At 38.6% G+C, this 144,179-nt stretch overlaps 9 protein-coding genes across 14 annotated transcripts in view; all 9 read left to right on the forward strand.

Annotated features, from left to right (window-relative positions):
• Positions 1 to 1,207: 1,207 nt before the first annotated feature.
• On the forward strand, positions 1,208 to 29,092 carry ctnnd1 (catenin (cadherin-associated protein), delta 1). Of its 6 annotated transcripts, none has more exons than XM_053621868.1 (21): positions 1,218 to 1,335; positions 9,554 to 9,705; positions 13,195 to 13,266; positions 13,397 to 13,525; positions 13,821 to 14,101; positions 14,274 to 14,543; positions 14,692 to 14,947; positions 15,385 to 15,607; positions 15,701 to 15,893; positions 18,390 to 18,507; positions 18,634 to 18,790; positions 19,128 to 19,145; positions 19,669 to 19,734; positions 21,762 to 21,889; positions 22,087 to 22,237; positions 22,919 to 23,114; positions 23,301 to 23,494; positions 23,659 to 23,712; positions 23,843 to 23,922; positions 24,615 to 24,714; positions 26,544 to 29,092. In XM_053621868.1, exons 2-20 carry the CDS (start codon positions 9,559 to 9,561, stop codon positions 24,672 to 24,674), a joined length of 2,793 nt encoding a protein of 930 aa, XP_053477843.1. In that variant the 5' UTR covers positions 1,218 to 1,335; positions 9,554 to 9,558; the 3' UTR covers positions 24,675 to 24,714; positions 26,544 to 29,092. The 6 variants fall into 6 exon arrangements, with proteins under 6 accessions (XP_053477847.1, XP_053477843.1, XP_053477842.1 ...); XM_053621867.1 differs by lacking the exon at positions 1,218 to 1,335 and adding an exon at positions 1,352 to 1,642; XM_053621872.1 differs by lacking the exon at positions 9,554 to 9,705 and having other exon boundaries at positions 1,208 to 1,335.
• Positions 29,093 to 32,077: 2,985 nt separating this feature from the next.
• LOC128605976 (uncharacterized) lies at positions 32,078 to 34,893 on the forward strand. The gene is made up of 3 exons (XM_053621903.1): positions 32,078 to 32,715; positions 33,926 to 34,557; positions 34,699 to 34,893. The coding sequence occupies exons 1-3, from the start codon at positions 32,559 to 32,561 to the stop codon at positions 34,891 to 34,893; spliced, it is 984 nt and encodes a 327-aa protein (XP_053477878.1). The 5' UTR covers positions 32,078 to 32,558.
• Positions 34,894 to 34,985: 92 nt separating this feature from the next.
• Positions 34,986 to 38,450, forward strand: LOC128605728 (uncharacterized). Its single transcript, XM_053621441.1, has 3 exons — positions 34,986 to 35,508; positions 36,698 to 38,343; positions 38,427 to 38,450. The coding sequence occupies exons 1-3, from the start codon at positions 34,986 to 34,988 to the stop codon at positions 38,448 to 38,450; spliced, it is 2,193 nt and encodes a 730-aa protein (XP_053477416.1).
• Positions 38,349 to 42,623, forward strand: LOC128605974 (uncharacterized). Its single transcript, XM_053621901.1, has 2 exons — positions 38,349 to 39,277; positions 41,481 to 42,623. Exons 1-2 carry the CDS (start codon positions 38,455 to 38,457, stop codon positions 41,795 to 41,797), a joined length of 1,140 nt encoding a protein of 379 aa, XP_053477876.1. The 5' UTR covers positions 38,349 to 38,454; the 3' UTR covers positions 41,798 to 42,623.
• A 742-nt stretch (positions 42,624 to 43,365) lies between these two features.
• On the forward strand, positions 43,366 to 51,140 carry timm10 (translocase of inner mitochondrial membrane 10 homolog (yeast)). The gene is made up of 2 exons (XM_053621923.1): positions 43,366 to 43,697; positions 48,842 to 51,140. The coding sequence occupies exons 1-2, from the start codon at positions 43,627 to 43,629 to the stop codon at positions 49,035 to 49,037; spliced, it is 267 nt and encodes an 88-aa protein (XP_053477898.1). The 5' UTR covers positions 43,366 to 43,626; the 3' UTR covers positions 49,038 to 51,140.
• Positions 51,141 to 52,722: 1,582 nt separating this feature from the next.
• On the forward strand, positions 52,723 to 67,922 carry unc93b1 (unc-93 homolog B1, TLR signaling regulator). Its single transcript, XM_053621881.1, has 13 exons — positions 52,723 to 53,391; positions 54,138 to 54,257; positions 55,236 to 55,377; positions 56,524 to 56,677; positions 57,098 to 57,259; positions 58,401 to 58,530; positions 59,071 to 59,164; positions 59,691 to 59,815; positions 62,090 to 62,272; positions 63,360 to 63,639; positions 64,743 to 64,861; positions 65,578 to 65,700; positions 66,207 to 67,922. The coding sequence occupies exons 2-13, from the start codon at positions 54,138 to 54,140 to the stop codon at positions 66,447 to 66,449; spliced, it is 1,875 nt and encodes a 624-aa protein (XP_053477856.1). The 5' UTR covers positions 52,723 to 53,391; the 3' UTR covers positions 66,450 to 67,922.
• Positions 67,923 to 77,058: 9,136 nt separating this feature from the next.
• Positions 77,059 to 82,302, forward strand: crybb1l2 (crystallin, beta B1, like 2). The gene is made up of 5 exons (XM_053621924.1): positions 77,059 to 77,154; positions 79,114 to 79,232; positions 79,371 to 79,503; positions 81,507 to 81,649; positions 82,100 to 82,302. The coding sequence occupies exons 1-5, from the start codon at positions 77,059 to 77,061 to the stop codon at positions 82,269 to 82,271; spliced, it is 663 nt and encodes a 220-aa protein (XP_053477899.1). The 3' UTR covers positions 82,272 to 82,302.
• A 20,792-nt stretch (positions 82,303 to 103,094) lies between these two features.
• Positions 103,095 to 108,118, forward strand: rtn4rl2a (reticulon 4 receptor-like 2 a). The gene is made up of 3 exons (XM_053621904.1): positions 103,095 to 103,337; positions 103,807 to 104,033; positions 104,411 to 108,118. Exons 1-3 carry the CDS (start codon positions 103,280 to 103,282, stop codon positions 105,500 to 105,502), a joined length of 1,377 nt encoding a protein of 458 aa, XP_053477879.1. The 5' UTR covers positions 103,095 to 103,279; the 3' UTR covers positions 105,503 to 108,118.
• A 20,737-nt stretch (positions 108,119 to 128,855) lies between these two features.
• The window catches only part of zdhhc5a (zinc finger DHHC-type palmitoyltransferase 5a), a 35,642-nt gene continuing 20,318 nt past the window's right edge, over positions 128,856 to 144,179 (forward strand). The window contains exon 1 of the mRNA XM_053621874.1: positions 128,856 to 129,256. The gene's annotated coding sequence lies outside the window, so the exon portion shown is untranslated. The remainder of the gene's footprint in view (positions 129,257 to 144,179) is intronic.

Genomic DNA, 144,179 nt, shown 5'->3' on the forward strand with positions numbered 1-144,179 from the left:
AAGCAGGCATATTAAAGTGTCATGATATAAAAGAAAAATATACACAAAACTTTGCTCTTCACATAGTCAACATTGGAAGGAAGTTGTGGTCAGGACAGTAAGTAAGCCATAGGAGAACAATCCTGGAGCAGTTGAAGGAAGGTGGAACTTTGCCAGTGCTGGAATGTGAACTTTCACCCTTTCAATCAGTAAAATCTTAACTGCTGAGCCCCCACCACCCATTACTGAGACATCACTGACCTGCCTTTTGAGCATTAAAAAAATATATTATTTCATTAAAAAAGCATTTTTTTCTTTTTTATTTTACTTAAATACTTCTACTACTCATAATAATAATAATAAGAAGAAGAAGAAGAAGAAGAAAAGAAAAACATGATGCACACATTTATGTGTGCATCATGTTCAATAATGCTTTATCCTGTCAGTTACAATGGCTCACACCTATGGGCACCTTAGTGTTTTTGGGAGATGGGAGGAAACTGGAGAACCCAGAGAAAACCCAGGCAGACACAGGGAGAAACTCCACACAGACAGTAACCCAGTAACAACAACAATCATCATCATTATAACAGGAGGAGGAAGAAAAGAACAAGAAGATATTTATTGAAGCCATTAATATTTTTTTATTCATTAGGGGTTTTTTTACAATTCCAATTTAACATTTTATTTATATGTGCTTTTTGTATATCACGCTTCCAGTGTCCATACAATATGAGCTACAAAGAAATAGTAGCCTAGTTGTTAGTCGTTTCCACCTGCACCGTCATTAACACATATCCCCGGATCCTTGATTGTTATGAGATCTGTGTGTTAGGTGTGGCTGTCTCTTGTATGTATTGTTGCAACACACACTCACACAGACATTTGAGAAACTGCTGCTTTATCCGCGCTGCCTGTTTTCAGTCACAAGATGGCGTCTTATCACATTAAGAGCTGTGCTCCATGTGACGAAACTAAACAGGAAGTGTGACTACCGTTTCTGTTCTTCCTACCAAACTTAACTAGGACACGACACAACAAATGACATTAAAATCAACACCGATTTGTTTATTTTTTGTTAAACTAACGTGTTTATATTTTTGGATTATCTTGTCTCATCTGTTCTCACTCGGCTGCAGTAACCTGGGGAACGCTGTAGGCTCGCGCCCCGCCCTGTGCTCATTTGTATGCGGTCGCCCCGCCCCTTATCTCCGCCCCTTTTCCCCGCCCCGCCCTTCACGCGGGAGCGCGCAGAGAGGGAGGGGTTCATCACTTGTGCTCCACTCCCAACGAAAAAAAAACTGGCAACGAGGAAAAGAGGAGTGAACAAGGCGACACGGAAGATAGCCTAGCTAGGTGGGTGTCTGTCTGTTTTTTTTTTTTTTTTTGTAAAGACCGCAACATTCATTTGCGTCTTTTTGGTTTTGCCTTTGTAACCCTGTATGCGTTTGAATGGGAGAAGTCCGTTTAGAGTCCGAGTGAAAAATCTCCAAGTGAACGAGGCAGATAAGTTTCGTGGCAGTGCGGGCTTGGACGCCCAAATTTAGATCAGTTGGAATTACAACTACTTCCTACTCCTGCCTGGAAAATCGGTTATCTGGCGTCAATAGGACGGAGCCTGTTTCTATAGGCCACGCAGCGGACTTGCACAAAGAACACAAAGGTAGACTGTGGAAACTTTGCTTTTCTTTGTTTTTTTCTGTCGCATGCGGTTTATTTTATTTTATTTTACCTCGCGCGGCTTTTAAAAGCGTTTGGGTTTCCACATAATAACGCCGTTGCTTAGCTTCCCAGTTCGGAAACTTGAAAGTTAGCCTGGCTAGCTCGGCTTGGCTAGCTCACAGTCAGCTAGCATGCTAGCTAGTAAAGTTAGCTAGACAAACTGGCTGGCTAGTTTGTTTTCTAGCTAACGCTAGCAGCATGAATGATTCCCGTTTGCGCCAGATAGAAGTTATATTTCTTTGCTTTTTTATTTTTATGTTTAAGCAGAAAGTTTAACATTTTTTGCCAGTTATTTTACGAGTTGCTAGGTCTACGAGCGTGCTCTGGTTGTGTTAACGCTAACGCTTCTTTCGGGACTCGGTACAGTTTGCTTGCGTTGTTTTAATATTAAGAAGTTATAAATAATCTGTTTATACGAGTTGCTCATGTATGTCAATTAAAAATAAGTTTAATGATGCATTTTTGTGTAGTATGTTTGGAATTGTTATATAGTTAGTATATAATATGTAATTATATAGTTGTAATAAACACTTATCGCTTCAGGCGTTTAACAAACTGTGGTTTCTTAACTGAATTTTGGATTTAAAATACTGACTTTGTTTTTTTAAAATTGTTAAATGTTAATGAGTGTAAACCGCTTCATGTGTACCTAACGTTAAGCAAAGTACCTTAGCAAAGTTCATCACCGGGCCATCTAAGAGGTCAAAGCCCAAGTCACGAACACCTGCACTTGACTTGGAGTTTTCTGGTTAGTTAAGATTTGGTGATCAGTTTCGAGGTAGTTAGCTGTAGTTTTGGCTTGAGTTGTAAACAGTGAGTGCGGTTTCAGTTCATTGTAACGCCGGTGTGTTTTATAGTGCAGACCCACAGGTTAATTAGTGGATTTTTGTTCTGTTCACGCGCTTTTAAACAAGGCGCGCGCACGTGTCCGGACAGGTTCAGACCAGTATCATGGATGTTATTTATATATAAAGTTGAGAACGTGGTTTGTGTTCAACTGAGGAGTGTGTGAGTATGTAAAAAACCTGTTGAGTAGGTCGTGCGTGTACGTGGGGGAAGGGACAGGCGTGGTTCGGTGTTTTCTTTGTAGCCCGCTTTTTGTGTTTTGCTTTGCATTTACACACAATGAGGGCCCCCCTATCAAAAAGTCAACAGTTCAGCTACACGGTTAGTAATGTACGGTTCGTCTGACTTTCCTGATCAATTCATCCTGAGTCATGTGTGTGACCCAAGCCGAGTTTCACCTTTACATGGAGAAATGTTTGGGATGTTTCCAGTTTCCCCCTGCGGGTGTGTCTACCTTGACCTGTGGTGGCTCAAAGACATGTTCATACTCGTGTATTTCTTTCTTTCTTTTTTCTTTTTTTAACTTAATTTAATTCATTTTAAAGAAAAAAAAAACTCCACTTTTACCGAGTTTGTATGAGTTCGTAAGGCTGTAAAAGCAGCGTTTTTCTGAGACGTGTCGCTTTCTTAACGGTATAATAACCGGGTTTACGGTTACAAGGGTGTGTCGGCCAACGCGGAAGGGATTGTGGAGCAGTCTTAAAACACACGGCAAACCTCCTGCCTCCGTCTGTGGTCCGGTTGTGGTTTCATCTCAAATGCTCAGAAATATCGTGCTGTAAAACGACTAGGCACGACAGCATATACACTTTTTTTTCTCCTTTTTTTCCCCCTTTTTTTATTATAATAAATACCTTCTTGCTTAAGGGAGCAACGGCTCACCATGTTTTCCTCCCGATATGAATAAGCTCAGTCCTACACGTTCATATTTTATCTGTGTGTTTGAAATGTCACTCGAACACTTTCTGAAGACCATCCATTCCCCAGAAAGAAGACTTTTGAGATGATTACTGGCTGATCACTGTGGTACTTGAGCTTCATTTGTTCATTGTAATAGTTGGCATGTTATAATGACCAAATCTGATCTCCATGAGTGTGTAGTTCAGCCACAGGCGAGAGTTGGATATGCGTTCAGTCCAAAGTTCAGAGTTGTTATTTTGGACTCGGGCCAAAACTTGAGAAGGATCGGCTTTTCACTTTCACCTGAGTCAGAAAGTCCCAAATTATCTAGCTTGACAGTACTGCTGTAGTGGCCATTTTCAGAGAAGTGTTTGTGTGGAAGAAGTCATCACAGTCCCTCTACACAGCAGTGTTGCCTTCTGAAACAGTCTGTTGGCTCTAACTATAGTATAATTTTGGGTGTAAAGTTTTGTTTTTCTTCATCAATAGTACCGCCAAAACTGCATTGATTGTTTTTCGGTCTTCCTGAAACAGGCATTGTGATTTCCAAGCTACACCTTACACTGATTGTCCATTCAAAGACCTCTTTCACTGCCTGTGGGTCTCTGCATACTTCCATTGTTCACCCAAGCCTTTGCTTTTCTGTTTGGCATTCACATTTTTTTTCTTTGGAATCTGGTCAGATCTGTCATTTAGTCAGATCTGAGGTGGCTACTGATGTTTCTAATTTTCTCTGATGTTCCGGATTCGATCTTGATAATGTTAGATGTCTGTGGTATTTTTGTGGTTCCTGAAAAAATGTGGTCAGTAGGCAGTTTTTTCCCCCCGTTTGCCACGGTGAACCTAAATGTCTTGTGCATAAACACACCACTGTTAACTCTCCTAATTTCTTCTGCTACTGCCGTCTAAAAGTTCACAACTGTTGGCTAAAATCTTCTCGCTGAACATCCCTGTTCACTGGCTTGTACATCTGCTCAGTGGTATGCAAGGAGCTCCAGTTGTACACACTTCATCATTCAAGTGAACATGCTGCTATGGGTTCAAGCTGAATGAATTATCAGCTATTATGTCATTGCCTGATCCTGGGATTTATCTGGGTGTGCTCTTGTACGGTTTAAGTTTGGCTGTAGAGTGGATTAGCGGTATAATATATTGACTGTCCCATTAGCAGTCATATTATACACTTAGGTGAGGTAAATTATTTTGGTGTAATGTTACTGCCGTCTCTGTTATAACAAAGATTTAGCTTGTTGACGGGAGTGATGATACCTGTCTGTTTTTTCTTTCTTTAAAGCGAAACAGTGGTTCTTCATCACTTAGTTGCTGATCTCCAAGTTTGCATTTGACAGGAATTTTTGTCTCCACGATGGCAAAACTGGCAGAACTGTGTGAGGAATGCAGCCTTGTTTGGCTCATTTGTTAGCTGCGTAGTAGGAGAATCCCAATAGAGATCATTCTGATTATTCTGTATTGTTTTACATGGTTGTCTTGAGCGGCTTGATTGCTTGCCCAGCAAAACCTACATAAAGTTTTTCCTCGTTTTGGGTCAGGCTTGTTCCTTAGGATGTCATTTTCTTAATCCTCTGGAGTAGACTTGGAACTTTTTAGGTACTGTTCCCAAAAATAAAAACGACATGCTCAGCACGGCCTAGATTATAACTACAGACTACCTGTATTCGAGGTGTGCTTTGAAGGAATACCCTTTGAAGATAAGACCGGTGTATTATGCAGAGGGTGTATTTGTGGTGCGTGTGTGTTTTCATGTGTACCCTAATAATGGGTACATCTTTAAATCCAGACCTTGTTTGCTGGGAGAATGAAATGTGTGCCTGGACTAATAACTGTTTTCCAGTTGTAATCAAGTTCATAGTTCAAACCCATTAAAATGACTAGAAGTGATGTGATGAACACTGCTCTGTGTGTTACAGTAAATCCCGCTGCTAGCTTGTTGCTGAGATTAAGAACCAGATGACGTGGATCTGCACTTCTGTATGCACAATTCGGATTGCGCAGGTGTTTGTTCATTAGTAACTCAGTTCACAGGTGTATGTGAGTTTGCTGGTACAGGAAAAGGTGTGTGTCACTGGAACTTGCCATCAGACTGAGAGCCTGAGTCATAAACTTCACACTCTGAATCAGACAGCGTGTGGTGGTGTTGGAGTGGGGGTGGTAAGACACGGGAACTGGATATGGAGAGAATGAAAGGGGGTGTGCTTTGGGAAAGGAAGAGGAATTTTTCAGGAATTTATAACGAGCTAGAGAGGCCGAGACAGGATCAGACATGCCGCAAGACCAGGCGGAATGTGGGTGCGCATGCGCGCCTTATTTTCTGTAAGAGTGTGTTTGCTCTGTGTAAGGGATGTTTTGGGATAAGGGTGGAAAACAGTTTCATGAGTCGATGAAGCTGACTGCTGTGACTGTGTTTTCAAGGACAGCCCCTCCTATCCACCCTGCGTGCACACTCTTGGACACACATTTACTATTGTTCCGTGATTCACCAGAAGGACAGCTGCAAATAGAAACACCCCCCCCCCCTTTAACCCTGATTTTGTAGTAGCTGTAGTGAAGCAGAGGTCTGAGCTGTAGGAGGGTTAGAGTACTCACTCACAGGTGTGGCAGGGGGGCACAGCAGCTGTGCTGTTTTAGCAGCATAGCTTTGACCTTGGCAGGCTTCTGTTTCAAGCTCGCTCTCATTTTAGAAGCTACTGTTTGTTTTCGGGTTTCAGTATTCTTTCGCTCGGCTTGCCAGTTTCGTCTGGGCTACTGCAATTTTCTGGTCTAAGATTGTCTTTTGGCTAGTGTCGAATCAGGAAATATTTGTTGGCAAGACTTAAAATAGGGCTGAAATGTTTTCCATTGATGGATAAATTGTTAGCTTTGAGTTGAAAGGGTAGTTTGATGTTCTCATGTAGAAAGGTTGGTTCTAGATTTAGCCGTCTGCAGGCACACGTTTTGGTTGTTTGGAGGTTCGTGAATCTTAATGTTATTCAGTTATCAGAGTACAGGTGAAGAAACCGTCCTGTTTGTGGTTTTAGGTTTAACAAAGACCTGAAACGTGATACCAGTGGGGTGAAAGCTTTAATTGCCCTAAAATTGTACAAGCCAAGGCTGTATTACACACACAACCTACTCTTGATGTGCTGTCACTTGATGACCAACATTTGCATATTTTAAACAATTAAGGGATGGATAAATCAGTTGCAATGATAACCCAGTTGTGCTTGGTAACTAGATAGATAATTTTCCAAAAGCGTATGAAGTCATTTTTGTTCTCCTAATGTAAATCTGTTTTCTGAGCCCAGAATAACATGCCACAGGATGGATTCTTCTCACCTGCCGTTCGCACCTAGCTCCATACTCCTCACAGTTAACTGGTGCTAATGAGCAAGTGCAGATCAGCATAGTCATTTATTTTTACTTTCAGAGAGTGAAATGTCAGCATGCTGCTGAATAGCTGTATGTTCTGGGTTTAAAGCGTTCGCTTGGTGACCCTGTATTTTAACTGTACATGCTATACAGCTAAGGGTTTGTGTTTGTGGATTAATAACCCTATAGGTAATATTCTGTAGTAGCCAACCACTTAGGAAGTTGCACACATTTATTTATTTATTTATTTATTTATTTATTTATTTATTTACATAACTTATAACAGCCAAATGAATGCAAACCAGGTGCAAATTGGAGTGTTAGACATGGAAGATTATATATGTAGGTAGTACATTGCTTTATACTGGCATGCTTAATGATCATGTCTGTTCCTGACATGTTTTTTTTTCTTCTTTTTCCCCTTGTAAAAGTGAATGTTATGTTAGAAGGAAACCGCAGATGTCACTAAGGTCTCTAACCACTGTAACGGGGAATTAAAAATAGACTACACATGGACACAATATATTCATGGTAATAAAGATGACTCAAAGCTGTACATGGACCAGCACTTATTCTAAATATATACATTTCTGAACTTTGCTAGCTGTCGGTCAGTCTCAGTCATTATTGATGAAGTTAGTGGAAGGGAAGGGGAAGTTAGTGGCTTCTGTGAAGGGAACTATATGGAATAGATCAAGATGCTTCACAGCAAATCATTTCCTGCCAATAAATGTTGAACACATTTTGACACATCAGATTATAAATACACCTCCTTGGTTAAAATGATTACTCAGATGTCAAAATCGAAAGCATGTTAGGGAGCAAGGAGGTGGGAGTGTCATCCAGCTAAAGCGAAAGTGTGCTGTGTGTGTGTTTATTCGACCCCTCTGAGAGCAATACTGCAGAGTTAATGGGTGAAATGAGCAGGCCCTCAGCAATGTTCAACCTGCCATCCTTTAATAACCCATGTAGCTGTGCTTAGCAGACAGTAAATGTTCATTTCAGTTTGTAGTTGTTAACCATTGGCACAGTTCAGTGACTCTGAAGCCTATTTAATAGTGAGCTTTGCATTATAGTTCAGATGTAGGTTTTCTGGAGGTGTCTGATGTGAAATAAGAGGACCTTGGTTGGTTTAATGTTGTGTCTGAGCTGATTATGCTTGCCTGTACATGATGGCGCTCTTTTGTCTCTTTCTCTTGCACAAATCTTAATCATCCTTCAAAAAACCAGTTTGGTTTCCTGTCACTTGCATAGAGTTAGCCTTTGTTCACAGGCGGTATCATTCTTGTACCTTGAAGGTTTTGTCACTGCCTGTCTGCCTGTTTTCTCCACAGATTTGGATTCTTTTTCTTTTTTTGGTTTGGACAGCTAAGGTCTCTTTTAAATCTCATCCACCCATCCAGGTTAGAATACAGCAGGTCAAGATCCAATTTAAATATTATATATATCCACACACGTACATGCACGTTAGATAAATACATTGCTAATGCTAAGATGCCATAAGTTGTTCTGTATATACTTTTCTAAGGTATCATGGGTAATGGTACTTTTAACATCACTGACTGACACCATAGATGACTCCTTTAATGTGAATGTGTAAACTTTCCTTCCATTTTTTGTGTTAAATAATTTAACTACAGTATACAGAGGTATTATTTAGCACTAATGTTTAGCTGGAACTAGGCTTGTGTGATTTATTGAATGAATTGTCTACATCATATTACATGGCCATGATCGCCGATCATATTTAAAAATTTAAATAACATTAATCAGCTTGTTTGACTTGGCTATTCGTGAACAAATATACACACACACACACGTTAACCTAAACAGATTATTTTTGTTTACAATAACATGTCAGGTTTAGTACATTCAAATACTGTTGTTGATGATAATTGGAAAGTGATTAACTCAGTTTTTTTTTTTCTTTCTTTTCTTTTTAACACCTCTGTATGCATTTTATTACTTTTTTGTGGTCGATGCTCGGGGCGCTTTTAAACTCTTTGATCTTATATTTACGTTTGACAGCCAGTTTGTAAAAGGACTACAATGAAGATGCAGTTATTTTTATTTTCCTGCTTACTGTGCATTACTGTGCAATCGCCTAAAAATCCACCATCCAGCTCATTTTTCGTGATTGCTGCTGCCAGCACACAGTTCCTAACTGCACAGCCAGTAACATTACACCCTGCCCTACTTTCATTAAACCGAAATGGTAGAAATGCTCATTCTTGTCTTTGTTTAAAAAAAAATTATGCTGTCGTTTCTGGATGATCTTGTCATTTATCTTCATTATTTAAAATAAGAAATCGCATGCAGTCAAAAATCAATATGGCACAAGCTTAGCTGTAAGTACTCGCAAACCTAAAGTTGGATACACACCGCAGAATGTCGTCTTGTGACCCGGTTGTTATCTGATTTATAGTTGCCACACCTATATAGCCGCACCTACATGGTGCTTAGTTGCTGCTGAAGCTGTACTATACTTGAACACTACCTTTATACTGTAATGCTTTTGTGAAACTAAGTTGTAACCCTATAAATGTAGGGTAACTCTGTGCACGTTAGGTTTGAGTGTAGTATCCCATGGAAACGTTTTCATTTGTTCCTTTGATTCAGGCGTGTTTGAGACGGTGTCATGAAATGCTGGGAAGAAATATGAAAGCATGAGTCTGTGCCATACACTCGTTCTCAGAGTGTATGCAGCAGTGTGTGTGTAACGCTTTGTCTTCTCTCTCAGTGTGTATGGAGCAGTGTGAGAATGCCGCGTCTCTCCTGGCGTCCGTGCGCGAGCAGGAGATGCAGTTTGAGCGTCTGACTCGAGCTCTCGAGGAGGAGCGTAGGAGCGTGGGGCCAGCCGGCACCCTGCCCCGCCCCCTCCCCACGCTGCAGGTAACACCTCCTCCCACCAGTCATGTGACTGCGGGCGCTACAAGTCATTGTGCCGTCCCACACCTTTTTTTTTTTTTCCCTTCCCCATCCTCTTCATAAGCCTGTGCCCCACCTCATCTGTGTTTGAGCCTTGCGTGAGCATCCGGCGACCATCATCTCGTGTTGTCATATCAATTGCATCATCTCCCTTTCAGTGCATGATGATTCACCTCATCCATTACTTTGCTAATTTGTTTTATAACAAAATCCCTTCTTCTATTTGCATCCCGATCCCATTTTCCATCAAGCACACAGCTATCCCGCTCATTCTCCCTTGAGATGTCATCATTTCTTGTCTGCATCATTACGTTCTCCTGGAGAAAATGTCAGACCGTAATTCTGGATTCAGCTTCTTTTTTTTTCTTTTTAAATAAATGTTCATCACGCATGCTGCTACTCCATGTCCGATTCACGCATCCCTGTCGTCTGCAAAATGCATGCTTGTATGTCTTACATGAATGAAAATGTCATGTCTGTCTAACTGTACTTGCAAGTGACTCACTTCAGAAAAAAATTCCCTGGACCAACACAGATTCTGTGAATTTATTTGAGTAAAGTTGATACGGGGTAACATTTTTGTAACTGCACAAACATGCCATTTTAAAACTAAACAGTTTTTTGCTATATGCTGGTACGGTGGTACCTTGCAATGTGACACATTTTTTCTGAAAGTAAACAGTCCGTGATTAGAGGCGACACAGCTTTCAATTGGACACGTTTGTTGACAAAGGGCATTGAGTAGTTTCAGAATTGTAGTTAGCTTTCTTAGAGAAAAAAAAATGACCACATAAAGGCTAATGAGTTTATAATGCAGCTGGCCTTCAGGAACTACAGCTGTGCTTAGTAGATGTGCTGTATCTGATTTCATATAATTATTTTCCCTTGGAGACTGTACAGCTGCTGTGTGGTCAGACTGAACACCTGACTTGCTTTTAATCCATCCTTTCATGATACTATTGCAGCAAAATATTTCACTCTTTCTTCCTACTGAATATTTAGTGATTCACACCATTTTAAAATAGGTATTTTAAAAAAATTATTGCTGTTTCCCATGCATGTAAAATCCGTTAATCAGAATCTAAATTTTGCATGTGGAAGACTTTATTCACTATTACTTCGATAATTATACAGAGAAGTCTCACTTAGATAAGTGTCTCATTTTCAAAAGAGCACTTCATATTGATAACTGTAAAAAGTAAGTAAGGAATAGTTTGTAGATAAACATACCCGTCTTTGCATGTATGAGTTGAGATACCATCTCAAAGTGAAGAATAAATGTACAGCCAACTATGATTTAAAATCAAAATATGTGATGAATTACAAGACGGTGAAGAAAATTTGTATTGGGATATTCCTTTTCTGTGAGGTGACAGTGATGAGTATCCATTCTGTCCATCCAGTCAAAACATAGCACTCTATGAAGTTTATTTCATAGAGAAAAATGTTTCAGTAATAAAAGCCCAAATGTGACCTTAAACTTCATCCGCAACTTCACATGAATTTGAGAGTCCATTTATCCAGAGGGTATACTTGATGTGGGTTTGATGCACATAAGAAAATAAGCTCGAACCCAAAATGGGTCACCACCTAGTAATTGCAACAAAACCTGATTGTACTCCGTCCACAACTACGTACAGAGTTCTTACTGTGATCCTTTTGTAACTCTCTAAAATTGTTTATAAGCCGTGCGATCAAAACCCGAGGATGAAAGTATCTGTAACAGCAGGGAGTGATCCAAGTTATCAAAAGAATTCGATAAAGCAATAAACATGGCTCTGCACTGTTTATTAGTGAGAGAACAAACATCATTAACAATTGGTGCTGCAGCTGTAATAGTGCTAGATCTAAACCTTGACATTATTGTTAAAATACTATACTAAAATATTGTTTCTGGATTTAAAGAAATGGGAAGCTGAGAAGCTCTAATATCTTGGCGAGGGAAGAGTTTTGCAATTGGGATAATTGTTTAAATCGTTATCTGCCCGTGCTCTTAAATGGATATTTGAGTTTATACTACAAATTATAATTAATCAGTTCCCATAACTTACGGAACAGTTAAATAATTGGAGATCCACATATGAGCACAGACAGTTTTTTAAAATCTTGTTTCAATTTGTAACATAACAGAAACAAACCAAAAAAATTTTTTGGAATAAATAGCAGAGTTTTTAAGCCAACTATATCACACTAGCTTTTTTTTTCCCTGAATAGCTGTTTGCTCAGAGTTCATTAGCACTTAGTCTAAATACTCCGAGTTGAAGGGCAGAAGAGGAATTCTCTAGGATTGCTAGACCCTGTATCTAACATATTTGAAATATTTTTCTCTACTGTTGGTATAAACTAGCCAGTAATGTATAGGATGTAAGTGAAGCATGTCCTCACACCTCTGTGGAAAGAGAACGAGTCTTCTCGTTTTCTCTAGTGAGGCTTATTCTTGTTTAGTGGTGCTGCATGTTCAGGCAAAAATCCTTGAAAGTTGATTGAGGCCAACGTGGGAAGATCCCCCTAATAGCTCTAATGGCGCTGTGGTTAAAAACCAGATAAGGAACTGGTTCAGTCAGTGAGACTGAGAGCTTTGACCCGCACCGGAAGTTACTCAACATCTAACAGGCATTTTACAGTTATAATCTTCTGGTCTGCTTTCTGTCAGCCTAAAATGACAAACTTTGACAATAGTCCCTTTTTTGGATTTATCTGCTTCATATGAGAGATCAGCAGTTCTCTGCTATTCGGCCTTTTCTCCATTTGTCACACAGTCAGTATACTTCCTCTCCGAGTTTAAAGCACAGAGCTGAAGCAATGCCACCACCACACACACTTTAAAGAGGGTGAATGTGTAGGGCAGTGGTTTTGGAATGCCCCAATCAGTCTTATCTTCCTCGGTTGACATAGTTGTGTAGGTTAAAATGCAGAGCAGGCTCTGGGCCTACCTGCTGACAGGTTCTCACCAGCCTGGGCCCCGCCTAGACCTGTTTCCAGCTCAATGGCTCCCTCTATGGGATGGAATGAGCACTCTGCTCTTTTGCCTTGTGCATTTTTGTGGTGGTGTATGACATCATTGCATTGTTGCATGAATGAGGTTTTCCAGGAGCCATTGTCCTTTCTGTCCTCACTTTTTGTTTAATGGAGTTCATGATTTTTTTTATTTAAAAAAATTTAAACATGCATTTCCACATATGTATTCTGATCCCCTCTGAGTTTGTGTATGTGTTTGTAAATTTAAAGCTGATATAATGACTTCTTGCTGCTGCTTAGAATGTTAGAAATTGTTCAGTAGCCTGAACGCTGGCCACTGTAATGTCCCTACCATTATACTGCGTGTGTATGTTTTAAGGCTAACGTCACTTAACTCTAATTGTTCATGGCTTCCCATGAAGATATAATTCCTTCTTAAATTCTTCTCCCTTGATCTTAATATTCAACACTCTTTCTCTGAATCCATTTCTCTAGAACGGGCGTATCCCTGGTGATGCAGAGTTAGAGCGTCTCAAAATAAACGAGGGATATATCAACGGGACACAGGTACGTGTGTGTGTGTGTGTGTGTGTGTGTGTGTTCTCGAGCTTGCTGTTTTGGGGCTAGGTGGTGTTTGGAAGAGAGGAAACACTTTTCAGCACATGGCTGTAGTTCACTGTTTGTGCGCCCCTTACAGTACAGGATGTTGGACCCAGGTCACCTTGTCGCAGAGACGGTAACAGTGGAGGAGGAACCCCAGGAGACGATACCAGTCATTTCTGTTCAAACTAGTGAAGATGGTACCACACGCCGCACTGAAACCACAGTAAGCTTTACTTCTGCAATCTCACCTCCATATCAGTTTTGTTTGTGGTCTTTGAATAAACAATAAAACTCACTTAAAGATTAGTGTTCTCTTAGATAATGACAGTATTGGAAAGGGTCGAGACAATTTGTTATATCGTAGCAGGACGCGTTTTTTTTTTTTTTTTTTTTTTTCTTTTTTAAAAAGTAAAAAAAAAAATGAAGTAAGTTTAAAAAAAAATAAAAATAGATACTTTAAGTAACTGTTACCGTCATAATTTTGACAAGGATTATTAATAATTTTTTTTTTTCCCCAGGTCAAGAAAGTCACTAAGACCACAACCACTCGCACAGTTATCCCCTCAGTCTCTGACACACTCTCTCTGGATGGCACTGGTTCTGTCACCGGTATGAGCGGTTATAATGCCCCTATAGACCGTGTGTACAGGCAGCCAGGACACATGGACTACCCAACAGCTACAGTCCCTCGAAATTACCACTATGGGCCACCAGTGGGGTATGATGACTACCGCAGTGGCCCACCCTCTGAAACCTATGCCAGCCTCAACCGAGGAGCCCGCATGGATGATCGCTACAGGTGGGTGGGTGTGTGGTGTGATGATGATGCTGCAATGTCACAACCATGTATTCAGGAAAAGCTAAACCAGATTGTTTGTTTGTTCACACTATGTATAGATGTAAAATGAAGGGCTTCTAAAATGCAATGATGCAGCAATTGTGGAACTCAATCTCTTTGAATCTTTTTCCAGACCCGTGGATGGCTACCGAACATTGGACTCTGGCTACCGTGTCCACGGCAGGCCCCAGCAGGACCCATACGCTGCCCAACCACAGGTAGGACGCATGGGCAGTGCCATGGAAATCTCTGGCTTACAGCGATTTGTTCCAGAGCCCTATGGACTGGAGGACGACCAGAGGAGTCTGGGATATGATGAGCCGGATTATGGTATGGGGCCCTCTATGCACTACAGTACCATGCCCCGGCTAGGACATCATGCTCCGCCTCCACGCAGGACTGGGTTAGTGCAAGCAGATGCATTTGTGTGTGTGTGTGTGTGTGTGTGTGTGCGCACGCTTGGTAAAGTATATACAGTTCTACTGCTCATGTGTCCACTTGAATTGGTTTTGCTATAATTGATTTGTGTGTGTGTGTGTGTGTGTGTGTAGATCCTACGAGGGTACTCTGGATGTGGATATGAGTGGAGCAGGGGATATGTATTATTGGGGTGGCGGAGCTCCTCTGGCTCAGGGAGAAAGGGGTAGCATGGCGTCGCTGGACAGCACACTGCGTAAAGGCCCTGCCCCAACAACATGGAGGCAGCCCGAACTGCCTGAGGTCATCGCTATGCTGAACTATCGTCTGGACCCAGTCAAGAGCAATGCTGCTGCTTACCTTCAACATCTCACGTTTAAAAATGATAAGGTACACGTCCACACCCACAGACAGGCAATAACACCAGGAGAGTTTGAGTCTTAGTAAATCAGGGCAACAGGACCCGAGGCTTCAGCAGAGTTTCTGATGACTGATAAGGTCAGCGTTGGTCAGCTGACTTCAACTTTCTGCTTCTAGACAATAAAAATGGGGAAATATGAGAATAGGTTACCTATTGCATGCCTTTTGCATGTATTATCAATCTTTTTATAATACTAACCAGTTTCAGTGTTGCACTCTGTAGTGAGTCGTTGACTGGATGTAAAATGGCCAGTGCTGTTCACCGATGTGTAAATGTCTGCATATTCTGGTATATTTTTTACCAAATCTAAATATTCAATATCACCTGGATTGCTAACACCCATGTTTGGAGGATATTTGTCCCTCATCGACTCACTTGCTTGCTGCATCTCTTATCCCTTACGTAGGTCAAATCAGAAGTAAGGCGCTTGAAGGGCATTCCCGCTCTGGTGTCCATGTTGGACAACCCAAAGAAGGAGGTGCATCACTCCGCCTGCGGAGCTCTGAAGAACATCTCATATGGACGAGACCCTGACAACAAAATTGCCATCAAGAACTGTGATGGAATCCCCGCTCTGGTGCGCCTGCTGAGGAAGACCAGAGATCAAGATCTGACTGATACCATCACAGGTAGACGCTTGGTGGACACTTTGAGGATGGTGGAATCATTTAGTTTAAAAAAAAAATTGCATTTGTATTGACTGATCACTCTTCCTCTCCCAGGTACTCTGTGGAATCTGTCATCTCACGACTCGGTGAAGATGGAGATTGTGGACCATGCGCTCCACGCACTGTCTGATGAAGTGATGGTGCCACACTCGGGCTGGGAGAGAGGGAACGATGGAGGAGAGGAGAGCTGCAAGCCCCGCCACCTGGAATGGGAGACGGCTCTGACCAACACTGCTGGCTGTCTGAGGTACTGAGACCCAGAGATATTGGGCAGGGGAGAGGGGGAGAGACACTTAGTGCAGGTGCTGGAAGTAGAAATAAGTTGGCCCGAGACTGAAAGGGGGTTGCGCGCGCATGCATGACGGGAAGTTGTGCTCCTGTATGCAAGAAAGAGGGGAAGTTGAAAGGGAAATGGTTTTCGTATTAAGCAAGCTCCTTAATGGCATTTGTCCATCAAGAGCACTCTTTAGGAGTGAGAGGGAGTGTTTGGACAAAAGAGTGAAACGTGATATTTAAATCCACTTATTTGTCTCGAGTGCTTCGCTTTTAAATGCTGCTTTCCTCTTGTTTGCCTTTAGAAAGCACTGTGAGAAATGTTTTCCCCTGATTGCATCTCAAAAGAGCTGAAAGTGTCCTGCTCCTTCTCTCTCTGTCGGTCTTTTAAAGTCTCTTCCCCCCCCCCCTTTTTTTTTTGTCTCTGGTTTGGTTCAGGATTTAAAGGCGACGTTTTAAAGTGTTACTTTTCCTTTTTAGATAATTTGTTGACTGGCAGGGGTGTAACTATCAATTCTTTTTCTTGATGCATTGATTAAAATTCCTCCCAAATGCGCATATACAGTTGCAAACAAAATTATTCAACCCCATTGCAAATCAGGTTTATTGCCAAAATGTACAGACTTTCAGCTGTTTGCAATGAACAAATCAAACAAAAGCAAGTGAAATAGTTCAACACAACAAATGCTTCAAGTGGTTTCCCCAAATTCAACTGAAAATGTAACTTTTAATGACTTCTGCAGTCTCAAAATTATTCAAGCGCTTCATGGCAAATATTTCGTACTTGGTAGAGCACCCATTTGCTATTATGACCTGCTGCAAATGAGATGCATAGCCAGACACCAGCTTCTGGCAGCATTCCTGAGTAATCTTAGCCCATTCCTCATGAGCAATGGCCTCCAGTTCAGTAATATTCTTGGGTTTGTGTGCTGCAACCGCCGCCTTCAAATCCCACCAGAGATTTTCTATGGGGTTCGAGTCAGGTGACTGTCTTCAGGAATCTTCCAGGACTTCTGCAACTAAGCCTTGGTGGAATTGGAGGTATGCTTGGGATCATTGTCCTGTTGGAAGGTCCAATGACACCCAAGCTTCAGCTTCCTCACTCCTAGGATTTCCCGATACTTCAATGAATCCATTTTGCCTTCCACACACTGCAAGTTTCCAGTGCCAGAGGATGCAAAGCAGCCCCAGAGCATCACAGAGCCACCACCATGCTTGACTGCGGACAGAATGTTCTTTCTTCATTCTTCTTCCTCCAGACATACTTCTGATCCATTGTGCCGAAAAGTTCCAGTTTTGTTTCATTGCTCCACAGAACAGAATCCCAAAACTTCTGTGGGTTATTTATGATTTTGAGCCGACTTTTCTTGTGCTTTTGGGTTGGTATTGGTGTACGTTTTGGAGTTCTGGCATGGAAACCTTCTGCGTTAAGTAGGCGCCATACCGTGCTCACTGAAACCTCAGTGCCTGTTGCCACCGAATTTTGCTGCAGGTCTTTTGCAGTCACTCGAGGGTTTTTCACAACCTTCTCAGAAATCTGGTTGCAGCCGTTGATGGCTTCAATTTTCTGCCCTGTCCAGGTATTAATGAATTGTCTGTCCCTAGCCAGTTCAGGTATTTCATCTGTTCCAGCTCAAGCACACCTGGTGCCACTAATGAAGCCCTTGATTAGTTGCATCAGGTGTGCTTGAGACGACACCTGTTTTGCATATTTGTGCTGTTGTGAGGGATTCTGTTCAGGGGGTTGAATAATTTTAAGACTGGAGAAATCATTATAAGTTACATTTGGGGAAACCACTTGAAGCATTTGTTGTGTTGAACTATTTCAATTGCTTTTGTTTGATTTGTTCATTGCAAACAGCTGAAAGTCTGTACATTTTTGACAATAAACCTGATTTGCAGTGGGGGTTGAATCATTTTGATTGCAAATGTACGTATAAGTAAAAAGCTTGTAGCTTTTAAGTGATTAAGAACATTTAATGGGATCATGAAACGTGAACAAAATAGAAATGTTTAAAAAAAAATCCTTTTAAATTATCGGCTGTGTGTGGTCATTCTTCTTGAACTTCAGTGCATGTAGTCTTGAGCAAGTGGTCAGAAATGAAAAGCACGTTGATACCTTGATGAAAATCAGATTTCTGTGTTTTGATAGAAATTTGCTGATAAAACTAAAGTAATTTAAGCAATTTGATACTGTTTAATCAAGTACAAAAGGATCAGGGGCATGAATTAACATTTAGATAATGGTTAGTTTATTTTTGGGTTATGTTTCAATGGGCTTGTCATTTGTGTAGGGAGTAATGTTTCAGAAAGTAAGTTTTATTTATCATCTTCACTGTCCTTGTGTTAACCGGACTGGTCTCGTTTATATACTGAACCAGAAGTCATTAATCAGCCTCATAGCTCTGAGCTGTTTGGGATGTGTCCCTGCCACCTTTCTTTTTTCATGTGGTATATCTGCTCTCCACAGGAATGTGAGCTCGGAGAGGAGCGAGGCCAGGAGGAAATTAAGAGAATGCACTGGCTTGGTTGATTCGCTCATGTACATCGTCCAATCCCAGATTAACTGTAAAGATGTGGACAACAAGGTAATCAGTAGAAATGCTATATTGTATTTTTATTTATTTGTTTGTTTATTTATTTATTTAGCGTGGTACGTCTTGGTGGGCTTCATCGTTAATCAAGTCTTTAAAAACATTTCTCTTTCCCTATAGTTGGTGGAGAACAGTGTGTGTCTTTTGAGGAATCTATCCTATCAGGTGCATCGAGAAGTGCCAGGTTGTGAGCGTTACCTGGAAACCGCACCTGTCAATCAAGGCCCTGCCCCTGCCAGTCATAAGGGTAGCTGTTTCAGCTCCCGCAAGGGCAAAGGTGTGACAAAAGACAAGATGTTTTATTTTTGGAACACAGACTAATGAAATTTTTAGCCAACTTTGACATAAAAAGTAAATATAATTAAACAGAGGTTAGGAATACTTTTAAAGAAGTATTTTAAAGTAGTGCTTGTGATTCTTCATTGCATGAGACCTGTGAATCTTTTTACCTTTATTTTAATCTTGTGCAAGCCTGTTGCTTGAAGGTTGCTTTTGGTGGCTGGGGCACTGTTGCTCTGCTTTCTCTCAGAGTCTCTCTCACTGTCTTTCTTCTCTTGTGCTGTGTTTTTGTTTTCTCTATTCTCGGCTGCTAATTCTGTCTACTGCCACAACAGACGAGTGGTTTTCCAAAGGTAAGCCCCTTCTTTTGTGAGCTTTGCTTTGCTTTTCAGAGATCACTGGTATCACAGTCTATTTTTACTCGCCATCATCTCTCATGTTATTTATGTATTCATATTTCTTAACTATCAAGTGTAAAATGAAGATTTTGATCACAATCAATTTTACACAAAGAATGATGACTTTTGCTGTTTTGGGTTTCAGAGCATTCGTATGACATCATACCAATGTTTACTGACTTATTGTTCAAACATTCCCTGTAATATTAAGTCTGACCCAAAGGAGGCACTTGGGTGTCTAACACTTGGTAACCTCACAGCTGAGCTCTACGCTGATCGTTTACTCAGCCAGTACATGGTGTTTTTGATTAGCAGTGTTTGTGTCTTTTATTTTATTTTATTTTTTTAAACCTTTCAAGAGAGAAATTGGTTCATAACGTGGGTCATGTGATTAGTCCTTTTTGTGGAGTCTGTTTGAGGTCAAGGTTTAATGATTTCTCATGGAGTTGCTGACATGTTTTGGTGTTTTTTTTTTTAGGGAAAAAAGATGATGATGGAACCACAGACTTAATTGACATTCCAAAGAGGACTTCACCAGCCAAAGGTATCATTCACATGAGCAGTTATGCTTGCAAGCATTTTCTCAGTTTTCTGAGATCGGATTATGAATGAAAACTTACCTGAGATGAATAATTGGGGAAACTTGCTACATTCGTTTGGTTTGGCTAAAAGATCTGAATAATGTTCTGAGAAGCCAGAATTTTGCTGGAGGTGATGCTACTGTGATGCAAGTAGGTATAGAGGTATAGAGTGGGAGAATGAAATCCTAATCCTCAGCTAAACACAAGAAGCTTAAGCAATTTGCACCAGTTCTGGAAATTAGATTTTGAAACCAGGGAGGTTCTGTCCATCTGGGCAGGACTTTGTCATGTATGAATATGCTAGACCCAATTTTAAGTTTGAAATTTTACATATAGTAATATAAATAAAAATGGCTCTCTTTAACACTAGGCCTTTGGTGATCGTGTAATTGGATATTAAGTTATCTAGTGAGTTTGACAGGTGATATTCTCCTATGTCCATGGGGGGAAAAGAACTAATAGAGATTGTAATCTTTTGCATGGAAAAGCACTGCCTGGGGCATGTTTTCTGTTCTGTAAAATAAAAAACTGATTGCCATGGCCACTTCACATACTGTTAGCTGAATTGGACCTATACATATCAACCTGAAATACTAGGGATGCAACTAAATTTTGGCCACCAAAAATGGCATTTTTGTTTTTTTTTGGCGAAAGAGAAAATATATGCCCCGCCCCGCCCTTCAGTGCTCAGCGCTCAGATTTCACTTTCGATCTAGCCGATGGTTATCATGGCGCTACCTGGCAAAGGGCGATTGTCAGCAGTTTGGAAATACTTCAAAGTTTCTGATAAGAACATCAAATTTGCCATCTGCAGTTTGTTCAGCTGAAATTTCAAGAGGGAGTACGGTGCCAAAGCACTTTTCCACGACAGGTTTGATACACCACCTGAAAACACGACATCCCGTTCAATATGCAGAGTACAGCAAAACAACAACAGAATAGAGGCCCACATCCATTCTGTGTTCTGCCTGTTGTCTTCATTAAAATGACTGTACATATTTAAACTTTTTATATTAGCAGGATGCTTCCCTAGAGCTGATAAGTTCATTACTGCTGTTTTGGATATCATCATAATTAACATTACATTATTTGTATAATTGGATTTTAAAAATCTGGTCAATTTGATTGTTACTGAACTGAATGAAGAATAATATATTTACGTGTTTTTGCGTGTTAATTTCAATAAAAATGTGAATTTTATTGGTTTGTAGTTTTTCAATGGAGATTAATTAAATTCATGAAATAAAACAATTATACAAAAAACTATTTTAAAATATGTATTTTGGGGGGAAAAACCGGTTTCGGTTTTCAGCCAAGTGCATCCTGAGTTTTCAGTTTCGGACCAGAATTTTCCTTTCGGTGCATCACTATGTAATACAGTCCCTACTACTATTATTAACCATGGATGTAGAAGAGTGGAATGTGACCAGGCAAGCCATCAGATTAGATCACTTAAACGTATTATCTGAGGAAAATTGTAAGTATTACCCATACAGCTTGGGTTTTCAGAGAGATTGGATAAGTTGTAAAATTAGGAGAATATAATATTTCCCTGCGTGTGGGCTGGGATGGGTTTGTTTTTTGTTTGTTTGGTTTTTTTGTTTTTTTAACCATCGGCAAACACTGCGTTAATTTAGGTTTTGAGAGCCGCAGGTTCTCTTGGATGGTGTACTTGGATAAGGATTTGACCTTTTTTCTTTTTTCTTCTCAAAGCATACAAATAGCCTCTGTTTCTCCTTTCATTTGGTTTAAAACCAGATTGCTGCCAAACAGCTGACGTATTGTCTTTCATGCAAACAAACCTAACATAATCCATGTTTGCACCTGTAAATTAAAAGGTGGCATCATTTCCCCAGTTGCTTGTTCTGTTTTCTTTAATTTACAAAATACTTAACTCAGTATTATTTGTGATAAAACAGTACAGATTCATTATAATTGTTGATATCACCCAGCCCTAATTAACTAGATATTTCTCTGATTTGTATTTTAGGTTATGAACTGCTTTTCCAGCCAGAGGTGGTTCGAGTGTACACGTCACTGCTGAAGGAGAGCAAGAATCCTTCTGTTCTAGAGGCTTCTGCAGGAGCTCTCCAAAATCTGTGCGCAGGCCGCTGGACCGTAAGTATATGCTGCTGACCGCCACACAACTGCCATGAGATCCTTTTAATTATAGTCACTGCTGTTTAGTTTTGCTATATTTGTCAGAGTTCTCTCTCTCTCTCTCTCTCTCTCTCTCTCTCTCTCTCTCTCTCTCTCTCTCTCACTCTCTCTCTCTCTCTCTCTCCCCCCCCCCTCTCCTCTTCCCTCTCTTACAGTATGGACGTTATATCAGGGCAGTGATGAGACAGGAGAAAGGATTGCCCATGATGACTGAGCTTTTGAGTCACGGGAACGACCGTGTGGTCCGAGCCATGTCTGGGGCCCTGAGGAACCTGGCTATTGATGCTCGCAACCGGGACCTTCTTGGTTAGTGTGCCCCCAGAAAACATGTCAGTGTTTCTTTGTATATGTGGAGAAAATGTTTGATGCAAAATCTTGTTCAATATTTTGCATCAGATTGAAGATTCCCCATGTATTCTCTGGGAATATAAAAAAAAAAAATATGCGAGGACAGCTATGAAGTTTCTAGGCCAAATATTTTTATTAGCACACTTATTTGACCTTTCCCTGTCCAAGACTGCCAGCCTGCAGAGTCACTCAAACACAAAAATACATGCAGGTTGTGTCTGAATCATCCAGCCCAATGTCTATGAGCGCGGTATGGTGCCGGGGGGTGTGTGTAAGCTTATACAAGCTTTTCTTAAGAATAGGATCACTCAGTTTACATGGAAAGGGAGGAATTTTGGGACTAGCCAGTTTACATGGAAAAAGGGAGAAATTGTGGTGGCGTTTGTGTGTAGACATTAAGTCACCACTTCACACGAGTAACATTTCTCATTGGTCAGCAATCACAGAGGTAGGTTGCCTGAGGCTTAAATGCTAAATTGCAGTGATTTTAATGTTGTAATACATCACTACAATTTCTCAACCAGGATACTTCTCTGCACTACTCTAACAATGCAACAAGCTCAATAAAAATCTCATCTAGCAACGTATAAAGGTAGATATGTTAGAAATGAACTTGTTCTCTCCCATGTGCCTATGCAGGAAGGCACGCTATACCTAACCTGGTGGCGAACCTGCCGGGTGGTGGACAGAGTCAGCCTGTGCGTAACCTGTCGGAAGAGACCGTGGTTTCGGTGCTCAGCACTCTGGCTGAGGTGGTCGGCTCCAGTGTAGACGCAGCCAAGATCCTGCGCAGCTCACAGGGCATCGAGAGACTTGTGCTCATCAACAAGGATGGGTCAGTTTGTTTCTATCAGTCTTGTCTTCTACCCTGGGCTTCTGTTATGCTCAATTGGTTTGTGTTTTTAGTGCCTCTTTCCTTGTGTTCACCACATGTATACGTGGAAGGGTTGTAAGTCTAGTTAGTAAAGTTGTTTTCAGTGCGTGAATGGAGAACGTCTGTGACACTGTGCCTGTCCCACAGTAACCGTTCCGATAGGGAGGTACGTGGCGCCGGCCTGGTGCTGCAGATTGTGTGGGGATTTAAGGAACTGCGGCGCACACTGGAGAAAGACGGCTGGAAGAAATCAGACTTTGTGGTCAACATGAACCCTCCCAGCAACACGCGCACTAACGGAGGCTACGAGGACAGCAGCACCCTGCCACTCATTGACAGAGGTGTGACGTGCTTCCTTCCATCCATTTTATCACATTTTTGTGCTTGTTTCCTTATGGTAGTTTCAATTTAATATTGTATATATTTGTGAGTACTCCATTTTTCTAAATAAGTAGATAACCCTTTTTTTTTTTTCTTTTTTTTTTTAAAATATAAACCCCTCCAGGAGGAAAGCAGGACAGAGACAGAAACATGATTCCACTGAATGACTTGAGATCAGGTGATTTCCTCGCATTGATGCACCTTGTTTTAATTCCCACGACGGCGTTAATACATGTACGGGTTTCAAGTGGTGTGTGTGTGTATGTGATTTATAATTTCGGTTATTCTTTCTGGTCTTTTTGTGCTAGACTCCTATGCTACACTGGACCAGAGAGGACGGAGGAACACTTTGGATGACACTCTAGAACCTGCAGAGAATGATATTCAGGTAAAAATTATTAAAGCAGCTGATGCACTGGATTTTTGAATTCTTATTTATTTATTTAAACCAATCTTGTCCCAAAAAACAAAATGGGTTATTCTGGGCATTCTTGGCACTATGTGAATTTGGATGAAATAGAAAGTGGTAGTGTTAACTAGTTTATTTCATGTTACTCGAAGTGACAACCATTATTAAGCTTATAGAGAAGTAGAAAATCTAAAAATACTAATGTTTTTGTTTTTTGAACTGCATGGACTCAATGCAAAATAAAATTGCCTCCACAGGAAGCTAGTTCCTTTCACAGTCCCACATCAGTTTTTTTTTGTTTGTTTGTTTGTTTTTGGGTTTTTTTCCCCCAAGTGAAATGGCTTTTTTCAGATATAAGTTTTAAGCATTTAGTCTGACTGCTGCTTAATTAAAATGCATATTTGAGTGTTGACACATTCACATTTAACACTTCCAGCACTTCCTTTAAAGGCAAGCCCTGCAAGACATCAGACAGACTCACATGTTACACTAATTATGTTTGTTACTTTCCTCTAACTCTACTAATCACTAATGACAGGGGAACTGTGCACAGTCTCACTCTAACCCTTTTGACCTCTCTCTCCTTTTTCTTTCTCACATATTTCTTATCTATGATGACCCCTTTTCATCTCTGTGAACACGTGTCCCTCCTCTCTGGTGTGCTCACCCAGGGAGGGATGTATGGGGAGAGGCGGGGCTCCATGCCCTTGTTGGACTCTTACGACGGTTAGGCCACTCCCCCTCACCCCACTCAGTGCATGAGCGAGCATGGTATGTGTGTCCACTGCCTCCTTCCTTCACTGCATGGGCTCTCACAGTGTATGTGTGTGAGGTCTTTAACCTTCAGCCTCTCTCTAACCCAGTGGTTCTCAAACCAGTCCCGAGAGCCCATGGACAGTCCAACTTTTTTTTTTTTTTGCTCTGTGTTCGGTGAGATGGGATGGAGCAAGACATTTGGACTGTCTGGAGAGGCCCTGAGGACTGGTTTGTGAACCATTGCTCTTACCTATTTGGTATTGATATGATTTTTGTTGTTCCTGCAGTAAAGTTGTGTTTTCCTATTTCAATATAGTTTGTATATACACTACCAGTCAAAAGTTTTAAGACACCCGACTGAAATGTTTCTCATAATCTTAAAAACCTTTTGATCTGAAGATGTATGATTTAAATGTTTGAAATCGGTGTTATAGACAAAAATATAATTATGCCAACATATTCATTTCTTTCATTAGAAAGCTAACATTTTATTTACAAAAAATTTTATTTAAATGGATGATTTAGAGTGAAATATTCCGAAAAGCAGCCAATAAGTGTCCAGTAGGTGGGAACTCCTTTAATACTGTTTAAAAAGGGGGGCAGGGGAATAAATAATGAGTGTCTGAACTTTTGACCGGTAGTGTATGTGCTGTTCATGTACCCACTTTGGTCACATGACTTGTGTGTAGTTTGATCACCTTCCCCCAGTGTTTGTGGACTTGTCCGCGCTGAATGGGTTTGTGCATATGGTGGGTCATGCACAAAAATGCCCTTCATTAATATTTTGACTATCATTTAGGGGCGTTTTTTGTATGTTTTGTGCCTTAAAGGGATTGACGAGTCATTTTCATTGACATTTCATGTCACTCTTGGAGATTTCTCATCTCAAGAAGAAATAATTTGAGTAAATATATAGACTGGAGCTGGTTCCTTAATATTAAATTTATATTTAGTTCATATTTTTAATGTCACTTAAACATGTTCAGAGCTCTGTCAACTATGGAAAAGAGGCACCTGAATATAGTGTGTGAGAGAATAGTTGCAGTTGTATATTTGCTAATAAGTTACACATCACTATTTAGAATATTTGATGCAGTATATGCCATATTATAAATGAACACTGCGTAGCAAGTATGTCAGTGGTAAGGGTTTCTGATACACACAGTAAAATCATCTTAAACATTATACAAATGAATTTGTAGTTGTATTTTGTAACTTTAATGCAATTAATGTTGGAATTGTAACTTGGACATTTGTTCTGCATGACACGACACTGTAGAACTTAATTTCTTAATGTCATTATTCTGTTAGCTAAATCTGAACGTGTTTCAGTTGGAGTGATCAGATTAACAGTTCTGTCCATTATGTTTCTCAAACTATCCTGGAGCACCGATTCGGTAGACTGAAATTATCCTTAGATTGCCAAGAAGCAACAGCATGTGATGCCTTCAAACTAGGACTATTTATTTCCCCACAAAAGCTGCCCTACCTAGAGAGCTGCCCCCTACAGTATGTAGAATATTGTGGTATGTGATGTAACTGATTATTGCCACATACCCCCTATAGCACATCAATACTAGATATCTTATTTCATTCAAAAACTTTTTAATAGCTATATATTCAGGGTTCAGAGTTAAAGACCATTCTTTCTCTCTTATTTTTTATTCTTTTTTAAAAAAAATTCTGTGAACCTTGGATTTAAGAGCAAGCCGTTTAGTATGGCAATGTCAGAGTTCTCTTTGATAGATAAAATAACCTTTTATTATTTTTATTTTTTTTTGCTTTATTATAAACCACTTACTTGAATTAAAGTGTTTGCCTTTGCCAATTGTTTCTATCCACAGAAAAACTGATAGTGTGCATTACTCGTGGTGAGCACCCTGTTCCTGCCTATTGTCCCTGCTGAACCTCGTCACGATGGGACCACAGCCACTAATCAATGACGCAAAGGATCTCTTCCTCCATTATCCCTTCTTTCTTACTCACCTTTTGCTTCTTGATCTGTCTCCTAAGATCCAAATGACCAACTGCCACTACTAGGCAAAGACTTTGTAGTCATTTTTATTTTCTTCTGATACTTTAAATCCATGCCACTTTTTTTTCTTTTTTTTTCTTTTTTTAAACTAAAACACAAGAAACTGAAAAACACCATGGAACTGGAGTGGGCTTTTTTTTTTTATTATTATCTTTTAAGGTTTCTCACATTCTTTTATTCTTTAACACTACATACTGTGCATTGTGCCCTAAAATGAGTGAGATCACTCAAGTTATTTCTGCATTATGATCTGGTTTAAGTCCTGCTACATTGGCAATTTTTCTTATTTACTTTACAATTTTATTCAACATGACTCTATACAGTAAGTATTCATGCTACCACTAAGTTTGTCATCATTGTATTGCCCCTTAATGTCTTGAAACACTAATGACCTTATTATAAAACACTTTTTTTTTTTTTTCCTTTGGCGGTTATGTAGCTGTAAGATTGGTCTGCATTTATGTTTCCATTTTTCTGTGCTGATGAACATTTTATGCCAAATTTACACCACTGTCTTGTGAGTTACAATTAAAAACTAAAATGTAGTATATATGTATAGTATATTAAATCATCTCATAGACGTTTTTGGGAAAGGAATATAGGGGTCATCTTGTAATGAAACTGTTGCCTAACACAATTTCCCACTCTGAGCATATACTGCTATTTTTTGCAGCCCGTGTCTTTTTGTTGTGTTTTTTTTTTGTTTGTTTGTTTTTTTGTTTTATTTTTATTTTTTTTGGTCGTAATAATGCATTGACTCTCTGAGGATGCTGCTGATGTAGAGGTGTGAAGTAGATATTACTGATGGGCAAAAGGTTGAGGGGTAATGCTTATGGGAAGAGAAACCTGTGTTCCAGTTATTGGTTGTCTAAATTCAGCATCCATAAAGACAATTGAAAGGCATTTTTAAAATTTTATCGGACAATGTCGAAGTGGGTTATTTGGGACATGACCACTTGGTTCCCTTCAGATCTCCCCTTTGGCAGGGTTAACAGCAGAGCTGGTCCTATATTCAGAGCTGGAGCACTCTGGATTAAATGTTGAGCCCCTCTGGAAAAACAGCATGAAGAACAGCAGATCAACACCACCACTCTGTTGGCCTGTTCTTGCTTTCGGTTTCCCCTCTGAATATAGACAGATGTGTAAATATAAGGGCGAATAACAAATCCACCGTTCTTAATCGGAGTGCCTCACTCATTGAGCAGCCCATGGTGTGTGTGTGTGTGTGTGTGTGTGTGTGTGTGTGTGTGTGTGTGTGTGTGTGTGTGTGTGTGTGTGTGTGTGTGTGTGTGTGTGTGTGTGTGTGTGTGTGTGTGTGTGTGTGTGTGTGTGTGTGTGTGTGTGTGTGTGTGTGTGTGTGAGAGAATGTCTGAGTGTAGCTTTAAGAAGAATGTGTGAGGTTTAAGGAGTTTGGCCTCCAGTGCCTGCCTGTGTTGCATTGGGAGTGAACGATGGACCATTGAGGGTTGGCTTTCCATGACGAGCAAAGTGCTCCTTCTGTAGACTGCGTATTCAATATGCACAGTGTCTGATGTAGATATTTGCTAAATGGATACTCTAGCGCTAGGATATGTGGGGGTTTTTTTTAGGTTTTTTTTTACTTTAACCCCTTCCTTTCATTGGGATTATCCCCAAACTGATTTTTAAACCCATCTTTCCCCCCTATGTCAGACACTACAGTTCAGCATGACTAATTCAACAAAAGCAGAAAGCATCCAGCAGCAGGCCATGAAGTGGTGGACATTTTTGATTTTGAGGAAAGTGAAAGCCTTTCTAAAATCTTGACACAATTGCATCTATTACAAGCGAAATTGAGGGAGAGCTCAGATTTTGATTCTAGCTTGATATTTAGATAAAGAAAAAAAATTAAAGCACATTTAACTATATATACCAGAGAATATTTGCTAATTTTAATTATTTGTTTCCTCTCGGTTTTGTCTGTTTTGTTTTTTATATTTTATGATTGGGATCATTTTTGTTTTTCTGGGGTTGTTGTGGGTGAATGCATATGCAATCAATGTTTTTAATTAAATGCATTTACAGTTTATACCTTAATTAAAAACAAAAGGAAAAAATTGTGTCGTGTATTGTCGGTTGTGCTACACTTTATATGCAACAAAATCAGATCATTCTCTTAATTTCATCTATCTGCCTTGGCTCTGAAATATCGCACCTTTGTTTCATGGATTAAACATGTAACGTAGCAATACCGTTTTTAATAAAAGAATGATTTTTTTTTTCAAAGCTTGGACTTTGTGTGCAACGTTAATGAGTAAACCATGCTTTAGGTGGGTAGAACATGATTGATATTCTTGGAGCTGTAGAATAATTACAGATAGCGTCAGGATTTGGTATGACAAAGTTCAATATTATTATTATTATTATTTGAAATAGTTAATAAAATGTAGGTGTTATTACAGGTGTTACTTTTACAAATTGGTTGATGTGGACAAGGCAACGAATAACAAAAGATGGTCTTAACCTAAAACTATTTTAAAAAAGTTACATCTTTTTGCTGTAATGAACATTCAGTAACCGCTTATCCTGGTCAGGGTTATGGTGGATCTGGAGCCTAATCCATGAGTCACTGTGCTTGATACAGTAATACATCCTAGAGGGCGCTTTTAAATTTTGATAGAAGTCATGTGTGACTATTCCTGGAACTTTCAATGCTAAGGTTTTAGGTATTTTGGTGTAACAGATGTTAGGCTGAATTAATCTTCCATTATGAGCCAAATGAAATTCGGGAGACAAAGACATTTAGAAGAACAGAGCCATTTATAATGTCACAAGTACAGTACAATGAAATTTTTCCTTATAACCCAGCTTATGATGTGGTCAGGAGCACAAGGTCAGCTGTGATAAGGTCTCTGGAGCAGAGACGGTTAAGAGTCTTGATCAAAGGTCCATGTATGTATCTGTTAATGCTGTTAAATCTGCAGCCACTTTATTGTCCCCTTGTTAATGAAATGAAAAGAGATGATATGAGACAGATATGATGAAACAAAGCAGTTATATGCTTGCAATATTTCTGCTAGCTTATTTCTGGGCAGTTGTCAATGAGTTTAAGGGATATCAGTTACTGTAACCGACTACTACTGTAAACTTTCAACTGACCTGGAATAAAAGTGTGTTTTCATGAGATGGGCAGAGGTTCACAAATCTTGTGTGAGGCCATGAAGTTCAAGGAGCAAACTGAATTCTTTTTTTTCTTTTCTGTTCTTTTTTTTTATTATTAAAAAAAACTGCTACATATTATGACTAAGGTCAATCCTGGGTTCATGGAGAAAGCGACAAACATCCTGTAAGGAGGAGGAAACAATTTATTAAAAAATCTATTTCAAGTTAAACAAGGTAAGTTATCAAAGACGTGGACGGGACCAGACAAGGCTTAACTTTATGCAGAAATCAAACGCAATAAATACCAGAGAGGAGGCTGGGACAGATGCTTCAGATTTTTAAGTGTGAGATAGTATTTCTTATTTTTGTGGTTCCTATGAGATATTTATTCCTAGTCAAGATGAACATAGACACCAAAAGATAACATTGATTTATGTACTTGTAATATCTAAATAAAATTGTTAAATGCTACTTTTACTTCATAGCTTGTATGTGGTTAAATTAAATTGTACACATCCACATCAAACATGCACAATTTTACAAGTAGCCTGTTTTAACGCTTTGAATAGATATTTAGGAATAAAACTGAAATAAAGTGATTGTATGTGTGAGCATGGCTGTCCTAGTGGAGGACATAACGTTATGTTAAATATTTTAACATAAAATGATAGAGAAGACATTAATAAATGAATCAGGTAATTTAATGGAATTTTAGAAGATTTTGCGAAAAGAGGCACAGTTTGCCTGATGCCGACTGTATTCTAGTGACCGCAGAGTAAATGTGCACTATGTAGTAAACTAGTATGCTGTCTAGCTACTATAGATGGCAGAGTACGATGTGTACTATATAGTAAGCTAGTATGCTGTATAGTTGCTATAGGTGGAAGAGTGCGATGTGTACTATAAAGTAAGCTAGTATGCTGTATAGTTACTAAAGATGAGTGTAATGTGCACTATGTAGCAAGCTAGTATGCTGTCTTATTACTATAGGTGGAGGAGTGAGGCGTATAATATGTATCAAGCTAGTATGCTGTCTAGTTAATATAGATGGCGAGAGTAATGTGCACTATGTAGTAAGCTAGTATGCTGTCTAGTTAATATAGATGGCGAGAGTAATGTGCACTCTATAGTAAGCTAGTATGCTGTCTAGTTACTATAAGTGGCAGAGTGCGATGTGTACTATATAGTAAGCTAGTATGCTGGCTAGTTACTATAGGTGGCATAGTGCGATGTGTACTATATAGTAAGCTAGTATGCTGTATAGTTACTATAGGTGGCAGAGTGTGATGTGTACTATATAGTAAGCTAGTATGCTGTATAGTTACTATGTGGCAGAGTGCGATTATGTAGTAAGCGAGTATGCTGTCTAATTACTATAGGTGGAGGAGTGAGACATATTATGTATCAAGCTAGTATGCTGTATAGTTAATATAGATGGCGAGTGTGATGCGCACTATGTATCAAGATAGTATGCTGTCTAGTTAATATAGATGGCGAGTGTGATATGCACTATGTAGTAAGCTAGTATGCCGTATAGTTTATAAAGATGGCGAGTGTGATGTGCTCTATGTAGTAAGCTAGTATGCTGTCTAGTTAATATAGATTGCGAGTGTGACGTACACTATGTAGTAAGCTAGTATGCTATTTCGCGCGTAGCTAACAATGGCGTCAATGACGTCAGCGCGTGTTTGTAGCTCATCTCGCTCGTGCGAAACTAACAACACAAGAAAGGAAAGAAGTGAGGGTAATGTCACTGAATAAATTTCTGTGTTATTGGCTAACTAGTAGGACAAAATGCTGAACGATTTATCTGTCTAGTTAGTGAAATAGTTACTATTAGCGACCGCTTGTAAAATGAACCAGTTATCTTTCTGAATGAAGGCAGGAAACAGAAACCTTTAATCTGTTATCAAGGTAAATCAAACAGCACTCTCTGACTGCACTGTGTCCAAGGAACATGATAACCATCATCATTTTATGTAGTAAATCCGACTGCTAAACATGCATTTATTCAATAAACAATTTAGACTTGTATCTATTAATCCAGCTGTATCCGACTTTTCTATTTAAGACACTATTTTAATACTATTTTGGTTTTACATTACACCCGGATTTACTTTATTAATTACAGTGAATCACATTTGAATTTCATTTGGAGATTTATACATTTTAAATTAATTAGTTTGACAAGTTTTTTATAATAGACTAGTTTTCACACAAACAAGAAGAAAAAAGTATCTGTAGGATTAATATAAAGACTAATATTCTTCCTGTTTACCTTTTTAAATGGACAAATCCGTAATGATGTACAATCTACATTAATGCCATCAAGTGTTTTAATCGGAGGTTAATCACGGGTTTAGTTAGAAGTTGTTTCACTGCCTGTTTAGTTTTCATCTAGTTATTAAGCTGCCTTTCTGTTATTGGTTTGAGGTTGGAGTTCATGTGGTACGATGATTGATTTATTTTGTGTGAAGAGCACACAAGATATCTAAGCAGTATTCAAGTTTAGACCAGTTTTCTGTGAAATGGATCACAATTGAATAGAAAGATTTATCACATTGTTCTGAAGCAAAATACCATTCGTGACTTCAGGTTCATAGATATATCTCTAGATGTAATGTTTATATAACATTTTGGCTGTAGAACATGTGGATCCTCTGCTTTGGATGATGTATTGCATTAAGAACTGGGGTAATTAAATATGACATGTCTGATCATGCAAGTTTTGGCATTTATTTTACTCCCCCCCCTTAGGATGTGGAGGTACAAGCAGCCTGACTTTGCCCTGCATCTCCTTTGTGAACTGCAGAAACAGCAGCAATGCAGCCTGCACTGTGATACACTTCTGCAGACAGAGGGTGAGAAGGAAGGGAACTGTGACAGAAGAAGGGAAGGAATTAAATACCAGGTTAAGCTTACTTTTAAAACCCAAAGTCTCAAGCAGTCAGCTTTTAACAGGACCTTACAAAAATCAAGGTGTATTACTACTACTAATATTCACTCTGTCTCTGGCTGAAAAATGATTGATTCAATAATTTTTCGATTCAAATGAGTCAATAAAATGATTGAAATAATTTTCAATTGTAACATAACATGACGATTCTTTAAACACATTTCACACCATTTTTCATGATTCTGCTAGTGAGTCAAAATCAACATATGGCCATGTCTAAATCATTTTTTTAAAAACTTATCTTGTAACGTTCTTAATATCTTGAAATCTATTGGTTGTTCCAGACCTTGGATTTTTGACACTAAGCCAATGAAATGTATTAATTTAAGCATAAACTGTAACTTTTAGCATCTGTGCCTATTAAAGTTGGACTATATGCCCCTAATAGCACTCGCGTTTGGAAATTTTGCACTGTTTCCCATTTTGAGAACCCCATGATTGCCCTCTGCGGTGACTTCTGAGCATTCAGTAAGATAGAAAACAAGCTTGTTTTTATGTCTGCCAAATGTCACATGGCCTGGAATAATATTTCTGGAGATATTAAATCCTAAACATGACTTCCCAGATAAGATATTTTTAAATTAGAAAACATTATCTTTTTCAGGGGAGTGAAAAAAAAGTAATGTTACAATTAATCCAAAATACTTTACTGTTTTAGGTCACAGGCAACAAATGTAGCAGCAGCCCTATCAGAATTGACATGGAATGGTCCTTTTGTATTAATGCACCAAGTTTGAAACCAATAAAACCATTACATTTAAGTCACTGTTCTGGACATGGAATACCCTAATCTTAGCCTGTTATGCTTAGACTTCATTGTGTGGTGGAAAAATTGTTCGCAGGGAATATTATTAATAAATAGTAAATAAAATAATTTATTGAACACTGGATTTGATCATACTGTTTTTGTTGCTGTTTGTGAAAAGCTGGTTTTAGGTACTCTGCTTCAAGTTGTGCCTAAGAACATCTTTATACTTAATAAAAGAACTGTAACACGCCCTCTTGTGGCTAACTGCTTTATTACGCTGCAGTTGCCTTTGTCTGTTTACAGAGACAGTAAACTTCATATCCACTGTAGCCATTTCTATTAATGTGTATTTGTTCTCCTTTCTTAGGTGTCTCTATTCCTGCCCATAGCTGTGTGTTGTCTGCCCTCAGCCCAGTTTTTTATAGAGCCTTTGCCAATGCTCCTTCACTTCCAGTGGGCCAGAGTAGACTAGTACAGCTGGAAGCAGTAGGGGCTCATGCCCTGATGAAGCTGGTTGGGTTCATATACTCAGGTGAGATGGGGGGAGAGAGCTTGGATGAACAGCAGGAAGTGATTGACATTGCTTACAGGCTGGGATTCAGTAACTTTATGGAAGGGAAGCAAAAACAGGTGAACTGGCATCAGAATAAAAGTGCAAGTTGGAGGGAGATTGGACTGCAGACAGAAGAGACAGGAGGGAGAAGGAAAGATGCAAGCGTACAGATCCTGTCCAGGAAAAAGAACTTTTCTCATTCAGGCACTCAGATAGACAGCACTGAAGCTCACTTTGCAGACACATCAGAGCCAGAGATGTCTATAGACCTGCCTGATGAATTAACTGATGTACCTAGTGAATATAACAGCATTTCTCCAGATGCTGGTCTTCCCTGGATAGATGAGCTTGTTGCTCACTCTGCGTCGAACAGCAGGTTGGTTAGAGTGCACGCCAAACGTCAGCAAACTCAAAAGCAGAAGAAAAGAGCAAAAATTTCAAAGACGGTAAGTAAATTGACAAAAGATAATCCGAGATAAGAACTAGTTCAATTTTACGACGTTGCGAAGACCCTGTCAGAATTTTTGGCGAAAACAAAAGGAAATAGGAGGAAAGATTCTTTTTTTAACTCTGTGCTTGTACTCCAGGGAGACACACAGATCTCACTGAAGATTAAACTCAAGAGGCAGAGGAGTGGGGCATTGTGGGAGATTGCTAGTGTCCAAGAGGAAAGTGCAGTTGATGGATCAAAAACTTGTGGATCTTCTGATGACCCACCAATGACGCACAGTCTTGCTGAGGTAACAGCTCTTTTTCCAGAGTGGGTCAGATTCAGTAAATAATTTGTCTGTAGTTTACTGTCAAATAACTTCATGTTGATTCTGAAGCACCATAATCCTTTTCACTTGTATGGTCAGAGGTTCTACTCTCTCATATGTTGTATGTCTACTTCTCTTTCTTGACATTTGCTTCTGTCTTGTTTCTCTTGGACTCTATGGTGACGCCGTTCTCACAGACCCATAAGGGCTCTGTAGAAGTCCAGCTGAGCCCCTGCTGTCAGAATCTTGAAACTGTCACGCTCACACCTCCCTCAGAGCTGACCATGCCTCCTCCTGCCACACCCACCAGGCCCCCTTCAGAGCACTTTTGTCACCATACCACTGATCCCGTTCCTCACTCTGCCCCTTTACAAATGAAACCTCCATCATGTTTGTCACAGCCCGAGGAGTCCGATGAACATATTGCAAAGCTGTTAGAGACGGTCACAGTGGGTTTAAACATCTTGCCCTCGGTCACAGTGGAGGGGAACAGCAGCATGCATGCGCAGCTGGATCAAAAATCGGAGAAGTGTGCAGCTGTAGCTAATTCACCAGCTTCATATCTTTGTTTGCTTGGCCATAATCTAGGAGCTATGGGATCTGGAACAACATCAGGCACTTCTGAACAAAGAGAAGCAGGTACAAAAGTTTAATGGTACAGCATGTTTTTAAAATTGTCAACTAAAATCACTCCTGACATTCTGGTAGACCATCTGCATATTTTAATGTCATGAAATCATCACTGATCCAGCTGATTAATAGAACTTTCCAATCAGCTAAGGAAAAAAACACACCTGACACAAGAAAGATGTATTGATAAATATAAATTTAAGATCAGTCGTGTGTAACCGACACATATTTCAAACATACTCCTCAGTGGGACTGTAAGTTTCAGCATGGGTGTTATCAATTTATTAGGAATGCTGCTTTGTATCTGCTCACATGGTAGTGTTTGTGATTCTGCTATGAGTGTATCAGGCACATTGGCATTGCTGGGGGTTTTAAACAGTGCAATGTCAGTGCTGGGTTGAGAAAATATATACAGCCAGCAGTTCCTGAAAATATCTAGCCTCTATTGGTACACCTATTAGGGTCCCAACATGGTACATATGTCTAATAAACTGGCCAGTAAGTGAACACATTGTTAAAAATCCTCAGGAACACTCCTGAGCCGGATACTCTTGAACTCTATGGCTAAATGTTTGTGAACACCTGACCATCACACCCATATGTTCTTGTTGAACATCCCATTCCAGATTTATTCCATTTTTGCTGTTATTATAACCTCCACTCTTCTGGGAAGACTTTTACACTAGTTTTTGGAGCGTGGCTGTGGGGATTTGTGTTCATTCAGCCACAAGAGCATTACTGAGATCAGGCACTAATGTTGGGTGAGGGGGCCTGGGGCATAGTCAGTCTTCCAGTTCATCCCAAAGCTGTTCATTGGGGTTGAGGTCAATGCTCTGTGCAGGCCACTCGAGTTCTTCCACACCAACATCGGCAAACTATGTCTATATGGGCCTTGATTTTTGCACAGGGGCATGTGTGGGTAAGTTCCAGTGAGGGGAAATCTCAATACTACAACATTCAAGACAGTGTGCTACCAACTTTGTGGCAACAGTTTGTAGATGCCCAGCATATTGGTGTGATGGACAGGTAATATAATTAAACATAATTTTGGCCATATAGTGCACATTCATCCAGATGCACAGCCTATTCACACTCATCAGTAACACTATGATATTGATGAGTGTGTCTAATTTTTTTGTCTGGTTAACTTAATATGCATGTCTTAATGTCTTAACTGTGACTATGCTTCCTATTGTAGGGTCTGTGGACCTATCTAATTGCAAAAAATGGGATCTAGAGAATGTTGCCTCAGTAGCAAGTTGCCCAACATCATTTTCCTATACGTCTCCATGTATGACACAAAAGAAAAATATTGATACATCATTTACAAAGCCATGCCCCGAAACAAACATTGTGCCATCTAAACATACTTTTGTTACCGAAGGTCTTGAGCATCAAAATGTAGTTGAGTTGAAGACCGTATATAATCATTTCATTTTGGGGGCGGATACTTCTGCACAGTCAGGGAAGCAGATTGTGAGTGATGCCAGTGAAGATGCCTGTGATCTACCAACTCAAATCCCAAGAAGTAATGCAGCACAAGATGATCCCACACCAGTAGGAAAACAGTGTCCGGACCAGCTTCATGTAACAGATAAGGTGTCAGTCTGGCAATCATTAGATGTTGGTCAAGCCCCCAATTCTGATAATTGGGCTGATTTCAGTGAGATGAGGCTCCCAAGATGTCTTTCACCTCTTATGTCAGACGCAGGCGAAACAACTGGTATTTCTCCACAAGATCCTTTAAGACCACTGGAATTTTCTTCATGCCTTTCTGCATCACATGTCAACCTCCAGCCCGCATTGAGATACATGTCGTCTCCAATTCAACCACAAGCACTTCCTGGCAAAACTAACCAACAGAATCCATCATGTACTTCTCTACATGTAAATGAGATACATTGTTCAGTGGTAGGGAAGAACTCATGCCCTTTAAGATCAAATAGAGATCACAATGGAGAGGCCAGTGAGTGTAAATCAAATGAGAAAAAGACAAAAATGCCAGATTTTGAGAACAAACTGCTTAAGGGGACAGAAGACAGCATACTGAACAGAAAGATGAATGACTCAGTAGTCAGAGGAATATCTACAGCAAGGAACAGTGTTGAAGCTGTTAATGAGCCTTGCAGAAAAAAAGCAAAGATGGCTGGTTACCCAAATGGAGTTGATACACAAACAGTGAATCCCTACATTGTGAAGATAAAGAATATAAGACCTGTTGATAACATGCAAGACATTCGCAGCCCTGTAACCGCTGAGAAAATGGATTGCCTGAAGGCTGCCAAGACAGGGAAACCAGTGTCAGAAGATCTGAAATCTCCAGAGAACCTGGCACTCTGCCAGATAGGTCAGCCTTTCAAGTGTAAAGGTCAAGGGACATGCCAAAAAGATGCTTGGGATACAAAACAATCTGCCTCTTTGGTGGCAAAACATGGATGTGGGAGGCCCCTTCAAAAAAGAACATGCGCTAAAGCCCTAATGGGAAACTTAAGCAAAATAAGTAAACTTAACAGTTCATCTGCAGTCCTTAATGATTCACCGTCTTCCAGCCATCATGACTTACAGTTAACACAAATGAGCAAGGAGCGTGTACCAAAACATGAGAGTGGGAGGGCCACTAAAGTACAGCAACGTCCTTTAAAGGATTTAATCAATGAATGTGAAAAGAGTAAAGTACCAGTAACAGAACTGGAAAATCCCTTCGTAGAGCCTAAAAAAGTCTTTTCAGATGTGAACCTGAACAGAGAAGAAAACAACCAGCCCAAAAGGTATGCTAGCCTCGCTATGAAAACAAGTTTTTGTGATAAGATTTTCCATCAGAGTGTTTTCAGTCTAGACACCACTGTCACTCATCAATTAAGATCGATTTTGCAGAAAACTGATGGAAAAATTAGGACTAGTCTACTTCCAAGTCTCCTCTTTAAGAGGCACAGAGAACCTCCCGAGCCTGATCACATGAGTACCAAGTTAATGACGGACAACAACAAACAGGAAAAGACAAATACAACTGAAGAGATTGCGATAGAGAGAGGTGTACCAGGGACGGATAAACCTGATGAAGTTGTAGACAAGAAAGTGGATTCAAAAAAACAAGTTGAAAGTTCATCCAAAAATGTGAAAGGATGTTTGGTGAATGTAAACTTTGTAAAAGAAGCTAAGATTACTCTGAATACTGGTTTATCCATTCATGAGGCTGTTGATCTGAATGCTGCTTCTCATTTGTGTACAGTTCCACCAGCAAGGGATTTTAACATACATTTTGGGGTGGAAACTAACATGCAGCATGAATCAACTACAACATTACTCCATCGTTTTACACCTGAAAACATGATGGAGAATCCAACAACAGATGAACACGTTATAGAAAGTCTTTCTAATGAGCCAACAGAAGTAACCTTAATCAAGACCAAAGAGCTACATCTTGAAGGGACTGTGAGCACTCAAATTGTTCATCTGGAAAGACAAGAAGGTTGTAACAAGGAGAAAGTAAAGAAGAATGCAATAAAGAAAACAGATCATATAGAAATCAGTAGAATTAATGAATCTGAAGCTGGGATAAGTGATATTGAGGTGGATGTGATGGATAAGAGTGCTCAGCTTGCTACAGGTCATGGAGATGAAGTAGTTGCTACAAGGGCAAACACTGATAATGTTGATGTAGAGGAAAACCAGTTGTCTGTTGAGGTGACTAATGATGCAGAAGCACTTGCTCACGAGGAAGAATTCAGTGGACAGCAGGTTCTAAGGACTGAAGCTGAAGTCATGCCACCAGATGAAGGTAACATTGAGTTTTGTATATTTTACATGTACACTATGTGAAAGTTCAAATTGTGTTTTCCTCATCAGATCTATAATAAGCTGTCTGGGTGTGGCAGGTTGAGAGTTTGTATTACACTATCATGGTATACTGACAGTTTGTAGTCTATGCCATGATAGTTTCTGTTTCTGAACACAGATTTAGCATTATTCAACCTGGAATAATGGTCAGTGTTTTACACCACAGCACTGCTGAATGCTGTTGAATTGTTTACGTTTTCTATGAGAAGATGTTTATTCAGCATTTTTATAAGGATTAGTGCTATGTAACAGTCAGCGGTAATACTGTAACTTAAAATTTTCCTATATGAATGGAGGGTTTTCATACAGGATGTTTTTATTTTATTTATTTATTTTTACTTTTTTAAACACAATAAAGAAAGAAAAGAGAGTCTGGTAAGGAAATGACTGTTTATGTGAGTGAACTAATGTTCAAAACATTTAATGTAACTATAAAATATTGCTTTTAACTATAAAAAATTATACTTGTTAGCAAATTGCTTTTAGTAATTGTTATTTTAAAAAAAATCTTCAAAATGTGCAGTTCTTGGTAAATAATCAGCTTCAGTGTGGTAACAGTAATGGTGCTTCTCGTCAGGCTACATCATACCACCCTGCCATGGATTATTTTCCTGTAACAGCACACTAATCCGTAGATCTCCACTGCTAATGATGGACTCAGTGATAGAACCACAGAGAAACCTGTAGCATGTAGGGTTAACATTACATGCATATACAATATGGATTGCATTTAATAGCATTTACTAACTTATAGCTCTACTTCTGACACAGAAATACTCCTTAAGGTTAAGCTTTACCCAGGATGCTGTATGCATCTTGTAATATAACTGTTTTAATGGAATATAGTGGAATTGCCTCTTGGTGGAATTGGCTCTTAGTGGAATTGCCTCTTGGTTAGTTACAAGAGTTCTTGACTTTCAATTATTTTATGAATACAACCTAGTATCTTCACTGAAATACAGTTAAGTAAAGTTTTGCTAAACAAACACAATGCCTATCAGGTTTGAGGAATGAGACTCTAGTTGGATGTGTGTTTGCTATTTTTAATCTTTAGGGGAAAGCTTTAAATTCTATCTAAGATGAGGACAATAAATTGCTTCCTGTTTTGACAAATCCTTTGTTGGTCACTGCTGGCTCTCGTCCCACAGCATACATGATCTGTTAACAATGCTCTTGCTAATATTTACTTTCATAATTATATTAACAGACTAATGTAAATAAACCTATTCTTCTTATTCTACTGAGAAAAAAGTTTCTGAATAAAAATGAAGACACTTCATTAAGAGAACAGTAGCTAATGGATAGTGTTAATTGTGTAACATAACATATAGTATTAATACATTTTGACACACTGGTCTGGGTTTATTCACTACATTTCTTTATATGCATAGCATTTGGCCTGTTTTTGGCTTTCAGTTACTACCGACCATTTTAACCTTTTCTCGCACACTGGTGTTTTCATGGCGCAGGTGGAATGGAAATCGACTTATCTGACATTTTCAATCAGTATAATCAAATTAATTATTTTATTGCTGCAAATCTGTTCTAAGATTAGTCAGGACGCTGTTGGGTTTCTGTGTGTAGAGTATCATGACTCTGTGTTTAGCTGCTGGTGAGCAGGACGATTGGAAAGGGGAGGGGTGTGAGCGCCCTGTTGGGCAAACTGTTCACATCTCTCAACAATAACACTGGTACAGAAATAAAACTGACAGCACAACTAAAGCTTTTTTTGATAGTAAAAGACTGTATGCAGCGGCCACAATAAAATTATAACATTTAAACTTAGTAGGCTACATAAAAATAAAAAAAAAGAAATACTTATGAAAAACTGCAGATTCTTAAAGCCCTTAGTGTCTACTTTCATCTGAGCCATTAACCACTACTCTGGAGTGTGACAGCACAAATACATTCAATGCTGAACCCAGACACCCCCAAAACAGGTGGAAATTCCATTTTTTGGTCTCCGGTATTGGCTTACAAGATAGTTTAGATTACAAGTTAGTCTTGTACAACTTCTGAACAAGCTTGCAAAATTTCTGTGAATTTCACTTAATTATTTTGAAATCTTTGATTACGTTATCCAAATTAAACATTTTATTGTGGTTGTTGTTTATTAATTTGTTTATTGTTTTTTTTTTAAACAGCTACAGTTGAGATTACTTCAGAAATGATAAATACTGAAGCATCCTCTATTCAATGTGGAGAGGAGTCTGATCTCAGCAGCTCCTCAGTCACTACCTTAGGTACATCAGCAGTGTTTCTGCCTGATGTGAGCACTGAGTCAGCAGAGGACTGCAGCAGTGCTGAAGAGGAGCTTGTTGTGGATGACATATCTGACGCTTCTGTTCAGCCATGCACTGTAGTTGGTACTCAGTGCAACACTATTCAGGAAGATGAGGAAGAAGTAAGAGGGATGGAGGAGGAAGAAGAGGTTGATGTGACTGGAGAGGAATCCAATTGAACTTTTCTTACACTTTGCAAGCATCAAAATCTTTTCCTAAATGTTTTACTCAGTTTACCAAAAAAGTTTAGCACTGGTAAATTTCTGTTTATTTTTTCAGGTATTTTTTGTTATTGTTAAGATTATTTATATTTATTTAAAAGTGTAATTTATGCAGATAGGTGCTGACAAGTGCTTTAGTTGGATTAATTCATTTGTGTGCATTTTTTCCTGCACTAAAAAAAGACCAATAACTGTATTTTTGTTTGTCTCTTGTTTAAGTAATTAAGTAAAGCCTACAGTTTGTGGAAAAGATATTTCTCATATTGAATGAGCAATCATTATTTTAGATTATTAAGGCACAGCAGTGCAGTGGGTCCATGGTCTTGGGTTCAATCCTGAGTTTAGGTTATTGTCTACATGGTGTTTTGCACATTCTCCCTGTGTGTTTGTGGGTTTCCTCTGGGTTCTCAGATTTCCTCCTGCTGTCATTACTTTGTTTGGCTACACTGGTCTAGGTACACCCCTAGCTGTGAATGAGTGTGCTGATGTGTGTGAGTGGTTCCCTGTGAAGGACTGGTGTCCAATCCACTGGGAAAATCTCCTGCCTTGTGCCCAGTGTTATCAGGATAGACTCTGAATCCACGTTGACCGTGACCAGGATAAAGCAGTTTCTAAAGATGAATTTATTGAATATATTATATAAAATGTATTAAAATTACATCAGCCTACTTTACATGGAGACCTTACACTATGGAAGTCACAGGGTGGCACCTGCCTGCCCCTGGGCAGAATTATATCAATGTGTCATATCACTTTCAAAGGAATTCAAACATGGCATCTTACATTTAAAAAAAAAAAAAAAAAAAATTACATTTATGGATATGGAATTTAGCCATTATTACTATTTCATTTGTCATTTTAAGCATGCATATAGTACATATCTTCATGGGTTTTTAGAAGAACAAGAAAAGATCAACTAAAATGCTCATCAATATCAATGATAAAAGCACAAAGTTTTGCCATGTATTATAAATAGGCAGTACCACAATAAATGAACAACAGTCTCTACGCATTTGTTACAAAATGTACAATTATGACACCACATTTGATATACACTATATGGCCAAATGTATGTGGACACCCCTCCTAATTATTGATTTCAGGGGTTTCAGCTACACCCATTGCTAATAGATGCATAAAATCAAGCACATAACCAGGAAATCTTCATAGACAAGCACTGGCAGTAGAATAGGTCTTAATAAAGAACCCAGTGACTTCTGTCATGGGATACCACCTCTGCTACAAGTCAATTTGATCTGCCCCAGTCAACTGAAATTGCTATTATTGTGAAAAGGAAACATTTATAATCAACAACAGCTAGACCATGAAGTGGTATAACATGCATTATACCACTACATATTTAAGGACTACATATTTAATGCCCATGGCCTTGAAATGGGATGTCCAACAGGCTCATATACTGTTTGTGTGATGGTCAGGTGTCCACATACTTTTGACCAAATCGTGTACATACTGTCTTACGAATCATCCTTGTTTGTCAGGGGACATACGAAGAGCTACAGTGAATTAAACTGGCTGTACGGTATTAAAGCTAGTCATGTATTACACATGATGTGTGGAGTATCGCACATGAAAACAACCTGGTTGAACTGCGCATGCGCGCAATTTCACGCATGCGCAGTCCAGCTGGGTAGAGGACGCTGATCAGGCATTGACAATCCACGTGCGTTTGTGCCGCTCTCCTTTGACTGAAGGTTAAACGCTGCTGTCAGTTTACTGCATTTAATTGGAGCCTGGTTGGGGTTTAAACGGGCTGAAAATCCAACATGGACCCCATGAAAGCGCAGCAACTGGCGGCCGAACTCGAGGTGGAAATGATGGCAGACATGTACAACCGGTAACGTTTATATCTGCTAGCATGCTAATGGAAGGTTTGCATAAACGTCCTTCGATTTGTAGCTGTTGTCCCGTTAAAACAAAATCATCTAGTTTATCTCTTAATGCTTTAAGCAGTGCGTGATCGTGTCTCTGTTAAATCGACAAATATCTAAAATGATTCATTGTTGTATGTGGACAGTATTCTGAACATGCTAGCTAGCTAACGCCTGTACTAGAACACATGACATTTATAATTAATTCAAATGCGTCTCACTATACTGTTATAAGCTGTGTATTCTCTATGAAGCCTGTAATGTGCAGAATGCAGAGGTTTTTAGTGTCATTTCTGAAGGCAAGGGCTCCTCAAGCAACCCTGAGACAACTTGAGCAGACTTTTTTTTTTTAGCCATTCATCAATATAACTTGTATAGATTGGGACCTAATGTTGTTTCTACAGAGCCATGGTGTAACACACAACAGCAGCTCGATACACAGTATTATACAAAGTGTGAATATACAGTAAACACACAGGTCTGATATCTCTCTCTTTCTGATTTAGTTTTCTAGTGCAGAGGTTCTCAACCTTTTGTAACTAAAGCCCCCCTCAAGCCTCCCCTGTCTCATATATATATATATATATATATATATATATATATATATATATATATATATAGTGTATATATGTATGTTTTTGATGGATGTTTTTGTACTTTTTAAAAAAAAATACTTTTCATAACATGATTTTTATACAACTATATAACGGACAGGAATGATCAAAAATGTTTCTGAACCCTATAACTACTTTGAATAAGAGAACTAGGCTGTAATAACGTGGACTATTTTATGTAAAACATGTTGTACTCCATTTGTCTTGCGTTCTAAAAACATTCGCAAATGAATGGTGTAAACTGGGACGAAGGGCATCTCGCTATTCATGACATTGTTAAATCTCCGGCTCTCAGCCCCTCACTGAACAGAGCAGACCCAGAGAGAGGTGTGAGTGCAGTGGGAAAGCAAGACCTCGCGCTTGCAGGACAGTACTGGCCACATTTAGAAAGTTGTAAGGTTTGTCCAAAAAGTTTAGTTTTTTTTTTTTTTTTGGTGCTAAAGGGGTCTGAAAAGTTGCTAAGTTGGTAACACTGGTCTGCACTGACGGCTAGATAAAAGGCAGGCTAAGCTCCGCCTGTCCCCAGCAAAAAGAAAATACAGAGGGAGAGGGAACGCGGGGTTTTTCATTTATGCACATTCTATTTGGAAAGCAATAAAATACAGCGAGTACCCAAATGATGCCCTGGTTGAGAACCACTGGTCTAGTGCTTGTATACGACATTGTTACAGTCTGTAGCACAAAAGTCCCACCAGTATTGCTATAAAGCAGTGTTTAAGTTTATTTCAGGAGACAGACCCCCATTTACACTGTATTCCTACATCAGGAGTGTTGTACTCCAGTCCTGGAAGGCCACAGTGCTCACAAGCACTTTAAAATTCTGCTTCATTTAACACTTGTGCATCCTTATGGACATTTTTTTTCTTTTTCATTAAAAATAATAATAATAATAATAATAATAATTTTGTCTGTGTTGATGCAAACAGCATAAATTTTGCAAATGGTGTGTTTTTATTGGAATTTTAATGTTTCACCCTCATTTGCTTTCATAAATCTATTTTAAACTAGATACATATAATAGTTACACTCAGGACATTAAGGACAAAAATTGAAATTGAAAACCATTCAAACTGCATTATTTAATCCCCATGATGTTTAAGTATAAAATCATGCATTCTGTGTTAAGCTTTTATTTTGTTGACAAGGTTTCAAAACATTGGATTTATAAAAAAAAAAAAAATTCTGAAATGTGTAGTATTTCCACAGGTTTGGTCTATAGGGAAAATACATGCTTTTCCTTTCTTCTGATTGTGCTGTATTATAGAGCGCTGCAGACCAACTGAATAAATGATGCAGTTATAATTGTGTGGGTGTTTTGTATGGATATCAGGGTTGTGGTTTATATGTGTGTGCTGAGAATTTAGTGTGTGTGAACAGTTTGAAAGAATGAAATTATATTGTACTGGAAATCACAAATCCCACCCCATGTACATGAGTCAAAGAAGGCTACTGAATTTTGAAGATGTTTGCATTATGTAAAGAAACCAGTGTTTAAAGGGTTAAAATTCTGAAAATGTTTGGTAATTACGATCAGAACTGATACTTTTTTTTTTTTTTAAACCAGTGTCATTGAAAGTGGAAAAAAATATTAATATGTTTTTAGACATGGACATTTTTGTCCACTAGGGACCTGTGTGTGTGTGTGTGTGTGTGTGTGTGTGTGTGTGTGTGTGTGTGTGTGTGTGTGTGTAACTTTTTTTAATTGACACAAAGGGTTAACACTTCTGAACATTTAACCTTATTTCATTCACCAGCTACAACCACTGGCCATAAAGATGGACTCCCCACCGTTTGTGGGTGCTTTTTTTTCATAGCAAATAAACAATAGTACTTGGTCCCAGCATTATCTCCTTGGCCAATGCAGATTTGTGATTCATCACTGAATATCACTTTCATTCAGTCATCCACACTCCATGATTGATTCTCTTTAGCCTAGTGTAACCTTGTTTTCTTCTGTGTAGGTGTTAGTGCTGGTTTTCATTTGGATTTTTCTATATGTAAATTCAATTTCATTCAGTGAATTTCTTACAGTTCTGTCACAACCATTGGCTATGTATCCATCCAAGTTTTTTATGCGATATCCCAAAATTCACCTAAAAATACTTTGATGGAAACACCAGATGCGAATAAAATCTCCAGAATACTCATCAGAAACTTATGCACTCAATTGAGACAATGTTTTTACTCGATAAGAAGATATGCGCATAAGTTATGATGGAAACACATTTACCGAATAAATTCCTCAACGCGCATCACAAATGTCATTTTTTTTCACACAGTCACATGTGATCGAATAATTGGCTCAAAAAAGTAAAAATGTTGGTGAGCAAGATGCATCAGTTTCCCATTTTAGGAAAAGTGACTGTTCTCTTGAACACATGGGATGAAAACGGTGCGTTATTCGCTAATGTTTTATACGATATTCCAATTTTTCTCAAATTAAATTTGCAACTTGGATGGAAACATAGCTAGTGCCTCCTGTTTCTGTCTCTTTGTTTTTCATTTGTTTTGTTGTGCTTTATCTATTTTCAAGGCATATCGCTTTGATTTTTCTATCCTGACTCTTTGACATCTTGGTCTACCTGTATGTAGACCTTCTTTTATAACCTTCCCATTTTGTTTATACTTGCACCAAATTTTAGACACAGCTGACAGGGAACAACCAACATCTTTTGCCACACTCCGTGTTGGATTTCCTTCTTGAAGGAGTTTTATAATCCTTTCTATTGTTTCAGTTGACAACTCTCTTGGTTTGGTGCCATGTTTCCTTTCAATTAGCCAAGTCCAACAGCTTGTTAAGGTCTGTAAGCACTCTCTCTTTTGACTGCAGACTAATTTGCATTTTTAGACTTGTGTGGGTATTTGTTATAGACATACTTCTGATACGAACACAAATTACAAGGTGATTCCATCATTTTTTCCTCTAATTGATCGGGGGGGGGGTCATTAATAAAAATCATTTAATTTATTTGAGGTATGTTTCATGAAACCAGAATGTTCAGCTATTAAACCCAAACATGTTTTGTCACTTCTGTTTTTGTTTTTTTTGTTGCAATGTAAAAAGTCTGGGTGAACATCCTGCATGTGTGGTGATTCCATAATTTTTGCCAGGGGTTGTAATGACTGAGACAGTCATAGTGTAAATTTGGTGTTATAAGCAGACAGCCTTATTAAGAGCAACGTGCAGAAGTGCTTTGCAGTATTGATCAGAAACCTATCCTCATGCTAGTTCACCAGATCAGGGACTAAAAGTACCATCAGTCTAAAAAGCCTGTTGGGAAGGTTCGTATAATATGAAAACAAGCCAAGGATTATTTTATTTAAAAAAAAAAAAAAAAAAAGGTAATAGATTAACAAACTGCTAACTCAAATGCTTGGTGAAGAATTCATTCATCTACAGTTTTATCTTGGTCAGGGTTGTGATACGGTCTTACTCTGCAGTGGAACAGTTGTCCAGATCATGCAATTTTTAGACACACGGAAAATGCAAATGGACTTTGCATTTCCATTTGAAATTTGGCAAACACTGTACGTTCATGTAAATGAAAATGCAAATGGTAATACACGTTTTGTGTTTTAATTTGAATTTAAGTGCCCACAAATAGGAAATGCAAATGAAAATACAGTTTGCAATTGCTTTTGAATATTGTCCGCAAAATACTTCCATATACATCAATAAATTACCAAACAACACAATTTTCTGTGAGAATTGTAGGAATCCATTGTTACACAGAAACAAACAGCTGATTTTTTTTTCTTTCCCTTTTCTTCAGTTTTTCACAGGATCTACAAATGTGTACATGCTGTTCTGATGACAAATAATTTACTACATATTGTGTATCATGAAAATGTTCTCTATTATTGTGGTGTTATTTGTGTGATGCATTACTCAGCCATAATGTGGAAACTCCTAATTTCTTAAGTTCATTGCTGGTGACATTTTCTGATCAGGTAAATGATGGAGATAGATGGTCAAAATAAATTTGTTTAATAATAAAATAGCCTTTATTGTCACATGTCCTACAAGTACATTAGCGAAATTCTTTTCAAATTTCTAGCTTTTTCGGAAGCTCAGGTCAGAGCACAAGGTCTTGATATGATGTTTTTGGAGTAAAGAGGGTTGTGGGACGTTATTTTTCTGGTTGCGTGGATACCACTGTTTACACAGTAATTACATCATAATTCTTGTCATCCTAGGTAAACATTTACTTTGCTCTGCAGATAAGGTGCCTTTGAGAGATCAGATGATGGCAGGGTTGTAATGTGATGACACTCTATTGGGGTTTTTTATTTAAATGAGTAAAAATGGCTTTCAGTTAAGTACTTTTGACATAAAGCACTTAAAAGCAGGTTTTGACAATTTGTTCTGTCTCCAGGAAATGACGGTGCGAGTGTTAGCATTAGAGTTAATTTATAATCTCAGAAAGTGGGATGTTCGTAGGTTTTATCACGAGAATGTGTGCTTAAATGTCTAAAATATTTCCTTCCTCCTGCAGAATGACCAACGCATGTCACAGGAAGTGTGTTCCTCCTCACTATAAGGAAGCAGAATTGTCGAAAGGTGAAGCAGTGTGTCTGGATCGCTGCGTGGCCAAGTACCTTGATTTGCACGAGAGGCTGGGTCGTAAACTCACTGAGCTCTCTGTACAGGACGAGGAGATGATGAGGAACGCAACCACCGGCACTGGGTAGACCTACCAGGACTCTCAAAGAGCGACAAAGTGCGGCCTGGGGTGGACTGGAGAGGGGACAGGAAACGCACTAACATATTCCAGACGTCCAAATGAAGTGGATGTGGAGTATAGTAATGTGTGTGAGAAGACACCTCACCAGTCTTCAGTTAAATCTCGCTCTCCCTCTCTCCATAGTTTGAAGTTGGGGTTGGAATAATGGTGACCCAGATATGATTTGCCCACAGGTTGCTTGTCAAAATTGCAGAATCCTTGTTGGAATTGTTAATCAGTTACTGTGACATGATTGACTTACTCATCACTTAGTGTTTTGTCTAAAAGCCCAAATGTATGTGGACCAGGTTGTGCATGATGGACATTACATTTGTTTGGGTTCTCCATTGGTTTTAATCTGTGGGGCTTTTTTTTTGTCTTTTTATATTTTTGTTCAAATAATTCATACCGACACTGTACAAAACCTGTGCAAGTGTGTTATTGATCATGTTGGAAGACTCACATTTGCTGCATAGTATAATTAAATCTCTTATAATATACCCTTTCTTGTTTATTACAATTATTTTAAAAATGTAAAAAAAAAAAAAAAAAAAGGAGCTGTGGAGAAAATCGTTTGAAGGGCTTTAATTAAATTTTCAGCTAATTAACTCAAAACTCCTGCAAATGTTTCCTGAGCCTTTAATCTCTGTCTGGTTCAGTACACATAACCACAATCATGGGGAAGATGAAAAGTAAATTTTGCATTTCATTTGGAAATCAAGGTCCCAGAGTCTGGAGGAAGAGAGGAGAGACACAGAATCCAAGTTGCTTGAAGTCCAGTGTGAAGTTTCCACAGTCGGTGATGATTTTGGTTGTCATGTCATCTGCTGGTGTTGGTCCACTGTGTTTTCTCAAGTCGAGAGTCAATGCAGCGTCTACCAGGAGATTTTAGAGCACTTCATGCTTCCAGGCTGATTTCCTTTCCCAGCAGGACTTGGCACCTTCCCACAGTGCCAAAACTACTAGTAACTGGTTTGCTGACCATGGTATTACCGTGCTTGATTGGCCACCCAACTCGCCTGACCTGAACCCCATAGAGAATCTGAGAGACACCAGACCCAACAATACAGATGAGCTGAAGGCCTGTCAAAGCAACCTGGGCTTCCAGAACACCTCAGCAGTGCCAAAGGCTGCTTGCCTCCATGCCACGCCGCATTAATGCAGTAATTTGGGCGAAAGGACTAAAGCCCTGACTAAGTGCATAAATTAACATACTTTTCAGATGGTCGACATTTCTGTATTATGAATTCTTTATTCTAATATTTTGAGATACTGGATCTTTGATTTCCATGAGTTGTAAGCTGTAATCATCAAGATTCAAACAGAAAAAGGTTTGAAATATTTCACTTTGTGTAATAAATCTAGAATATATGAAAGTTCCACTTTTTAAATTAAATTATGGACAAAAATGAACTTTTCCATGAGATGCACCTGTAGATTTGATATTGAGGCTCTAAATCCTTGCCTTTTAGTATACACCGATCAGCCATAACATTAAAACCACCTGCTGGATATTGTGTAGGTCTTCCTTTTTCTGCCAAAACAGCTCTGACAGCTCGACCCACGTGTGCTGTGGTATCTGGCACCAAGACGTTAGCCGCAGATCCTTTAAGTCCTGTAAGTTGTGAGGTGGGGCCTTCATGGATCAGACTTGTTTGTTCAGCACATCCCACAGATGCTCGATCGGATTGAGATCTGGGGAATTTGGAGGCCAGGACAACACTTTGAACTCTGTCATGTTCCTCAAACCATTCCTGAACATTTTTGCTGTGTGGCAGGGTGCATTATCCTGCTGAATTGCATTACATTTCATGTTCTCTTTTTATGATTATTAAACAGAAAGTCTGGAAAGTTTAAATAATTGAGTAAAAATAAAAGGTTTTTTTTTTTTTTTTTTTTTTTTTTAAACAAAGATTTGTGCATGTCAGAAAAGATGGAATGATAGATTGCATTAATGCCCTGTAATAAACCATTACTTAAATTATTAGTCTTAGGATTCTGCCGTTCATCATCTGTTGAGCAAAAGCACAAATCCTATCAATACTGTAGCAATAAACAGATCATACTGAGACTTCAACAGCTCATGTTATTAAAGACACCCTGAGGGGTGTTGAGGCACCAGGAGCACAATTTTGTCTACAATGTAAGCAAGCATGTTTTGTTTCAAATTCCATAAATTCCCCCAAAAAGGCAACAAAATACCTTTTATATTTCCTTTTGCCTTTTAGTTTATTGTTCATTTCAGAGCTATAAGGTTAATATAACAAGTCATTTTGTTAAAGTGATTGAACTGTATGTGCACTAATTAGCACTGTGAGAGAACTACATGCTGAAATCAGCTCAGATAGACTTGTCTGAGCCTATTTCTGACACTGTGTGACATAAGGTTAGCAAAAGAAACTAAGAGAGCTGCTGAAAAAAAATCTTGAAACATAGTTGTAACAATTTGTGATTTTAAACTTGTAATTATGTACTTATACTGTTAAAATGTGCAGACTGTCTTTAAGTGTAATCTCTTATTATTAAGTGCATCCCTCCTGACCAAAAATCTTCCCACAGGATATCATTTTTGGCATGTGAGTGATCTTGGCAGTATATTTACATGATGATTGGTGCCAAGGAAACTGACAAGCAAAACTGGATACCAGTCTTGGCTGATGAGCTATATTTGCACCAATTTGAAAATCTATGCAATTCATTTTCTTCTCCAGTCCCCCAAGTTGTGCTTCTCAGTTAACTGATTCAGCGATCTTATTTTCAATATGATGCAAGAGCTCTGAGCATTGCCTAATTCTCACAGCCCCAACCACTCTGCAAGCTTTTGCTGCTAAGTTACGTGAAACAACATGCCTTAAAATAATATTTTCACGTGCAAAATCTGCAGCATACAATGTATCAGTGGATTTGACAATATTGTCTGAGTCAATACCCATTTTTATTTCAGGGCAACATCAAGGTCAATACTGATACCCAGGATAAGATCAGTACCTCCCAGCAGATCAACTGATTATCAGTTTGCCACATTATCCTTTCTTGAGTTGGCCTAAAGTCTATAAACACAACCTATATATTTGCTTGTATTTCCTCATTTGTAAGTCACTTTGGATAAAAGCGTCTGCTAAATTAATAAACGTAAATGAAATATAAGGTGATCTAAACTTGAATGCTGTGTTTGTGGTGCCTTGTAAGTGCTATTTAGCAAGTTGTAATTACATAATTCCCATCTGGGCACATGGGAAGAGGGAAAAAAACAAAACATGGATGACTCCTCAAATGCAGTTCTTCAGTTTGCTCTGTCAAAGCCCATAAAAAGGTACTTTACCCTCACTTTTACAGTTACAAGCCTGTGTGGCTATTTGTACTGTTCTACTATAGTGAACATCAAACATTAATGCTACATATTGGACTGAAATTGCAGTACAGCAACAATGGCACACAATAGAAAGTAACATCTGCAATAAATTAGCCAGCAGACAATACTGAGTAGCATTAGCAACAAGCTAGTCTAACATTAATGCTAACATTGATGATTACCTTCTCAAAACAGCGATCAGTATGGTCACTGTTACAGCAAATTCTAAAGCAAAATGGGATACCATAGAGTAACTAAAATACAAAATCAGGGAACAAACACAATCAAAAAACCAGAATGGCACACCAGGAATAAAGGCTTGGTAATGACCGACTACAAAGGAAGCTGAGTAATTACGTCACAAAAGTGACTGAATGGAAAGTCCTTAAATACTGTTGCTGTGATTGGGCTGAAGATTGGATGCAGGTGTATGGGATTAGAATGAAGGCAAGAGTGTTCTGGGAATTCATGTCCATGGCAGCCATATTTGTAGGACGCAGTGCAGGATGGGAAATGTACTCTCTAGTGCTCTTTTTTTCGGTATTTCCCTGAAAATGTAGTAGAAAATGTTCAGATTCGATCACATGAATACTTTCCTCCACACAATCTTGCTAAAAGCCACACATTGGATCAGATTTAGGCACACATACCATACATAGCAATATACATTTTGTGCACGTGAGAAGTAAACTTGGAACTTGAACTAGCAACATCCGGGTCTTTTCAGTAAATAAGGTTACTGTACCTTTAAGAGTGCGCAAGTCAGAAAGGGAAGTGAAAACGAGTAACTTTTTCGTTTCCCCTTCACTGCTTTAATACGGGTTTAATGCTGCAGATTTTTTTTTTTGTAAAGGGGATGTAGGCTACTATGACGATTAGTTTGATTTTGAAAATAGATCCGTTTAATGCATGATCTCTTCCTTTGTCTGTTTGCTTAAACGCTCACAGGAGACACAGGACCGCAGTCTAAGTGAGTAGTTTTCCAATGTTTGTTTAATAGTAGAGCAGATGATTTTTCCTCACTGTAAATAACCATCCACATGTTAATATTCCAACAGAAACCAGTGTCAAATGCTTGGGCAGTGTGCTTCAAAGTATTATTTTTATTATTATCATTATCATCATTATTATTATCTACCCTGACAAAATGGTTGAGATCAACTGTTAATAAAGTTGTTGTAGTTAATATTCCATTAAACCTAATCTTAGTTTTCTAAAATTGAGTTTAATCCTCAAATCGTCTTGAATCCAGCTGCAGTTTTAATAAAACCAGGAAAAGTGTTGTTAAACAATAGCTAATGCATTGAATCGATTCTGTAGTCACAGTCTAACTGTTTTAATGTTAATGTTTAATGTAAAAGTTTTAATGACTCCAATAAACATGGTAGTACATATTCGACTAAACCTGGGCTGTGATCATACATGAATCTGTAAATGTTTAGGAACACCTAATAAGATTTAGTTTCTAAAACACTAAACAATTTGGTAAACTCATATTCACAAATGTATATATTTACTCTTTCAAAAGTATAATTTTTCCTGTTGCTCTATGACTAATGTTCATATGATTGTGGAGAAAATCCAAACATTATTATTATTATTATTATTATTGTTATTATCATCATCTACCTTAGTTAACAGTTAGTATGTTAGTTTTTTCTAGGCTACATGAAAGGAACGGAGATAAAATGTGTTTTATGGTGTTTTGTCCGCCAGATGGCAGCAGTGATAGCAGAAGACAACGTGTACAGAGAGGCGGAGTTGCAGGAGGTGCCCCCTGCTGACCATCAGAATGAAGTACAGCTTCCAGGACCAGAGGGCAACATCCAGGGCCAGGTAGACATCGTTCATTTTCACTAACTGATTTATCCTGGTTAGGTTTGCAAAGTCAATCCCTGGAGCACTGGGCATGATGTGGGAATACAGCAGGCCCGTCATGGGGCACTATACACACACATGCGATTCACCAGAATGTTTTTGGTAAGTAGGTGATAATCTGAAATCCCACAGGAGACCCAGATTGACATGGGGAGCACATGCAAAACTCCACACACACAGTAACAGGAGGGACAATAACCAGAGAGCCTGGAGCTGTGCTATCTGCTGCGCCACAGTGCCTCCAACACACACATTGGGTTTTGCAGGATTATGCAGGACTGAATAGTATACTGTTTGCAATACTGACTACATGGCTAGACATCTCTGACCATTCATGAATCACTTTAATGAGTCTTTATTGGTCACATATACAGTAGAGCACAGTGAAATTCTTTTCTGACCCCAGCCTGTGAGGAAGCTGGGGTCAGAGCTCAGGGCCAGCCATGATATGGTGCCCCTGGAGCAGAGATGGTTAAGGGCCTTGCTCAAGGGCCCAACAGTGGCAGCTTGGCAGTGGGGACTTGAACCCCGGACCTTCCGATCAGTAACCTAGAGCCTTAACTGCTAAGCCACCACTGCCCCACTGCTTTAGCTGGGTAACAAAATGAAATAATAAAAAATGAAATAGTTTGAATGCACTCATGGTTATCAGTATGTGAAAACGGTCACTGCAGTTGTTTGGCCACATGTTTTTAAGAAGCAGTGAGAAATAAGCCTCAGTGACAGTCTAAATAAATACTGAACATGCAAATGGCAAGTGTTTTAAAGTCAGAAAATATAAGATATCCAAATATGCAAATATTCAGGGAAGCTGATTGAACTTTGTCAACTGTCGGGTCAAGCACAGATCCCTAATGTTGTCCACCTGAAATATTCTTTGCAGCATTGGCTTATGAACCTTTTGTCACTCCTTTATTTACCCTCTTTCTCTGTCAGGTAGAGGACTTTCTGGGACCCCATCCAGATTATGATGAGGAAGAGGAAGAAAGAAAGTACTACAGGAGGAAGAGGCTGGCTGTGGTGAAGAATGTGCTGGGGGCCAGCTGTGGAGGCATGATCGTTTACAGCGTTTACTTGGGTTAGTTTTCCGTTACGAATGGAGATAATGTAATATAGCTTGTCCTAACACAGCACTGTTGAGTACTTGATTCTGACTGGTCAGAACGTTTTGATTAATTTTCTATAACAGCAGCTCTGTCATTAGTGCCACAGGTTTACATTAATGTGCTCGTTCTAATGTCATTTCAATAATAATAACTCGTTCACAGGGACTTGTACGGCAGATCTTCAATCGAAGGCTAATAATAAACAGCAATGTTTTTATTTGACAAAGAAAATTATTCATATTATTATGGATATGGTGAAGATTTTTGCAAGATGTTTCTTTAACCTTTATGCACGTCTCCAGTGTGAACCCTTCATAACGTTCGGTATGTTTTCCATCACGGAGAGTCTTCAGTACAGACGAGTTTGTGCTTTCTGGTTTCTCTGGAAGCTGTGTTTTTATCCTATTAACTTTAAGAGCGAGAAAGAGAATGGATGGTGAGGGAATCCTTGGTGTTTATAGCTGCTATAACATATGTGATAACAGGAATTTGTTCCATAACATTAAATGTACCTCTTTCTGTTACATTAAATATTAACTATTAATTAACTTTAAAAAACTTCAGTGTGGTACAGTTACCTTTATTTATTTTATTATTTATTTTTTAAAAAAGTATTTATTTATTTATTTTTTTTAAATGTCTTATTACTTATTTAACACTCTTCTATTCTGCTCAGTGCTCAGGAATAAAAGTAATTAATACTGATAATTCATTTTTAATATTATGGTTATTTAATATTATTATAAACTAATATTGCAAGTGATATATAAGGAGTGACAAAGAAATAATAACATATTATATGTATGCCATATGTTTAAGTATACCGTTTTAGCATTAAACTTATGCAAGATAATTAGTGATATTACTGAGATTAGTGATTTTTAATCTTAATTTTAATCTCTTGTAATATCTGGTTGCAATGCCAATAAAATGTTTGCTCACAGGAAAAACTGTAGTTTCTGTGGTAGCCCAGGCTTCAGAACACAGACTGGACCACAGACATCTAAACAGTCAGGACAAAGAAACTGCAAACTTCAGCTGACCTCTGCCCAAAATGACTGACAATACCTTTAATGTAATTTGGTTTGTTTTTTTTAAATTTTATTTGTGTTTCACAGGTCTGCTGCAGATGCAATTGATTCTGCACTATGATGAAACCTACAGAGAGGTGAAATATGGCAGTCTGAGCCTGCAGGATATCGACAGCAGGGTGCTGATGGGTATCAATGTCACTCCAGTCGTAGGCCTGCTCTACACACCTGTACTCATCCGGTGAGCGGAACTCTCTCTTTTTTTTTTTCCTGCCATTTGCTTAGTCATTCTGGCCATCTCTCCTTCCGGCCTTCTGTCTTTTAACGTGCTCTGCATGTCTCAACTTCCTGTAGCTGCTGGAACTGTGATAAATTGATTATGGCCTTTGACTTGCTGAATATTCATTGCGTGAATATTTCGATGCTTTTCGCAGACTCTTAAGAAAAAATGTATTTGCGTTTTTGCTTAGAACAGTTTGCCGAATTAGCAGCTCGAAACCATATGAAGTTTGCATAATAGTGTATCAGTTTGTGTCAGATAAAACATCAACATTATTTGTTTCTCTTCATCATCTTTTTCTTATTGCATATCACATCTTCTGCATCATGCATTAAGTAGAATCTTGAAATCTCTTTCTCTCTCTCTCTTTCTCTTTCTCAGGTTTCTGGGCACCAAATGGATGATGTTCCTTGCTTCAGGAATCTATGCACTGTTCGTCTCGACCAATTACTGGGAGCGGTACTACACCCTGGTACCATCAGCCGTTGCCATCGGTGTTGCTATAGTCCCACTCTGGGCCTCTTTGGGAAACTACATCACAAGGTTGAGTATCTGGAGATTTTTTAATGGAAGAATTGTATTGTTGGTCAATAAATTATTCAAATAAGTTCTGGGTAAACAAGGAACAAAAGAAATGGATGGGCATTTATTGATTTTTATGTAAAAAGACCAGGAAAGCATGCTTTTCTCTATCTCTGTTTACTGCAGCTGTAGCATATGAGAGATTATCATGGGCCAGAATTTTGACACATTTACCTGATCTGAGAGCAGAACTGGAAACTGAAAACCCTGTTATTATGGTAGTCTTAAGGCCTGTTGTTGAATTCCATCAATGTTTAAAATACAAAACTGTGCAAAAGTATTAGAAATGCTGTAGAACAAAGATGCCTTCAAAAATAATGAAATTAAATGTTTCTCCATTTAAAAAAATACACAAAGAGCAATAAACAGTAATAAATGAAACAAAGGCAATATTTAGGGTGATGGCCCTTTTGCTTTAAAAAAAAAAAAAAAAAACTAGCCTAAGGTAGAATTAGTGCAGTTTTATAAGGAAATGAGCTGTAAGTTTTATTGAGCATCTTGCAGAACCAGCCACGGTTCTTCTGGAGACTTTGACTGTCGCATTGGCTTCTTATTTTTGCAGCAAAACCCAGCAAAACACTTCATGATGTTTTTTTGTCTGAAAAGTGTCTCTTACCACTTAATATGCTGCTTTATGTACTGACATGCAAACATTTTTCTGTAACATTTAATTTTGTGCTAGAAAACTAATGTTTGGGAATCTAAAATGTTTTTGTATGGACTCGATAACGTAGAAGCCATAAAATAAAACATCTTTAACAAAGTCTGTACTAAAAATATAGGGTGCCTAAAACTTTTGCACAGTACTGTATGTTTGTTTCCCGTTATGTGGCAAATTTACTGCTGATGTTAATCACATATATACTACATATGTGGATGATGAATTAAACAGAGTAGGATCTTTTAAAGGGAATTCAGGAGTCGTGATCTACTGCACATTTTGTAGAGATATAGTAATATTACATAGTATTATTAATTTACCAGCAGTTTTCATGCCTATTGTTTTAGAGAAGTAATAGTATGGTTATATTGTGTAGGATAGGATCGTTATATTGTGCGTGTGTTTGTGTGTGTGTGTGTGTGTGTGTGTGATGTACTGTAGGATGGCCCAGCAGTACTATGAGTATGTGAACTACAAGGAGGAACATGTGCAGGAGCAGAAGCGAATGCCAAAGGGAGCTTGCCATCGTTATGTCATCATCTTCCAGTCAATCTTCTATATCTTCTTCCATGTGAGTACAGCAATGATCAATGAGATTACTGAGGATGGTACTATTTAAAAACCATGAAGGTGGCTTTGGACTGCAGTTGATATGAACAGATTTGCTGTGACGGCTTAGGACTACAACTGCCACTCAAGTCTTCATTAGTGAACAGTGGACAATCTTCAACAAAACAGGCTTTATTTTAAAACTATAATGAATTTCTGCACTATTTGACCATGTAGTACACAGTTATAGATGGGAATTATTTATAACGGCACTACCCCGTGTCACCCAGTTGAGGATGGGGTTTCCTTTTGAGTCAGGTTCCTCTCAAGGTTTCTTCCACATATCGTCTCAGGGTGTTTTTCCTTGCCATCATCATGTCTGGTTTGCTCATTAGGGATAAATGTAAAATTTAGAGATTGAGAATTTATATCCTGAATTTATATATTTCCGTAAAGCTACTTTGTCACAATGTTAATGTTAAAAGTGTTATACAAATTGAATTGAATTGAATTGAATATATGGATTTCTGCCTGTTGTGTGTGTCTGTCTTTTTGCCTGCAGCTGAGTTTCATCTTTGCAGAGTTCCCCATGGTCTTCTTCCTCAATTATCACATTAGTGACTACAAGCACACTCTCTTCAGTGTCAAGCACTGTGGTAATTTCAACTCCTGATCTCTAATATAATACTATATATAATCTACCAGATACTACTACCATATAGGTTGCTTTGTAGGTACATAATTACTGACTGAAATCCATCTGTTTCTATGCACGATTTGTCAGCCCTCTTTACAAACAATCATAATGGAACACCACAGAACTACAACTGATGTTAGCACATATTATTTGGGTTGTGTAACATTCTCAGCACAGCCGTGACACTGGAAGTGTGTGCATAGTCCTTGTGCCTGTGTACCAGGTGCAGCATCATTGCTGGGACCAATAGACATGGCAGTCTCACTGCTCGGTTGGGAAACACTCCAACATCCAAATATTTCCTGCTGTGGTCAGAAAGTGATGCTGATGAAGAGCTAAAGGACAGTTAACATAAATTATGCATGGAAAAGCTCTCTAACTGCACACCTACATGGTGAACTAATGACGTAGGTGTGACTAATAATGTGGTCAATAAGAATACAGTCATTACTCCATCTCTTTGTTTCTCTCTCTTGTATGTTCAGGAGCTGAGAGCAGCGGGGTGATCGATGGTTTTAATAAGACTGTGCTGCAACATTTACCTCGTTCCACAGACCTCATTATAGCAGAGAGTGTTCTAATGGGAGCTGCCTTCATTGCCATGATCATGGTAAGACCATCTGAGACTTTCAGACTCTCATATGTACATCATTGTCATGTTGCGGAACGTAATGGGAGGACAGATGCAAATTCAGATAAGAGCTTTATTAGAGTAGAGATCCAAAACGTGAGACAATAGCATTGTCGAAAACAGGCACTGGGTCAGGCGATCGGCAAACGGGCATAATCAATCAAAACGGAATCGAAGAATGAGGACGAGATCAAGATCAAAACTATACCACATGAAACGAGGAACAAACGCTTGGTATACGGAAAACTCATGTAATACTTTGCGAAGTACAAAGACACACGAGAGCTTTAAATGACAAACGTAATCAAGGGTGAAACAAAACAGCTAAGACTAATGATGACAAAGATGGAAAAACAACCAATGACAATACAGGGGTGGAGACAGGACATAAACCATAAAGGATGCATGTGTAGAAAGTAAACAAAATCAGTGTCACTGAAAACCCGGAAGCGCATGCTTGCTCTGCAGAGCGCGCTGCATGCTCCAGCGCTTAGCGCGAGGGGAAATCGTGACAATCATGAGTTAACTTTCACACCACTGTCATGGTCAAGAGGTACAGATTAAGTCACTTAAAAAAGAGCCATGAGAATACAACTTTCTCATTTCTATTTTGTCACATAAACACTATTTATTTGTTTTTACGTATATAATAATTTATTAAAAATAAACTAAAAACTATACCTTTAAACTTACCAGCCAATAGTCTAGGCACACTAGATAAACACTGGACACAATGTAATTTTCATTGCATTAAAGTAAAGTAAATAGTGATGTTATTGCCCATGTATACATTTGTTTCTGAATTAAAATGTTTTTACCTAAAACAAGTAGTTTAGGAATTTGTTTCAAGTAAGAACATTTTGTTTCAAACGTCGAACTTAGGAGAGGCCTGTTTGGAAAGATTAAGAAAAGCCTCCAGGGTGAAGCTCCTTACATGAAGCTTGGTCACTGAATAATCCCATATCTGTCATTTCAGATGTCTTCATTATTATGTTAAATGGTAACAATGAAGAAACCTGTTCTGTGAGCAGGTGTTTCCAAACTATTCACTGCTAGTGTAATTGTCAGGCTTCACAACCAAGCATCAGGTTCTGGATTTATTTATTTATTTATTTATTTATTTATTTAACTGACATTTTTAATAGCTAAAAACAACATGTACAAAATGTGTTGTACAGCAAAGCATGAACATATTCAAAATATTTAAATGGCAGTTGTTATTTTTGTCGTTTTTGATTAACATTAAATGTTAAAAAAATAAAATAAAACGTAGGTGACATCCAGAGGTTACAAAAGTTGATGTTTTTTTTATAAACCTGGTTGCCATGGGAAACTTTGGTCCACAGTAGAGGTGAAGTGTGTGTATTTATACAACTCCCTCCTGTCCTCAAGGCTGCATCTTCACTGTGGCTAGGCTAAGGGTAGATCTGTTTTTCTCTTTTGTGGCTTTTAATGTTTTCACAAATTGTAATGCGGACAGTTATTCTGAATGTTCGTTTTACGTTTTGGACCTTAATTTTTCCTTTAACTCCTTAAATGTCCAGCTTATTAATCAATTATTCATCATAAAGCATATTATACAACAACTACATTATAAGTTGGAATTAAATTATAATTACATGACATTATAATCACAGTAATTAAATTAATGAACAGGTCCTTGGAGTTTAAGGGGTTAATATGGAGACAACATAGGCTGAAGTGGAATGAGTGGCACAACAGAAAAGTGTTCGCCCTATCATTAGCGAGAATCCCGATGCTGAGAGCCAAGAGTGCAAAATTGGCTGCACTTTCCGAGGGGGAGAGATGGCATACTCTTTCTCTCCTGTCAGTTACATCGACACTAGCCTAGTTTGTGGGTTCATGTATGTGGAAGAGGACAGATGTGTGTTACACTGCCCTGTGATGCAGCAATAGCAACAGTTCGAAAAGATGCAGAGGTTGGCTTCACGTGTCTCGGAGAAAGCACGTGTTAGCCTTCAACCTCGCGGGTTGGCAGTATAATAGGAGAGAGCTGGCTGGTGGGTGGGAACTGGCAGATTATCAGATTGGTGAGAAAACGGGGAAAAAAGTGGAATGATCTAATGTTATGAATATGAATAACTTGCACATTTCATCTTTAACCCATGACCTATTACAAGCACAGATCATCCTTAAACACATTCCACTTTTATAATAATGAAGCTAAAGCATGGAAAGGTGCAGATAGTTTTCTCATCACTTATACAGTAACAACATGTTTCTGTCTCCTAGTTCCTGGCTGTGTGTGGCGCTGCGTATCGACCCACAGAGGAGATTGACCTGCGCAGCATTGGCTGGGGCAACATCTTCCAGCTGCCCTTCAAACACCTGCGTGACTACCGCCTGCGCCTGCTCTGTCCTTTCTTCGTGTACTCCGGCTTTGAGGTGCTCTTCGCCATCAAAGGACTCATACTGGTGAGCAATAAAGAACAAATAATCGCGTGTGTCTGCCCACCAGATATGGAATGTTGTGAGAGCAGGACAAATCAAAGAATGTGTTTCATCACTGAAAGTTTCAACATTTCATTCATGACATTTTCATCAATATTTGCTGTTATTTTATCTATCTGACACAGTGCCATAAGGTGTTTTGTAACAATAGCGCTTACAGTAGTGCTTTCTGCAAGGCAAATCATACGTTTATATTAATGTGCTGGTTCTGATACATTATCATTTCTATAGTAACAACTTGCACAGGGACGAATATGGCTGATGCTCCACATAATTTAAGTCTAATAATAAAAGTATTAAATCTTGCTGTAATTTAACAGAGTAAAGCGTATAAAGTTTTCTGTAAGGAGAAGTTTAATTACCATTTATTGAAGGAGTCTCCACTGTCAGCGCATTATAACACTGAGTGCGTTTTGTACCATGGGAAAGTGTTCAGGACTTGGCGCTTTTTGGTTGCTTTTTTTGCCGTATTAAATTCAAAAGAGAGAGAAAAGTAGGTTGGTGAGGGCATGACAGTATATAGCTGCTATAACGTAAGTGATTACAGGCTCTAACTTGTCTTAAATTGAACTTTGAATGTACAGTGTGTCATTCATTAATGAATAGAAATATTAAGTGTTGGCAAATTACTCTGGTATAAGAGGAATAAGACATGTGAGGCATGCTGTTATTGGAAAATAAACAGCTTTGCAGTGGTAACAGTGACTCTGGTTCACCTCAGACAACATTGATTATTTTCTTGAAACAGCACAGATAACGTCATCAAGCTTTTAAAAAAACACTTTATATTTATAGCCACGCATGTACACAGTTCACAGACTTAATGGTCTTTGAATGGGTGAAAAAAATGGAAAGCTACCTTTATTTTACAGTTTGTCTACAAAAAAATAAAACATTAAGTTAAAAATGAATTAATTCTGTATCTGGGTAAATCAACAGAAATAGTTTGAAAATAAGTATCACAATCAGTATTGGAAAAATGTTTTTTAAAATGTGTCTTGAATTCTGAAAACATTCTCTCCTCCCTCGTGCTTTCTCCTGTGCCTTTCAGTCATATGGTGTGTGTGCAGTGGGGATTGAGAAGCTGTGGCTGCTGGTGATGGTCTATGGCCTGTCGTCCTCCGTGTGTTCTTCTTTGTCATTACTGCTCCTCCAGCCACGTTTTCCTCGACCCGTCATGCTGCTGGGGGGAGCAGCAGTTCACCTGATCCTGCTTGTGGCTCTCATGTGCTGGTCCTCTTCACCGAAATCTCCTCAACAGCTGCCCCAGCTCCTAGTGCTGGCTGCTCTCTGGGGCCTGGGCACTGCTCTCAACAAGACCGGGTTGAGCAGTGAGTGGCACACACACATGCTCACACATACACACACACACACACACACACACACACACACACACACACACACACACACACACACACACACAAACTCACAATAGTTACCATTTGTATGTTTTTGATTACTCAAAAAAGTTTTAGTGCCCAGTGTTTGCTTGTTTATTTTTGTTCTGGAGATGAATTGATGTAATTGAAGATGGTCTCACCAGGAAGCCTTCCATTAATACATGCATTTATGAAAATAATTTGGGTGACAGATGTCCATTATTTGTTAGCTGCAATCTACAAAAACAAAAGGTGTATACCCCGTGACAAAAGGTGTATACCCCGGTGTCCTGGCGATATTCCCCCATTGGCTCTTCTCTATCATGGTCCCCTAATAATCCCCATCCCTGAATTGGCTACATCACTCTCTCCTGTCCACTAATAGCTGAAGTGTGGTGGGTGTTCTGGTACACTATGGCTACCGTCGCATCATCCAGGTGGATGCTACACACTACTGGTGGTTGAGCAGACCCCCCCATACTATGTAAGGCGCTTTGAGTGTCTAGAAACGTTCCATATAAATGTAATGGTAACTAATTAAAAAACATGTCTGGGCTGATTGACTTCATTTGGGGTTAGTGGAAGAATTTGTACTTTTATTCTTTTTGAAAATGAAAAGTATTCTGGGAATGTTCAATCAGGGTTGCATAATCACAAGTTAAGCTCACGAGGAAACAAACCTTGCAGATATAAATAAAATATATAAATAAAAATCTAAACTATTACGCCAGATATGGACTTTTATGCCAGATATGGAGTTACAAGAATGTAAAATAAATAAAAAGCTAAATAAATCCAACTTGGTTTATTTATTGCAATGTATAATCTACTCTTTGCCCTGCGATGGACTGGCACGCTGTCCAGGGTGTACCCCGCCTTGTGCCCGATACTCCCTGGGATAGGCTCCAGGTTCCCTGTGACCCTGAAAAGGAGTAAGCGGTAAAAGATGGATGGATGGATGGAATCTACTCTTTGACTCTTGAATGAGACTAATATAGTGAACTTTCACTAATAACTTTTTCCTCCTCTGTGTGTGTACGTGTGTGTGTGTGTAGCTCTACTTGGTATGCTGTATGAGGATAAGGAGCGTTTAGACTTTGTCTACACCATTTATCACTGGTGGCAGGCCATCGCCATCTTCATTGTGTACCTCTGGTCTGCCCTGCCTATGAGGGTAAAGATTTATGTGTACGTGTGTGTGTGTGTGTACGTGTGTGTTGCAGGGGGAGTTTACCATTTATCACATTTACTCAGCAAATTTAGGAATTCATAAAATGTATTTCACTTTTATTATTTATCATTAAATTAATTGTAAATTAACTAAGGACAGCTTTTCTTTTCATACTCAGTCTATTTCCCTTCAAATACAGAAATCAGTGCATTCAAATAAGACAGCTCCTTAGTGCTTAATATAAACACTGTGAGATGATCAATTCATCAATATGCCACTACAACATGCAAACAGTTGAACATATGAATGTGGAGCTTGTGATTCAATGCACCAGAGGCACAAACACTGAGATCTAAGATTAGATCATTAAATCCTAAAGATCTGATTGAGTGAAGAAGGCAAGAATAGTCATCTCAATGAAAATATTATTGATTGTATACTACCACATGATACACTTGATACGCACCTCTCTGTAATCCTAATGGAAAGATCTACTGAATTAAAATGAATGCACTTGATTTATCAACAGCATGCTTTCATTTATTATTTCATTCATTTCATTTAGGCATTTTTAAAAATATGAATGAGTTTTAACAGTATTATTTGAACAATATGTGTTAAATGTTACCTATAATTACAATAATGACTTTCCCACTTTTCTTCATCTTCATCTTCATCTCTCTCTCCCTCTTTCTGGTTATCTGGTCATCCATCATTAGGCCAAACTTGCCATCCTATTGGTTACTCTGCTGGTTGCAAGCTTCTGTTATGTACAGATGGAGCGTCGCCTAGAAAAGAAAATTCCCTTCAGGTTGCCACGGATTCCCCGTCCACGGCACAAGGTGAGTCTCTCACACACACACACACACACACACACACACACACTCACATACAAACAAAAATGCGACAAAAACACGCCTGTTGTTTAACACTGAGCTGTTTGGGTTAGGTTGGAGAAGTGGAATACGTGTAACGCGTACCATTAGTTGTAATGACTTTAACGCTGGTTCATATTTAGTACACTGAAAAGGAAATTGTCTTAGATTTATTCATGCTCAGAGAAAAGGTAAAAATTGTACCTTTTGGACCATGGAGTAAAGAACATGGTCTTTAAAATGGCTTAATGTAAATAATTTAACTTTTTTATTATTTTTACAACCATTTTTGTACCTTTGGGAACAGAATTGTACCTAGACAGTAGCTTTTTTCCTCGCAGTGTTGACGGTTTTACTTACAGGTAAAGGAATTTCAGTAGTTTGGAGGTCAATGCGCTTCATTACTCATTTCCAGTGTCACATGTGCTAGTTTCAGTTCCTCATGCTGACGTTAGGCACATCCTTCCATGTAGGTCAAAGGTTATCGTTACCTTGAGGAGGAAAACTCTGACGAGTCTGATTCTGAAAAGAGCGATGTGGAGGAGGAGATAGAAGAGGACCGGCAGAGTGAAGGAGAAAATGATGGGGATGTCGGATCGCATGGCTCTCATTCGCCAGGCCCTGAGAGGAACAGGATCCACGGTCGCCAACGGAAACGTTATGATGCTGCCTATGAGCAGGCAGGGGAGAGGGACGAGTATGCCCAAGCCATGTGATATGCTGTGCTCTGACTCAACATGAGTCACTTCCCCACAGTTCACATATGAATGAATGAATGGATGGATGGATGGATGGATGGATGGATGGATGATCGAACAAAGGAATGAAGCTCAAAGACTGTTCAGTTGCAGGTGATGAATGTAGTTTTGATGAGAGACCATGAAACTTGCTTTGTGAGGTACTTTTACAAAGGAAAATGAAAAGTTCTCAAGTAATTCTGCAAAACGCGAAGTGAAATAAGGAAATAGCCACAAACCAGTAAGGCCAGGTGGTCTTTCACTAACAGTCAATGTCATATGCTGGAGATTTTTGCCTCTTGCTTTTCACTCAGTTCCTTTTTTCACTGAATGCCTTTTCAGCTTTTGCTTTCGTACTGCTTCTTTTCAAGCAGGTCTGTAATTACTTCATTTTACATAGACCTTGTGATTCCCCCCCTTGATCTGAAATCTTGCTCACTGGGTTTTTGATGGATTTTTTTACACAACCAGTGAAAAGTTTGCACTAGATTGAATACACTTTTAACATGGTGTTAAAGACATTTTGCCAAATGTGTATGGTTTGTCTTTTCTTCTAAGCAAGTAAATAGTGAAAAGTGAAGTCTCATGTACAAATGTAATTGTATTATGATTACTTAAAGTGCACCTATTATGTTTTTCAGATATTACCTTTCATGTAGTGTGTTATAGAGCTGTTTGTGAATGTAAAAAGTCTGCAAAGTTTAAAAAAATCAAAGCGAACGACAAACAGAGTTATTGACTCCCAAAAGAAGGAACTGATTCCGAACAGCTGAAATGAGTCGTTAGTAATTCCAGACTTGCTTCCTGTACAAACCTACGTAGGTTAGTAACAAAAAGCCCCGCCTCTGGTCTTTATCAGCTGCTCGTGAACAGACGGAGCTGAAAGTCATTATGGTAGTGGGCGTTTCCTTTTCAAAACATGCTGACAGCGGTAGACCAGTCACAAAAGACTGGGACATCTGACCAATCAGAGTAGAGTATACTCTTTGAAAGGAGGAGTTTAGATTGAATCCTTTAGAATGGATCATTGAACGAGTCGATTGTGACACGGGGGGGTAATAATCCTGCAGTTTAAATTATGAGCACATTAAAGTGCTTATTGACCTCGGAGGCATGTAAATCTACTGTATGAGACCGTTAAAACACAGACACGTTTCAAAACTATAATAAGCTCCTTCATGAAGCTGTGGAGAAGCTCCTGAGAGTGCGTAAAGCTTCATCTGGAATACGATTAAGAATTTAAAATATGAAACAGTTTAAGATAAAATGGTCAGAATAGTTGATTTGTTTAAGAATTTTATTGTTCACTGAATAATTGAAATTTGTATAAATAATTGAAAATTGTACAAAATAAAGAAAATCTTTCTATGAGCACTTGTGTCCAAACTTTTGACTGGTAGTGTACTGTGTATATATACAATATATATTTAAATAAACATCGATATTTCTTCACTCATATGGCTAGGGATTTTTATTTTTCAATTTTTAGCTGATGACACAGACATGCATTCAGCCATATCCACACAGATTCACTCACTCACTCTCCTACGCACTGACAAAGTGTTTAGCTTTGGGCATGAAAGCAAATGTGAGGTGAATATACATTCATTAGTCATTGACAGGCCTCTCTTCCAGCGGCTCTTGCACATATCCATCTGTCACGTATGGCAGTTATACGTCACAACATATCGGTGCTTGTGAACTGGCCCAACTGTTCATGTTTTCATGAGTATGTGTACCACCTCCTTTAACAGACTCCATCTTAGAGCCTACCCCTAAGTGTATGTTTGTGTGGCTCTGCTTCTATCACACTGCCTTTAGGTTTTTCGATCCTACTTACTGAAAATGTAGTACTTAATCTTGGTATGTTATTGCCTGTGTACCGTTCTTCAGTTGTGCATACAATTTATTTACTTTCATGTCAAAGTAAGGTCAAATCCAAGTTGTGTTCTGTGTGGGGTCCAGGGAAAGGGGAGGAAATCCTCTTTCTACCTTAATGCTATTGCGCTGTTCGTTCATTCATTCATTCAGTTACCACTTTGTACTGGCAAAGGTCACGGTTGATCCAGAGCCTATCCTGGGAACACTGCATGTGAAGCAGGAACATAAACATGAAGGCATAGCATAATTGTAGTTGGAGGAATCATGGTGGTTTAATGGTTAGCACATTTTCCTCATACTTCCAGGGTTGCTGCCCTGTATGCGCTGTGTTTGCATGTTCTCCCTGTGCTTCGGGGGTTTCCTCCTGGTACTCCGGTTTCCTCCCCCAGTCCAAAGACATGCATTGTAGGCTGATTGGCATTTCCAAATTGTCTGTTGTGTGTGAGATTGTTCGCTGTGATGGTTTAGCACCCCATCCAGCGTGCTGTCTGCTCCAGTTAGAGTCCAAGTAATGCTACAAGTTCTAAAAATCATGCCTCAAGTCGTGTCCTTATGCCACCTGGTGCATTTTTCAATGATTTACAAAATGTTTTTAGCTATTCTTTCAGTGTAAAAAAAAAAAGGCCAACCATCATCCATCAAATTAATTTAATGAATTTAATCCAACTATTTAGAATGGCAAGTACGAGGTAAAACACATTTAGATGATGTGTACCATTGTTTATTTATTTATTGGTGCCACTACAGCATTTTAATTCAGAATTCTCTATCCACAGAAGCCAAACATGTTTCTCTAAGTTAAAATTAGATTCGAAATGTGAAGTGAAAAAAGGAAGTAGCTACTACTATAAAAGTCCATGTGTAAAAAGTGTATAATGTTATATGGCGCCTTATTTTGCGTCGGTGTTGCATTAATTCTGTAAAGGTGTCATCTCACTGTTTTCACATGTCAGTGTGATGGATGATATAAATAGAAATGTGATTAACAGGTTGCAGTTAATGTTAATAACAACCTCCTCTAAGGAACACATTATTGTGATAGGCAAAGTTTGAAACCCTTCCAATCCAAATGACCAGTCATATAAACTTACAAGCATAATGACTGTAAGAATAGTTATTATATAGTGAATAGTGATTTCTACTGCTATCACATCATTCCATTACAAAGCACATTAGTAATAATAATAGTACCTAGCAGACCTCCTGGATATACATTACATAAGGCACTTTTTAAAACCACCTCCTTGTGCAGATCACTTAGAGCTGAATGTAAGTACAAAACCTGGATGTTATGTCTCACTGCATCACTGAGCGATTCTGCTCTTAGCGCTGAATGGACACTGCTGCCGTTGTGACAGGTGTAATTTAAATGTGTACCTGCTCGCTCTTATCGGTCCTCCTCCACCCTCATCTGTCTCTTACTGGCGGTAGCCTCAGTCTCAGTGTAGGACTTTCACTTCAGATGGACTATAAAAAGAGGCGAGAGCTAAAAATACAGGGAAAGAAAGTGAGCTAATCTGCTCGATGAGAGTTGTAGATGCACAAAAAACCTGACAGGGAGCCAGAAAGACAATCTGAAAAAGAAACAGTAGGAGGACATTTTGACAGTAATGATGATTGGGGATTTTTGATTATTTGAATGCAGAATAATTTTCTCTAAAACATAAATAGTGTTGCCTTTTTTAACATAGTGCTTACATATTTAGCTGTCTGGCACTTTGTTAATTTTTTTTTATTTTTGAAAAGTTTAACATGTAACAAAATGTAACAACTTTATTTCCATTAGAAAAGAAACATACAACAAACACATAAAATTACATACAATACAAAACATTTGAAAGAGACAATTATACCAATATTTTCTCATATGTGACTGGTATCGCACCACACTTTGCCTAGGGGTTGACAACAGCATAATAATAGCATTCTGTGAATGATCCAGCCAACAAATACATTTATACATCAGATTTCTTATTAAAGCCATAAAAGTTTTTACTCTTGACATATAAAATAGATTACTTGCACTGCTCTACCTTGGTCTTTTCAATGTAATCCTCATACAGTCATTGTAGGCAATCTAAAGCTTACATAGAGTCACTTTTTTAAACACAAAGGAGCAGTATAAAAAGAGGTACGGTATGCTCTAAAAAAGATTATCTTAACCTGATCCAAACACATATAAAATTTTCTTACCAACATATTAGCTGGGTCATAGAATATACGACGCTGCCTATACATATCCTCATCATCACACATTTCATCACTAATGATATGCCCCAAGTATTTCGTTTCAGTGCATACATTTAGTACATGCCCTGACAGGAAAATGAAGGTCCTAATCCCCTTTTGTTCTACATATCATGGCAACACTCTTTTTTACATTATATTGCACATCATATTTAATCCCATAATCAGAACATATGTTTAGCAGCTGTTGAAAGCCAGCACTACTCGGAGAAAAAATGATCAAATCATCAGCAAACATAAGATGATTGATTAAGATATTACCCAGCATACATCCAGTTTTACAGTCACTTAATTGTTCTGACAATTCATTCATATAGATATTAAAAAGAGAATAAACCTCTCTGCCACACTCCATCACCTACTCCAATAGGAGCTGAGACACTATTACCCCATTTTACTGTCATACTCTGATTAGTGTACCAGTATACCAAAATTCTTAGTATGCTGTTAGGCACAGCAGTTTGTCTTAGTTTACCAAACAACTTTTGATTAACTCTACGAAAGTCTTAGAGGTGTCAACGAAACCAATTATAACAGAGAAATTTTGTATTTTATACAGTTCTACTATTTCTTTCAGTGTATATATACACACAAATCAGTACTATGCTGTGACTTAAAGCCAGCTTGGTTATCTGTGCTACCAAGATATACACCTAATCAATCTAATAAAATTCTTTATAAAACTTTTGATAACACACTAGCTAGTGCAATCGGTCTATAGTTATCCAAACTTCCCACCTTGCTAGCTTTATCCTTGATAACAGGCAACAAGGCTACCGACAGCATCGACTCTGGCAACAGCCCATGTATTATCAAGCCAGTAAAGCAAATGGCAAGAAGAACAGCAACCCTAGGGCTCGCAAACTTTAAATTTTCAGCAGTAATTTGATTCAAGCACTGGCTTTCCTATCTGAGAGCTGCATTATTGCTTTATAAACTAGTTGTAATGCCCACCATATCAGTACAGGAAACCTTTTCTACTTTATACAGTTCATTCATTACACAGTGAAACAAGGCAAAATAGTGTTGTCTCCACAGTTCAACTATATTCTCGGCTCCGGAGACACCCTCTATAGAGCATGGTAATATCACATTATTCCTATTTGATGCTGTTACATCCTTCCAGAAATCATTTACGTTATTATGTAGCAGATTTTTTGCCATCGAGTCTGCTCTCAATATTTTTTCATGTTTACAGACAAATCGAACTGCATATTTATACCTAGCATTAGTTTAAAAAAAATTGCTCCAGAAAAGGCCCCTGTCTGGGCCTACCTGCTAAGTTCCATGCCTTAAATGCTTCCATAGCTTCAGTATAGCATCCAGACACATACTTTCCCCACCTTGGCCTACTATTATATGTCTTATCAGTCCGTATAGAATATGGTCTACTAGTCATACACAGCTCCCACAATATCATCATACATATCACACAAGGCTGAACCATGAGAATGTTCATTACAGTTCACATCTGTACACATAGCTGCATCTCTGGGTAATACCACCTCATTCAAAAGAGAATCAGTTTCCCCCTGATATATTAGAACATCATCTTTCATAAGTTTGGTGCAGTCTAATTTTACCGAACCATAACATCCTTCTTTTTAGAAACAGGTTATTTTTAATAACCTAACTTTGCTAGGAATTGTATAAATGTGTGTGAGACAGACATGACTTAACCATATAGCCTTTAAAGACTCTATTATTATTATTATTATTATTATTATTATTATTATCGTTGTTGTTGTTGTTGTTGTTGTTGTTGTTGTTGTTGTTGTTATGATGATGATGATGATGATTATTATTATGATTATTGTACTGTATGTCTGACTCAAACCTACTCTATAAAGCTATATAAATTTGCTCTGAGATAAAAACAAATAAAAAAGGTAAAATGGATAGGTCTGACTGTAACACTTTTTTTTCCTTGATCAAAGAGCAGGCATGTTTCTTTATTAAGCTATACTGAAAACTGAGAATCAAACAAATTTTCATGATTAGATGTGTTGTATTATCTTTTGTGATGTTGACCGAAAAAGAAAAACCAATATTGGTTCTCTCATTTGATGTGTGTGTGTGTGTGTGTGTGTGTGTGTATATATATATTTATATATATATATATATATATATATATATATATATATATATATATATATATATATATATATATAATTTATTTTTCTTGTCTGATTAGGTGGAAGACTGTAATTTTATTATAGTTAAGGATGCACTTCCTGATTCTCCCCTCTATATTAAATCAAGATCTTTATTATCATATTTGAAGCCATGTTTTTGAAGAGGTACAACAGAAGCTTTTGAGGAAAACAGAAGGCCGGGATTCTTCTGGGAGCATTGAATAACACTTTAATGTAGCACCTATAATACTTCTTAGACTAGCGCAATTAGTTTTGATAAATAAAAACAAATGGTGCATTTGTCACTTGTTGCCTATAGACACTCACTTTACTCAGTCATTTCATTTCACTCTCTCAGTTGAAACTTAGTATCTGTTTAGCAATGTATTATAAATATGTAATAAGGCTATATTAAATCAATTGTGTGGGTCTGTGTGGGTGTGGGTGTGTGTGTGAGAGCGTGTGCATGTGTGTTTCTGTGCACTGTCAGCGAGTTTTCTGGAGCCGACTGAATACAGGCATGCACAGTCATGGCCCGTGTAGCAAGTACACAATAAGGGACAGTCGCAGATGTTCATGTAGGTCAGCAAATGGGAAAAAATAGGTCAAATTGATTTTACTTCACACATTGATCCAAATGTGAAGTAATAAAGTTACATTATATCAGTTATTCTGTAAACTCTGTGGCATTTTCATTAGGCCTTTTAGGTAGATCACCCCCATCATACACCTCGTAGGTTGCACTTATGTACAGTGCCCTCCACTAATATTGGCACCCTTGGTAAATATGAGCAAAGAAGGCTGTGAAAAATTTACTTTATTGTTTAACCTTTTGATCTTTTATTTGAAAAAAATCGGAAAAATACTCTGCTCTCATGGATATCAAACAATTGTAAACAAAACACAAGTTTAAAAAAATCTTTGTTAAATATAGGTGTGCAGCCTATGAATTCATATGAGAAAAATATATTTGAAGTATATTCCCATTGATATTTTACTTCTTTTTTCTAGTATACCTGGGGGACTAGGAACAGGAAATTGAACCATGACTTCCTGTTTCACAGGGGTATAAATATGAGCTAGCACATAGTCCCTTAGTCATTCATAACAATGAGTAAGACCAAGGAATATAGCTGTGATGTGCAGCAAAAGGTTGTTGAGCTTCACAAAATGGGAAATGGCTATAAGAAAATAGCAAAAGCATTGAAAATGCCCATTTCCACCATCAGGGTAATAATTAAGAAGTTCCAGTCAACTGGAAATGTTATGAATCAACCTGGAAGAGGACGTGTGTCTATATCATCTCAACACACTGTGAAGAGGATGGTTTGAGTGGCCAAAAAATCTCCAAGGATCACAGCTGGAGAATTGCAGAAGTTAGTTGGGTCTTGGGGTCAGAAAGTCTCCAAAACTACAATCCGAAGTCACCTACATCACCACAAGCTGTTTGGAAGGGTTTCAAGAAAAAAGCCTCTACTCTCATCCAAAAACAAACTCAAGTGTCTTCAGTTTGCCAGACACTACTGGAACTTCAAATGGAATCGGGTTCTATGGTCAGATGAAACCAGAATAGAGCTTTTTGTCAAAAAACACCAGAGGTGGTTTTGGCGCACATATAGAGGTAACCATATGGAAAAGTACCTAATGCCCACGGTTAAATATGGTGGTGGCTTTTCAATATTTTGGGGTTGTTTTTCTGCCAGAGGACCTGGACATTTTGTTAGGATACATGGCATCATTAAATGAAAACTTGACTGCCTCTGCCAGAAAGCTCAAAATGGGCCGTGGTTGGATCTTCCAGCAGAACAATGATCCAAAACATACATCAAAATCAACACAAAACTGGCTTACGAAATCAAGGTCCTGCTATGGCCGTCCCAGTGTCCTGACTTGAAACTCATAGAACACCTGTGACCTGAAGAGGAGAGTCCAACAGCATGGACCTAGAAATTTGAAGGATCTGGAGAGATTCTGTATGGAGGAACAGTCTCAGATCTTTGCCATGTATTCTCCAACCTCATCAGGCATTATAGGAGAAGACTCAGAGCTGTTATCGGGTAAATCATGCAAAATCCAGGCCTAAAGCTGAGCAGGTGTCAATCAATGGTCCTCTGGCAGTTTTAGGGTTTGAGCACACTTTTATCTGGTCACTAACAAAGACCCTTTAACTGCTGCCATACCACTGCCCTTAATTCCAACACTTAAGGCATAATAAAAAAGTGTAAAATCCCCAGTACCTCCCTCTATTTCTAGCTTTACCCATACCCCCACCGCCCGTCTCTGTGTCTCTGTCTGTTTGATGATGGGGTAAATTCTATTCTGTGTGTGGGGTGGTGAGCTCAGCGGGTTTGTTTGTTTGGGTCTAATCCCATTACGTTGGGTGCTGGCCTATAAAAGAGCTACACACTCATTTTCAACATACACTGACTGGCTGTGTGAGAGAGAGACGCCGGCTACTCACTTACACTCAGGTAAGAAGCCAGAAAGAGACAAACAGTCCTAACACCTAATACTAATAATACTTATACTAATAATAAGAATAATATTTTGTTATTCAGCAACTACTAAGAATTATTTAGTAACTAATAGTAAAATAATTGGCTGAAAATGAACTCACCTGTAGGGGACCCATAGACAATGATAAAGCACATGAAAAATAACAAAAAGCAAGATGTTCATGATGACATCATCATTTGCTCTGAATGTAAATCAGGAGTAGAAGTGATACGTAGAGGAAAACTGGGGCATGCAGTGAAGACCTGACTGTTAACAGTGATGACATAGCATTTACTCCGGCATTGACGCAGAAAGTGTTAGAGGAGTAGGAGGCGAATAACAATAACATGCTGTGAGTGCATATCACAGTTGCTAATGTCTTATGCACAGTTGTTGTGTCGGAAAAGTAATGAATAATAATTAAAAAAAAAGGTGTCTGTCACCTCACTAAAATTATGACTGAGTAGAGACATGGGCTTCAAAGAAGACAATAAGAATGATATACTTAGCCAACATAGGAATCAGAAAGGCAGCATTGAAGACATGTGAGCATAAATGAGTCAGTGTAACTTAGATATTGACTTACAGTATTCATTTCTTTCTGTATTCTATTATTCTCTTTGTGTGGAACTAATTTGTGCACTTTTTTTGGCCTGGGGCGTGGGGATTTTAAGGCTTCATCCAGGTAATAAGGTTTTTCTCATGACACTTTTTAACTGAGACACAAAAAGTTAGTTATTTATAATATTTTACTGTACCACTGTAGCATACTGGAAACTGCCAAGACCTCAATGCTCCTTTACATTCCCAAACCATAATGTTTATTATACAGTAACTACAAATTTGTGAAACTTTATTATATGATAAGGTTTAAGTGTGTGTGCTGGACTTTCAGAGGTTAGTAGGAACTAAACACTCCAAATTCCACAATAGTTTTCATACTTTACTGCTTTTTCATAACCGCAAATATTTTCACTGGAGCTTGATAAGCTTGAAGAATTTGACTTTATTATGCAACTTCACTGAGTAGCATCCAAAAGCTATCCTATGACTGTGCACTATTACCACAGCAAGTCAGCCTGCAGTTCATTATAGGAATACTTGGGGAATAATTTAAGGAACACATATTAGGGGTTAATGAGCTTGTTATTTGTTTAATAAAGCCCTAATTAGGCACTTGTATGCAGTTTATTCACTATGAATTCATCCTTATTCATAAACACTTCTATAAATTCATAATTGGAGGTCTGTTGTGTAAAAATGACAAATATCTGTGATCATGTTAAATTAATGCTTTGTTAAGGCCTTATCATGCAAATTATTGAGCATAAATGAACAAGTTAATTCACTTTTTATTAGTGTGTGATACATATTATACATGTTGATTCTAGGAAGTATCAAGTGACCAAAGCTGAAAGAACAATCATCTTCTTATCTCTGATGAAAAATAACACAGTAGAGCATTAGCCACCCATCATTTGGATTTAAATTTAAAGAATTAATATTGAAATGTATATGAATACCATAATATGAGACATGTATTGTAGTATTAGTGCGTTCAGCAGTCTGCAGTAGTGTCTTGAAGTCACCAGAACCTACAGGTATAAATATGTTGGAAACTTTTACACTAATATGATATGAATTTAGATGATCAATTAATGCGCAGTTGTTTATATAATGAAGACATTTAATAATTTATCACAACTAATGATGCATTTATTATTCATTTTCCCACAACATATCCCCAATTATGAACATGTGTTTATGAATAAAGTCTAAATTAAAAATAAAAAAGCTAATGTTCTCGACCTCCTTTTTTAATCACAGTTATGTCTTCTGCTGAAGAGAAGCCCAAGCCTGCCGCTCAGCCTGACGGCAAGGCTGCGCAGAGCACCAAGTCAGACGTTGACATGGACACCTTCAGGGTAACACACACACACACACACACACAAACACACATAACTTGAGACACCTAAATGTAACTCTAACCTTAACTTCAGTAACAAAAAGAAATTATTTTGACTTCTGCTTTTCTTTAAAATTTAACTTCAAACCACAGGCTCATTTTAAATACCTAAATGTAGAAAATCTAAGGAATAGGTTTAACTGAATTGAGTAATGTCATTAACTTCTCCCCACCCCCTTTTTATTTTTTGTTGCTGAAAAGTATCACAAGGAAAAAGAAAAAAATTCAAATAGGCAAAGATCTCTGATCACTCTACTGGGCACCACACACAGTATACATGTACTGGTCTTAAAATTAATACAAACTCTGTGTATGACTCTTTTATCAATAGGCTTAAATAGTTTATCCTCCAAGTGAACCTCATATAGAGGATATAGTTTAGATGATTTAGAGCAGGGGTGTCCAATCTTATCCGGAAAGGGCCGGTGTGGGTGCAGGTTTTCATTCCAACCAAGCAGAAGCCACACCTGAGTCTATTGAAAGCCAAGATCAACTGATTAAACTGGTGAATCAGGCGTGGTTCCTGCTTGGTTGGAATGAAACCTGCACCCACACCGGCCCTTTCCGGATAAGATTGGACATCCCTGATTTAGAGGATCCAGTTACTAAGCCCTTAAATACAAAGATTGAATAGAATATTTTCCAGTATTTTCTTGCCATTTTGTCCTTATAGGTTTTGTATTGTGTATTACTAAATTAAACTGTAATAAAACTCAATAGAGTTGTTAAAACTATTGTCTGACAGTGTTATTTTTCATAAAGGCAAGACAAGCAAAGCATCCAGGCATAAACGCATGGTGATAATCATGACAAGTCTCGTTTTTAACAATTCCAGTTGCCATAGATATATGCAGGTGAATCCTCTCTTTATATAAAGTTCAGAATGACTGGCTTAAGGACAACAGATGAACTCTTTAAAACAGTGTGTCTTATGGGGGTGGTGTTTAAAGGTGGATTTTAATACTTGAGCTGCAAAAATTGGCTTACATGGAACTGAAAAACTGTGGGGGGAAATGGTGGTGGTGTCTAAAAAAGAGTGGAGGATAATATGACATTTCAGACTTTTTAAGCCTTAATTGTGCTTAATGGTGTATAATAATGCATTTTTATATACATTACATGTGAGCAGATCAACAATAATCTGTCTCTTTATTGTTGTCTTTAATTTGTCTTTATTACGTTTTAGAAACTGACATCAATAAAAAAAAATCCTGAAACACAGATGATAATTTATTTGGATTTCTTGTTCAACAGAATAGCTGTCCTTATTCCATCTGCAAATTGCCTGTCAACGTGCCGCTTGTAAGGGGAGTTAGGGGGAGCGTGCGTGCACACGTGGTGAGTGTGCATGGACGATGGAGACTGTGTTTAGAACGGACATGTGTACTTGTTTGGTTTCTGTTCTGTCTCCTCCTTGTTTAGTCATTGGTTGGTTTTCGACGGTGTGTATTAATTGTCTCAGCTGTTTACGATCAGGTTTGAATCTGGGTGTTACTTAAGCCCCTCGTGTTGCTGCGCACTTCGAGCAGTATTAAATGTATAGACGCCAAGGATATATAAGCTACCTTGATGCTAAGCGGTCGTGTTTTCGTGCCATGTATTTGTTCCATGCTTTGAACTTAGTCTCATGTTTAGTACCTTGATTATAGCTTTTCCAGTTTAGACCGCGATCCCTGTTTGTTAAGTTCTGGCTGTAAATAAAGACATTCGTCTGCAATTGCTTCTGCATCGAGTCCGTTACGTAACAGGTGTTAACAATTTTGTTTGAGAGAAAATGCTATTATTTATAATAATTATTTATAATAAAAGTTATTATATGTTGTCTTATTTTGTTTTTTTTTTTTAGTTCTACTCGTCTTCCCTTTACACACCTTTCTCTTTACATTCTTCTCCATTTCTTTTTTCCTCACGCGTGTAGATGTACGTGTTTGACCGTGAAAACTTCCAGGGCCGTATGATTGAAATCAGAAATGAGTGTATGAACGTGTGTGAGATGGGCATGGACAAAGTACGCTCCCTTCGCGTTGAATGTGGCCCGTGAGTAATAAACAGTTACATGCCGTTATTTCAGACATGACAGGAACAATTATAGTGAGATCCTCAAGTCAGGTTACTCACCCTGACACTTACTCGTTCTCTCTTTCTCTCTTTCTTTGTAATCTGCTCTGTCTGTAGTTTTGTTGGTTTTGAGCAGATGAACTTCTGTGGTGAGATGTACATCTTGGAGAAAGGCGAGTATCCTCGCTGGGACTGTTGGAGCAACTGCCAGAGGAACGACTATCTGCTCTCCTTCAGACCTGTCCGAATGGTATAAATTCTCCTCTCCATGAACCCTAAAACTAACTCTTCTTCTGAAGCTATAGTTTTATGTTTTTTCATCATTATGCTATGGTCTCATTTGTTAACCCATTCAATCCCACTGGGTGAAACTGATATGATATTATGGCATGTTACTGGAATGAATATGAACTTGTCACGTTCATGTGGGTGGTGAGGGTCACATGACTTCCTGCTTGCAGATTTCTATCAAAGTAAGTAAATATAATATGCGTAATATTAGCAATAAAATCCATACTTGATCGATATAATCTTTCAAAGCTGTATTATGGATAAGTTATTGTCCTTTTATCATGCTTACAGGAGGCAGAAATGTCAGCAGTCACAACTGTGACCAGTCAGATAACAGAAATACAGTACACTGTAAATATATAAGTTTTCTGACAATGTCTCTGACATTGTAGATCAGGATGACCCAAAAGTGGGTGTATGCAAGTTTATATTGCTTCTTCTTCATTATGAGTTATTGGTAAATAATATATATTAAAGTGTATTTAAGTTCATTCATCATTTTAAATATATTTAATTAAAAGGAGTAATATTCCTGAACACACACAGTTGGGAAAAAAACTGGGCACAGAATCCGTGAAAGAGTGTCATAACAAACACATTCACCTTTGAATCACAGTATCGTCAGTGTAAATTTGTATGTTAATTTCCTTTCACAGTTTCTTAATGTTTTCATCTTGTTGACTAATTACATCAAGATATTCTTTTACCGTGCTTATTCTAAAACATGTTGTACTATGAGACTTCTGTTCTCTATGCTGAAGGTGCATCATTAATGTCAACAAAGAACAGAATAGCAAGTGCAGAAATGAGGGGCATGACTCAGGATGATACTGACATTTCAGGATGAAACTGACACCACTGTGTGTGTTTACTAGGACTGTTCTATTAATCATATCCATTGCACCAGGCAGAGGTCAAAATACAGGGTGATAAAAACAGCATAGGGTAATCAAGTAATAAAAAAAAAGAAAATAAACAAACTATTCAGACTGCAATACCAGGTCACTGTGCAGCGGAGATGAAGTCTACATATAGAGGACATATCAGATATTAAACTGATAAAGAATAGACACTATATTTAGCCAAAAGTCAGTGAAGTGATGGTTTCTTATTGGTTTTTATTCCTAATGGGTTTTGGTCTGTCCATGTGGAAAATTCAGGTTTCCATGTAGAACGTGGTTCCCTTTCAGAGACAGATGCATTCAGAAAGCTACAAACTTTGATTTATCCAAATAACCTTTTTTTAGGGTATAGCAATGCAACTGAGTAAAACAGCAAATGTAAATAATCAGAAAAGGAACCAGTCAACGTGGATAGCATGTTTGCGTCGCACATCCAGGATTGGCGGTTCAAATCCCATCTTTACCCTGTGTGCGTGGAGTTTGCATGTTCTCCCTGTGCTTTGAAGGGTTTCTTCTGGATATGCAAGTTTCCTCCCCCAGTCCAAAGGCATGCATTATAGGCTGATTGGCATTTCCAAATTGTCCTTAGTATGTGAATGTGTGTGTTAGTGAATGTGCCCTGCAATAGAATGGCACCCTGTCCAGGGTGTCCCCCGCCTTGTACCCCAAGTTCCCTGGCATAGGCTCCAAGCATCCCCTGTGGCCCTATGTAGGATAAGCAGTATGGAAAATGAATGGATGGATTTATAGAACCAGTCAACAAGCAGAGTTAACAAGAATCAAAATGGTCTCATGTTTATACAATTTGTAACAATTCAAACAAAAAATGATGAAGGTTAAGCTTAGGGTTGGGGTCAAATAGATTCCAACTATATCACCCTCGCTTATTTGAATCTGTGTATTTCTTTCTTGAGACCAAGTTCCAAGGACAGGAAGCTCTGACCATATAAGGAGAGTGGCAGATTTGATAGGTCATTGTGGAAAGATTCAGTGTAGATGTGATGTCAGGGTAAATCTGCTTGAAAAGCTTAGAAATAGAAAATAATTTTGTTTGCCACAGGACCCAGAGAAGCACAAGATCTGTCTGTATGAAGTTGGTGACTATAAGGGGCGAAAGATGGAGATAATCAATGACGATGTGCCCAGCCTGTACTCCTACGGCTTCACTGACCGAGTTGGCAGTATCATGGTCAGCTGTGGCACGTAAGTACTGGGCTACTTGCTTACGTGTGTGTTACCAAGAGCCAAGTTTAAAATTAGGATTTCAGACAAATCAGTTGATTTAGCCTTTAGTTCTGTGAGAGTTTTATAAAAGTGTTCTAAATATTGGTGGTGAGCTATAGCACATTCAATGATCCAAGCAGCTCACTACACTTTACTTTTAAACTGAGTCACAAATGCAGAGTTTTCCATTTTCATGTCCATTATGCTTTAAAAATCCATTTGTGAAGATACACAGCATGGTAATGCCCAGCTCAGAAGGGGTCAGTCTTGTCTGACCCTTGATTAAAAATCCCTGCACAGTCTCTATTCATTACAGTCTCTCCTACATGTTCTACCTTTGCACCCGCCGGCACACTTCCTCACGCCCACAGATCTCCTATTTCTTCCTGCCTTTCATTGAATCTCCTCTCCTCTGCTTTCCTCCCTCAGTTGGGTGGGCTACCAGTACCCAGGCTACCGTGGCAGCCAATACCTGCTGGAGAAGGGTGACTACAAGCACTTTAATGAATATGGTGCTCGCTGCCCCCAGATGCAGTCCATGAGGCGTGTGCGTGACATGCAGTGGCACCCGGACGGCTGCTACACCATGGCTAGCAAGTGAGGGTTTGAGAGGATGGGAAAGAGAGGGAGAGGTGGGGAGAGAAAGAGAGGGTGTGGAGCTGATGGAAGAGGGGGAGGACCAAGGGACAAGAAGGAGAGAAGGATCATGCCATCCATATAAGGCAAAGAGGAAGAGAGGAATGGGTTGTGAGTGTATGTAATAGTACAAATCATGGCTGCTGACCATAGATAGTGATAATGTGTTTGTTAAGCGTAGGATGGCACACTCTTTTTCTCTCTCCTATCTCACTCTTTTCTTCTGCTTTCTCTTTCTGTTCTCTCTCCCTCATCCTCCACTTCCTCATCCTCAAATCTATTCTATTCTTCTGAGGAAAATCAAGCAAACCACATCACACTCTTTTCTCCAACTGGGAATGGGATCAGGGGAGATGATTGACATGGGTATGAGTAAGGTGACAAAGTTTGGGCTTCAAGGCCATCTAAAAACCCCTCATCCTTATGAAATAAAAAGGATACATGTGGCATCACTCTGTTCTGTGTTATTCATAGCTTCAGCTATTCTAATACTTAGCTATCATTCTGACATAAACTAAATCTGGGAAGGAAAAGAAACTGGAGTAAAATCGAATACCTCTAGCCATTTCCAGTGCATCTAAACTAGCACAGACCTTCATCTTAGAGGATCAGTTTGTAAATTTTAATATCCTCTGCTGCCTGTGAGGCAAATTTGAAATGAAAATTAAAACATTGACAAGCTTTTTACCTTTACCCAAACTTATATCATGTCCTCTGATGATACTACATATGCCTTTTAGTTAAGCTAACCTGTGTTCTGGCCAGGGATGGGCTAATTTCTGCCCTGGAATTCATTTTCACAGTACTTTTAAAATGATATGAGCATTCTAGGTCTAGAAATTCTTAAATATTGTGCGTTGCACCTTTAAAGTGTTTAAATTCCATGAAAACCTGTTTTCAAGACCATAACATTAGTTCTATATTGGACAATGAACTGCTTGAAAATAAGGTGCCTAAACTTTTACTCTGAATAAGTCCAGATTCAGTGAATATGAAAACACTCTAAACATTAATTACGCACCCCCTCCCTGGCAAACCAGTGTTGCATTGCCTGTAACATAACAATAACATTTACCTATCATGTGATCAATATTTTAGCCCCGCCCCCTCATTTATTGAAATAATGAAGCAATTTAGTAGTTTTGCTGCCAATATAATCATAAAACTTTTTTTATTACAATTATGGTGATTTTAATTAAACAATTATACTGTATATTATCCAATAATCTCTGTCTACCACCATTACTACTGGCAGGCATTTAGTCAAGTATTTTAATTTTTTAATTTCTTAATAACATATTCTTATAATAATTCTTCTTTTTAAATAATTGATGTTCTGTTACCAAATACAATTATAGCCCCAAATTTCTGTTAGATATTAAAATACCTGTTAGACATTCACTAATCAAGATGAAATATTTCATATAATTTAAAAAACCAGGATCGTCCTTATCCTTGTCAAGGGAGATGGAAACAGACAAAGTACAGGATTGCTAAACAGTGTGATGTATGATGGGTATCCTAACTATCCAGGCCTTTACAGTTTCCATAAAGGCCTGTTTGGATCCACCTGGAAATGTGCTGGCTAACAGGGTTCTGGTGAATCTGGGTGGGCTAATCACTCATTCCATTGATACCACAATGGACTTACCATAGGTTAACAAGTCATATGGAGGTCTTACATGGATGACCTAAGCCATGTGTGAGGCAAAAGTGTTTAAGAGAGAGGATCATGAAGTGATGAGGTGTTCATACTCATGCATTTATACACCCTCCAGGACTTAATACACATCTTATTACACAGTTCTGGAAGCTCATTAAAATGAATCATCTAGAGCCATGGTCCTCAAAGTGGGGGCCCAGGAATGCCCAGAGGTCCATGAAACATAGCCAGGGGCTCTGTGATTTTCTCATTTTGTTATAGTGGTGGAAATCACAACCCACCATCATTACAGTTTTTATTCCTATTAATACTGTCACCTGGAATCTAGTAATAATTTTAGTACAAATATTTTCCATGGATGGAAAATTCTGAAACTGTCTCCAATTACTGTTAGTTAACAGATTACTGCACACATTTTGATAATGCGATTTTTTGATAATGTGTCATTTTTTAATAGTTTGTGTGCAAAATAATTCTGTACTGAGATGGTCCATGAATTTTCTTTACACTTAAAGGTTTCTATTTCCCAATAAATACACAAAGACACATAAATAAAAACACAGCGACCCTAAGCAGAATAAAGCATTTATTTAAGATGGATTAAAGAACATGGTAGCAACCCATCCTGTCCAACATGCTTCTGTACTAATGAACATAGCTTTTCTTTGTCCAGCTAGTTACATGTCTGGCCACCCATTTGCATGAATGTCCAAACCAACAACTTTTTTGTTTGGCCCCATGGGATCCGGTCGCAATCGACATATCTAGTCTTGTCAGTACAAGTTTCCCAACCGAGAGATTTGCCCATGGACATGAGCATACAATTTCTAATTACAAATACAAATAAATCTGATTTCTGCTATGTTATGAGTTTTCCTTCCTGTTAGCCCTTTATCATTTTATCATTGTGCAGGAATGGATGGTGTCACTGGCTAACTTTCCCTAATTCTTTATTTTTTCTAAATAGAAACTATACAGCATAATTTTTGTCATGGATTAAGTTATAGAGGCTTATCTCTGGAAGATCCCAGAACAGACCAGACTAGATAACTAGTTATCATTAGCACGTGCAAACCACTGTGCCAAGTGTGTGTGGGTTCTCCATTGAACTTGGCTACTGTTGACCATGCAGTCATGGGTAGCTTTTTTTTATTTGTAAGTGGGTGGTTGGACTTTTGCTCATATTAGATTTATATACAAGAATGCACTAGCAGGTATGCAATGGGGTCTGTCATTATATATGTCCCATAGATATATAATTTTAGCTATGTATGATACGAAGGTATTGAAGAACTATTGTGTATTTATGACAATATCTAATTATAATATGGCACCACTATAGGACCTGCGTGTTTTAATACAGAATAGAATGTAAGCACCATTGTAGCATAGTTTGAATGTAAATGGTGACTATGATTGAGATCATGGAGCACTTAAAAGTAACAGTTGCACTACATAGCATGGTTTTAATGTAGCCTTAAGTTATTAATTAGTATGTCTAACATCCACCATGAACAAAACTACTTGCTAATGTAACGATGGCACACCCATTCACACACTACGGACAATTTGGGAATGCCAGCCAGCCTACAGTGCATGTTTTTGGACTGGGAGAGGAAGCCAGAGTACCAGGAGGAAGCCTCCAAAGCACGGGGAGAACATGCAAACTCCACACACGCAGGCAGAGGCGAGATTTGAACCCACAACCCAGGAGGTGTGAGGCAAACGTAATAACCACTAAGCCCCGTCATCAAATACTTTAAAACCATTTTAGTGTTAATGTAATGTTGTCCAAACACATGTTCAACTCTCTGCTGGCAACCTCACCGCCAGTGTTAGCTAACCTGATATACAATACTTTGTGATTATCGGGCGGCTGTGGCTCAGGTGATAGAGCGGGTTGTCTACTAATCGTAGGGTTGGCCCACATGCTGAAGTGTCCTTGGATGAGACACTGAATCCCAATTTGCTCCTAAAGGCTAGTGCTTTGCATGGTAGCCCTGCTGTCATTGGTGTGTGAGTGTATGTGTATGTAAAAGGGTGAATGAGAAACAGTGTAAAGCACTTTGTAGAACCACTAAGGTTAAAAAGGTGCGATATAAGTGCAGACTGTTTACCATTTACTTTGTAATTATAAGTTCACATGTGGGGAATAGGACTACCAGAACATACACAATTTGCTAAATATAGACTTGAATACACGTATACGTAATAGAATACACTTGATGCAAGCTTGTCATGTGGACATATTGTTGGACTGACATGATGTTATTTGTGTTTGTGGATTTTATTATTACAGTAGACTTTTAAAGGTTTCTCTGACATTTGAAATCTCATAATCCTTCAAATATTAGCAGAATACACTGTATATATGACAATTAAATACGCATGAATAATAATTCACGCATCTTGATTAATCAGACAAATACACTCATATTCATGACTCATATAATGCAAATGCATTTTCGTGTGTGTGTGCGTGTGTGTGTGTGTGTGTGTGTGTGAGAGTGTGTGTGTGTGTGTGTGAGTGGATTGGCATGTTTTTATATCTTGGTGGGGACTAAAAAAATCCCCACAAGAATTGGAATATCTGAGAGTTTTGACCTGCAGCATTTATATAAAAATTAAATTAAATTAAATTAATAAAAAATCGACTAGGTGTGATTTTGGTTAGAAGTTAAGATTGGGGATTTAGGTGTAGGTATAGCATTAATTAGCTGAATTAATAATCATGTCAGTGGAAGGATGGAGGGTCCTCACAAGGATTGTAAGACAAACATGTGGATCTGTATGCATTACACAACAGCTTCAAGGTTTTCTCAGTCACTCAGTAGAAACTCATCGTATCTCAATATCTCATCTTACTGTCATCCTTCCCACACCAGGTCAGTGCTTCTAGGCACACACACACACACACACACACACACACACACACACACACACACACACACACACACACACATCTATATCTCAGGACTGATGTCAGGTTTGACGTCAGATTCCAGTTTGAAGTCAGATTCCCATTACTTTGTTAGAGGCTGCTGTGTTCCAGGCACACACACTCCAGCTGTGCTTGTAAGGAGATATCAATAGGCAGGCATGGGGTAGAAGGTTGAGTATGTGATTAGTCTCTGTCTTCTTATATTTACTCTGGTCGTGTGCTCTGGGTAGTAACAAGCGGGAAATAGGTTTGATTTCATAGGAACTGGGGGATGGACGAAGAAGAGAAAGTTATCTGTCAGCTCGGCAGGAAATCAATATGAGGTAATTGAATGTTCCTGCAATGGCGTACTGCTGCCACTAGAGGGAGTTGAGAGCTGAGGTTTTTGCACAAATATGGGCACAAAATAACACCTCATCATCCGTTATTCAATTACCTAACACCGATTTCCTGAAGCTGCAAAGCAGCGTTAAAGCAAGCACAGAAAGCAAGCTTCAGGAAAGAAAAGGCACTAAACTGAGATTTTAAGGTACAAAACCCTACGGTTCCTGTTGTGGTGGTACTCTCAGGGGTCTGTCTTTTATACATTAGAGAAACATCATTGCAGAGAAACATCATTAAGATACATAATTCCACTATAGTACATTTAAGACTACATTTGTATTGTAAAGTATGAGATACAAACTGTACAGTATCTTTATTTCTGAGTGTGTGCATCTACTGTAAGTCTTTTATAGCAAATCTCATTGCAAGATATATCTTTTGCACATTTGTATCTCTCTCTCTCTCTCTCTCTCACACACACACACACACACACACAAGCACACAAACTCACAGAGTGTGTCTTATAGACCTCTCTTTGCGTCATAGTCGCGTTGCAAGTTAACCGGGGGTGATGCACTTCTTTTTCTGGAACCCTACAAAACATGTTTCAGTGGAGTGTGATGTAACATATTTATCTCCCCTAAACAAACTAGTGGGAGTGAACAGGGAGGGGAGAGAAGGAGGACGTCAGAAAGAGAGTGAAAAGGAGAGACAGAGAGAGAGAGAGAGAGAGAGAGAGAGAGAGAGAGAAACTGAGTAATCTTTGCACATATGTGTGCTGGCTGTCAGTTTTTCAGGAACAGGGGTGCAAGTGATTGCTTTTCTTCTGGTTTCATCATAGATATATGCACCGAGAAAGAGAAACTCACTTCAGTCCCACCTGTCTACATCTCCCTTCTTTTCTTTATCCATATATTTGTCATAACTTGTCTCTTACTGACTACAAGTTCTGTTTTTTTCTCTACTCTCTCTCTCTCTCTCTCTCTCTCTCACTCCCCTCTCTCCCACTCTAGCTCACACTCTCCTCCCTCTATTCTTTCTTCTATCTCTTGGTGTCTGTTGGTGTCAGTGTTGCGTTTGTATCTGCGTCATCTGTGAGCCTGTGTCTCAGTCACTGGGCCGGGTTAAAAATAAAGAGCAAGCAACACACAGTGTGTGTGTTTATGTGGTGTGTTTATGTGGTGTGTTTATGGGTATCACACACACACACACACACACACACACACACACACACACACACGCCAACACAGAGAGAAAGCATGTATGTGGATGTATATAGCTACATATCAGTCCAGACTAATGCAACATGTGTTCGTTTAACACATTTTCAAGTGAAGTACCTGCACCAGTGCAGCAGCAGTGTCTCTATTAGTGGGTTTACGACAGTAGAGAAAGCATGTGGTACATTTTAGACTTTTAGATGTATACATAGCAATGAGCAAAAAAGGACAGTCCAGATGCTTGTCATTTGGTAAATGTACTGGAAATTAAAAAAACAACAACAACAACAAAAAAAAACAACTAATCTGTACCTTTCAGGGTACTAAGGCTTGTCTTTTGTAAGTTTAGTTAGACCTACAGTCCTCTCTGAAAGAACAGGAACAGCAAGGCCAATTCTGTTGTTTGTGCTATACATTGAAGACATATGGGTTTGAGATGAAAAGATGAATATGTGACGATCAGCTTTCAGCTCCTCATATTTAATGGTAAATGGTCTGCAATTATATAACGCTTTTATCCAAAGCACTTTACACTGTGTCTCATTCACCCATTCACACACACACTCACACACCAATGGTAGCAGAGCTACCATGCAAGGCGCTAACTTGACATCAGGAGCAACTTGGGGTTCAGTGTCTTGCCCAAGAACACTTCGGTATGTGGAGTCATGTGGGCTGGGAATCAAACCGCCAACCCTACGATTAGTGGACAATCCGCTGTACCACCTGAGCCACAGCCGCCCGTGGCTACATCTAGATGTGTTAAACAGCTTAGAACATGGCACGTTTTGTTTGAAAACCCCATTTTTTTCAAGTGATCAAAAATATGGGAACATGTGACTGACAGGTGTTTCTTGCTGCCCAGGTAAGCCCTGTTAAAGTGATTGTTTAAAGAATGAATAGCTCTGAATGTCTACTCTCGGTTTGAGCCCTAGGTTTTGCCTGTGAAGACTGCATTTGTTTTTAAAAAGGATAAACCAACATGAAGATCAGAGAGCTGTATATAGGTAAAAAGCAAGCCATTTTTAAGCTGAGGAAAGAGGGAAAAGCTATCAGAGCCATTGTACAAACATTGGGCATAGCCAATACAACAATTTGGAATGTCTTGAACAAGAAAGAAACCACTGGTGTACTGACAAGACATGGACAAGGTTGGCCAATGAAAACAACAGCAGTTGATGACAGAAACATCGTGAGAGCTGTGGAAAAAAAAGTTAGTGACATCACCAACAACCTTCACAGAGCACGGGTGAAGGTATCACAATCCACCATTTGAAGAAGACTTCAAGAGCAGAAATATAGAGACCACAAGATGCAAACCACTACATCATCAGCAGTAAGAATTGGAAATCCAGATTGGAACTCACAAAGAAATGCAGAAATGAGCCACAAAAGTTCTGGAACCAAATTAACCTCTATCAAAGTGATGGAAAGGCTAAAGTGTGGAGAAAGAAAGGATCTATTCATGATCCAAAACATAGATGCTCATCAGTCAAGCATGGTGGAGGTAGTGTCATGGCTTGAGCTCGCATGGCTGTTTCTGGAACAGTCTCACTAATCTTTATTGATGTTGTAACTCATGATGGTAGCATCAGAATGAATACAAAAGTCTACAGAAACAACCTGTCTTCCAATTTACAGAGAAATGCATCCAATCTAATTGGGAGGAACATGCAGCAAGACAATGACCCAAAACACACTGCCAACACAACAAAGGACTTCATCAGCAGAGAAAAAGTGGAAAGTTTTAGACTGGCCAAGTCAATCAGCAGACCTTAACCCAATTGAGCAGCATTTCACCTCCTGAAGAGGAGACTGAAGGGAGAACCCCCCCAGAACAAATAACTGAAAGAAGCTCCAGTACAAGCCTGTAAAAGCATCACAAAAGAAAAATGCAACAGTTTGGTGGTCAGTGGGTCACTAGCTTGATGTAGTTAGCAACCAAATATTAAGTGTTATTTACTTTAATTTACTTTAAGACCTAACAGTTCCTGTATGTTTGCTCACCTAAACATTGGGTGATCTGATACAAAAGGTGCCATGTTTTAAGTTGTTTAACACATGAAAGCTGGAAACAATAGAATTGGCCTTGCCATTCCAATACTTTCAGAGGGGACTGTAGTGGATGTAGTACATCTTTAAAATACATTTAAAGATCTTGAGGATGAGAATCTATTGATATTTTCCCGGGTGGGGGGGGGGGGGGGGATGTTTGGAGATCTCTCATGCTTTAGGTATGAATATGTTCTCAGCTCAGAGCTTGGCATGAAATAAAGCAACATACATATAAATATCACACACTGTGCACTCTAGCCACCTGCCCACACACCAAGTGTACAGAGGATATGCATTCTTTATGTCTACCACACACACACACACACACACACACACACACACACACACATATACACACAGAGGAGATTCGGAGTGAACACCAGAAGAAGTTGAAAGGTCATGAGTTTCAACAATTTGAGAAGTTCAAATTTGATGATTTGATGATTTTTTTTTAAGAAAAAGAACTGGAAAGTTGAGAAGAGAAAGAAAAACATGTTCAGCTAAAATATGTTCAATGTGAGAACAAGAGATAAAAGGCAAGAATAGGAGTGTGAGAGGGATGGGTGGAAGAGAGAAAAACATTGAGAGAGAGAGAGAGAGAGAGAGAGAGAGAGAGAGATGCAGGGAATGAAGAGAGAGACACAGACATAATTGTGCGGAGTCCTCTGGGATAAGAGAGGCAGTGGAAGAGCGTATATGACGTCAAATATTGCCAGCCAGTGTTCTCATCTCATGGTGACAAAGTAATTCAGGGAAGAAAGGATCAGACTGAGAAAAGCAAGTGGCTAGGACTATTGTGTGTCAGTATTGCAGAAAAACTACAAAGGAAAATGAAACTTTTGTTATAAATCTAGAACAGGAGTCAAATATAAAAGGTAAATTAAGTCAGAAACTTTAGCCTTTGTTAATAGTGCTGTAGTGAGATTTAAAGGAATGGTTTGGCATGAAATAAAACACACTTTACAATTAACTCAATGTAGTCGATCCGGTGAGACATGTTCAAAGATTGACATTTGCTTCTTTATTTTTTATACTGGAGCTGCTAGGCTGCTTCATACAACAGTCCTTAATTCATTTTCTATACCAATTCTGACTGCAAGATAAGTTACATGTTTATATTAATGCACCCGTTCTGACAAGTTATCATTTCTATAGTAACAGCTCATTCACAGGAACTTGTATGGGGGATGTGCCACATAATCTAAGACTAATAATCAACATGTTAAAACATCTAATCATTGATATGGTGAAGTTTTAGGTAAGGAAATGCTTATTTAACATATACTCTGTTTACATAGAGTGTCCAGTGCTAGAACTTTGTAACAGTTTTCCAACTGGGGGGGGGGGGGGGGTTATTTCAAGAGAGAGAAGGAAACAAGAGCCTGAGGGAACAACTGTTTATAGCTGTTATAATGTGATAGTCATAGTGAGAACAGGAACTAACTTATTCAACATTAACTCTAACTATAAACAGATAGAATGTTCATTGTGTCGTTCTTATTTAATAAAACACTGTAATAGTTAATAAAAATATGTAATCATTGGGGTTATCATGTTTGTCTGCCCCAACACTAGACCCATATCAGTTTACCTACAGGTCAACTGAGGACGCTGTCACCTCAGCTCTCCACTCTGCCCTGACTCACCTGGACAATAGCAACTCCTATGTCACAATGCTATTAATTAATTTCAGTTCTGCCTTCAATACTGTCATCCTAACCAAGCTGATCTCCAAGCTCACTGATCTTGGCATCAGCACCTCCACCCTGATCAGAACGGAGGATGAGAAGTATAATCAAAGACACCTCTCACCACAAACATGGTCTGTTTACTCCTCTACCATCTGGGAAACACTGCAGAGTCTTCGATGTCGCACTAGCAGACTCAGGAAGAGTTTCTTCCCATCAACTGTCAGCCTTCTGAACTCTGAACTCAAGCACTGAAGTGTACACCCCCATGCTGACCCAAAAAAACAACAACAAAAAAACCCTGCACTGTACAATATTAATACTGTTTGCACTCAATTATAATTTGTCTCGTCATGTCAATTTGTCCCTTATACCTCATTCTCAATCTTGCCTCTTTGCACATTACTGACTAATTACTACATGATGCCATCTGTATAGTGACCTGATGGTCACCAGACATATATACCTCATTTCTCTGTACAAAGCACCTTCTTTGTTTGTACACCTTGTCATGTGCACTGAGCTGGTCTCTACGTCCTCTACCTCATACCTTTGCACTTTTCTTATAGAACATAATATTTGCTGTATCTGTTAGCACCCACAATTCCTTGTGGACTGAGCATATGCAGATATCTCCTTTCAGTGGATTTTCTGAATAAGGTGTTTACATGCATCAAATTTCTAATTAAAACAGTCATATTCCAGGGGTGGGAATCAGAATATTGTCTTAATCTGAATTGGGCAATCAGATTGTGGTGTTTAATTAGAATATTGCCAAATTCAGATTAATATTGGAAAATTGATGTGCATGTAAGCATAGTCAATGTTGTACAAAGCGAGCGTATGATTTGGTCATGTAAACATTTGGGGATTTTGGGTTTCGGGTATTGACAATGCCCTGCATGTAAATGCAGTAACAAGCGTTTGAAACAAATATTTAGGATATGGCATGATCCTGAAATATATACTTAAGTGATATAAAACCATTATATGTGCCATTATCTGAAGATAGCCTTAAAACGAGTCATATAGTGCTTTCAGAAAATGATTCAGATTCCTTTGAAGTCGTTTTATCCATTTTTTTTAGTATTACTGACGTAATCAAAAAAGTAAGACCACTGAAAACCAATCTTCCTCCTGAGCTTTTCAGTTCCAACTCAAAACTAATATAAATTTGCAGTCCTGAGATGACTCTTGTAAGTTCATCTTAAAAGTGGAATCAAAGTTTTTTTTTTTTTTAAGTCTAAACATGTTCTCTTCACATTCTGCCAGCAATCAATAAAATATCTGGCTAGAGGAGAAATGTCTGTCTCTGCGGCACCCCAGGTTATATAAGCAGGACGTGCCTACTTATCTGTCAGTCAAGTCTGTCAGTCCAGAAAGCACAAAGGACTTCATTAGTTTGAATTTCAAAACAGCTACAGGTTTGCCAAAAGCAACTTGCAATTGATGCGAGATACAACTGAGCCATGACAACAGTGCTGACTTCAAGACAAACCTCAGGTTTATATTAAAGCACTCATTCTAATTAAATTATTATTTCTGTAATGACACCTTACACAGCGGATTGTATGAAGGATACTCCTCTTAATATAATGATACAATTTAAAAATTGTTTTCTGTAAGGAGATCTTTATTTAACATTTATGGAAGGAGGCTCCAGTGTAAGTACTTTATAACAGTCAGTAAGTTTTCCACCATCAGCAAATTGTCAGGACAGAGGGTTTTTGAGTTTTCCATCTTTTCTGTTCACATGACAGCCTGAGATTATTTTTTGTCTTATTAACTCCAAGAAAGAGAAAAAAATAGAGGCTTGTGAAGGTTATTGCTATGATTGTTTATAGCTGCTATATTGTAAGTGATCACAGAAAGTAAACTTGTTTCATGAATGTTCCACAGCATTAAATGTAACTATAAACTGATAAAAAGTATAATATCCCATGCTTCCTGGGATAGGCGCCAGGTTCCCTGCCACCCTGTAGGATAAGCAGTATAGAAAATGGATGGATGGACATGGTTTTGAACCCACAACACTCAATATCCATATGTTTAAAAATAAATAATCTTCAGTGTTGAAATAACACCTACACTGTACATATGAGGCTAGTGTAGAACAGCATGTGTATATTTCACACTCACGATTTTAGTGTGAAGCACCTGTATTAAGCCTTGAGCTTGTGCTGTGTATCTCTTAGTGTCTCTGTCTCCCTGAATCTCTACTCAATTCATTTCAGCCTGCTACTTGTTAATAAATAGATTAAAAGCTTTATTCAGTTAAGCACTCAAAACACAGATGAGCAATGCAGAAACAGGACTGAGATCTGCAATTACTGCAACTGTATTATAAATGTATATGGTAAATGTGCTTTCCAGTTAACGGAAGTTCTGTGGTTTAGGTTGACGCAATTGATGGGAAAGAGTCTTCTGGGGAGAATGAGTCCCTGAGTGTGTTTCAGTTCTAATAGCAGTCAACAACTGTGTTGCCTTAATTAGTTGCATTTAAACGGCTGAGATGAAGCTACCTCAAACAAACACTGAGACTCTTTTCAAGCTGTGTATGGAGAATCGGAAATGACGGCAGGGGCTGACAAAGATGGAGAGCATGACTTGTGTTTAGTAAGGGTGGATGAGTGTGAGAGTGAGAAAGAAAGTGAGAGAGAGTAGGCACAAGAGAAAGACGGCGAGAACAATAATAAAGCATTCAATGGCTTCTGTCAAGGCGTATAAGAGCAGACTGAAAGCTTGTCGCTCAGTCGCTGTCAGAGGCGTAACCGCATGTCTCTTTCTAATAAAGCTGCTTGTGCGTTATTGGGGATGATGCAGCATTAAACTCCAAATACACGCATCTGACATACACACATCTGACATCAGCATGTGACCTATTTAGTGTTACTATTATGCTCACTTCAGGAACTTAGGTGCTCTGTTGAACCAATAGTTGCACTCAGCTTTAGCAACATATTAGTATTATCGACATCTTTTTAACATTTACCCTTTTAGAGTTTCATGTAAAAAAAAAATAAATTTTAAACTTTCCTCCATCCCTGTTCCTGGAACAAGCTGGGGTGATTTTTGTTTTTCATTTTAGAGTGTTTCGAGGAATGTTTGGTTTAATTCTAAGCAATTGCAGCGTATTGAATTTTTTGTCAATGTGCAATTACTCTGAAATGCTTTCAGTTCTGCATTCATGTCTTTTTTGTTCAAACACAATGCTAACACTTCTGATCCTAAGTGTGTTCACTTTGAATTGAACCAATAATCTGCAGGAAGATAAAGGTTTGCGAGCTACTGCCTTTGATGAACTATTTGTTGATCAAGCTGCTTTAAATCTTTTTGGTGCACACTGGCACATACTGTGCTCATCTGAACCTGCTGAGACTAAATTCATGACATGCCATGATTCAGATCAATACTGTCGCAGTAAGAGTGTCAATCAACAGTTGGTATGCAGTCTACAGTGAAACCATTTAAAATGTTACAAATGGCCAGACAGTGCTGCCGGTTAATATATAATAAACAGTAATGGTTAATTGGCAGAGCGAGCTATATCTCAGCCAGCAAAATGTAGTAGACATGCAAAATTCACTCCTAATATTCGCTTACATCCTTTGCTCTCACAAAATGTGACTTAAGGTTTCGGCTTCTTTCAAATGTAAGAGTGAATTATCAAAGCCTGCTACTGTGTTTTTCAATACATTCTAGTTAGCACTAACTTTTCATGATGAATGTTCTTATTCTTGGCTTTAAGAGATACATTTTTGGATTTATGACTGAAATTATCAGCTAGTTGCCCAATTACCCAATACTCAAAACATCTTTCTTGAAGACAAAATAGGAAAATTTGGTGATGAAAACCTCTAGGTTGAAAGCACTGATCAATATCGGGTGGTTCCTCCGACGTGTGCAATGGCATTAAAGAAAAAAGAATCAATGAAAGAAATACTGAATATGACATAGCTTTTACATAAAAGGAGAATGACTGTCTCACCTGCTTGAAACCCCACTCCCCCACCCCCTGTCTATCTCAGTGTAGTGTAATCAACCCAGGTAGATTACACTAAAAACATGGGTTTAAAAAAACCCGAATGTAATAGTCACAGCTCGGTCTTTTACAGTGAAAGACTTCCAGAAAAAACACCATACTATTAGCCATTAGCACACCCTACAGAGCACTGTAATAAATGGAGGTTATAAGTGATGTAACCTTGAAAGAGTGTAAGCTGGCATTTTATTGCTTCCAAAGCAATAAACAACACAGTCTAAAGAGACAGCAAACTGTTCTAATAAGCACAAGGCTGGTGCGTCTGGTTATTACTTTATACACAGGACCTGTACACACAAAATACAGTACCTAGTGAGTTCAAGCTATAACAAATACTTATAAGAATAATTTGTTTACTGAATTCAGTTGTATTTATACAATTTCATGCTTTTAACAATAGAAATTGTCACAAAGCAGCTTTACAGAACTTAAGATTAAGAGCCCTAATAAGCAAGACAGTGGTGACAGTGGCAGTGAAAACTCTGAGATGCAGACTAGGAAGCAGACTCAAAAGGAGACCCATGCTTTTCTGGGTTAAGACTGTCGTGACAGATAGATCAAGCTGGATAGACTTAAGCACATGGTTTCTGTGGGGAGGTTTAAATCTTTAGGGTGTCAATGTGGGACAGCCCACATCATCAAAATATGAGTCACAAGTGCAGAGAAAATAAGCTGGAGAAGTATCAGGATGAATCGAGCTGGTGTGAAGGCTTTGGGGAGCCACAGCAGTAGAAGTGTGTCAGGATCAGGCACCGGCAGCAGGAGGACAGGTACAGCTTGTCAGAGAGAAAGATCAGATTATTAGCTACGCTCTTATCCTACAGTGGTTTAAAATGGTGTACACTGTGAAAGAATTGAATCAGAGACTCTGGCAGGTCTGTCTGTGACAGCATAAATAAAAGGGAGAACCAGCAGGTAAAACTGGCATGAGGGCACACTGAAACATAAAGCATCCTTCCACTGCACCATCAACAAGCCTGTGTGATCACATAAGAGAGGGAGATACAATAGCATCCAAACATCCCAGTTTACCAGAACTCTCTATGCCCTTGAACCCCCAGAAATACAACTTTACAGGAAAGCTATCTAACAAAATGCTTACATTCTTGTGAAATGTAATGACAGTGGAATCTCCATAAAAATTCTTATGGCACAATAATGATACAATAACACATCCTGAAACATCCTGAATACTACACATCCTGGTGCGGAAAAATCGGTAGGGAAGATAGGATAAGAGACAGGAAGGTAGATGCATCATTACTGCTACATGGCACACCTCTGGAGACTAAAATGAGAGAGACTAGAAAGAGAGGGTTGGGGAAATGAGAATGAAGACAGAGAGGGTGTTGAGAGAGGCAGAGAGGGAGGGAGAGAGGGAAAAAGAGAAGCAGTTAGAGTGAGAGTGCATGAAAACTGGAAGAGGGAACATGAAGAGACCTCAGCGGGGATTTGCATTTAATTATGTGTTTGCATCATTACAGGCATAGGGCGTCAGTGGGACGCCTCGTCATATCCTTCCTTACTACCAAAACAGGGAGCGGAAAAACAGGGGCGGGACGAGAAGCCCATTATCACTGAAGTGTGTTTTGTGTGTATACGCATGCACATCCAGGGTCCCTTTCTTAGTCATCTGATCTTTGGTGCCCTCTCTAGATAGGTTATGCCTATACCAGAGCATAACCTTGTTTTCTTCTGCAGTACTGACCAATGACACAAGAATATCCTCCTTTGTGACAGAAATCCTCCTTTGTGACTCAATCCAGACACAGCAAATGTCTTCAGCAAAATGTGTTGTCAAACTCAGCATGCTAAAGCCAGAAGTCAAAACCTTGAGATGATACTTGGCGGAAGCGTTTCCTCACCCAATCTGCTGTCATTCACTCCAGAAGTGAAAGCCAGTAAGTCAGAGTGCAATACAATGGGAAGATGCTAGTAATAAAGGGATTTTGAGTATCATTATATACTACCAGGGGTGGGGTGGGGGGTCGTAATACTTGAAATTTCATTCATTCATTCATTCATTTATCTTCAATAACAGGTTTTTACTGGATCCAGAGTCCATCATAGGAATACTAGACATGAGGTGGGAATACAACCTGAATGAGACACCAGTCCATCGCAGGGCTCCATGCACACACTCATTCACACATAGAGGTAAGGTTTTAGGGAACCTGAAGGAAACCCACAATGGACCCAGAGAGAAGAGGTAGAAACTACATTTGCCTTGCACCTCCAGGGTTGGGGGTTTGATTCCCTCCTCCGCCCTGTGTGCACGGCATTTGCATGTTCTCCCTGTGCTTCAGGGGTTTCCTCCAGGTACTCTGGTTTCCTCCCCCAGGCCAAAGACATGCACTGTAGGCTGATTTTCATTTCCAAATTGTCTGTAGTGTGTGAATGGGTGTGTGCGATTGTGCCCTGTGATGGGATGGCACCCCATCTAGGGTGTCCCCTGCCTTGTGCCCCAAGTCCCATGGGATAGACTCCAGACTCCCTCTTGACCCTGTGTAGGATACGCAGCATAGAATAGAGATGGATGGAAATGCACTAACCCACTTAACTTGGTGAAACCCTGATGTTGTATTGCCTGAATTTGCATATTGAAACATATTATGCACTTATATTTGTATTCCCGCTTCACATCTAGTGGTGAAGTTGTAACTCAGTGGTTAAGATGTTGGACTACTGTTTGGAAGGTTGTGAGTTCTATCCTGATCACCACCAAGCTGCCATACAAGCTGTAAATTGCTCTGGATAAGGGCATCTGTCAAATGCCATAAATCTATATTTTATTTGCTGGTCACATATTCAATACTGAAATTTTTAGTTCCCATACTTTTACCCAGCATTCCTAGAACAGGCTCTTAATCCAGTCCATTACTGATAATGAATGGATGAATTTTCAGTTCCCACTGTAAGAAGTTATGACATCTTCCAATTAACCAGTCTATGTATTCAAATGAATTGTAATACTAATTCATTGAAAATCATAAAAAGTAAATTCCTTAAATAAAAAATATCGAAAGTTTAAGGTGACTTTAAAGTACACGTGTGGCATTACAACATGTTCCATAATCACATGAGTACTGCTATAGTATGATTAGATCTGGCTAATGCTTATTAAGCATCCATCTATTAACCATCCATTCATCCATCCATTTTCCATACCACTTATCCTACATGGGGTAATGGGGGAGCCTGGAGTCTATCCCAGGGAACTTGGGGCATAAGTCAGGGGAGACCCTGGATAGGCTGCCAATCCATCGCAGGGCACACACCCTATTATTATTTCTCATTTCCCCATACTTATATAAAACAGGTAAAACAGGCATGAGGGCACACTGGAACTTAATGCATCCTGCCACTTCACCTTCAACCAACCTGAGCCATCATGTAAGAGAGGGGGAATGTATTTTCTGCCCTATTTCCTCAGAAAAAGGTTCAGTTTTTAGTGGAAATGCTCTGTTTAAGGTCTTGACTTTCAGACGATGATGAAACTCTTACTGATTATTTCAGACGTTAGCTCAGTCAGGCTAAAGAGGTATTTATAATGACATTTTATCCTATATGCTCTAATAAGACATAAAATTCATTACTGTTATTTCTGTAGCAGCTTTTCAGAAATGGACCAGTAACGTCTTATATGTATTAAAAATTTGTTGTAAAAAAATATATGTATATAAATCCTGTAATAATATGTGTGAAAACACATGCTCCATTCCTCCTACAACTGTAAATTGCCTTTTTCATAACAACCTCCATGGTCATAACATCATCGCCAGTTATCGGCCTTATTTGTATTTTTTTTGTGGTGACGCATGAAGAAGTCAGCCCTGTTTCAGTGTTCCTCTTGGAGGTGTTAAAAGCGCAGTAGTGGCCTGAAAATATCGTATGTGTATAGGGGAAAAAATCAGCTCTGGTTGTCATTCAACACCAGAGACTACACCTCTGTCCCAAATGAAGAAATTAATGTCCAGCTGCTGGGTTTTTTTGGTTTTTGTTTTTGTTTTGTTTTTTTTACTAGAATTCAGCTGTTTTAAAATGCACAGAATCTATTTTTTTTTATTATAATAGTATTAATATTATTTTATCTTAGTGCCTGTGTATCATCCATCCTACACTAAGTTTTACTTGCTTAATTACTCATGTATTTCTCTTCGTGCAATCGTAATACTTGTGTTCATTGATTTTATGACTGTGCCAATTGATTTTACTTGACTTATTCATCTCCTTGGTTGACATATCAATGTGATAAGTTTCATGATTTCCAGTTTTCTTTTAATTTGTAGCTACGTTTTTCTAGTTAGCATGTCTTTTACTTTTTTTAAAAAATCATTCAGGCTAAGATCTGAAGAACAGCATATAAATGTACTGAACTTCTGCAAAGCCTTGGTTGAATTATGTATGGGAGCTGAGTTTGGGTTTCATCACGCTAATAAAAAAAAAGTCTAGACTGAGGTTTTTAATTGGCTATCCTGTCAAGAGAGCTTGAAAAGGTTTGACTTTTTTCTAATTAATAATTTAAAAAGGCCTTTAAAGTCTCACTCTCTGCGTCTCTCTTCTCTTTCTTTTTTCCAACCCGCCACACATCACACTTCTAAATAACGACCAAATTGGGTTTTTTTTAAGCTTTTTTGTTCTTTCTTATTGCAAAACTGTTAATAAATACATCCAGGGCAAATAAGTTCCATCTTTGTGAATGTCTGTATTGAATTCCACAGTGTTATATGTCACATGTTATCACTATGGGTGTTTATGTATTTTGCTACACATTTATTTTATAAACATTGAATAAACATAGTATCAACTCTGTTCAGACCCCTCTATTGTTGAGTTTTTTTAAGGACATCCTATTTTTATCATTAAAGATATAGTACATTCCCATTAATTCTCCTTGAATACGCATATTTATGATTCTTCATAATATTTTATATGTTTATTATATATATATATATATATATATATATATATATATATATATATATATATATATATATATATATATATGAATGATATTTCTACCCTGATGTTTAAAGACAAATATACCACAAATGCAAATATAACCAAATCTGTTCAATGAAATTATTGACTGTGAATTTCAGGATGAAATTTTCCCCCAAATCTTTGGTAAAACTCAGTTTCTGCCACTGATCGTGTCTATCACCTCTCTGATTCCTTTGTTATTATTCACACATTTATATTCTTCTTCTTCATCTTTAGTCAGCTTTGAACTTTTCGTTCTGTCATTTGAGCTCTTTTTCCCTACTCCACTCCAACACAGTTTTGAATAAATGGTGTCAGTCATGCTATGCCTCTGGCCTGGTGATGATACATACAAAGAGTCACGCATGCAGACACACACATATATGCAAACACACACGAACACACATATCCACACATTTACACAAAACTCCCAGCTGGTTACTTGTTGTAGGTGGAGCGGGGAAAGCCTGTTTGTCCAGTCATGCAGTACTAGTGTGGAGGTGGAAAGGGAGAGAGGGATGCGGGATCCAAAACTTGAAAGCGAGTGGAGGCGGTGTTGAATAACATGGACATCCTCAGGCTCTTCATGTTTTCTCCGCCTATCTGTTTGTCTTTCTGACTGTCACTTTGTCCGTCTGTTTAATACTGATGTCATTTTTTTTTTATTAAGGAACTTTTCATGTGTTTGTCTGTGGCAGACTGACAGAAAACAAAGTACTGTTCATATGCATTTTTGCTTTTGAAGGTACAAACAACGTAAATGTGTCTTTAAAGGTAAAACAGAGCCCTTAAAGTAATCTATTTGACTCAGTGACTCATTTTTAACCCCAGCTTAGTCTGAGAGTGAAAGCACCTTCCTATATATACACTCTTAAGTGTTAGTACTGTATGGTTCAATGTACATTAAATACAGTGTAGGTGAAATCATGAACTTTTAACTTTACTAACTTACCAAAGAGCACTTCATGAAGCCGGAAGATGATGCTTAGGAGTGACCATTTATTATTTAATATTTATAAATATAAATTTATTTTATATCTTCTGTGTACCAAGTATTTATAAGTTCTGTGTACCAGTCATTCCCTATCAGAAACGGTTCCAAATCAATTATCCAGTGAACCCTTAAAGAACCATTCATTTCGAAAAGTGTACGGTACGGACCCCACTTGCAGAGTCAGAGCTCTAGAGTGGATAATCTCTCCTGTGTAAAGTATGACTCTGCCACTAAAAGCTTCTCTCCATGAAAGGCGCAAGAAAACCACTCCCAAATGATGCCAAGAAACGAGCCACGTGCACACTTCTCTCCGGTCCTATCCTCCTCTTCTCGGTCCAGTCATCATTAACAGGCTTGGTGCCCGCTCTCTCCCGTCCCCGCCCCTCCCGTTGTCTTGTGCGCGCGCGACTCAATGACCGTAACGTGAGACTGTGGACCAATCTGCGCACAGCCCGACTTCCCTCTAGCCTTATCGGTTGCGCGCGCTCTCGAAGGACGCATACACTCGTTTACATCCTCCACTCCTCGCTCCCCTGTGTGCACGTGCGCGCGCTTTCTCCTGGGTTGCCAGATTGGTTGTACTTTTTTCCAGTGTATTAACAGTTTAAAACACATTAAAAATTCAATATAAGTCAATACATAATCACACTTTCCTTTTTTAAACACTTTACTTTTTTACACTTCATTAAAAAAAACATCTACAGAGCGCAAAGCTTTACAGAATGCGCTCAAAATTAGTTACCTACAGGCAGTATCCAACTCCATAGCTATCATTCCTTTACGGTTGGGAGGAAGGAACACCGAGTAATCTGGCAACACCGCCCCTCCTCTTCCGTTCTTCCACCCCCTCGCTCGAGCCTGACCCGGTTGATGACGTAGGAGAGATTCCGTGGTGCCCACCGACGTAGGCGCCGCGCCGCCGGGCGACTATAAACGGCAGCCGGTGCAAGCTTTCGGCACTCGCTCTCATCAGTCGCTCCGACTCAGGAACCAGAGCATCAGCGGAGATAGCAAGGAACCGTTCGCCTCCTTACGGCTAACTCGCTTTCGTCTTTGGTTCGGAATGGAAACTTCTGCCTTTACGCGGAGCCGACGAAGCTCCATGGCGCATGACTTTAAGAGTAAGTACCTTCTGCAGTTTGCTTATTTCTTAGGCTGTTCTGTATTGCAAATTTCTCTTGCACTAAAAGTTTATTCTCATGTTGATCACTGTATTTAACTTTTTTTGTAATAAATGCGTAAATTAATATGTGTTACGCACAGTGAAGAAATACCTTTCAAAGTAGTGTAAAGTAATTTTGCATAACCATTATGACTGGTTTCTTTTATTTTGCATAAGCATTTAGTCTAAACATGTCAATGTTAAGAATTGTTCAGAAGTTGAATACTTCTTGTTCAGTATAAGATGACTTTTATGGGGTTTTGCCTGATAGGTTTATTGTGAAACAGAGATTGAACCGAGCATTAGAACCTAGAACATGCTTCAGAGACATGCTTTGCTGCATGCTTTTAATCTGAGCTTTTATCTAAACAGTGATTTTAAAGTCTGAGCTCATTTCTTAATGGAACATGTTATGTGTGTTTTCGTAGGTGGTCTCTCGCTCTGGCTGGTGGTCTGGTTGGTTGTGGTTAAGCCTGCACCTGTGCAGAGCTGCCCACACCTGTGCGTGTGCTACCCATCTCCCATGACCGTGAGCTGCCAGGCGCAGAACTTCACCTTTGTTCCAAGCGGTGTCCCCTACGAGTCACAGCGCGTCTTTCTGCAGAACAATCGCATCACAGAGCTGAGAGTGGGCTCCTTTGGCTTTGGGACTCAGGTATGTAAGAGAGAGTGTGAGACTGTGTGAGTGAGTATTTCTCTTGTAAAGCATTAAATGTAAATGTATTACCTTTCAACTAATTCTCTATTCTCACCTCTCCTCTACCTCTCTTCCTCTTCTATTCATTTTCTCACTACTTCCCACCTCTTTCTGTGCTGTCTATCTCAATTTTCTCTACTTTAATCCATTCTTTCTTGACCACCATGTGGTCTTTCACAACTTTCCCATTCATTCACCTCTTCCTTTCTCTTCCTGCTCATCCTACCTTGTTTATTCTTCTCTTCACACCCACCACTCTACCCCTTTGCCACCATCCTTATTTCCTTCACCCTCTCCACCATTCTTTCTTGCATCCTCTCTCTTCTACTCTTTAGGTTCTGTGGCTCTTCTCTAACAACATTACCTGGATTGAGGCTGGTGCTTTCAGTGAGCTACGTGATCTGGAGGAGCTGGATCTGGGTGATAACCCTCACCTGCGCCGCCTGGAGGGTGGAGCTTTCCGTGGGTTGGAGAAGCTGCAGAGTCTCCACATGCATCGCTGTCGTTTGGCCGCCCTCCCCCATGACATCTTCCACAATCTCTACAGTTTGCAGTACCTATATCTGCAAGAGAACCAGCTCCACTTCCTCCATGATGACCTGTTCGCTGATCTTATCAACCTCAGCCAGCTCTACCTGCATGGCAACCGCATCCGCACGCTGTCCGAGAATGTGTTCCGTGGCCTGGTCAACCTGGACCGCCTGCTGCTGCACGACAATCGCATCCGGCAGGTCAACCGCCGCGCCTTCCGTGACCTGGGCCGCCTTACCATGCTCTTCCTTTTCAACAACTCATTGGCTGAGCTGCCCGGCCAGGCAATGCGTGATGTGGAGTCCATCGAGTTCCTGCGGCTCAACAACAATCCCTGGGCCTGTGGTTGTGAGGCTCGTCCACTCTGGGAGTTCTTCAGATCCAACCGAGTCTCCAGTTCTGAGCTTCTCTGTGCCTCTCCTGCACCCCGCCGTGGCCTGGACCTCCGCTTCCTGCGTGAGATGGACTTTGCCCTGTGCCCCCTGCCAGACCCTGGCTCCCTGGCTGGAACCACCACCACTACCTTCAGCACCAAGACCCGCTGGTGGTTCTCCAAACACAAGCCTGTCAGCTCCACCAAGGGTATCTTTGAGAAGAGCTCAGAAATCGTGAAAGCCCATCCCTACTCCGGTGGCAAACCTTCAATCACATCTACATCCACAAAGTACGAGCTGGGCGAGGAAGAGGCACTGCTTCCTAAGTTGGAAAAAGAAGAGTATTGGGCCAACTATGGCAATGAGGATGCAGGTATCACCTCGCTGCGCTGCTTTGAAGTGGAATGCCCTGACTTTGACACCATTCCCCCGTTCTCTTCTTCATCTACTTCCTTACCTTCCACTCTCTTGCTAGTTGTTATGTCCATCCTGACTGTATCTATCCATCTCCTCTTTGGTTGAATCTTTGTATCTTAGTAAGGGATCTTGATCCCACATTGCTTCTTCCCCTCTTTGGAGGAACGAAGACCCCGTTTACTCAATCTAACTCTCACATACCTGATTCCTGTTTAACTTCTACCTGACCTGTATCTCTGTTCTGTTCAGTTTGAGCCTCTAGGCTATCTAGGCAACTAGAGGGCACTACACTGATTTAGGATACAGTAGGGGAAGCAGGGAATTCAGGGCAGGTACTGCAGTGCAGGCCCTTATCACAATGGAAGGTAATGATAGCTACTACCAGAAGGCTTTATTAGTCAACAGGTACACTGTCCTCCTTCCTTGTGGACATTTCATATATATCACAGTCTGTATGGACTGGGGATATATGGTTCCATCCTAGATTTATGTACAACATTTGTATACTTCTGCCATTTTTGGCTGCTATTAGTGCTATTTTGGCTATTGTAAATGCTGCTTGTGATGGTCCTATGACTATAACTGTCTTTATAATTGCAGCTAATACTGTTACTCAAAGTGCTACAGTTTCAGTGCTACTATTGGCACTGCTTACAGTAATGTTAGGTAGACATGATTTCAAACACTATACTGGTTTTATCAGTTAACGGTTTTAACAGTTCTTCAGATTACATTACATTTTAATCAATAGATGGACTGTCCAATGTCAGTCATTATATAACATATGTCAAAGGATATCAAAAGGAAAGGATACAGGGAAAGAAGAGTGATGGAGTGTGACAGCACAAAGCAAATGTGTCAGCAGTGGTGAGGAAAAGGTCTGTGTAAGAATAATCAGAAAAAAGAGAGAAAGACAGCAAGTAACATATGGAGAGAGCAAGACAGACAGAGAGAGAGAGCAAGAGAGAGAGAGAGAGAGAGAGAATAAGACAACATTTCTAAGACAGAGAAATGCAGGAAAACATTTGTCTTTTGTCTTCTCATTTGTTTCTTAACAGCAATTAAGATATCAGAAACATCCTGTAAATATATCATGACATCATCATCAACAGGAAAGCTGTACATAATGCAAAGAAACATGTTGTCTCATGTTTACTGATCTGTTGGTTTATGTTTACTGATCTCTGATTGGTTCAGAATGTGATATAATTTCTGTTGTCAGTGATTGATAAGATCAGCAAGAACTGATGTGAATGAATTTGCTTCATGTATTTTATGTTAAACTTTGTCATGGACATTTTTTTTTCTTCACTTTTTTGCTTTTTTTAAACAAATATAAACAAATTTGTCTATTAATTTGCTCACTGTGAGACTCTCCTTTTCACCTCTTAGACCTTCAAAGCGTGTATAACTTCATACTTAAAAACAAAAACAACATTATATGAGAACCTCATACCAAGACTACAACTAACCAACTAATCTATCTCCCAAAAGGCTTTCAATCAATGGATAAAAAAAATTAATTCTGAAGAAAAATCGAAGACTTGAAAGAAATCAGTGAGAATGGACACAAACACTCAAACAGTGTGACTGGACTGATAGTAGGAGGAAGAGAGTTGACTAATGAACTGACTAATGTCTTGACATTTGGCACTTTGTCCAACACCAGAAACCATTGTGTTAGAGAATATTACTGGTGATATTAGGGGATGGGGTGTTACATAGGAGGCTGAAGAAGGCAGTTAATCTTTTGTTTGGTTTGTTCACCTATACAGTCCTACTTTCCTTCTTCAAATTCATGTAGGAGTAAGCATACAATTTCTCTTCTCGATCATCTTCTCTTCTCCTCAAAAAAAAAAAACTTAGCATTTGAACTTTCTCCAGCTGTGCTATTGAATCCTTAGGGTGTTTATTCCTCACTTTCTCACTGTCTGCCTGAAGAGGTGTGAAGGATCCAGCAACGAGAGAGAGAGGAAGAGAAAATTTTAGAGGGAATTGGTTGTCTTTAATGTAGTGCAGAAATGGAACAGTTAAGGTGAAAAGAGCAAGGACACATGAACAGAACAAGCGCGATAGTGTGTATGAGAGAGAGAGAGAGAGAGAGAGAGAGGGGGAGTATAAAGCAGGGGTGGATGTGGGTGGCAGTGTGAGATAGAGAAATGCTCAGAGGAAAACAGAGAGATGAGAAACTGAGATGAGAAAAAAAACCTTAATGTCCTGCAGCATCACATGCTGAAGATGTCTGACTGAGAGAAGTGTGATGCAAGAGAACATTTATTATCCTGAACCTCAGGTAGAATTTTATTTTAAATAGATAGCATTTTATTTTAACGGTCTGTTTGAGCAATATTCTCCCATGTCTGTAATTGTGTTTTCACAAGAGGTTTGAATGTTGTCATGACAAAGTTAGTCTGTGCATTCTTTATTTATTTTCAATATGTAACATGTTATGGATGTAATGCAAACTACAGCTATAAGGGTATGGTCAAACTGCAAAGAGGTGCTCTCGGGGGACCTTGGTTTTTATTCTTCAGGGCTCTCATAGATGACCAAAGCTTAGTTATACCTTTTAACCCAAAGTATGTGTGTGTCTGTGTGTGATTGAATGAATGAGTGTCAACCAATTAATGCTGTCTTTTCAGCAAAATGAGAAATAAATGACTATCTCTGCTTTTCAACTTAATTTCGTGTGGGAGTCTCTTTTTGTACTCTGGAGAACAATTCACATGTTCACAATTGGTTACACACACACAAACACACACACACACACACACACACATGTACATATTATATATATATATATATATATATATATATATATATATATATATATATATATATATATATATACAGTGTACACAATAATACAAACAGAAATGATTATTAAAAAGGAGTTCAACAACTGATTTATACACTCAGAGACAATAAAGAGATGCTTATGCTGTCAACAAGTCTGTCTGCCAGTCTGTCTGTCTCTCTTTGTCTCTCTTGCTCGCTCTCTCTCTCTCTCTCGCCCTCTCTCTCTCTCGCCCTCTCTCTCTCTGTCTGCGTAAGCTATCCTAGATAGAGCAGCTAAATTGCAAGGCCAAATTTCAGTCTCTCAGCATGAGCCAAGCAAACAGTGCCCCCTCACCAACCCACTCACCATCTGTGAGCCTACTGGCCAATAGCCACGCCAGTCAACAGCAAGACACAATGGATTGGCTGAAGAAGGAGGAGCATGCTGACGATTGATGAATATTAGTGACGATCGCTCTGGTGACTAACTGGCTAAGTGAATGGAGTGAACGAAGAAAGGAGAAAGTGAGAAATATGAGAGGGGGTTTGGGGGTAGGAAGGAGTGAAGATGATCTTTTTCAGGGAGCGGACGTTGGGATTTGTCAGATTGAACTGCGAGCTGGAAGTTCGCCCACACGTGAAACATACGTACATGAACTGTGATGTTGCTTCCACACAAAACTTTATACATTCACGTCATATTGCAGTTATTGATCACACACACACGCACACACACACACACACACACATACATTGCGAGCCATTTTTGCAGGGACTTATCACTGCACTTTTTGTGTAATTGTGTGCATGTAGCTGTATGTGTTTTGCAATCATCTATACAAATATATACACAGGTACACACACTAACATAAATCATTCAACATGCAGGTTGATCACAGCAAACTGACGCTGATTAGTTCTTGCTGTGTTAAACATTTATGTTAATGTTCTCATACTTTATCATATTTTATCTAGCATGAAGATCAAATCTCTCTCTCTCTCTCTCTCTCTCTCTCTCTCTCTCCCACTTTCCCTCCATCTTTCTGGCCAGCTAACGCATTCTCACATTTTCACACCCTCCCTCCTTTTGATGATTTACGTCAGTGTCGCCATCTCCTCTTTCTGTCTTTGGTTCTGTTGGCTCGCACATTTTCCATCTATCTATCTAAATATCTATCTATCTATCTATCTATCTATCTATCTATCTGTATTTCTATCTATCTATCTAATCATCAGTTTCCTTTTGCCGTGCATCATATCTGAGAATTCAGTTTTCATACTCTTAAAGAGGACATTGGAGCTTTATTTTTATTTCTCTGTCTGTTTATCTGTCTGTCTGTCTGTCTGTCTTTTCCTGGCTTTGTCTTCTGGGTTTAATTACGTATTCATTAAAAGTAAAGCTTAGGTTTTTTTTTTGTTCCTCAGGCAGTGTGTTAAGGAATTTGAGCTCCTTCTTTTGAACACTTTCTCATTATCTGTGTGGTTTGTCCTGCATTTGTCTGTCTAATACCAGGAGGAAACTGGAAGAAAAAGAGAGCGAAGCGAGAGAGTGAAGCCAGATCTGAGTGGGTGTTTTTTTTTAAAAGGTCCAACATTTTTTCACTGTTTCACTTCACTGCACACACTGGGCTCAGCTCAGTGGGTCTGTTTCATCGTCTCTAAATCTGATACTCACCAAAAAAAAACCCCCAAACCATATACCACACTGTTACAGTGTTCAGAGAAGAAGAAAAAAAGGGTGCATGAAAAATTGCATGAAAAAGTAAAAATGGGCAGTGAGTGCAGAAAAATGGATGGAATTCAAGAAAGGGAGGAGGAGAAGAGGAGTGAGAGAAGTGAGAATTTTGAGTCACATTCTTGGATGGCTTAATTGCAAAAAAAAAAAAAAACCTTTGGAAGCCTTACGAAGTGTCAGTGTTCACTTCGTAAGCCTCCCAAACACACACACACACACACACACACACACACACACACACACACATTGCATTTGTCCTGCAGCGAGGCAGACGGTTTTAAATGGGGTGCGTCATCACTCGTCATTGAAGTGGTGGAACTCAAGTGGAGGATTCACGTGTCTCTGCCACTTGTGCACAAACACATAAGTATGGAGTAAAGTAGTGTGTCTGAACAAGACAAAAAGCTCTGATCTATCATTCCTCCTGGGCCATTTCAGAGTGAGAAAAAACAATCCATACAAATAGACTTAGAAAATTATTATTATTATTATTATTATTATTATTATTATTATTATTATGTTCATAGGAACAGTGTGCAGCAAAGGATGGGGATCACAGAATCCAATGTTACGTGTCTGCAAGTCTGCATGTATCTTTCACCTGGATAGTGGATATAATGTGCCTTTAAAAAGGTACAATAATGGACAATAATTAGTTGTAAGCTTAAAGCATTAATGTTTAACTACATGCACCTGTCTAGGTAAAAGACACATAGGTACAAAAGGGACAAAAGATGCACCTTTGAAGGAACCACCCGAGCAACAAGGAAAGGTACTGTTTATTAGAACATACCACATGGAACATGGTGGAACAATAATCCAGAGGCACTGTACCCACAGTTATAGTCAGCCTTAAAGTCTTCAAAGCAACACTATTCATCCATCCATCTGTTTTCCATACTGCTTATCCTACACAGGGTAGCGGGGAGCCTGGAGGCTATCTCAGGGAACTCAAGGCGGGGGACACAAGGCGGGGGACACCCTGGAGGTGGTGCCATCCTACTAAAGGGATTCACACACTATGGACAATTTGGATATACCAATCAGCCTACAATGCATGTATTTGGACTGGAGGAGGAAACCGGAGTACCTGGAGGAAACTGAAGTACCCAGAGGAAACCCAGAGAGAACATGCAAACTCTGCACATACAGGGCAGAAGCAGGGTTCAAATATATGTATATATTATTAAAGATATAACAGACAATAAAGGTTTGAGTAAATGCTTCTAACAATACTGTATAACTAACTAATTCACCATGTGTGCATGTGCATCTAAAAAATTGATTTATATTAATCAGTCTAACCGTAGGGATGAGACAGTGGCATGGCAAGTAACGTTTTTGCTCCACAGCTCAGTCCTGAGCTTGTGTTTCATTTTGTTCTGATCAGAAATGATATTTTTATATTCCCAGAAATGTGTATGTATTTTTAACATTTTCAGAGCATCCTATTACTTTACAGTGTGTTTTTATTTATTTTTTTTTTTGCTTGCATAAGTGTAGGAAAAAAAACACTTCCTACATTGTTTTTCTTTCCATCATTCCATGTTTGAAATCATGGCTATAGCAGCTATACAGAATAATGCCATATCATACTGTAGCCAGGTGTGCAGGAAGTGACCAATTGTGGACAGGAATTTAGGCCTACTGAGAAAATGCTTAGGCTACATTCTTAAAATCACACTGGAACAGCAAAATAGCATTATTAACCTGTCAAGCACTTTTTCAAATAACAGTTTCACTCTGGGACAATTTAGAGTGATTGTGTGTGTGTGTGTGTGTGTGTGTGTGTGTGTGTGTTACTGATTACATTCAATGAAAAATTGCTTCTATTTCAATTTTTTTTTTTTTTGTTGTTCACTGTAAAGTTTCTAGTCCCTGGTGCAGAGTTTCTGTGCATGTTCTCTCCCTGCCCATATGGGTTTCCTCTGGGTTTTCCGGTTTCCTCCCACCTCCTAAAAATATGCTATTATGTACATTGGCTAAGATAAATTGCCCATAGATGTGAATGAGTGTGTGAATGTGTGTGTGCATTCCCAGACCAGGAAACAGCAGTTACTCTGTGTCTGTGCATGTGTGTGTGGATGTGTGTGTGAGTGAATGGCTAACTGTTACGTAATGAGTATCTGGATGGATGCAAGTGCAGTTAACGGTTTTATTAAAAGGAGATCTAAACAAATCTAAAATGTGAAACACTGACATGGTCAAAACACGCATAGGGTCAGGCGAACTGTGAACAGAATAAACTAGGCTAGAAAAGGAACAGAACAATGAGGAAGAGAACCGGATCAAAAAGCATGAATATGCAGAACGTGGACCCCGTGACTTGGTATACGTTAAACACGTAATACTTCGCGCTGAAAATAGAAACACGAGGGGTTTAAATAACAAATGTAATCAGGGGTGAGACAAAACAGCTCTGATTAATGAGAGCATGTGAGGGAGACATCCAATAACATAACAGGGGTGGAGACAGGACATAAACCGTAACAAATACACGTGTAAGACGTTAAACAGAGTCAATGACCCTGAACCCAGCTTCAGAGAGCGCTGCTCGAGGGGAAATCCTGACACTAACCATAATCATATACATCTGATTGTAACATTCAAACACTCTGAAGGCTTTAAATGAAACAATTGTTGTGAAACAAAAAGACACAATCAATTGTCTTCAGTGTGCTGTTTTGTCCTGGTGTAGAATGAGATTGTGTTTAAAGTGTTTAGAGACAGCTGGAAGCTTGCTGCTATCAACCACAAAAAGGCTCTAAAGGCTCTTTTTTAAACAGATTGGAACAGACAAAGCAGCTTAAAGGCTTCGTTTGCCTTTGATTTATTTATTTTTTATCCCAGAAGAAGGAAAGGGATTTAATCACAGTTTATCAGGCAACATGTTGTTGTCTACACTCTGTGATTTGTTGTGAGTTTAATAACTAATGAACTAATTATTTTGTTAGTTGATTCATTTACTTTATCTCTAAGTGATTTCAAGATGCCAGACTAATGAAGATATCAAATTTCTAATATTCAGGCAGGATTTAAAATCTGATCTGGATTGTTTAAATTCTGCTCTATAGTAATTTTTTTTAGAAGTTAGTTGTTTTCACTCCTGATAAAATGACTTGCTACAAATATCAGCAGATCTACGAATTTTAAAGCAATAATCCTGTTTAAGTCCTCTTCTTACTCTAATTTGGAAGATTTAATTTTTAAATATCAAAAAAAAAAAAAAAACTTGAATATGTTCTCCCCTGGAAAACATGTGATTTTTTAATCAGTGAACACATTAATTGTTAGTAATTAGTGCTTAAAGAAAGAAAATAAAATCATGTTGGAAAATGAATAAATTAATAACAAGAAAACGCCTTGTTAATGAGAGAGGTCAGAGGTTCAAGCTGATAGGAAAGCTATAAACATTCTTTATTTGAACAGAAAAGCATATCAGAAAGAAGCAACATGTCAAACCTTGAGGAAGTAGAAAGACATATCAGGGTTACGCTCCTGTCAGTCAAGAGCAGGAATCTGCAGACTGGTAAAACACTGCCTGATGATTCTCCTCTGACTTCCCCACCAATAAGGTGTTTTTACCTGTGGATCTGCCAATCACTGGATGTGTTTTTGGTGTTTTCTTCACCATTCTTTCTAAACTCTACTGACTGTTGTGTGTGAAAATCCCAGGAGATCAGCAGCTTCTGAAATACACAAACCAGCCAATCTGATACCAATAATCATACCACAGTTACAGTCACTGAGATCATTTTTCCTCCCATTCTTATGTTTGATGTGAACATTAACTGAAGACCTGTCTCTGCATAATTTTATGCACTGCACTGCTGCCACATGATTGGCTGATTGGATAATTGCATGAATGAGCAGAGTGTAATGTGAATGGTGAGTGTAATGTGTCCAAACCATTGACTGGTAGTTTATATTCTACTGTATATCATACAACCACAGAGAACCATGTGTCTTAACTATCAAGTAAACATCTGCAAGTAATATTTGTCAGTAATAGATATCACAGTATTGTGTAAAGCACACTGAAGATGCCTTACCTGAAGAATAGCACAGCTTCTTCACTAGTTCATTTGCTTTTCCCTATCTAGTGTAATTTTAGTTTTAAATTTCCTCTGCATTTTATGGAGAGGCTGAGAGAGTTAATGGGCTGAGAAATGCTTTCATGTTGTATAATTGCATTTTGGATTTCCCATAGCTTGCTGGCATTGTTTGCTATCACCATATTGCAGAATCCTTCTTGTTACTGAGCCGTGAAAACTGCTGTTATGCCACAAACATGAGGACGTTATATAATTCTATAAAGTACATACAGTGTAGTACGGCAAAATCCCAGTAGAATAATGAATACAGTTAAATTAAGTCAGTATCTTCTTTATGGATTTTGCAGCATGTATTGTCTGAATACCAGTTTACCAGAATATCATAAGGATACAGTATTTATTATATGAGTACACACATATTTTTGCCATCACGAATGTCTGAATTGTTGATGATGCCTCTGAGGTGTTAATATGTTTTCAAGTTATGTATGTAAGCTATATTTAACAACATATGTGTCAGCATTGGTCTGAAATGTGGGAAAAAATGAAAGGTGCTAAGAGTACTGATGTATTTCAGACAGCCACAAATACAACAATCATGCATCATGTTACACTCGCCAATCAGGTCTGTGTTTTGTTTGAAATGACTGCGTCTTTGCCTCCCTCTGTTATTTTTATCCCATATGTCCCCCTTTTTCCTTCATCAAATCACCGTGTATAAAAACACTTCTTCCTCTATTGAAAGTAAGCTGTTGTTCCTGTGTGATAATCAGCCTTTTTTATATTCAGACATTGTAGCAGGGATGATCCTGTTTCAGTCTTATCGAGTAACCATGAGAATTGATAGCTCATGAGCTGCACCTGTAAGCTGGTATTACTCTGATAAAATGCACAAACCTTAACTTGAGGAACTCTCAAGGGTTACCAGTTTACCTCAATCCTAAAGTGCATTCTGGGACAAAAATGTGGGACAGAAATGTATTTCAATTGGATTATATTATATATTATGTTATATAATTGGGGTTATGAATTTAAACAGAATATGTCATAATATTTCAGTGAAGGTAAAGCACAATATATTTGGCAAAATGATTGATAAAAAACAAACAAACAAACAAAAAAATGTAAAAGTTGTGATTGCATAAGTAGTCTCCCCCGTTGCTGTAAAACCCCTAAATTAGTACTGGTGCAACCAGTTGCCATTAGAAGTCTCATAATTAATTGAACTTAGTCCACCTGTGTGCAATTAAAGTGCTACATGATCTCAATTTAAATAGACTTGTTCTTGGAAGGCGCTAGAGTTCATTAGAGAACATACCTAAACAAACAGTGCCATGAAGACAAAGATGCTATCATGACAATTCTGAGACATAGCAATGGAAAAAATGTCCATAACTTTTTTTTTTAAAACGTGGAAGGAGCATGGAACAACCGCAACTCTGTCTATATAGATATTTATATTTGGTCATCCACCAAAATTCAGTAACAAAGTAAAAAGTGCATTAGTGAGAGAAGTAACTGAGAGGACAGGGGTCAATGTAAAGGAGCTAGACGGATCCACAACTTAGACAGAGGAGCTGTTCTCTGGTGTGATGGGACCAAAACAGAACTTAGGGTCTTGGTACAACGCACTACATTTGGGAGAAAAGCATCACTGCTCATCACCATGAGAATCCTCCCTACAATGAAGCACGGTAGTGGTAACATCATGTTGTGAAGGTGCTTTTCATCAACACAAACTGAGAAACTGTTGAGAGCAAGATGGATAAACCCAAATACAAGGCAATCCTAGGAGAAAACCGTTCTCAGACTGCAAGAAACATGATCTGTTGTGGAGGTTCACCTTCCAAGAGGACAAGAACTCTAAGTATATTACCAACACAACACTGGATTGGTTCAAAAGCAAGAAGCAGCATGTGCTAGAATGGCCCAGTCAAAGCCTAATCTGTGGCAAGACTTGAAATTTGCTGAAATTTGCTTCAACCAAGTAAATTAGACAAAATGTCAGGATCCCGATGTGCAAAGCTGATAGCGACATATCACAGGAGAGTTGAAGCTGTAATTGTTCTGACTCAGGGGAGTGAATACTTATGCAACCAAAATTTTTTTTTTGTTTTGTTTTGTTTAATTAACCTTTGTGTCTTAGTAAAAAATATTTAGCACCTTCAGATGTTTGACATATTGTGTAAATCACGTGTAAGAAAATCCTGATTAAGTCCATTTGAGTGTTGTAACACTACAGAATGTTACAATATGTATATAATATATACATAATTGCAAATTATGTAATGCATATGTTTGCAATTATAACTATGCATGTAAGAGTAAAGTGGTCCAAGTGGCCCAAGAATTAAGTGTTATGGTGTTGTTTCTTCTGTGACAAAAGTAGTAAGTGACTACACCTCAGAAGTCACTTACTGCTTTTATCACAGGAGAAACAAATCTGTTTATGACATGGTTTATTTGCAAAACACCCAACTGAACACTGTAATTCCATATTTGGATAACATTTATTCACGCATACCATCTTTACACCTTTACCAACATGATAGATCAGGGTTCTTCAAATCTAGTCCTTGAGATTCACTGTCCTGCAGAGTTTAGCTCCAACCTTAATCAAACACACCTAAACAAGCTAACCAAGGTTTTCAGGATTTCTTGAAAATTACAAGCAGGTGAGTTTGGAGGTTGGAGCTAAACTCTGCACATTTGAAGAACCCTGTGATACATCATGCTACACTGTTGCCAATATTGAATGTAGAAATATTTTAGACTTCACTGACAAACATAAGCTATTGTATGTTAATCATAAACAGAATTCTGTAAAATACTGTTCATTTTTAATATTTGTTATGCTTATATTACATCTATTCATTTCTCAAAATACATTAATAAAGTAGGACTTTCTCCAGATTTCTACTAGCCCTAGCTCTGTAAACAGTGGAATCTCAAACTCAAAATTTTTGCAGCAAAATGCTACTATAGAGCACTTATTTCTGTGAGAATTTCAGGTTTGTATCTGGTCCCGCACCAGAGATATTCAACAAGTCTCAAAATGAAATGTTCTGCATACACACTATTCTTACCTAGATATCCCTTAAAAAAAATTATGACTGAGACTCAAGCCCTTCCCATTATAAATTGACCCTAAGCATGGGATGTGAGCAATCTTGAGCATTACATCTGGACTTAAGGTCTCAGTCTAAGCAACAAGAATGTGCAAAATGTTTATATATGTACATGTAATGTGCTCTAGAAATCAGTTTTTGTTCCAAGGAGATATTGAGGTTTCTGTAAACATCTGTATAACCAAAATTTGTTATGTGCCATGACACAAAGATGGCCGTCACAGTTAAAATAAGTAAAAAAAACAAACAAAAACAAAAAAAAAACATACAGGTAATCAATCAAAATATTTAGGAAAATTCGAAATGGTCAAGCAACCTATATTGGAAAACTTGAGGTGGAATGACCCAAAAGCAAAGCAATGCTTGGAATTATAAGGTGCGATTTGCGATTTTAATATATCACTCAAAAGGTCAAGGCAGATTTTCATTTCTATACGTCTATGCAGTATTTCTGTGCACAACATGTGTATCTATATCTGTTAGTGGTGTAATCACAGATTTGTATAAAATCAATTAAAAAAAATTTAATAGCACTGAACTATAAAATACTAATAGCAGTAGGTTTAGAAATCAATGACTGTAATTATAGTGCATAAACAGTTGAAAACACTGTCAAATATGATTATGTTTTATATGTTGTCATATTTTCTGCTTTCCAGCACACAGCACACCTGACCCAAATAATCAGCTTTTTATTGCCCTAATTACTTTGCTTATTTCAGGAGCTGATGTAAAACAGAAGGGCAGATTGCATTCAGGAGACTTTTGTAGTACCATGCATGATTGGTTATTCAATACGTCATCAACTGATGTTTTGTTTGAAGGAAGGATGATGGGGAAAAGCTGGTACCATGATTCTGACTTCTTTTTTCATGAACCTGCATAAGAAATATTCATCAGTGGGTGGTATTTTATCAATTTTCCCCCATGCCAGGCCTGACTGTGGGTCTATGCATGCTTGTGATCTTGTATAAGGGTGCTTGTGCTCAGGATGGCATATCATCTGCCTGACGTGTGTGTGTGTGTGTGTGTGTGTGTGTGCATGGAGAGAGAGAGAGTGAGAGAGTTAGAAAGCTGGAGAGAGCAGAGTGCATGGGGGTGGCTTTGAAGGCTGTCAGATGAAGGAAGTCAGAGGAATTTTCTGGTTCAGATGTTGCGTGTGTTGTTGTACATCATCATCAGTGCAGGGGCATGCTCCCCCTCATGTATAAATATGGGACTGACTATTAATACCATTTTGCCAGACAGTGGGGGAGAAACATGAATGGAAGAAACGTCACAAACTCTTTCTCACTTCTTTCCTGCCAAGTCTTCCTTTCACATGGTGTCATCCCCATTCATTAAACATTAATTGCTCAACGACATTTTTATATTAATAACCCATTCATCCCACCATTTCCCCTAATGTTTCTTTATATTTATAGGCTTATTTATAGCATATACACAGTCCGTTGTAATTGATTATGTGCCTAATGATTAATTACAGTCAGATTTGAAAGTCTGAATACCTTTAGGACAACATGAAGAAGATGTATAAGAAAATGGAATTAATAGCAACAAGTCATTATTGCTGTACTTATACATAATAAAAGAATTGAAACCCCCCAACTAAATCCCCCCTCCCCATCTTTTCCACATTTTTACTGTTGCACTGGGGCTTAAATTGATTTAATTGGGATTACATGTCTACACAAAATATTGAAAAGGGGAGTTTAATATAATTAGTAAAATTATTCACAAATGAAAAACATATAAATTGCATTGCCTAAGTATTTATCCCACTGCTGTGAAATCAATACACCTGTTCCTGCACGGCCCCAGAGCAGGTTTATGAGTGTATCAAAAACAAATGGTATCATTATGACCCTGGAGCTATCAAAACAAGTCTGGCACAGGGTTCTGGAAAAGTTTTAGGGGTTTGCTTATAAAAAAAATAAATATCTTAAATATCCTAAACTCCTGCAGAGCAAAATTAAATCCATTCTTTAAAAATGGAAATAATATCACAACCATGATTCGGCCTAGAAAAGTTAATCTACCAAAGGTCATTGCTCAGATATGGAGGGCATTAGTCAGAAAAGCAATCAAGAGACCAAGTGTAACGCTTGACATGATGGTACCACCACCATAGTTCGCTGTAAGGTCTCAAGGTAATGATGAGTTAGGTTTCCAACCTTTTAATCCATCTTTCCTGAGTCATCAAATGGGATTAGCAGTTTTTCTCAATCGCTTTGGCTTGTTTTTTGAAACAGTCTTAACATTCTCTGAACTGGAAGTGCAATTGTCACAACTGTTTTATGGGACATCACAACTCTATTGCATGTCTGCAAAATGTAGTAACTCATCCAAAACATTTCATTCATGCTTCAACACCTAGTTATTGTGTCAGAAAATCAACTGATCTGTACTGGTCAAACTGTTTAGATGTTTTTTCACCATGGCAGTCAACTCTGGAAATGTTTGTTATATACAAATTTAAGTTTTGTTCTATATTGGTGACACTAACTGCTTACTATACTATACTATACAAGAATGTCAGTTTTGTCTAACTGAATACTATTGTGTAGCTTTTGAGATAAAGATTTGAACAGTAGGTAAACGTTTACTGGGAAAAGTCAGTACTGTAATATGCTGAAAACGAATATGCACATTTGTATGCATACAGTACATTTATTTTTGTAGCAATGTGTTACATGTAAAATGTGTTACATGTGAAAATTCACATTTGCGTGTCCATTTTTACAAATTTCTTACATGGAAAGTCATATATAGTGAACAGAAAAGTGCCAAAAAATGACATCCATGTAAAAAAAAAAAAAAAAGAAAAAGAAAAGAAAAGAAAGAAATAAAAAAGTTTAAAAAAATTTAAATAAATAAATAAATAAATAAATAAAAAGCCCAACAATGAAAAACCCTGTGGGAGTTCTGTAAAACATTCCAGGTCATAGATATTTATGGAATATACATATACATATGTCTGACAGATTTTGAAAATTGAATGGATCATTTTGCATGTGATGGCTCACACGGTGAAAGACTGTTTAGAAGTTGTGAAGAGTGACAATTTCACTGAGAATCGACTTATCAGTTTTGACCAGCATGCCATGCGCCATTTAGTTATTGTGCAAATTGTAGACAATTTTACTTACTCTTTTGCACAGATGTGCCAAAACATGTGCAATTTGCTTAAATGAATAAGAAATTCAAATCTGGTGTGAACAAGAAACTAATTGTTCAGAGATCTGAACTTATTGCCGTGAGAGAGAAAAATTCTCATTCGAGAATTGAGCCAAAGCGATTGCGAAAAACTGTAATATGTTTTTTTTATTTTAAATAATGGCTTTCTTCTCGCCACTGTTAAAATGGTAAAACCTGTTGTCTTCCTTTCTGAATGTGATCTAAATATTATTTAGTAACTTGTATGGCCACTGTTTGCCTGTACTCACTGAGCACTTATTAGATCCTGTCAGCTGTAACATTCAGCCACTTTCTTAGTTTATTTTTATATACTGGAATTCTCAGCTGAAGTATCAGTGATACATCCTTTCTGTCCTCACCTTGAATATTTTTAGCATTTCCATACCGGAGAAACTGCACGTTACGGCTTTATGTCTTATCCCTCTTTTTTATTTTTTATTTAATACTTTCTAGTCACTCTCATCCACCTTGTCTTTTCCTGTTCCCCTCAAAATCCTGCCTCTATCTCTGCCCTAATTCTCCTGCCAGTTTATTTTTGCAGTATCTCTTTGTTTGTGGGTGAGGTGGGATCTTGGTTATTCAGAAATAGAATGGGGCAGATGCGTAATTGAGTCCCAGGATACTCACTGAGCTCCAGTCATAGCTCTCAATATGGCGGCCTGGACGATGAGTCATCCACCGTCTCATTTCATTCATCTGCTGTCCAGGCTGTTTGCTCTTCAGACCCTTAGTCCTCCAGCCCATTCATTTTTCAGTATCTCGATCATGGTGGTTGGGAGCAATGTAAGGTGCATGTAAGATTTCACCACAGAACCTGAGGAATGAACTGTTTTCACTATATTTATTTATCCTTAGACTTTATTATTATTTGCAGTAACAGTCAGGATGGTGGCTTAGTTAACATTCTCATTGCTCAGAATCATGAAGTGATTTCAATTATGCCATGAAATTAAATCCCTGGACCGGAATACACAATTATAGATGCATGAAAAGGGATTATACTGTGTTGATTTACAACAGAAAACCAAGCACTGGGACAGCGCCCCTTTTTGAGCAGTTTTCTATAAAAGTTTCTCGTCTTAGTTTTGTCTCCTTCAAGTGGTTACATTGTAGAACTGCATTTCATTATTTCCCCTCTAATTGTACCATTCTAGGTTAATTGGGTATAGTACATTTTCACATGTTCAAATCCATCCATCAATTTTTCATACCACTTATCCTACACAGGGTTATGGTGGAGCCTGGAGCCTATTACTGGGAATTCGGGGCACAAGACGGGGAACAGCCTGGATGGTGTGCCAACCCATCACAGGGCACAATCGCACACACATTCACACACTACAGACAGCCCACAACGCATATCTTCGATTGGTGGAGAAAACCGGAGTACTCGGAGGAAACCCCCAAAGAACATGCAAACTCTGCGCACACAAATTGGAGGTGGGATTCAAGCCTGAAGAAGTGCAAGGCAAACCTGCTACCCACTAAGCAACTGTGTCCCCCACATGTTCGCATATATAACGTATACATATATAACATTAATGTATTCTTGATGTATACAAAATGCAATAAAAAATTAGGAAGAGTTGGGGTCCACAGCAATATTCATTCAGGGAACCCAGAATTCTTTCCTATGCCCCAGTCCAACTCAGTCAAGTGTTATAATGCACTGTGAAATCTGGACTGCTGCTGCCTCCTTGTGGCCATTGAGGGGGATTTCTGTTTGCATAACTATTCCACTACGAACAATAGCCTTAAATAGCATCTGTTTTAAAGGCCTTTTCACATTTATATCAATGTAAAGCAGTAAAAAATATAATAATAATAATAATAATAATAATAAAGCAGTTTCGCATTAATTATGAAACTGTATATAGTTTTTTAGTAGTTCTCTGGGAGGCATGAAAGAAATAGTAGTTATTGATTAGCTAATAGTGAACCACTGCATTCATCTGTGTGCTATTACTTACTAATTCATTAATCAGAGTTTCTAGTTAGTTAATAGCAGTTACTAAACAGTTAATATTGCATGATTAATTTCTTCCTGTGTAGTGGATCATTAATGACAGATCTGTGTTCTAAAGTGTTACCCTTAAACCATCATCCAGGTGAATGAAGAACTCTAGAATGAAACATTAGTGCAAAAACTTTAATGGCTAGCTGTCACGTAATGAGGGTTTAGAAAGAAGCAATTGCAGGTATGGCAGTTTAACCAGCAAACAACCCCAAAGGTTTAGGCAGAAAAAAGTTCAAAACCAGCAAGGCAGAGAATCAAGTTCAAGGGAGTAAACAAAGCCGAAACCAGAATATCAACATTAAGCAATGCTTGGCAACAACAAAGACAATAGCAACTGAGAGTAATACTTCACAAAGATATTATGACTGAGCAGACTCTTATATATTGTGGTGTAATTGTCAGTGTGATTGGGAACAGGTGTGTGTGATTAGTCCTCAGGAGACGGTGACCCCTGTGTGTTTCACTGGGAGTTGTAGTTGTCGGCCATGTTTGTAGTTTGTGGTGCATTCTGGGAAATGGGGTCACTAGTTTGCCATGACGTGATACTAGCCAAAACACGATGCTCCATAAAAATAACAGCATATAGTACAGACATCACAAAAACATCAATAGTACAGACACTCCCATCTAAACCGAGGTCAGACAACAGAGAAGGCTTACAAAGAAAATACAATGAGCACTTAACAGTAGCTACAGCTGGGGACAGGCTGGGCTGAGATGCTGTACCTCTGCTCCTGATTAAAGGCCTGGCTTTGCAAAATAAATAAAACTGAAACAGACAAGGGAGGATGTGAGAGCACTGTGCGTAAAACAATAGGCTTAGCTCTATATTGCCAAAAGTAAAAGACAACAAAGTGCACATTTTCGTTAGAATTTGGCATACTAAATTAGATTAGATTTTTTCAAAAATTATTATTATTATTTTTTTTAAATATACAAAATTACACTTTTGAAATACACTGTACACTGAACCCATTGTTATGTTCATGGAACCCAACTGAGACTTAGCCATTATAAGATGGGTAAATTGTGAATGTAAAGAAGCACATGTGGTCAATAACAATACTCATATACCGTGCCCTCCACTAATATTGGCACCCATAAGAGCCACCACCATATTTAACCATGGGCATGAGGTACTTTTCCATATGGCTTCCTCTCTGTGTGCACCAAAAATGGCCAAAAAGCTCTATTATGGTTTCATCTGACCATAGAACCCGATCCCATTTGAAGTTCCAGTAGTGTCTGGCAAACTGAAGACACTTGAGTTTGTTTTTGGATGAGAGTAGAGGCTTTTTTCTTGAAACCCTTCCAAACAGCTTGTGGTGATGTAGGTGACTTCAGATTGTAGTTTTGGAGACTTTCTGACCCCAAGACGCAACTAACTTCTGCAATTCTCCAGCTGTGATCCTTGGAGATTTTTTGACCACTCAAACCATCCTCTTCACAGTGCGTTGAGACAATATAGACACACGTCCTCTTCCAGGTTGATTCATAACTTTTCCAGTTGACTGGAACTTCTTAATTATTACCCTGATGGTGGAAATGGGCATTTTCAATGTTTGTGCTATTTTCTTATAGCCACTTCCCATTTTGTGACGCTCAACAACCTTTTGCTACACATCACAGCTATATTCCGTGGTTTTACCCATTGTTATGAATGACTAAGGGAATTTGGCCTATGTGTTACCTCATATTTATACCCCTGTGAAACAGGAAGTCATGGTTGAACAATTTCCTGTTCCTAGTCACCCAGATGTACTAAAAAATTTTTAAATATCAATGGGAATATACTTCAAATATATGTTTTTCATATGAATTCATAGGGGTGCCAATAACTGATGCACACATATATTTAACAAATATTTTTTGGTGAATATTTTGAACAAAATATCAAAAGGTTAAACAATTAAGACAATTTTTCACAGCCTTCTTTGCTCATATTTACCAAGGGTGCCAATATTAGTGGAGGGCACTGTACGTTGTGGTATTTAAACAATGCCCGATTCATATTAAGGAGCCCAACTTGTGCCAAGAAAACAGTTCCCACACCTTTACAGCACCACCACCACCACCACTGAAGACAAGTTGGGTCAATAGATTCATGGTGTTGATGCCAAATTCCGACAAGTAAATACATCTGTGTGTAAGAGCAGTCACTAAGACTCTCCAGACTAGGCAATGATTTTAAATCTTTAGCTGTCCAGTTTCGGTGAACCTGTGCCAACTGTAGGCTCAGATTGTCTTCTTGGTTGACAGGAGTGGAACCCAGTGTGGTCTTCTGCAGTTGTAGCCCATTTGCCTCAAGACTTTGACATGCTTTGCATTTGGAGATTCATTTCTGCTCACCATGGTTGGAAAGAGTGCTTATTTGAGTTACTGTGATCTTCCTGTAAGCTCAAACCAGTTGACCTTTTTCATCAACAAAGCATTTCTGCCAGCAGAAGTGCCACTCACTGGATGTTTTTGTTTTCTGCTCCATTCTGTGTAAACTCTAGCGATTGTTGTGCATGAAAATATCAGTAGATCAGCAGTTTCTATAGTACTCAAACCAACCTGACTAACACCAACAGCCATGCCATGGTCAGGGTTACTGAGATCACATTTTTGCCCATTGTGATGTTTGTTCTAAACATTAACTGAAGCTCCTGACCTGTATCTACATGATTTTATGCATTACCCTGCTGCCACATGATTGGCTGATTGGATAATTGCATGAATGAGCGGGTGCACAGGTTTTCCTAATAAAGTGGCCAGTGAGTATATGTTACGTATAATATCTTCACTGCTCAACAATATCAGCTTTTAGTGGTTATTTATTCACTAGCTTTAAATGGCTTAATTCCCAACATGCCATCACCATCTCATAGAAGCCATCTTATCAGTGTGCTAAAATATTCAGACAAAACCATTACCTTAGGTTGAAGCCAGCGACAACCAATTACATCCATAGTGTATACATCCTGTGTATACACAACATTATTTTTCATTATAGCATAGTATTTGTGGACAAAATAGAGATTAGTGAAATGATTTTTCTCTCTCCTGAATTGCTTTATCATTTTCTCTTTTAAAATTTTATCTTATCAGATCAGATTTTTTAAATAAACCTGCCTTACCATCATTGTCTTTAGTTGTCTGTGTGTTGGGCGTCTGATATGTGATTGCTTTTAATTTGTCCAGACATCTGTCTGTCATCCTGCTCACATTATTTATGTGTTTCTCATCTTAGCACAGTATTATTTGGTGTTAGGAGTATTATTTGGTCCAGGAGGTGACCTGACAGATGTTGGTCAGCTTTGCAGGGATATTAGACTGGGTATGTGGGAGTGGGTGGGCTTATCTGTAGGCCTACCAGCCCTGCTGTCTCTCTAATCCTTGCTTTAAGCATGTTCACACACTCACACTCACACACACACACACACACACACACACACACACACATTCTGAGAGGAGAGAGAGAGTGCAGCACAATGAAAACAAATACCCATGACATAGTTTTCAGTGTGTTGTCAGTTTCATACCATTAAGGTTTATATGTATGTGTATATATATATATCATGGTACACATAGCCATTATAAGATGGGTAAATTGTGGCCATAAAGGAGTACATGTGGTCAGTAACAATACTCAGATACAGTGCCCTCCACTAATATTGGCACCCTTGGTAAATATGAGCAAAGAAGGCTGTGAAAAATTGTCTTTATTATTTAACTTTTGATCTTTTGTTCAAATAATTTAGAAGAATACACTGCTTTCATGGATATCAAACAATTGCAAACAAACACAGGTTTATCAAAAAAAAATCTTTGTTAAATATATGTGTGCACCAATTATCGGCACCCTTTTAGTCAATACTTTGTGCTACCTCCCTTTGCCAAGATAACAGCTGTGAGTCTTCTCCTATAATGCCTGATGAGGTTAGAGAATACATGGCAATGGATCTGAGACCATTCCTCCATACAGAATCTTTCCAGATCCTTCAAATTTGGAGGTCCATGCTGGTGGACTCTTCTCTTCAGTTCACCCCACAGGTTTTCTATGGGTTACAAGTCAGGGGACTGGAATGACCATGGCAGGACCTTGATTTTGTGTCAGTAAACCATTTTTGTGTTGATATTGATGTATGTTTTGGATCATTGTCCTGCTGGAAGATCCAACCACGGTCCATTTTACACTTTCTGGCAGAGGCAGCCAGGTTTTCATTTAATATCTGTTGATATTTGATGTGTCCATGATGCCATGTATCCTAACAAAATGTCCAGGTCCTCTGGCAGAAAAACAGCCCCAAAGATTTAAAGAGCCACCACCGTATTTAACCATATGGGCATGTGGTTCTTTTCCATATGGCTGCCTCTCTGTGTGTGCCAAATTCACCTCTGGTGTTTATTACCATTGTTTCATCTGACCATAGGACCCGATCCAGGAATGTCTGGCAAAATGAAGACACTTGAGTTTTTGGATGAGAGTAGAGGCTTTTTTCTTGAAACCTTTCCAAACATGTGTTGATGTAGGTGACTTTGGATTGTAGTTTTGGAGACTTTCTGACCCCAAGACGCAACTAACTTCTGCAATTCTATAGCTGTGATCCTTGGAGATTTTTTGTCCACTTGAACCATCCTCTTCACAGTGCAATGAGACAATATAGACACACGTCCTCTTCCAGATTGATTCATAACATTTCCAGTTGACTGGAACTTCTTAATTATTACCCTGATGGTGGAAATTAGCATTTTCAATGCTTGTGCTATTTTCTTATAGCCACTTCCCATTTTGTGATGCTCAACTACCTTTTGCTGCACATCACAGCTATATTCCTTGGTTTTACCCATTGTTATGAATGACTAAGGGAATTTGGCCTATGTGTTACCTCATATTTCTACCCCTGTGAAACAAGAAGTCATGGTTGAACAATTTCCTGTTCCTAGTCACACAGGTGTACTATTTTTTTTTTAAAATAACAATGGGAATATACTTCAAATATATTTTTCTCATATGAATTCATAGGGCTGCCAATAATTGTTGCACATTTAACAAAGACATTTTGTACAAACCTGTGTTGTGTTTTCAATTGTTTGATATCCATGAGAGCAGAGTATTTTTGTGATTTTTTTTTTTAACAAAAGATTAAAAGGTTAAACAATAAAGACAACTTTTCACAGCTTTCTTTGCTCATATTTACCAAGGGTGCCAATATTAGTGGAGGGCACTGTATATGTCCAAAAGCATAGTCAATTATCTCCAGTGTGGTGTTGGTTAGTGGGTATTTTTGAGAATACGTTAATTGAGTGCTTGTTCTAGGCAGAGTATTGTGGGATTTCATGAATATGTGCATTAGGAAATGAGGTGGTGTTCTAAACATACTGTACAATAACAAATAAGAATTCAACAAATAATAGGATTCCAATTCACCGGGATGGAGGTTAAAGCCCACCTCTGCCCTGTGTGCGTGGAGTTAGCATGTTCTTGCCGTACTTCTGGGGTTTTGTCCCCCAGTCCAAAGACATGCAGATGATTGCCATTTCCAAATTGTCCGTAGTGTATGAATGTGTGTGTGTGATTGTGCCCTGTGATGGATTGGCACCCTGTCCAGGGTGTCTGCCACCTTGTACCCCGGGTTCCATGGTATAGGCTCCACGCTCCTTGCAACCCTGTGTATAAGTGGTATGGAAAATGGGCAGATGAATCCACAGCCAGATTTTTGTAAAGCTGTTTTGTGACAATGACTACTGTAAAATGTGCTATGCATGTCAAATTGAATTCAATTGAAAATATTGTACCCTGAGCCTCAGGGTTTTCAACTCCAGTCCTGGGGACTTACTGACCTGCAGAATTTCACATTTTCGCTACTACAAACAGATATGATCCACCTCATAAGCTTATTATCAAGCCATCACAAAAATTAATCAGGTGTGATTGTGTGTGTGTGTGTGTGTGTGTGTGTGTGTGTGTGTGTGGAGTCGGACTGGAATTTTGGACCACATAATTTCCAAATTACCTTACAATGGCACATGGGCTCCGTTTCTATGAATCCAGTGGGCTTAAACGTCTATGCATTGCCCAAAAAAATAAAAAGTGGCTCTGAAAGTGTGTTACAGTGGTAAACATAACAGCTCACAATTATTAAAGCTTTATTCAATTTATTATTGAATTCTCATAGTGATTAGCCTGTTTGACTGGTCACTTGAATTGAACAGGTTAACCCAAACCTCAATATGAATAATGTCAATTTCTTTAGGCCTAATGTGTGGAAAGTTCAATAATAAAAGCTCCAGGAGTCCAAAAATAGCCAGAATATTACAGTACATATTTAATCATTGCGCGTAATGTTGACTAGTTGGACTATGCTCATAAAATAAATCTGTGCTGTGGTGTGTATGGAATTTATTTAACACTTAAAGAGGTACCTGGCTGCAAAAAGTTTGATAACCCCTGGGCTACAGACGCTGTGAGTTCACAACCTCATGAATATTCATATTACTAGTTTCTTATTGGTCGGTAGAATCGATCATCACATTCCAGACCAATAGGCTTTCTGAGGGCGGAGCTAGCCACTCGTGGAAACTAAAAGCTGCTGTGAACGGAAAATGTTATATTGGCTTAGAAGAGAAAGTGTAGCTTAGCTGTATGTTAAGTGCAGCTTTACGGGCTTTAAAGGAGGACGCGTTGCATAATGTAGCCGTCTGAAGGAAGAAGACACTATTGATATCGAGATTTCTTTGAGAAAACTGACAGTAAAGAAGTGGACAGTACTATCCTTACTCGGTCAGCTGAAGAGTTAGCTTCCCTGGCTAGCAGGCTAGCGGGACAGCCATTGAGAGAGAGAGACCCACCACCCAAAGAATCCAATTAAAGCCATTATATCTGATCGGATAGATTGGATATCCAGTGTCATAAACGCGCACAAATCAACCAGCAGCGTGTGAACGGTGTGTACGAACTGACAGGTAAGATAGTGTATTTATACTGTTTCATGCCGTATGAAAATGAACGAAGGGCTAGCTATGCTAATGTTTGACAACTGAACTAGCGTATTCGGGGTTTTTACAATAAAAGTAAATAAGTGAACAGTTGATGTGATGTGATTGTGGCTAATGTGACAGCTTAGGATATTGTAATTTTGTTCATCAGATTGTTAAACATTATATCTTACGTTTATAAAACTAACCATGAGTACTTTTGAAACTTAAAACCTTAAGCATGCAGGTTATACAGTAACCGGAATATAAACACACTCCCGGGTATACATTTTACTAGTGAAATGTCTTGTGCTGTTTCTATTTTATTACGTTTTTATGCATTTATTACTGATAGAAGAAACGAATAGGCTCTATTCCGTTAGATACAGTATAGCAACCTCTTTAGCTGTCGTTATCTTGCTAACTGTTTGTGGTGTGTAGTTTAATTCTTCTCCACCTCTCTGCAGAATTAGCAACACTTTATTAACTCGTTTGTTGCTATAAACATCATATTTGTTATAAATGTCGTGTATTGTTGTAGTGATGCCAATTGGTGTTTTGAGGTAAATGAAACAGTCCATGCTAAGCGGGTTTTGGCTCGCTAGCTGTACCGGCCTGTGAAACCCAACCGCGTCTGATTAACTAACGCCTCTTATTTTATACATTACATATAATGTGCTTTAAAAAAAATATTAGTGTAATTAGTGCTTAATGACGACATTGTGGTTTTCTTTGACGGCGTTGAATGTGTGTGGTTGACGAACAGGTTTTATTTGCGGTCAGGTTAATCATCTCCACCCAGGTGGGCCCCGGTTTCCTCACCGGTGTTTGGCTGAGCGTTTGTCCGCCCTGCGCGCTCTCTAAAGCGGCATGGCTTAGCTCGGGCATCCCCTTCGCTCCGGGGCCCTGCGGCGGCCAAACACACCCAAAACACACACACACACACACACACACACACACACACACACGCTCGCTCGCTCGCTCACATACACACTCACGCTCAATACTGTTTCATTTCCCAGACCAGACAATATAAACTGAGCATTGGTTCTCTCCTTTAATTATGTTAATATTTATAATAAATCATGTACATTTCTCCTCATCTGCACGCTCCTACAGATAGGGTTGTCGAGATATTATCGTTTTGACTCCGATGCCAAGCAAAGTATCGCGATACCGAAACGATAACAGTAAGAGCAGTAGTTAAATGGAGTTGTTTAGCAAAAACTAGTAAATGCCCAATTGTGATGAAGAGGAAACACTAAAACATTTCCTTCCAGGGTGTTACCACTGTAAAGAAACATGGGAGAGAGAATTTTTTTTTTTATCTTAATATATAAATAAATATGAACACAATTTTTTTATGGTATCTTTTTTAAAGAAAATCGTAGTAAAACCCAGCATGATGTGATCTGGTTGATAATGTTTAACTAAATCTAAGCTCTGTAAAACAAGCGCTAGAATGACTTTAAACCAAATCTTCATATCCAGTGATGTTGTTTTTAAAGACGTTCAAAAAGAATTAAGACTAAAAGTCAACGCATCCTGGTTTAAAGACCCTTCGTTGTGGGACTCTGTTTGTATGTTATGGTATTTTGACTGTGTAAGTATTATTTCTGAGTATGGCTGTACTGTAAAATTATAAATTTTGCATAAATTTCAATAATTTTTTTTAAAGGAAATGACAACAGTAAAACAGTCATTATTGTTTGACCTTCTTCACACCTCGGCGAAAAATTATACCATTTTTATATATCTTTATTATATACATTTTGAACTTATTGACTGTTCCTTTGTGCATAACCTCGCATGTTAATGAATATAACTCCTAATTTTTTATGTTTTATATATACACTGTACTAATGCCCATGAAAACATTTTTTTGTCAAAATTTTTTTCTTAAACTGCATCCTTTTGTCGTAATTGTGAGTTATCTTGAACAATCAGGGTTTAAAATGTATGTATGTATGTATGTGTGTGTGTGTGTGTGTGTATGTGTGTGTGTGTGTATATATATATATATATATATATATATATATATATATATTTTATAGTGTTTATTTTCTATGTTCTTGGTGGTATAAAGCGCACTGACTCCAATTTGACCGCATGTTTACATTTCAAAACTACACCAAAGTATGAGACATGGTAAGAAGCAGCTCAGGCGGTACGGAAATGGCGGATCATGTGTTTCACAGCACTGAATCATTCACATATTTACTGTGATGCTGGGTGTAAACTACTACACAGGGACATCTTCACAGTGAGACATAGACTACGTTTACATGGACAGCAGTAATCTAATTATTGACCTTACTCTGGGTAAGACAATATTGTGATGAAGGTATTTACATGATTTTTTTTTTTTTTTTTTTTTTTTAGAATACTCCTTTCATGTACCTGTTTTACATGTTATAGAACATGGATAGATTAACGGCACACGTCATTACGTCACTGTGCCACGCCCCCCGACGTTCCCTCCAGAGTTTCACGCATCAACATACAGTTGGTCTTCATTATAGTACCGTATACAGTTTTGGGTGTTTAATTTTTAATGTTACGAAAGCTTCAAGTGCAGTTAATTATTTGTCATGCTGTACGTGCACATAGACGACTGATTGAAGCCATGGGCTGTGTCCAAAACCACATACTTACCTACTATATAGTAGCCGAGATGCATGTATTTCACCTACTACATAGTAGGTAAGTACGCGGTTTGGGACGCAGCCGTGCTCTCTTGTTTGCCGTAAAACGGTTGAGCACTGCCGTGCGTTATCGTGTCCTGTCACAAAATGCGGTGAAAACTCCCACATGACGTTAATAATGTGATTAAGGTGTTTACATGTCTGTAATACACGTCGATAATGCGACTAAAACAGGAATACTCCACATGTCTTAATTCGATTTGTGTTTACTTCGAGTATGACTTTAATCGGATTAAGGTAATTAAAAATTGCTGTTTTCATGGTAGTTTCTTAGAGTACTGTCTTAATCGGGTTAATATCGGATTATTGTTGTCCACGTAAACGCACTGACAGGCTTCGTGATGCGCCAACGATGTTGGTTCTATGCTGTTTTGTCTTGTTTTGTACTGCGTGAGAGATGTTTTGCGCTTTTAAACTTTCAGTTAATCCACAGTCTTGATGACGTGGCGTACCAGCCATGTGGAGAGCAAATCTAGTGATTAGTGTTAAATAATTCTCAGAAACTCTTAATACTATACAAATATCAAGACTCGCAAGTATCATCAAATACTACAGTTTAACTTGACTATAGGCACAATATAACATCAGCATGGTGTAAAGACTTGAAATGATGAAATAATTTCAGTGGTTAATTGGCAAATAATAGTGTATGTTAAAGAAGTCTTACATCTTTCATGCTTCATTCAGCACTGCATTTCACATTGGTTAAAAAATAGTGTGAATAAGCAGATCTGAGACTAATCACTGCCGAGTTTGATGTTCAACGTTCTCTCTCTTTCTTTGGCAACATTTACTTGACAGTACCAGGCTTTAGGATGTGTGTATGCAGTCATTAAATCATCACTAAATAATGTGCTTGCAATCATCAGAACCATCAAACAGAGACCATGTTTTACAGTTACTCTGAGCTGGGGTTTTCTTGCCAAAGACATTTAATCGTAACTAGGCCCACCTGGATAAATATTCAACAGAAAAGACAGGCATCATGATGATGTGTTATGTAAGTATAAACTGTGATCAGTGTAGCTATCTCTCTCTTTTGCATATTTTGTATGTCAACCTGTAAACAGGTCTGGGAGCAGTGAAGGTACAAATCAGTAATTTGTTCTTTAGTAGCTTCCATTTGCACATGCTGGGTTTTGTTCCATGCTCTTAAGTCTAAGGGCTTCCTTTCTGGAGTACGCACAGTGTCAATGCAGTGTCTTTATTAGAGGCCGACAGGTTGTTCGGTTTTTACTGATTAATCAGAACGGATAACCGATTGCTGGAACTATCGATTATCGATATTTATTATATCTTTTATTTACTTTTAATATTTATTAAGTAGTTAGTGTATATATTATATATTTATTTCATTTAAAAAAAAGTAAAGTTCATGTTCATGGTACAGTCAACACTGTTTTTGTGTGATAAAGTTCAGCAATATTATCTTTGAGTGTTATGTTTTCATTCATTATCAATTTTAATATCGGTCGATGTAATCGGTTATCAGCAGGTCCCGCCCAACTTGGTGGCCGGTATCGGTAAAATCCACGATCAGTCGACCTCTTCTCTTTTATAATCTTTTTAGGTCCTCTGCTTAGGCACTTGGAGTAAAAACATTACTGAATGTGTTTATAAATGTGTGGTTCAAAAAGAGATCTGATGCTTCCTGTATGAGCTACATATAAGTGTGTGTAGATAGTGTGTGTAGAAGAACAGTAGCAGGATGTAGAGAAGCAGAAACACAGATGAAGGACTCAACAATACGACAAAAGTCTCGTATTACAATACAAAGAATCTTCACGGTACTCAATACATATATAACACTAGAATTTTGTAAGTGTTAACGACTGACTGTAAGTTCAGAGATTTTTTTTTTTTTTTTTTTACTGAACACCTGACTAACCGCAGTACTTGGACAAATGAATCATGTTATGACTTCATCAATATTATATTGTCATATTATCTAGGCCAAGTGAACTTTAACACAGATGAACAGAGTTCACCAAATCATGCAGTCTTTTAGAAAAGTTGTTTCACAATTTGTTTTTATTAATTAGTGATATCTCGCTATTTTTGCGCGCGATGCTTCTAAATGATAGTAGTATGGTATTTTTTTTCAGGTATAATACGTTAAGAAATTAGTATTAACGTACAGAGTATGACGTGGATACATATTTGTTGGAAATGCTTTTGGCCTATAAGCTTTTTGGTCATTGTTCAGATGATCTGAATTCATAATTTCTAAAGATTTAGTCTCAGGAATGATGACTCATGAACTGTCATTTGTTTTTGGTTGACACTTTACCGGGATCGTTGCCGACATAATGTCAGATCAACTTTTTGCCATGTAAACTTTGACCCAAGTTCTCACACAACACTATCCTGGCAAATTGCTGGGATCTTTTTTTTTTTTCTTTCTTTCTTTTGAATGTGTGTGAAAATGTTTTCCGCTGTAGGGTTAAAAGGTTACCTCTGCTCCATCTCAAAGTTCCATGAGTGCCGTTACAGTTGCTTTTTTCCATGTTGGGTCCTGCTCAGTCAAATCTAGAAACTACGGTGTTGACATGTAGTGACTCATGGGTCAGAGATGACGTCTCACGTTTGTAATAAATGCGCAGTTGTTAAAATGTATGCCAAAAAACTTGACCAGTACATCTAGAAAATAGTGTATTGACTCAAAAAATCTTAACCTGGGCTTGAGAATAACATTTCAAGTTGCTTTCTGTTTTCCAGTACAGTTAATAAAACCTAATACCAATATATTTTTACACAGACGCAACAGCTTTATTAAATTGCCATGATGTATTACACAACTCGATCATCCTTAATCATTTACATCAGTTCTATAGAAATGCATGCACAATTACACTTTGCCATGAGCCTAAAATTTTTCTCTTGCTTCCACTGACCTTAGCATAGTCCATACCAGTTCAGTAATATATATGCCCTTAAAGATGCACATATGTGTACCTGTGCGTGTGTTGTTTACATGCTCGGTTGCGTATCTTCTGTAAATCTGGAGGATTAAATGCAGCATCTAGTAGATGAGCCATAATTTCTCGGTCCATCTGGTCTGCAATGTTTAGCGACATCATGCATAGTAACGTTAAATAGGCCGACGCTCCGTTTACTTACTGCTGTCGACGTGATTGTCATGATCTGCTTCAGAAATCCAAAACTCTCACCTTTTATTTTGAAAAATATTTACTAATCTACGAAATCCAGAACACTAATACTCAAAACAGACCTTTCGGTCAGTGTAAGTTTTTAAAATTCAAGCACTAACTGTGATGGGAAAAGTTAGTACTGGTCTAGACTAGTGCGTAAGTATGTGTTTTGAGACACAAGGTTAGTTTATTTAATAAGTTCTGGACACTGTGTCACATGGTGTTGTACTGCCTCCACTATTTATGTTGGTATTGCACCACGTGGACATGTCATGCAAATTTTCTGAGGACGTGCACAAGCGACATGACAGCAGAATACGCACGGCGGCCATCTTGTGTATATGTAGTTAACAGCAAGTATAAATCGGCCTTAACGGCTCAAAGCCTGATTAATATTCAGCATGTAAACTGTTTATACTGACTCATTACTAGACTACTCGAATCATATACGATAGACGAGCAGCAGTCACTGAGTCACTCAACACATCCAGATTAACCACTGTAGTTCATTTTAAAGTCGACATGCCTTAATGTTTATACTGTATTTTAGTTCACATTTTTACCTCATCATTTGTTGATGCGACCATCGGCACATTGACGTCAACTTCGGGTCTTTTTTTATTAAAAAAAAACAAAAAAAAACCCAAACCGCAGTACACGGTTTCCTGCCTGAAAGCGATGCTGGATGGGTGCCATCTCTAATATATTTAGACCAGTTTGGAAAAGGACTTTGTAGTTATAAGCTGGACAAAATCCGATATAGTGTGTGCAGTTTAATAAAACGAGTTGCATGAGTACAAAAATGGGGACATAGGAAATGGAGTTTTTAATATTTTAAGAATGCTAAAACCCTTTGCAGTGGTAATGTTAGAGCCTGAATTTCCTGCTGTATGATCACTGTGTAAGGGACTGAGTTTTGTCCGTGTACTCATGCAAATCACGATGTGACCGTGACTTTATGTTCGGCATTGCACGTTTTTCTTCAGTCTTTACTTTCCTCTCCTTCAGTTGTATGTTTCATTCATTTTGCAGTTCTGATCAGATGGACAGACTCGTTAGGCCTGCACGCTGCACTGAATTATCGTGCTGTACATACAATAACTTTTGCTAACCAATCAGAGAGCCTGACAGTTTAATAACATGTCACTAAGCAATGCTGTCTGATGGTCAGTTTTACTCTTCTAGATACAGAACACATTTACTTAGATAGCACTTCATCTGATTGCTGTTAATTCATTTATTTATTGATTACTATTCTTTTTTTTTTTTTTTTTTTTTTTTTTTTTTTATAACCCAGTCATAAGTTGATTAGGTCATTTCACTTTAAATGACCAGCAATATAAAAGCATCCCTTTGAGGTTGTGTTTATCTGAACGATTGGAGATTAAGGGTCATTACTAGCTCTCTTCTGATTGGATTAGTTTATCAGAAGGACATCTGTAATGAATTTTTATACGTCTCCTCGGTGATAAAACTCTCATCCGGAGAGCAATAAAACTACCATAGGAGGAACGAGTTTCTAGTGAATTTTCCACAAACTCTGATGTTTGCATCACACGGTCATATGATCACGCTTAATTTACAACATGGTGTCCAACAAGTCAAAGAGGCACTGGAGTAGAGAAGAGATACTGATTACGTTTACTTGGACAGCTGTAATCTAATTATTGACCTTGCTCTGAATAAGACAAGATTGTGATTAAGGTGTTTACATGAGTTGCTTTTAGAATACTCCTTTCATGTTCCCGTTTTACATGTTATAGTACATAGTTCGATTAACAGCACACGTCATTACGTCACTGCGCCCCGACGTCCCTCCAGAATTTCACGTATTAACATACAGTTCGTCTTTGTTATGGTACCGTATACAGTTTTGGGCGTTTTTATTTAAAATTTTTAGTGCTGTTAATTATTTGTCATGCTGTACGTGCAAATAGACGACTGATTGAAGGTGTGGTCTGCGTCTGAAACCGCGTACTTAACTGCTGTATAGTAGCCGAGATACATGTATTTCACCTACTGTGTGGTAGGTGACTACGCGGTTTGGGACGCAGCCGTGCTCTCTTGTTTGCCGTCAAATGGTTAGCACTGTCGTGTGTGGTCGTGTCCTGTTGCAAAATGCAGTGAAAATTCTCACACGACGTTAATGTGATTAAGGTGTTTACATGTCTGTAATACACGTCGATAATGCGACTAAAACAGGAATACTCCACGTGTCCTAATTCAATTAGTGTTTACTTCGAGTGTGACTTTAATCGGATTAAGGTAATTAAGAATGGCTGTTTACATGGTAGTTTCTTAATCAGAGTATTGTCTTAATCGGGTTAATGTTGGATTATTGTTGTCCGTGTAAACGCACTGACTCTTATTTCAGTTTGGAGTGAACCAAGGTTCCAACAACAAGCAAAGTATACAAGAAATATCCATTTTTTTTTTGTTTCATGTCTTGGGAAGTGTTTCATATCTGGGTCAGGGTCACTGATGCATACGTTATGAGACTGAATAAGGCAGCAGTCAAACATCTTTTTTTTTCCCCCCAATGTGCGGCAACACCTGCACAGAAAATCATGGACAAAAAAAAGATCAGTTTGGCATTAAATCGGCCTGTAATTTTCTCAGAGGACGGAGGAAAATCATAGGACAAAATACAAAGCAACAAAAGATAGGACTGTTCATAATAAAACCCAAACTGTTTACTTAAGAGTGCCGTGTTTGGCCTAGCAAACTTTTATTTATTTTTTTCTTTTTTTTTTCTTCTTTTAAATCTCTTTACTACTTTTAGAGTTTTTGTTTTAGACCAGATGTTAATTTATTGAAGTGTCTTTCTTTCTTTTTTTTGCACCGAAGTAGAACATGAATCACATTTTCACAAAAAGATGCAATTTTTCGGACGCAGCTTATAATCAACCAACGTGTGAGATCATCTCATTTACTTACCATTAACTGCTTCAAACAAAAATCTACAGTGTAATAACTTCTAAATACCTTTTAACTTTTTTTTTGTGTTTAAGTCCAGGAACTATATCTTGCTCTGAAAAGCTCAGTGTTTAAAAGCAAGTTTTTATGCAGACATTAGTGTAGATAGCCTTCAAGATTCTGAAGCTTATGACCAGGAAAGTGTGCTGAGATATCAGATGTAAGGCTGCAAAAAAACTAATGTATAATAATTAACTATTCATATGAATTAATCAGCATATAATTGATTAATTGGCTTAAATGCTGATTCTAAAGGAAAATAGAAAAAAAAAATCTTTTGTCATTGTTAATTTTTTTTTCTCAGTAATATAATGTAAAACAACATTGTGAGGAACAAAACATTTAACATCTTGCTACTCTGTTGACTTTCTCCTCTGAGGCTAATCTCTAATGAAATTACAAATGAGTCATTTGATGAGGAATTTATTTGTTTTAAACACAAGATTTGAAATTTGTGGATTTAAATTGAGATCTTTCTCTCTAGCTCTTCATCTATACTATAATAAATCACATTGACATTCATCATTAATCTTAACAAGCCAAAATGAAACTTTACCACCTTCATTAAACTAAAAAAAAATCCAGCTTCTCGAATGAAATGGTATGTGAGACTATAACATCAACCGTTTAGTACTTTTCACTCACCAAGCATGAGTTTTTGGGTGTTTTTTTTTTTTTTTTTTAAGGCTCGTGCAAATCATGAACAGGATTTCTACTTTGCATGTGCTGCATTGTTTCATGGTGGGGGTTAGTGGTTCGCACGTTTTGCCTCACACCTCCGGGGTTGGGGGTTTGCATGTTCATCCTGTGCTTCAGCGGTTTCCTCCCCCTGTCAGTCCAAAGACGTGCGCTGTAGTGTTGGGCGATCTTCTCCGTAGTCAGATCGTCCTATCGGCAGCCTGTGAGATCACTGATGCATGATATCGTGCGTGAGGGCAGGGCAATATTTATTTGCTCATGTATTTACTCAGTTGTCTACTTATTTACTGACTTGTTTATTTACTCATTTATTTAATTATTTAATTGTTTACAGGAATTATGACTGGAAATGACGCATGGAAAATGAGACTCGCTGTACGTCATTTTGTGAGCAAAGCTGGAGTTGATGCTAAAGGAATATGTCATGTCGCCTGTTTGGCAATATTTCTGTTTTAAACCAGACGCCAAAGGCGTCCCAATTAATATTTCCCAAATTTGGGAGGGAATGAGGAGGCTGGACGCAGGCTTGAAACAGCTCATAAGGTGTCACTTTTCAGCTGCTCAACTTTATACACACACGGTTCGGTGGTGGTCGGCTTTCTCTCTCTCCCGTTTCTCCGGGGCTCTCTCTCCTGAAAGCACAGTGAGACACAAACAAATCACTTTCCCTAATTACACACAGGTGAGAATCGTCACGCGTTACCTGTCGGTTCCACCCCCCTCGCCTCCATTCTCAGCCGACGCTCCACCATGCTCCCTCTGCCACTACTACATTAATGGGAAACCGACCCACCTTGACATGTGGTCAAAGGCATCATCTCTCGGCAGTATCCCTGACTCGCCGATCCCCAATGATATCGTCTATCGCTGTAGGCATTCCAAATCGTCCATAGTGTGTGAATGGTTGTGTGAACGTGATGGTTGGCACCCCGCCCAGGGTGTCCCCTGCCTTGTTCCCAGAGTTCCCTGGGATAGGCTCCCGTCTCCCTCGTGACCCTGTGTAGGATAAGCGGTACGGAAAATGGATGCATGGGACAGTGAGTAGCATTGCAGCCTCGCAGCTCCAGGGTCCTCGAATAGATCCTGGGCTTGGGTTACTATCAGTATGGAGTTTTGCATGTTCTCCCTGAGTCTGCATGGGTTTTCTTTGGATTCTCTCGTTTTCTGCGATCTCCCAAAAACATAGATTGGCTACACTAAATAGCCCCTAGAGGTGAATGTGTGTGCATCCTATCCAGGGTGTATTCCTGCCTCTCACACAGTATTCCCAGGATGAGTTCTGCATCCACCGTGACTCTGACTGAGATAAAACATTTACAGAAGATGAATGTGTCATTGAAATAATAAATAAAAATAAAAGATTCATGAATGGGTGACGTTTGTATCTCCATCTTTTTCTGATGCACTTTAATTTTGCCATCACCTGCAAATAACAGCGAGTTTTACACTTGGGCGGCTGTGGCTCAGGTGGTAGAGCAGGTTGTCCACTAATCGAAGGGTTGGTGCTTCGATTCCCGGCCCACATGACTCCACATGCTGAAGTGTCCTTGGGCAAGACACCGAACCCCAAGTTGCTGCCGATGGCAAGTTAGCGCATTGCATCACGGCTCTGCTACCATTGCGGTGTGTGAATGGGTGAATGAGAACCAGTGTAACCTTAGCTTTGGCACTACTAAGGTTAAAAAAGCGCTATATAAGTACAGACCATTTACCAGTTATTCTACTTGTCAAGCAACGTGCATATTCTGAGACATCTGTCCCTAGTAGTCCCTTCAGTAGTTGTCCCTACCGGTGTTTTATTTTTTTATTTTTTTTTTTTTTTAACAGAAGACAATTGTGTAAATGTCAGATATAGACTATTGGTATTGGCATATTAATAAATTTAACTATTGCATTCCAGTATATTTGTGTGGCCTGGCCCATTTCCTCCCTGAACACACCTCTTCCACTCTCTGAGGCAACAAGCTGGTTTAACAATAAATGAATGAATAAAACAGAACATACAATGGATACCACATTGATCCCACAGTGCGTCTTTTATGACACATTTTTATGAGTTGTCTAGGAGTCTGAAAATGTCTCAGACTTTCAGTACGGAGGGTGTGTCTTATGGACCCTACATGACTCATAGACCATTGTTGAAACAGGCATGAGAGAAACAAAAGACTTTACAGAGTACAACGTGGATTCATATTTCAGCCCTGAATGCAGCAGAATACCTTGTAAGCTGACTGGACTCTAGTACCCAATTCATATGAAATATTCTGTCTGTGATACTGATTTAAATGCGGTAACAATTCTGACAACTGATTTACACTTGCTGTCCACTTTATTAGGAACACCTGTACATCCCCACATTCATGCGGTTATCTAATCAACCAATCATGTGGCAGCAGCCCAATGCAAAAAAAGAATAATAATTATGCAGATACAGGCCTAGAGCTTCAGTTAATGTTCACATCAAACATCAGAATGAAGAAAAAGCGTGATCTCTGTGACTTTGATTGTGACATGGAGGTTGGTACCAGGTGGGCTGGTTTGAGTATTTCATATACTGCTGATCTCTTGGGATTTTCACACACAACAGTTTGTAGAGTTTACACAGGTGCAAAAGGTGAAAAAAAACAAAACAATATTGAGTGAGTGACAGTTCGGTGGGTGGAAAAACCGTGTCGATAAAAGAGGTCAGAGGAAAATGGCCAGATTGGTTCGAGCTACAGGGTAGGATATATGGTGATGGTGAGCAGAAAAGCATCTCAACATGCACAACACATCAAATCTTTAGATGGATGGTCTACAACAGCAGAAGACCACATGATGGCTGATTTGATAACTACATGAATGTGTTCCTAATAAAGTGGAGGGTGAGTGTAGGTCATTTATAGTTATTTGTTAGACACCAAGAGTTTAAAGTTAACTACCACATTTTAACCTAGCCAATCAAAACATAAGACTGGGCAGCACATTGGAGCGGTGCCTGATCAGCAATATACACACAACGTACACATTTTCAGGTTCAATTTGCATGAAATACAAATTTAATAAAAAAAAAAATTAATCTTGCAGGGCAGCATGTTCTCATGCTATTTTATTCAACTAAAATGAGATTGCGTGTTCGGTTTCATTTAGCGTTGGGGTTTTCTACTAAATAAGTCAGAGACTGTGGATAATGCTGAATAGTCCTCCTGCATTCATAACTGCAGCTGTGAAATTGGTCTGTAGTGGCACTTTCGGTTGAGGTTATTTCTTCATAGTCCCAGTTTATGTGCAGTAGCATGTTCATTGTTTTACTGGTTATATCAGTCATGTCGTCATCCTTTATTTCCACCCATGGAGATCATTTATTAGCCATCCATTATGGAGGTTACTGGGCCATTAGTAGACAATGAAGGTTTTTTTTTCAGGACTAAGATGGAAGAACTGGGTTGTTCGATCACTGATTCCGTTTACATGGACAGCAGTAATCTAATTATTGACCTTATTCTGAGTAAGACAATATTGTGATTAAGGTATTTACATGAGTTGCTTTTAGGATGTTCCTTTCATGTTGCCGTTTTACATGTTATAGAACATAGATCGATTAACGGCACACGTCATTATGTCCCCATGCCGTCCGACGTTCCCTCCAGAATTTCACGTATCGTACATTTGGTCTTCGTTATGGTACCGTATACAGTTTTGGGCGTTTTTTATTTAAAATTTTACAAAAGCTTCAGGTGTAGTTAATTATTTGTCATGCTATATGTGCAAATAGACGACTGCATGAAGCCATGGGCTGCAGCCAAAATCACGTGCTTGCCTACTATATAGTAGCCGAAACGCATGTATTTCTCCCACTATATACATGTATTTCACCTACTATATACATGTATTTCTCCCATTATATACATGTATTTCAACTACTATATAGCAGATAAGTACACGGTTTGGGACACAGCTGTGCTCTCTTGTTTGCCATCAATGCGGTGAAAACTCCCACACGACGTTCATATTGTGATTAAGGTGTGTACATGTCTGTCAAGCGCTTCCATAATGCAACTAAAACAGGAATACTCCACATATCTTAATTCGATTTGTGTTTACTTCGAGTATGACTTTTTAATCGGATTAAGGTCATCAGAAATCACTGTTTACATGCTAGTTTCTTAATCAGAGTATTGTCTTAATCAGTTAATATTGGATTATTGTTGTCCATGTAAACGCACTGAGTCTATGATGCTGGTGACTCGGTGGAGGTCCGATGACACCAAGCTTGTCTGGTCTTGTTTGTAAAGGCTTTTCATATCGTAAATCCACGGTGCCCAACCCAAAAACACAACTGCCGGCAGGTTTGTAACTATGGCTAGACTTATTCAATGTGAGAACAGGATTTCTCATGTTAATCATGAAGTTTTGATTTATGTCTTGAAGTAAATGAAGCTAGGCACAGGCATGAACAGTCAGGGGAAACATGATGTCTGAGTCCCTTTTTTGGCACTGGAGACTTAAAGGCTGATTCGAGCTTGGACGTGCTACTGAGAGCCACCTCGAAAATAAACTCTGAAAGCTGGTAAAGACCTCGGATTCTCCAGGTTCTGACACCAAGACTTTTGAAATGTGTGAATGAATGACCTACAGACAGGCATAAACACTGCTATTTCCAGCTTTTAGACTGAAAAAGATTAGTGCTGTTGGGCCAAGTATCAGTCAAACAACGAGGCATGAAAACGTAAGTGAGGAGAAATTGGTTATGAAAAGCGGTGCTTCAGTTTAAAATGAGATCCGTCTCAGTCCCAAGTTGCATTAAAACCTGTCGAGCAGCAGAGTCTTTAGAAATAAACTAGCTTACTTACTTGTAAGATTAGTTTTAAAGCTGATTGTTTATTTCATCTTCCTCAAATAAGTATATAAAGACAGATGTATGCATTCATATACAAACAATGAAATGTTTCATTTTAAAAACATTATTGGTAATCAGTGTGTTGTAGCTCTGTGACTGTTAACTGAGTTACCACGGTAACAGCCCCCAGAGGCAGTTAAAACTTGTTTACTGGTGCGTTTTTTGAAGAAGAAAAAGACTTTCTTTTTTTTTTTTATGCAGTTGTTGATTTTATATTTATTTAGTGATGTATTTAATAGAAATCATAGACACTAGTATTTCCTCACATGAACATAATTGAGCTTTTAAACTTGTTGGTTGATGTGATCTACTATAGTAATACAACATAGGGGTGTAATGATGAACTATAATTATTGTGCTAAATTTGACTTACCTCAGAAGTTGGAAGTCGGAAGAATCAGATCATTGATGCTGAACTAAAAAGTGGATTTGAATAAAAATCCATCTGGAATATGGATTTTTGCTTTTGAATGCTATTCCCATTTTCATAATATTTAGTA

The sequence above is a fragment of the Ictalurus furcatus genome, chromosome 3 (genome assembly GCF_023375685.1).
Source record: "Ictalurus furcatus strain D&B chromosome 3, Billie_1.0, whole genome shotgun sequence".
In the NCBI taxonomy this organism is placed as follows: Eukaryota; Metazoa; Chordata; class Actinopteri; order Siluriformes; family Ictaluridae; genus Ictalurus; species Ictalurus furcatus.

Coding starts and splice junctions, on each gene's coding strand:
- crybb1l2 (XM_053621924.1), top strand. CDS start 77,059: ATGTCTTCTGCTGAAGAGAAGCCCAAGCCTGCCGCTCAGCCTGACGGC. Junction 79,233..79,370: donor CTTCGCGTTGAATGTGGCCC/GTGAGTAATAAA, acceptor CTCTGTCTGTAG/TTTTGTTGGTTTTGAGCAGA. Junction 81,650..82,099: donor ATCATGGTCAGCTGTGGCAC/GTAAGTACTGGG, acceptor TTCCTCCCTCAG/TTGGGTGGGCTACCAGTACC.
- LOC128605974 (XM_053621901.1), top strand. CDS start 38,455: ATGAGTACCAAGTTAATGACGGACAACAACAAACAGGAAAAGACAAAT. Junction 39,278..41,480: donor AGTCATGCCACCAGATGAAG/GTAACATTGAGT, acceptor TTTTTTAAACAG/CTACAGTTGAGATTACTTCA.
- timm10 (XM_053621923.1), top strand. CDS start 43,627: ATGGACCCCATGAAAGCGCAGCAACTGGCGGCCGAACTCGAGGTGGAA. Junction 43,698..48,841: donor ATGGCAGACATGTACAACCG/GTAACGTTTATA, acceptor TTCCTCCTGCAG/AATGACCAACGCATGTCACA.
- unc93b1 (XM_053621881.1), top strand. CDS start 54,138: ATGGCAGCAGTGATAGCAGAAGACAACGTGTACAGAGAGGCGGAGTTG. Junction 59,816..62,089: donor CCTTCATTGCCATGATCATG/GTAAGACCATCT, acceptor TCTGTCTCCTAG/TTCCTGGCTGTGTGTGGCGC. Junction 65,701..66,206: donor TTCCCCGTCCACGGCACAAG/GTGAGTCTCTCA, acceptor CCTTCCATGTAG/GTCAAAGGTTATCGTTACCT.
- LOC128605976 (XM_053621903.1), top strand. CDS start 32,559: ATGACATGTCTGATCATGCAAGTTTTGGCATTTATTTTACTCCCCCCC. Junction 32,716..33,925: donor TACACTTCTGCAGACAGAGG/GTGAGAAGGAAG, acceptor CTCCTTTCTTAG/GTGTCTCTATTCCTGCCCAT. Junction 34,558..34,698: donor GAGCAAAAATTTCAAAGACG/GTAAGTAAATTG, acceptor CTTGTACTCCAG/GGAGACACACAGATCTCACT.
- ctnnd1 (XM_053621868.1), top strand. CDS start 9,559: ATGGAGCAGTGTGAGAATGCCGCGTCTCTCCTGGCGTCCGTGCGCGAG. Junction 13,526..13,820: donor CACGCCGCACTGAAACCACA/GTAAGCTTTACT, acceptor TTTTTTCCCCAG/GTCAAGAAAGTCACTAAGAC. Junction 23,115..23,300: donor GTGCTCATCAACAAGGATGG/GTCAGTTTGTTT, acceptor CCTGTCCCACAG/TAACCGTTCCGATAGGGAGG.
- LOC128605728 (XM_053621441.1), top strand. CDS start 34,986: ATGTTGTATGTCTACTTCTCTTTCTTGACATTTGCTTCTGTCTTGTTT. Junction 35,509..36,697: donor TTCTGAACAAAGAGAAGCAG/GTACAAAAGTTT, acceptor TTCCTATTGTAG/GGTCTGTGGACCTATCTAAT. Junction 38,344..38,426: donor TTTTCAGTCTAGACACCACT/GTCACTCATCAA, acceptor CCTCTTTAAGAG/GCACAGAGAACCTCCCGAGC.
- rtn4rl2a (XM_053621904.1), top strand. CDS start 103,280: ATGGAAACTTCTGCCTTTACGCGGAGCCGACGAAGCTCCATGGCGCAT. Junction 103,338..103,806: donor CATGGCGCATGACTTTAAGA/GTAAGTACCTTC, acceptor GTGTTTTCGTAG/GTGGTCTCTCGCTCTGGCTG. Junction 104,034..104,410: donor CCTTTGGCTTTGGGACTCAG/GTATGTAAGAGA, acceptor TCTACTCTTTAG/GTTCTGTGGCTCTTCTCTAA.